This window comes from Dipodomys merriami, unplaced genomic scaffold (genome assembly GCF_024711535.1).
Source record: "Dipodomys merriami isolate MVZ:Mamm:240054 unplaced genomic scaffold, mDipMer1.0.p SCAF_36, whole genome shotgun sequence".
Taxonomy (NCBI): Eukaryota; Metazoa; Chordata; class Mammalia; order Rodentia; family Heteromyidae; genus Dipodomys; species Dipodomys merriami.
Genome location: NW_027205159.1, coordinates 8,257,129 through 8,401,307, shown reverse-complemented (window position 1 = coordinate 8,401,307; position 144,179 = coordinate 8,257,129).

Below are 144,179 nucleotides of genomic sequence, written 5' to 3'. Positions count from 1 at the left end.
TCCAATCTGCTGCAGGCCCCAGTAGTGACAATGGTTCACCAGAGTGGTAGCACCACAGAGATTAGAAAGACTTTTAACTCTTCTCCCCAAACCATCCTTCATCCTTTAGCCCAGGCAAAACCATACAAAAAATACTTAGTAGAAAATATATAATAATTTTTATCCAACAAACAGAAATATCATTTCGCTGTATGCCAATGAATGTCTTGTGTCTGTAACCCTTCCTGGCCAAGAGGCTGAGATCTGGAGGATTATAGTTTAAATCCAGTCTAGGCAAAAAAGATAGTGAGCCTCCATCTCCAAAATAACTAGCAATGAGCCAGGTTTGAGGTGTGGCTCAAATGATTAGAACCCAGTTAAACAAATAAACCTAGCAATTGTGAAGCCTTGAGTTCAATCACCAATACTTAAAAAAAACTCATTGAAAGCATGAGCTCATGAATTATTACAAAGCATCACCATATTTATAGACCTGTTATATATATAGTATATATATATATATACATATATATATATACATATATATATGTATATATATATATATATATATAGTATAGAAACTTAGCTACAAGAAGCTAGCTTCCATATCTGTACTGTTCTCCTCACTTCCAGTGGCAAATCTCACTTTAGAAAACCTCTGACAAGTAATTTTCTCCCCAGTCATAGAGTAACCCAAACCCTTACTCTCCTGTTTATTCAGAATTCACTCTATTCAAGAAAAGCTGATGGCTCTTATGTATGTGACTTCAAACACTGGATCTTGTAGTGGTGATGTTAAGATGCTTTCATGCCCTTTGTTTCAAATCTACCATTTTCAAAGTCTTACTATGTAATCATCAGATGCATAAGAATATTTTACCTACAATAGTATTCCTTGCAATGATATCTCTAACGGTAAAAATCAAGGGAAAAAATAATGCCCTGGAACAGAGAATCAGTACTCACAGGTGCTTACAATTATTATTGGAATGCTTATGTGAAGGAAATTGTTGCCATCTATTTTCACAGGCTCCACAAACTTGGATGGAAAACATCAAAAAATAATTCCAGCAAGTTTCAAAAAGCAAAACTTGAACATGCTTTGCGTTCAGCAGTCAATGGAGTGCAGGAATAAGGTGAAATGTGGGTACACCTGCAGTAGCTCTCTTCATCTGACAGGCACCCAGCTTTTCTAGGTGCTTACTAGAACACTGCATTCCCTGCTTCTGCAGTGTTTTTTTCTGAACTGTACACAGACAAATCTCTCATTATTCCCCAAACAACATGGTAGAAAACCTTTTGGCAAAACATTTCCATTCTATTAGGAATTATAAATCATCCAGAGATGATTTAATACATACAAAAGGATGTTTCTTGGTTATGTACAAATGCTACACCAGTTTCCCTAAGGGACTTGAGCATCCTTGAATCTTTGGACCCATAGCAGAGGGAGTTAAAATCAATCCTTCACTAAGGGACAGCTGTATTGGCTTCTTTGTCATTTTGTCCCAATTCTTTTTTCCTCTAATTTTATACCAACACATATAGCTACTTACTTTCAGGGAGATCATTACAGCAAATCCCAGTAAGAGAGGAGTAGAAACATATGAACCAAACTTTCTCATTGAGTTAGAACCAATCCTTCAAGAGCCACTGAAAATCTTCTCCACAAAGAACTTCCTAAGGCCCTAGCCACCACTTTCACCTCCCTGCATCCACAAGTCTTGAAATTTATCTCTATTTTCCCATTGGTCCTTCACCATTTGACCTGCACTATAGAAGCACAACACAGGATGAACTGGCACGCAGACCACATGGCACACTCCTGTGTCTCCATTAGGTTGTAAAGCCTGATATCACCAGGAACACTGCCTGGCAACCACCACCATTTCCATCCTGACAACCGCAGTGCTCTGGTAGATAGTCACCGAATTACAGGTAGCAAGGGATGGGAGACATAGTTTATGCACATAACATAGATGGCTATACGCAGTTATATAGTTTTATATTGAAATCATAAACTATAAACCAGCCAGTTCCCATTAAAAAGAAAAAAAAGTCCAGTGCATTATGGCTATGCTGAGGTGTCTCTATTTAATGGTTTGTTTAGACTGTTACTCTTATTAAGGGGCCTTAATTCATTAAAAGGGTACTTGTTTTTCTCCTTTACAAATAGCCTTGAGACAAAAATTGTAAACCAAAGTAATTTATCACCTTGCCAGGCTCAGCAAACATTACATATGGTATAGGGAAGAAATGCTAATTAGACCTAATTGAGGGAAATGAACACAAAATCCAAATTATCAAGTATTTTCAAAGAAAGCAGGTCTTATGGTTTTAAATACAGACGGAATCTTCCAAACTAACTCCAGATAGCATGCTGTCAAGTGGCAGTCCTACTGGGCCTGTTTAGCAAATAACTGCGATTACAGTCTACTGAGCAGATTATTTGTGCTTAAATTAAAGCTGTTAACATACATGCTGCTTCCCAGCTCCTGTCCCTGAGTTACAACTAGGGAGATTCATCTCTCTTACTGTCTGTGCTCCCTCAATGGGTACGGTCCTTAATGCACCCACTCATGCTCCCTACCCATATTTAAGCCCCATTACAACCCTTCTCCCCAGACCAAACTTAGGAGCTGCCAGGCTGTCTAGTCCTGCCCTGGTGTGACTTCTTTTCATTGTAATAGCCATGCATGATGTCACTAGTACTCACTTAATGCCAGGAATGCTTTAGATGTGTTTACTAGGGTAACCTGTGTATCAACCTGGAAACTAAGCAGAATCATCTGTTTGGCACAGGAGGCTCTTTGAAGAACTACAATCCCACTCTGTATCCTCACTTCAACCTATGAGTTCCTTCATCCCTGGAAGATACCAGCTTTTCCTACATACACCTTTTTTACCTCTCCAGCCTTTCCAGAACTTTCTCAGGGAAAGTTAGTCATTCTTCTCCACAAATATCTGAAAAGGCCTTCTCTTCGGGGTCTCCTGCAGGACCCTATCTGAACAGGACTAAGGTAGAGGAAGATTTTCACTCACAATCAGTACAGCTGGGCATTGCAGCTGACAGTTGTGCATGTCCAATGCCTACATGGGTTTCTTACGCTGGAGACCAATGAAAATAAAGTGTATCCTGAATGAGTTAGAAATCAATATATAACTGGTTGCTGATGGCTCACATCTGTAATCCTAGCTATTGAGTAGGCTGAGATCTGAGGATCACAGTTCAAAGCCAGCTTGGGCAGGAAAGTCCGCGAGACTCTTACCTCCGATTAACCACCAGAAAACCAGAAGTGGCACTGTGTCTCAAGTGGTAGAGCGCTTGCCTTGAGCTGAAAAGCTCAAGGACTGAGCCTAGGCCCAGAGTTCAAGATCCACAACCTACCAAAAAAAGAAAAAAGAAAAAGAAAGAAATCAATATATATCGTTGCCAATTCACATAAATATTGCATCCTGTCACACCCAGTTGGGTAAACTTATAGATAATTATATAACAGATATAATTATTTCAATATATTCTTAATTATTCCTAATATATCATATGTTACATAATAATATAATTTATAATGCATTAATTATATCTATATAATATAGTATATAGTATATAATATATTATATAATATATAATATTAGTATGTTATATAATATTACATAGCAGTACAGATTATATAATGATGCTTGTTCGGTTGATGCCTAAGTGTTTCTTAGGAAGTGACTAAAGAAATAGCTCAATAATGACTGTGCAGCTGGCTCTGTTGTTGAGCTGGGATTTCGATGGGTAGTAACACCTGGATTTGGCTTTACTTCTGTCCCTGGGTGGGTCTGACCAATGCTCTCTCAGGCACAGTCAGTAGAATGAATGCGCCTGGTCCTGTAGAACAAGCAGCTTCCTGCCTGGGCAGTCCTCAATCAACCACCTGCAGCCCATTTGTTGGCCCTCAGGCATCTAGCTCATAAAAACACTAAACCTCCTCCCATGCTGCTGGAACTCAGAGTTACAACTGTTTCATTCCCTATTTTGTGATGACAATAACTGAAATGAAGTCAGGATCTTTCTATTCCCAGACTATAGTCTTCTCAAGGACAAGGTTAGACTCTGAATCTCAATGTCAGAGATGTAGTAAATACGGAACAGTGTCATCAGATCAGCTAGTGACTGAATGCAAGAATAATCCCAAGGAGGGTGGAGATGTTCATGTCCTGTTCCAAACTCTCTGCAAGTCTTGAAAAGGTAGTTGGAAGCTGCTTGAAGAATTTGTCACACCATGTGCTAGTGTCTCTGTTCAAAGATGTACTCCTCCAATTCCTTTAGCAAATAAAGGTAAATACTAAAACTCTTTTAAAATATGTGTTCTTGCCAATTTTCAGTGTTTCCTGCCTGTTGTCTTATCTGCTCAGGAGGCTGAGCCTTGAGGACCAAGACCAAAAGCCCACCTGCACAGAAATGTGTGCACATGCACACACTTACTCCGTGTACATATGCATGCTCTGTTCCATTGTCTATCCATGATATTTCAGTTAGGTAACCAAGTTCTAATTGTCCAATATAAAACCATAATCTGCAAAAGAAACATATTTCATGCATCCTATGGTATACGTCCTTTTATTCACACCCAATGCTTTTGGATAGCTCAGGCTCTGCCATACTTTCTGTTCTCAAATTGTCATATTGGCATTGCAAAGAGAAGAAATGCACATTCATCCCATTGAGAGGGGTGTAACACTTGAAATTTTATTCCTTAGTTTGAATATTTCCCTTATAGTTCACCTTCTTAATGTATTTGAAAAATCTGACTCCAATGCATTCTGAAACAAAGGAAAAAGAAGAAAAGAAAGCAAAAGAAAAGAAAAGAAAAGAAAACTGGAGTCTAACCAAATTAAATGTTGATAAATTTGACCAAAAGTTCTAGATTCACTGTGGCAGGCAATGGGTATTTTTGTAAGTGAGGGAATGGATGACCCAGCCTTGTCTTGATCTTCTGTGATAAAGCTTTCTCAGCTCATGCTGTCCACAGGTTTGTGTGCCAAGCAGATATCTAAGAAAAGAGTGCACAGTGGTAGAAATTTTTTTTTCAGAAAGAGGGAGCTGGGTTCCAATGGTCCAGCCTAATTCTAGCTACTCAAATGGCTGAAGCCTGGAGAATCGGCCCAAAACCAGTATAGGCAGAAGAGGTGGCAAAACTCCATTTCCAAAATAACCAGCAAAAATCTAGGTTGGAATTATACTTAATGACAAAAAGCTAAACCATTTCCTCTAAACTCAGGAACAAGACAAGGATGTCGACTCTCTCCACTTCTCTTCAATTTAGTATTAGAATGCCTAGCTACAGCAATAAGACAGATGCAGACATAAAGGGGATCCAAAGAGAGAAAGATGAAATAAAACTGTACCTCTTTACAGATGACATGACCTTGTATCAAAAGAACCCCAAGGACTCCACTCCCAAGTTACTGTAGCTGATCCAAAACTTTGGCAAAGTAGCAGGGTATAAAATTAACCCTAAAAAATCAATGGCTTCATAGACACATGAAGAAATGCTCAACCTCTCTAGCCATAAAAGAAATGCAAATCAAAACAACACTGAGATATCACCTCACCCCAGTTAGAATGGCTATAATTAAGAACTCTAATAAAAACAGATGCTGGAGGGGATGTGGCCAGAAGGGAACCCTATTGCATTGTTGGTGGGAGTGTAAACTTGCTCAACCACTTTGGAAAGTAGTATGGAGTTTCCTCAAAAGACTCCACATAGAGCTCCCCTAAGATCCAGCAATTCCACTTTTGGGCATTTATCTGAATGATCACAAATAAGACCACACTAAAGTTAGCAGTACAACTATGTTTATTGCAGCATTATTTACCATAGCTAAGATATAGAACCAACCCAGATGCCCCTCAGTAGATGAATGGATCAAGAAAATGTGGTATATATACACAATGGAATTCTATGCCTCCTTCAGAAAGAATGACATTGCCCCATTTGTTAGTAAATGGAAAGACTTGGAAAAAATTATATTAAGTGAAGTAAGCCAGGTCCAAAGAAACATAGGTCCCATAGTTTCCCTTATTTGCAATAACTAGTATATGTCTGAGACAAGCAGAAAAGGTCAGATAAGTTGACGTTAGGCAAAATGAACCCCAAGATAAGGACTGAAATGGTTTTTCTTTCTTACTTTTGTTTCTAACATATTTATAAGATGATTTCTATGTTGCTTTGTATGTCCCTCCCGCATGGTATCACCCCCATTTTGATGTTGTATGATTTGTGGAGGGGAAGGGAAAAAACAAATTGTTTAAATAGGCATACAGGTGGATCCGTTGAAACAATAGATGTACAAGACGTTATGTCAAAAAACGAACTTTACAACTTTGGCAGGGGGAGGGGAGGGAGCGGAGGGAGAGGGCAGGAACGGTAAGGGGAAACAAAGGAGGAGGCAACAATGGTTGATAAGAAACGTACTCATTACCTTGCTCATGTAATTGTAACCAATCTGTATGGTATTTTCACAAAAAATTATTAAAAATAAAAAATCAATAGCTTTTCTGTATGCCAACAATGAGAAGAGCACAGCTGAAATCAGAAAAGCAACTCCTTTTGTAATAGCCCCACAAAAAAATAAAATAAAATATGTAGGAATTAATTAAAGAAGTGAAGGATCTTATGATAAAAACTTTTAAAATCTGAAAAAAGAAATTAAAGTAGAACTTAGGAAGTGGAAAAACCTCTTATGCTCCTGGATTGGGAGGATTAACATCATGAAAGTGGCAATACTTCCAAAGGCTATCTACAAATTCAATGCAATACCCATCAATATCCCCACATCATCATTCTTGAATGAAATAGAAGAAACAACCCAAAAATTCATATGGAACAATAAAAGACACTGAATAGAAAAAAATCCTTAGCAGAAAGAACAGTGCTGGAGGAATATCAATACCAAACTTCAAACTGTACTACGAAGACATAGTAATCAAGAGATTGGTACTGGCACAAGAACAGACCTGAGGACCAATGGAATAAAACTGAAGACCCAGAAATGAACCTGCAGACCTATAGCCAGCTTCTCTTCAATAAGGGAGCTAAAATATAGAATGGAAAAAAGACAGCCTCTTCAGGAAATGGTGCTGGCAAAATTGGTTAAACACCTGTAGAAAACTAAAGCAAGATACTTACATATCACCCTGCATCAGAATTAACTCCAAATGGATCAAAGACAAAGCAGACACTCTGAAGACAGTACAGGAAGGAATAGAAGAAACTCTAGAAATCCTTGGCACAAACCAAAATTTTCTTAGTAAAGACCCAGAAACACAACAAATCAAAGAAAGTTTGGATAAATGGGATTGCATGAAACTGTAGAGCTTCTGCATGGCAAAGGACATAGCTAGTAAGACCAATAAAAATCCCACAGACTAGGAAAAGATCTTCACTAGCTATACAACAGACAAGGACCTCAAAATATGCTTAGAACTCAAAAACTTAAATCCTCCAAAAACAAATCCTCAAAAAAACAACTGCCTGATTAATAAGTGGGCTAAAAACTTAGAGAAACTTCTCTGAAGAGGAAATAAGAATGGCTAATAGACACATGAAGATATATTCAAGTTCTCTAGCCATAAAAGAAATGCAAATCAAAACAACATTGAGATTCTACCTCACCCCAGTTAGAATGGCTATAATCAAGAAATCTAATAACAACAGATGCTGAAGGGGATGTGGCCAGAAGGGAACCCTACTGCATTGTTGGTAGGAGTGTAAACTTGTTCAACCACTTTGGTAGGAATATGGAGGTTCCTCAAAAGACTCCACATAGAGCTCCCCTATGACCCAGAAATCCCTCTTCTGGGCATTTACCCAAATAATCACAAACAAGACCATACTAAAGCTACCAGCACAACTATATTTATTCCAGCATTATTCACTATAGTAAGATATGGGACCAATCCAGATACCCTTCAGTAGATGAGTGGCTCAAGAAAATGTGATGTGATGTGTGTGTGTGTGTGTGTGTGTGTGTGTGTGTGTGTGTGTGTGTGTGTGTGTGTGTGTGTGTAATGGAATTCTATGCTTTCATCAGAAAGAATGTCACCATCCATTTGTTAGGAAATTGAAAGACTTGGAAAAATTATATTGAGTGAAGTAAGCCAGACCCAAAGAAATATAGGTCCCAAGATTTGCCTCATTTGCAATAATTAGTATACATCTGGGATAATTTTAACAGGTGAGAAGAAAAGCTCAAAAGCTATGTACTTATGACTATATAAGATTATGCTAAGTGAAATCAACCTCAAGATATGAACACAAAGGTCTTTCTTTGTTGTTGTTGTTTTTAATGTACTATGTGATTTTTTTGTTTTTTTTGTATGTTCTTCCTCCTATGTTATATCCCCTGTTGTCACTGTACTTAATTGGACACAGGATGACCCATTGCAACAGTGATACCCACAAGACGGTATAACGGAAACGAATTTTACAACTTCAGGTCGGGGAGGAGTTTGGGAGTTAGGGGAGGGAAGGGAAAGGGTCACAATAGTTGACCAAGAAATGTACTCATTGCCTTACTCATGTAACTGTAACCCCTCTGTACAGCATCTTAACAATAAAATAAAACATTTTTAGAAAAACCTGGGCTAGAGGTATTGCTCAAGTGGTAGAGTGCCATCTGTGTGTAAGAAAGCCAAACAAGATCTCTAAAAAGTATAATGACTATACTGGAGAGTTGGCTTGAGCGTTTATAAAGGAAAAGCCCATAGGTCCAAAAAAATCCTTAAGTAAGTCTATCCTCCTAAAATTTAAAACAAAAGCAGTAAATGTGTAAAATCTCTTTGGCTTATTTTGTGACTTGAATACGCAATCCTGGGCCTACCCAATTAATTTCCATCTGAACCTCTAAAGATTTCTGTCCTCCACACTTTCAAAGCAACTCTCATGAAGTTTTCAGATATAGTGAATTCAGGTAATACACAATCTAGGGGGCCTTTTATTCCCATTTCTTTCTCCATTCAGAATGAGCCAAGTAAAGGAGCAGAGGTGAAGCGACATACATCAGGCAACTGAGGCATGAAAAACAGTAGCCAGCAGCCAGGAATTCAGAGATTAAACACTATGTTGATGAGTAGCTGTATTAGAAATACAGAAGTACCATTTTCTTTACTACCTCCTAAGCTGTACTATTTGTTAAAAGAAAATTTAAAAAACAGCTCTCTCCATCTTGTCTACTTGCCCCAAATAATCAGCGTACTCTGAAAACTGATCAAGGTTATCTTAAGAAAAGACATTCATCCTGAAAAAAATAAGGAAAATGAGTTCTCTTGGCAAAAAAAGAGATGTGTTTATAAGTTATACTTATCTCAAGTATGAACATCTGTCTTGAATGGAATTTGGGACAAAGTCCCTCCTTCTTTGAAGAGATGCCCAGAGAACAATGACCAAAGTTTAACAAGCAGGTCAGTCTTAAAAAATCTTCTGAGCCCAATGAAAAAGAGTAAGAACAAGAGTGATTAAATGTACCCAGTGGGAGAAAAGAAAAACTAAAACACTTTAAGGTGAATTCGAGCCAACCCGAACCTCTTTTTCACTAGAAATATTCATGATGTTAACTCACTCAGGAAACCTGTTCTCAGACATGCCTGCACACGTCTGCACTGTTTGCTTCCTATTTTTCCCCTCATTTTTCTTTCCTAATAAATTTTCTTTGTCTACACATCAATGTATCTTTACGTTCTTTTTTATGACAATATCAAGAAGTCCATACTCAAAGGCCACTCCTTTGAAAACCACCTTAGAGTATCACAATGTAATAAGAGAGAAGGAGGGAAAGAAGAGGTGAAGGAGGGTGATGGGCCAGCTGGCTTCCCTGCCAGACATGCAGCTTACCAGTGCTGTAAGGCTCCCAAAATGCAAATGTTCTGGGCTAAAGATCAGCGCTGGGTGACATCTTTAGAGCCTCTGGTTTCAGCATGTTTCTCAAAGCAGGCTATGAACTTCCACAGAAAAGGTCACAACTTCCTAGTCAAACAGTTCTGGAGTAGGGAGAGGTGGATAGAGAGGGTCCGAAGAGGGAGAGAGAGGACAGGGAGAGATAAAGAGGGTAAGGAGAGAGGGGGACGGGTAGGAGACAGGGGTAGGAGAGAGAGATCAAGAAGTACCACCTGTGAATATCTGTCTTGTCAATTTAAGAACAGAAGCACTTATGCTTTCCTCCTGATTGCTTGTGAGGATAAAACAGAGAACAGACAAGATCATTCCAGCTTAGGGCCCAGCACTTTCCAAGAGCTGAGCAAAGCCTGGTAGATTTCTTCACCAGATCCATCCACTGTGCACCAAAAGCAGCACAAAAAGCAAATAGGGAAAGACAAGGCACCCGCCCCTCCCCCCCCCCACACTTCCGAACGTGAAATACCTGGAGCAGGCATTTATAAAGTAGAAGTCAGGCAAGTATCTGAGGTACAGAAGAAATGTCTCAGTGGAGTGAACCAGAGAAAACTTAGAATCTTTTCCTAGCCTTCTGAGGATACATATATAAGCTAGAGTTAATCAAAAGCAACGGCTCCAGATTAGAATTATTAGTTAAGATGTAATCTCCCTGTCTTCTAAAGAGAGACATCAAGATTCCTGTAGCTGTCCTGGTAATTCTGCCTCCTTTTCTTTTGGAGTGAGGCATATTTGAATACAAGGATGGATGAGTGGATGATTGGACTGACAGACTCACCAGACCAGGAGGTAAATACCATTTATCTGTTATTGTTAAGCTACTGACCCAAGAAGGTCAATTTGGAGAGTGAAAGAGCTCCCAGAAAGGTTTAGAATTTTGAATAGCATTTCTGCAGAACGTATGATGTCTACAAACTTCATATCCCTTACTAGCTCCTTTCAAAGAAGCCTGAGCACAAGATGCACAGATCTAGACTCCTCAAGAACGGTAAGAACTTTAAGAACTTGACCTCCACCTGTGAAACTGTCGTAGGAACCCCTTCTACCTTTCTACTAGAACACTTTGAAAAATAAGTAGCAATTTCTTGTGATAAGAATGATCCCACTCACACTTGGCCCTAATTTCAGTAGGAACAATCAGTCCTAGCAATCATACCATAGTCTAATAAACTTTCCTGAAGTGGCAATAACACTGCAAATAATCTGCAGGATGCTGCCATTATTATTAAATCTAACTTGATATGAAATAATAATAGTAATAATATTAATAATAATAATAATACATAGGTCGGCCTAGACTAAAATGAAAGTGACGTAGTAGAAAGACTTGTCTAGTGTTGGTTGAACACTGCCTAAATGTTCACTTGCACTCTGACTGACACAGGAAATTGTACTTTCATGTTATATATGAATTAAAAGCTTTGGAGCTGGCTGCTGGTGGCTCATGCCTGTAATCCTAGCTACTCAGGAGGCTGAGATCTAAGGATCATGGTTCAAAGCCAGCCTAGGCAGGAAAGTCTGTGAGACTCTTATCTCCAATAAACCACTAGAAAACCAAAAGTGGTGCTGTGGCTCAAGTGGTAGAGCACTTACCTTGAGCTTAAAGAGCTCAGGGAAAGCACCCAGGCCCAGAGTTCAAGCCCCATGACTGACATAAATGAATGAATGAATGAATAAATAAATAAATAAATAAATAAATAAATAAATAAATAAATAAATAAATAAATAAATAAATAAATAAAAGCTTTGGTCTGGTGTGTGCACACACTCACACACAGGTACTGGGACTTGAACTCAGGTACTGGCTGCTGTCCCATAATATTTTTGCTCAAGGTTGACACCACTACAGCTCCATTTCTGGCTTTTTGGTGATTCATTGGAGATAAGAGTCTTATGGACTTTCCTGCCTGGGTGGACTTTGAACTGTGACCATCAGAGTGTCTAAGATTATAGGAGCGATCCACTGATACCTAGTGCTTTTTTCCCCCTTTTTGTTCTTTTTAAAACAAGGGCTCATTATGTCACATAAGTTATGCTGGAATTCACTATGTAGATCAGACTGGCCTTGAACAACTATCCTCTTGCCCCAACCTCCTGGATGCTAGAATTATAGCCAAAACCATCACTCTTAGCACTTGGATCAAAATGCAATGTACTCACAAACTGACATGTTGAATTGAAACCCCTTTATATGATAAATTGAGGATGATAAAAAATAAAATCATAGGGGCTGAGAAGGTAGCTCAGTGGTAGAGTGCTTACCTTGCATGCATGAGGCCCTTTATATGATAATTGAGGATGATAAAAAATAAAATCATAGGGGCTGAGAAGGTAGCTCAGTGGTAGAGTGCTTACCTTGCATGCATGAGGCCCTGGGTTCAATTCCTCAGCACCACATAAGCAGAAAAAAAAAGCCGGAAGTGGTGCTATGGCTCAAGTGGTAGCGTGCTAGCCTTGAGCTGAAGAGCTGAGGGACAGTGACCAGGCCCAGAGTTCAGGCCCCACAACCGGTCCCCTAAAAAAAATTTTAAAAAATTAAAAATAAATAAAAATCATAAATACTCTTGGGTAAAGAATCAACTTTAGATCTTTCTATACAAAGGATAATAAAAAGAAGCAAATAGAGATACAGGCTTTCCTATAAATGGGTGCAAAAACTGCATACTTTAATTCAGAAGAAGAGGGGTGACATCAATCAAGATGCATTGTAGTTATAAGCTGAGCTTTGAATGGTAACTCCTTTGTTCAACAACATAAAGATAATAAAAATGCAACTTTTTTTAAAAAAAGAGTAGAAGAGCAATGAAAAGATTCATTGAAAATTCCCTGTGATTTTCCAGTTTCAACAATTAGATATGACAAGACTGCTGATGTTTTCTTGTGGATGTAGAAATGGTCTAATGTCTAAGGTACATCAACATTTTATAACATGCATAATATTCAATGTAAATTTGTGAAAATGGAAGGTAGCTTGAGGGGAGGGTAAAATTGGGACAGATGAGAAAGAGAATGAAAGAAGAGGTGACATTTATCAAGATGCACTGTATTCATAGTGACATGTTGAATTGAACCCCTTTGTACTACTACTAAAAGATAAAAAATGAATAAATAAATAATAATAAATAATAAATAATAATAAATGTACTCATTACCTTGCTCATGTAACTATAACCCCTCTATACATATATTAAAAAATTCTTATTTTTAAAAAATTCATGGCAAGTGCTGGGAAGGTGGCTCAGTGGTAGAGCGCTTGCCTTGCATACATGAGGCTCTGGGTTCGATTCCTCAGCACCACATAAGCAAAAAGAAAAAGCCAGAAGTGGTGCTGTGGCTTAAGTGGTAGAGCATTAGGCTTGAGCTGAAGAGCTGAGGGACAGCGCCCAGGCCCAGAGTTCAAGCCCCACGACCGGACCAAAAAAAAAAAATTCATGGCATGCTTTACCCTTAGAGTTTGAGGCTAGCCTAGACTACCATAGGGACAGATCATGTCTCTCTAAAAGAAGAAGGAAGGACAAAGTAAAGGATAAAAGAAAAAAAAGTAGAAGGGGAGAAAGAGGAAAAATAGAAAATAAATTATGTTGTGAGCCAAAATAAAACTCTAAAAGATAAACAAGCACCATGATAATCCTTTAATTGTATTCTAGGAGAAAAATCAACATGAACTTGACTAAAATTTGAGTTTATTAAAATGGTTACAACCAAAGTAAAATTAGGCTGTTGGTCTCTTCTGAAATAAGAAACGTGAAACACTGAAGATTGAAATCTCTAATGGAACATTTGCTCCCTCCAAAACAGTGTCAGATCACTGAGCAAGCCTGTACTTTCAGACCTAAACATTTCTCTTGCTGAGTCTTGATTCAGAAATAGCATCAGGAAAAAGGCCTTGTAAGCCAGGTGAGGAAGACCAGCTTCTGGCTGTAATAGCAAGAAATAGGCCCTTTTAAAGCTTCTAGCGCTAAACACTCCAGTGACCATGTCTCATGCCAAGAACATGATTTAATTCCCAAAATCTGTTACTCTTTTCAGAAACAGGTTTTTTTTTAATAGCCAAATAATTATATAAATTTGTGGAATGCGATATTTTCATATATGTAAACATTATGGGATGATTAAATCAAAGTAAATGATACATCCATCACTTCAATTATCATCTCTTTGTGATGATATATGCAAAATCTTGTCTGCTAAGCCAGGTACCAGTGGCTCATGTCTGTAATCTTACTTAGGAGACTGAGAATAGAAAAATCATAGTTCAAAGTCAGCTCAGGAGGCTAAAATTGAGAGAATTGTAGTTCCAGATCAGCAAGGCAGAGAGTTTCTGAGACTCCATGCTAACATAAAGAATCTGGACCCAACTTATGTGTGCCTGTTATCCAGAAATGACAAAAAATCTAAAAATCTGAAGTCTGTAGTTCAGGTACATACCCTATCTCAAAGCAGAGTTGGAGGTATTATGGCTCAGAGGTAGTATGCCTGCTTAGAAAGCATGAGGCAGTGAGATCAAACCTCAGTGCCTCCAAAAATCCTACTTTCTAGCTACTTGGAAATATGTGATATGTTAAAATTATATAATTATATATAATATATAATTATAATATTTACCTCTACTACACAATGGTGCATCAGAACTTACTCTTATCTAACTTCAACTTTGCATCTATTAAACTTTTCCCTATCCCCACTCCCTTTCATACCTCAAGTAATCATTACCCAACTCTCCTTGAAATTCAGCTTTGTTTAGTTTTTATATGCCTAGTAAGAATCAGGTCTTCCTATGGTATTTTGTTTTTTGGAGGAAACTCAGTAGTGTTCTTCACAATGGCTGTACTAAGCTACAATCCCACCAAAAATGAGCCAGGATTCCCTTTTCTGCATATCCTTGACAGTTCTTGTTAATCCTTTGTCTTTTTGGAAATAGTTCTAACCAGAGTGAACTGATCTATCACTGTAATTTTGATTTATATTTCTTGATGACCCAAGATTTAAGAATTATTTTCCACTTTGGGATAGATGATGTTGATACTTGAATGGCAATGACACAGCAACAGTATATAGAAGTAATAAAGGTTGCAGGAGTTTGCTCCTCTGTGAATCTCCTCCATGGCGCAGATCAATACATGTGGGCTGAATCCAGTGCCAGTGGCTTATATCTGTAATCCTAGCCACTTGGAACCTGAGATCTGAGTATCACAGTTGAAAACCAGCCTGGGAAGGAAAGTCTGCGAGATACTTATCTCCAATAAACCATAAAAACCATAGTGAAACTTTGGCTCAAGTAGTAAAGTGCTTGCCTTGAGCAGAAAAGCTCAAGGGACCATGTAGAGGCCTGAGTTCAAGCCCAAGAACTGATACATACAGAAAGAAAGGGAGAAAGAAGGAAGAAAGGAAAGAAGGAAGGAAGGAGAAAGGGAAAAAGAAACAAAAGAGAAAAAAAGAAAAATGAAGAGGAAAGAAATAAAAAGTGAAACCTGGATTGGAGGGAAAACATCTTGTCAATATCAATTATCGCTTTACAGACCCAGAACTTTAGCCTTTGTCAGTGTTTTTCTACAGCCTGAATTCTTTTCAGTAAAACATGCTGAAGCAGAGGAACTACCTTGCTTCATGTCAAATCTGGAACTGCACCAATTCTGCAGATTGTTAGGCATCCTCTAAATTGTTGGGATAACAGTATGCTCCACCTCTAGCAGAACAAATAATATAGAACTGAGATGAAGTATGTGCTCTCTTCTTCTTAGATTGTACCACTTTATGACCACGTTTAAATAAAACTAGATCTTATAATAAAAAAACTATTGCCATTTTTGAAAGTATAGATATTTAAAATTTACTTCAAGAACCTACTGATAGCTGAATTATTTCAAGAAAAATTCAGTGCAGAGGTGAAGAACAGAAAGTGAAGATAGGGCTTTCCTATAAATGGGTGCAAAAACTGCATACTTTAATTCAGAAGAAGAGGGGTGACATCAATCAAGATGCATTGTAGTTATAAGCTGAGCTTTTGAATGGTAACTCTTTTGTTCAACAACATAAAGATAATAAAAATGCAACTTTTTTTAAAAAAAGAGTAGAAGAGCAATGAAAAGATTCATTGAAAATTCCCTGTGATTTTCCAGTTTCAACAATTAGATATGACAAGACTGCTGATGTTTTCTTGTGGATGTAGAAATGGTCTAATGTCTAAGGTACATCAACATTTTATAACATGCATAATATTCAATGTAAATTTGTGAAAATGGAAGGTAGCTTGAGGGGAGGGTAAAATTGGGACAGATGAGAAAGAGAATGAAAGAAGAGGTGACATTTATCAAGATGCACTGTATTCATAGTGACATGTTGAATTGAACCCCTTTGTACTACTACTAAAAGATAAAAAATGAATAAATAAATAATAATAAATAATAAATAATAATAAATGTACTCATTACCTTGCTCATGTAACTATAACCCCTCTATACATATATTAAAAAATTCTTATTTTTAAAAAATTCATGGCAAGTGCTGGGAAGGTGGCTCAGTGGTAGAGCGCTTGCCTTGCATACATGAGGCTCTGGGTTCGATTCCTCAGCACCACATAAGCAAAAAGAAAAAGCCAGAAGTGGTGCTGTGGCTTAAGTGGTAGAGCATTAGGCTTGAGCTGAAGAGCTGAGGGACAGCGCCCAGGCCCAGAGTTCAAGCCCCACGACCGGACCAAAAAAAAAAAAAAATTCATGGCATGCTTTACCCTTAGAGTTTGAGGCTAGCCTAGACTACCATAGGGACAGATCATGTCTCTCTAAAAGAAGAAGGAAGGACAAAGTAAAGGATAAAAGAAAAAAAAGTAGAAGGGGAGAAAGAGGAAAAATAGAAAATAAATTATGTTGTGAGCCAAAATAAAACTCTAAAAAGATAAACAAGCACCATGATAATCCTTTAATTGTATTCTAGGAGAAAAATCAACATGAACTTGACTAAAATTTGAGTTTATTAAAATGGTTACAACCAAAGTAAAATTAGGCTGTTGGTCTCTTCTGAAATAAGAAACGTGAAACACTGAAGATTGAAATCTCTAATGGAACATTTGCTCCCTCCAAAACAGTGTCAGATCACTGAGCAAGCCTGTACTTTCAGACCTAAACATTTCTCTTGCTGAGTCTTGATTCAGAAATAGCATCAGGAAAAAGGCCTTGTAAGCCAGGTGAGGAAGACCAGCTTCTGGCTGTAATAGCAAGAAATAGGCCCTTTTAAAGCTTCTAGCGCTAAACACTCCAGTGACCATGTCTCATGCCAAGAACATGATTTAATTCCCAAAATCTGTTACTCTTTTCAGAAACAGGTTTTTTTTTTCTTCTTCTTTTTCTAAAGCTGTAAGCTTTTAAACCTTGGCTAATAAAATTAAGACACCACTTTCATGTCATTCCAAAAAGTTTTGTGTTTCTTTCTCTGTGGTATTTCCTTGTCTACCAACCACACCCTCTCTCCAGGGTAGCTTGGATATGTATTTACTCAAGAAACTCCTAAGGGAGACCTCCAAGTAAAATTGTCCACCTCAGCCTGTCTCCCTGTCTACAACTTTCTTTCTTAGATGTAATTCTTCACCTCACCATGGTAGCAATCCTTTCTGCTTATGGTACTTCACTAATGTCTTATATTCTAATGTACTGCTTTGTGTGAAACAGGTTTATTTAAGGAATAAAATTCACCTTAAAATTCATCCTTTGCAAGTGAGCTGTGTGGGATTTTATATTACACTGCTATTGTTAACATTGCAATTCACCATATACTTACCAGATTTTAAGAAAAACAAACAAACAACAACAACAACAAATTTCAAATGTGTCATTTGACTATCCCTATGGATGAGAAATCTGGTTGCGTTCAGCTCAGTCTAATGTTTAAGGTCTCTAGGTTGTAATCCAAGTGTCTGCATCGTTGTATTCACTACTGGAGACCTTGAGCAGGAATCCACTTAAAATATCACGAAAATATTAGCCAAGTCCAAATTATCGTGCTATAAAACTGAGGCTGACTGGCTAGCCAAGAGTTGGAGTTGGTCTTCATTCTGTCATCCCTTCTTCGCCTCTGTCTTCATCTCTTCTGTCCTTGAATGCTATCCACATGGGCCTTCACCCCATGGTCACATTGACCAATTTCCAACCTTTCTTTCTGCCTCATCTCTCAGGATCAAGCCAGAGGAGTTCTCTGATTTTAAAGGCTGTTATCACAACAATGCTCCCGTCTGGATAACACCAGGCAATTTTCCACATATTTATTACTGATGCAGGTCTTTTTTGTTATACCATAATTCTCTGTATAGTCACAGTGTCCACAGATTTGAGCATAGTCATCTTTGGGATACCTTTCATCCACTATGTTTTTTTATTTCATCAGACTCTCTGAGGAGCTGGTTAATGGGAGCAGCTTGAAGCTTTCACACTGCCTACAAGGTAGACTTTCCTGTGTTGGAGTTTTCATGAGATTTGTTTTGACATTTTGAGTTAAGGTATTTTTTGAATTCCCGAAGGCAAAGGGATAGAACTCTAACCTTTTAGTTAGGCTCATCCATGCCAAGCACTTTCGAATCAATTTCTTATTTCATCCTTGCACCCTTAAAAGTAGACATGATTGTCCTGTCATGTACACACAAGGTGGATGAGGCTCAGTAGGGTTAGGTAACTGGAGCTGTGTCTACTGTTGAGAAAGGCACCAGAATTTGAACTTCGATCATCTCAAAAACCCAAACTGTCTAGAAAAGTAAAAGGTGGGCAAAATTTCAGTATTTCCTAAGCATTTTAATTACCCTACACAAGATTACATTTCTTTCACTTCAGCAATATCTGTTGAACTCTTGCCATGTGCCAACTAATCTTTGAGGCACTGAGGATTCAGAAACAACTACAAATACACACACACACACACACACACACACACACACACACACACACACACAATCATGCCTGCCTCTCGTGAAGCTTCCATTATGATATTAAATGCAAAACAGTAGTTACATAGTTACTAGTATTTAGTTATATGGTAAATATCACCAAAAAAATGCAAGCTGGGTTTCAATAGCTCATGCTTATAAATCTAGCTACTTGGAAGGCTAAGAACAGGGGGATCATGATTTGCAGCCAGCTCATACAGAAAAGATCTTAAGAACTCTTCTCAGCCCTGTTGCTGAGCACAAAGGAGCATATCTATTATGGGAGGCTGAAATTGGGTATATCAAGGTTTTAGGCCAGCCTGAGTGGTAAGTCCACATGACTCTTTCCACAAAGGAAATTTGGTCTGGAAGTCTTATACCTATGACCTGTGAAGCCTAAAAGTAACATGACCACAGCTCATTTTGCACTGTGGAATATGTATTTGAAAACAATAAGTGAAAAATTGGGCTGGGGGTATGGTTCAGCAGTATTGCACCAGCCCAGCAACTAGGCTCTACATGGAAACTCTAATACAGGAAGAAAGAAAGGAAGGAAAGAAGGAAGGAAGGAAGGAAGGAAGGAAGGAAGGAAGGAAGGAAGGAAGGAAGGAAGGAAGGAAGGAAGGAAGGAAGGAAGGAAAGAAGAAGGGAGGGAGAAAATATGGCAGGGCAGCTGCAGAACTGGGTTGGGTCTGGATGAAGGAAAGGGATTTAGAGTGTTTATGATGGTCAACACAGGCCCTCTCTGATGGTGAGGACTGTGCAGAGAATTCAAGGTGGTGAGACACAGACACAGTAAAATCCACAGAAACAGCAGGTGTTGCATTGTTATATAAGGCTAGAAATACATGATATCTGTAATTCAATTCTTATTCTTCCCCTAGGTTTTAAGATATTTGCAATCGAAAGTCAAAGCCAAGGTCACACAGTTTGGCCTCCTGATCATGACAAATGCTTATTGTGGCCAGCTCAATATTTCATACGCTTCTCAACAACTACTCTGAAAAAAAAAAAACATTTACTGTCCCAGTTTCTATAGCTGAGAATTCAAGGGTGCCCTACACCCTGTAGTCACAGCACTCCTACTTCTTTGGGGAGGGACAGTAAGCCAAATGATGTTGTGAAGGATGCTCTGGGTTTCCCCTACACTTTCTGCTCATGTAGACAGTCTCTTAAAAATTGAGGCATAAAATCACAGGCACATTTCTAACCACTCATAAACTAAAATCATCATGCAAGGAATTTGCATTTTAAAAATCTGCTTTGGTGTAAAGGTGTGGGCAGAACAGACTAATGTATGACAAAGAATCCCTGAAAATTTTTATAAAAATGAGTCTGGTGAATACAGACAACCAGCACAAGGTGCAACAGGCATCCAGAACCAACCCTCCATTCTTCCAGGCAGCTTCCAACACAAAGCCCTGCCTGATATATGACTGTAACTTTCCTAGAACTGTTTCAGGAAAACCCCTTGACTTGTTTTTCAAAGTTAAGCAGACCCAGCCATATAGAACATGCCAATAAGCAGCTCATGAATCCAAATTGCTGAAAGAAAGCAGAATAAGAAAAAAACTAGAATAAAATGTGAGAGAAAAAAGTACAGAAGATCCAAAGAATCAATTTCCATTACAGTTTTCCCCTTGTAACTTAACTTTGCCCAAAGCCAAGAAAGAAGGGCCTATTTCTTATCTCAGATCTGTAGAGATTATAATGTTTATTTCTTTGACTGGCAATCTTTCTATCTTTTTTTATACTACTTTTTATCAAAGATTCTAGGAGGGCAGCTCCCTAGACTTGTTTTTGCCTTTATTCTGTTCTCTTTTAACAATGGCTCAGAAATCCAACCACTCTCTCCCCACATCCACTGGTTTTCATTTTTTTTTTAAAGAAGAAAAAGAAAGAAGAAACATTTCTTGGATAAAACTTGAAAGAGCACAAGCTACCCAGCTTAAGTTAATTTCATCATTTTATCTTGCAAGTAGTGCAAGCAGCCATAGAAATCTCAAAGTTCTGTTTAGACCCTGTTCTTTGATTTAGGAATAAGCTCCCTAAAAGGGATTATAGTTTTGTTAAAAAAAAACTTTCACACAGGCAACTTGATGTCTTTAAAAGGATGGAACTTCAAGTTCTAGCTTGAAGAATATTTCATAGGTTGAGCAGATCAGATTTGGGGCTCCTTTAAGCTGAGATTGCTTGGAATTTGGAGTCAGGTGGACAGGGCCTCAGGCAAGTTGAGCAACTACAGAGTGGAAGGTCAACAGAATGAAGTAAAAATTCTTCAGCAGATCTGTAAGTAAACAGATGTTGTAAGCATGTTATTGAGCAGAATCTAGCCCTCTTCTTTCCTCTCTTCTTTTCTTCCCTAGTCAATGCATTTGGATGCTGAAATTAATATCCATGTTGTTACTTTCCTCCCATCACTTGAAAAATAAGGCCAACAGGTGGAAGGCAGAAGAAGGGTAGTCAGATGCAGTCATATTACTGTATGTGCATATGTGAAAATTAAACCAGGTACATTGAGAGGATGGGTGGGTTGGGATAGATGATAAAAAATAAGTTAAACATTATAAAGTAATTATGTGTATTTAATTATAGATGTTCCTTGACTTACAATGAGGTCATAGCAGATTCACTCATCATACTTTGAAATATCAAGTGGAAAATGGTTCAAATGTTATGAAATTACCCATTATATTTACCAACAAGACTTTAAAAAGTATAAATAAATAGAAAAAATGTATATACAAGATGCAGGGCACCGGAATCAAATACAGTGACAGTAGGGGTTATGGAAGAACATATAAAATAAACAAAAAAAATCTCGCATAGTACATTAAAAACAATAGCGACAAAGAAAAAACTTCTGTCTCCCTGTCTTGGAGTTCATTTTGCTTAGCACCATCTTATATCGTCATATTTTTTTTCTAATTTGGGCAGGGGAAGAGAAATAACAAAATGCTGAAACAGTATATAGATTGACCCATTGTAACAATGAGAAGTACAGACATTATGGGGAGGTTAGGAATAGTAGGGGAAAACAAAGGAGGGATTAACAATGCCTGATAGGAAATGTACACATTACCTTACTTATGCAATTGTAACCCCTCTGTACAGTATCTTTACAATAAAAATATCAAAAATAAAAATAAATAGAACATTATAGTATTAAATTATTAGTGTCATATGTGACTTCTGGGAATTGCACTAAAGCAAGGAAATACTTTATAAGCAATTTCTGTTGATCATAATAATCCTCTTTGTTTCCTCATTTGTTTCCTTTCTTTCTTTAGGACATGGTCTTGCTATGTAGTCTTACTCCTCCTCTTGATTCCATCTCCTGAGTTCTGGGTAGGATTAAAGGTATACACCACAAGGATAAACCTTGTAATAACTTATCACACAAGAATAGAAATGAGTAATCCACAAAATTAGGAAAATTATAAGACCTGAAAAGTCATTAACACACAAAAAGTCATCTTAGATTTCATATAAAAGCAGTTTCATGGATAGAACTAGAAGAAATCATGTTGAGTGAGGTAAGCAAGAGCAAAGAGACAAATGGCACATGGTCTCCCTGATAAGTGGATGTTAAATCTAAAACAAGATGATAAGACAAAGTAAACAAGACTTGAGAAACATCTGACTGAATCATTACTAAATGACCCCATGCTGCTGATCACATATATGGTATATATGTGCACATCAGAGGGAAACTAGGAGGACACAGAACTAGAGGGAAACGGGGAAACTTCCAATAGTGGGACCCATCAGCTGCACTGGACATTGATAAAAATGAACCAAGCAACTCAATGGCAGCCATGGGAGGGAGGGAATGAGTGGGAAAGAGGGAACAGCTGACACTACGCAAAAGGAAAAGAATGTACATATCACTCAATGTGGAAGAAATAACTGTATAGTCAAATCCCACAGAACTCATAAACTTTATAGACCACAATATACAATTTGCCCCATGAAGGTTAGAAGGTGTTTGTGACTTTAACTAAGCATCACTATCCCACAACTGTGAAATTGCGTAATCACATAATCACAATAAAAAATTGCAAAAAAATAAGCAATTTTGGAGGCTGAAATTGTAGTTCAGAGTGCTGCTTCATGTGGGTTTTATATTCTGCACTGCAAAACAAAGAAACAAACCACCAAAGAAGTACAATTTCATAGGATAGAACTCTACAGAGAAGATGACTAACTGTATAACTAAAAATTTACCTGAAATTTTTCAAATGCTCACTAGGAAGAACACAGGATGGATGCCATGAACAGATGCCGATTCCCTGGAGAAGCCAGAGGACAGCTGGTGACACTGGACAAATAGGAAGTTTTGTGGGGTACAATGTGAGTGGCTACACTGCATGTGCTACAGTGCCCCTGGACACTGAACTGTGGCAGTTCCACTGACAACCAAATCCTATGTACCTTCGGCCTGAACAGACCCCTTTGATGCAGTGGTTCAAGGGCCAAACCAGCCTGTTCAAGGTCAAATCCCTCCTACAACACTATTATCTCTGGGTGGCCTTGGGCAAGTTGCCCAGACTCTCTAGGCTTTAGCCTTCTCTTTAACACAGACATGTTTAAAGTGCTGTCTTCTAAAGTCTCTTCCAGAATTGAAAAAGATCAACATATATATATATATATATATATATATATATATGTAAAATGGAAGTGTTCAGTAAATAAGAGCTTCTGTCATTATGATCTACAGCAATTGCTTATGCTGCAAAAAAGTTGTCTCCTTCCTTATGAGAACCATGGAACTTGGGAAAGAACAGATGCACAGATAGATATCAGATTGTTGGAAAGAATGAAATAGAACAGTAGAACATTAGCACTTCATTAGAATGTTCCTGTCACAAAGCTGGGAGGGGCAGAGTCCATGGTGAGTCCAAGAGATGCAGATGCTCACACAGGTGACCTGGTGGCCTAGCCACTGACATCTCTGAACTCATTGTATTGACAAGCCACCCCAAGTCCTCACTGCATGACCTGGAATTGGATGCATCATGGAGAGATAGACAGGGAGATCTATCAGCTGCCCAAGGATTGCCTGAGCCAAGACAAAGATGCAGGCAGATTGTAGTATGGCCTGACACTGTTGCCCAAGTTGAGCCATTCAGGTTATTGTTGCTATAAGTGGCTCCTGGATCAGGATCATAAAACTAAGTCTCAAGAAGTAGGCAGGAGTCAATGATTCACCTGCCCCAAGCTAACCATCTGTACCCATGATCCTCTGCCTTGGGATGCCTCTGCCTTTTGCCTGCCCTTGCTCCGAAGCCAAACGTCAAAGATAAATCCATCACCCCATATGGTTTAAGAAGGCAACATTAAATTATCCATCTCAGTAGTCTGGAACCATAGATCTATCATTCATGGTGTTAGAAACTCTGTCACAAAAGAGGCTAAAATGTGGAGACAAACATCACTACACAGCTGATACCAGGACCAGTAGGAAATACTACTACTGTACAGTGTTTCTGACAGGACCAGTTGTGGGTAGCAATCACTCTGGCAACCCAACCAGAAAGTCAACTGGGAACATTATGGACCAGAACACATGCCATCTATAAGTTGGCTCCCACAAATCCTCACCATACAAGGGAGGTATCAGCACTGTTCAGCTGAGCTTCTACTAGGAGACATCAGCACTGTCACAGCACAAGAACATGGGTCTCCTCACACAACACAGAAGACTTGGTGCTCATAGGAAATGTTCTTTATCTTTCCTTAAGATTCTTACCAAAGCAAGAAAATAACAGCCACTTTTTGCTAAGGAATGTGATATTCTAAGATATCAAAAACTTGAGGTGAGTAGTGATTTAACTTCAGCAACATGGCAACTTTACCCTCAACTTTCCTAAGACATGGTTTAGAAATGAGCTTATCATAAATAAGCAGAGGAAAGTGTTTGAAGAAGTTCTTTATCCTGCTTTCCAAGCTAGGGTACTGTTTCCCCAACCATCACTTACAGAATTCTCCTCTTCCTTGAAAAAGATTTTCACCTCGTTCTACTAATCAAGCTATAAAACAAGCTCAGAAAATATTGAGTGTTGTGTATCTGCTAGGCCAGATATAAATAATAAAACAAGGGCATATTGATTATTCCCAACACCTGACATAAATGCAATTAGCTATGCCTATCTCTGACTCTTCTCATATTTCAGCTTGATATATTTTACTGTCATTCCTGCAAGAGAGATGCTATTAAGTTGGGCTCCTCTTGGCAATAAGAAATACTGGAGATGACAAACTTTCCCATTTCAGGACTTCCATGTCATGTGTCTTGTTGCTACTGTTTGGTTGCTTTATAATCAATGTTTGATCTAGGAAGGAAATTCTCTCCTACTCTACTGTACAGTGTGGAGTGAGGATGGACTTTTTCAAACAGGCAGTGAATGTTTTCTTCTCCTAGACCCAGAAGTACCTGTGTATAAATGTCAAATGCAACGAGTAAGATAGTTGCTATTAGCTGAGCACCAGTGGCCAGTTATTAATGCTTGTAATCAGTCCTAGCTGCTCAAGAGGCTGATATCTGAAATCATGGTTTGAAGTTAGCCCAGACAGAAAAGGCTATGAGACTCATGTTTCTAATTAATCAGCAAAATGTAGAAGTGAAACTGAAACTTAAGTGGTAAGAATGCCAGCCAGCCTTGAGTGAAAAAAACATAAGGGGCAGTATACCCTGGCCAAGACTTCAAGCTCCGGTTCAAGATGGTTAGGATGGCAGCATTTGCATTTCTGTGTCAACATTCATTTTAAAATCGGCACCTTTCATGCAACTGAATATGTGTGTGTATGTGTGTGTGTGTGTGTGTGTGTGTGTGTGTGTGTGTGTGTAGAGCAAGTGAGTGAGCGAGTGAGCGAGAGAGAGAGAGAGAGAGAGAGAGAGAGAGAGAGAGAGAGAGAGAGAGAAATCTGTTGGCTGCAGAGAAATGTAAGCAGAAATACTCCATTGCATTTCACAAATTAATTACAACAGGGTCACTCATCTTACTCTGGATATCAATTCCATGAAAAGATAATATTTGCCTCAATAATAATAACAATTAAGACACTGGAATAAAAAATAAGATTATGAAATATACAGACCACTTTCCAAGGTACTTTTGTACCACTAAAAAAGAATTGAAGTCAGTTAACTTCTCCTAGGGAGAAAAAATTCACAGTTTCAAGGAAGACGCATACTTAGAAGTATTTTTGTGCTATATATAAATCTCACCTAGTGAAAAAGGAGAGCTTTTCCATAACTTGTGTTTGGAGTTTTCTAAGGTTTCACAGGCAAAGACGGAAGCCTGCTGCTGACGCTGAAGCGCCTCTTCCAGCTGCCATCAGGTCAAGAGTGGCCTGGCCTCATCTGCACATGCCACCTTTGATTGCTGCTTCATCCCTCTGGACATCAGGACAGCCTCGCCCATGGAACTTCCTCCAGTCTTTCCTGCCTCATATCTACTTCTTTAAATTTCTCTTTTCTGTTTCCTCCATCTTCTGTACTCATCCCCAAATATTTAATTAGGCTTAAGTTTTTAAATGTAAGTAAGTGAAAACAGCATGGGAAAGGGGAGAGGGGGTTACAAATGAATAAAGCAATGCATTGTTTGATATGTAATCTGGGTTTGTGGTGATACAAGCTATAGTTAGACAAGTGACCTCTCAAGTTCACCAAAAATTTTTCCCAAGATTTTCTACAATTCCACATCATTCTCCCCAGATTTAATGGCTCCTGATTTTGCATAAGAGTATTTTTTAAATTATCTTACTTTGTCCTTAGACTCATAAATATAAATACAAATAAATATGTTGTGCCTATGAAATGGTTTCATAGGTTTTTACTGATTGTAATCCATAGCCTTGTGTTTGTGACCATCTCTAGTGAAAAATAGTTACCATTTTCCAATACTTTTTGATGAATATAGAATTCAAGGTATATCTCAATGCTCTAGGAAAACCTTCCTTAACCACAGTGATAGAAGAAAAGGAGAAAGAGGATAACCCTATTGGATAATCATACTAGGTATTTGGTTATATCTGGTGGAAAGAGGTGGGAGCTAAACTTTATAAGAGAGATTGATTAAAAAGTGAAGTCAGGTAAATAGACCAAAAAATAGTTAATGTTATGTCAGGGTATGGAGAGGGAAAATAAATAAACCCAAGAAACATCAGTGATCAAGAAAGAGCAGAAGAGAAAAACCATAAAGGAAAAATAAATAAATAAAAAGTCATGCTGAATCCAGGTAATGAAGAAAAATTAGGGATAGATGAGAGTCTATTTTTAAGGAGTTCTTGTGGATAGAAGGAGGTTCCAAGTGGAGAGGCACTATGGGGACAGACTGATGCTATGCTCGGAAAGAGAATACCAAGAGGAAGTTCTTGGAATTCAGCTATGATGATTTGGGAGAAAAGGAAAGTTAGAAGAAACAAAATTCAAATTCAAATTGGGAAGAAAATTGAACCATGCTGAAAACGTAGAAGTTAAAAGGCAAATGGAAGAAGGGAGAGTAGGAGAAAAACAAAGGAAGTGGTAACAAGACTTGACAAGAAGTGTACTCATGGGATGTGGACAGAAGGGAACCTTACTGCATTGTTGGTGGGAGTGTAAACTTGTTCAACCACTTTGGAAAGCAGTATGGAGGTTCCTCAAAAGACTCCACATAGAGCTCCCCTATGAACCAGCAATCCCACTTTTGGGCATTTACCCAAATGAAAACAAACAAGGCCATACTAAAGCTCCCAGCACAACTATGTTTATTGCAGCATTATTTACCAGAGCTACGATATGGAACCAACCCAGATGCCCTCAGTAGATGAATGGATCAAGAAAATGTGGTATATATACACAATGGAATTCTATGCCTCCATCAGAAAGAATGATATTGCCCCATTTGTTACAAAATGGAAAGACTTGGAAAAAATTATATTAAATGAGGTAAGCAAGGCCCAAATAAACATAGGTCCCTTGGTTTCCCTTATTTGCAATAACTAGTATATGTCTGAGACAAGCAGAAAAGGTCAGATAAGTTGATGTTAGGTGAAATGAATCCCAAGATAAGGATTCAAATGTTTTTTCTTTCATGCAATTGTTTCTAACATATTTATAAGATGATTTCTATGTTGCTTTGTATGTCCCTCCCCTATGGTATAACCCCTGTTCTCACTGTATTTGATGTTGGTAAAATTTGTAGAGGGGAAGGGCAAAAACAAATCATTTAAATGGGGATACAGGTGGACCTATTGCAACAATGAGAAGTACAAGTCGTTATCTGGGAAAACGAACTTTACAACTTTGGCGGGAGGGAGATGGAAAGGGATGGGAAAGGGAAACAAAGGAGGAGGCAACAATGCTTGCCCCTGTAATTGTAATCCCTCTGTAAGGTATTTTCACAAAAAAAAAAAAAAAAAGAAATGTACTCATTACCTTACTGATATAACTGTAACCCCTCTGTACAGCACCTTTACAAAAAAGTAATTTTAAAAAATTGCAAATGGACTGTATCTGATTCAAAGAATAATCATACATTTAAACAAATACAATATTCAAAACAATCAAGCCAAAACAGGCACAAAGACAGACGACATATACAACAAAAGATGAATTTTCAATGACTCTTCTATATATGTTTACATATAGTCTTCCCTTCGGGGTGAAAGAGGTCCCTTAATTCTGGGTAATTTCCTTAGAAGGTATTATGGGGGGGCAGGCCCTTGTAAGTTCAGACTACCTGTGCTGCTGATACCTGTATTGATTGACACAGCAGGGAGTCCCAAGGCTGCTTTGCTGCCAGGCTTTTTGGAGCAGCTGATGGTATCTATTTAGGAGCTCTACCAGACTTTTTTGAACTTGGCAGCACATCCTACATGTGTGCTGGGTTTTCAAGGTGACACAGCTCTTTAGGTGCTGAGAACTACAGCTAATTCCAGGTACCTTTACTATCTGGCTCAGGGGGACCTTCCAATTCTCCATGTCCTGGTACTTCTGCTCATTGGGCTTCTGTAGCCTCTGGCTTTTAAATTCTAGAGTAGCTTACAGCTTAAGTGTTAGTTCTATCCCTGTCACACATTGTCCACTCTCTGCACATACCACATAATAACTACTTTATATCCAAGTTCTATGGCCAAATGTTTTATGTGTGGTTAAGCTGTGACCGTGCTTTGTCCCTGAGCTGCCTGAGAAACTTCTATAGATGCCAACTCTTTACAACTGTCTAGAATGGGGAGCAGGGACAAGGCAAAGAATGTTTTGGCTCCTCCAGCTCAACTCTCACAGTGGTTAGTCACTGCCTCTCCAGCCACTGTGCTGGGTTGTGTGGGATTTTTTTTTTCTCAGCTGAACTTGGTAGGACCATTTGATGTTACCTGTTATTGTACTCTTTGCATTCCCCTTCCCCATCCAGGAGAGCCAGATATTGGCCCCAAACTACTGCTTGTGTAATTTTTCTGGCTCCTTGTTTCTCCCTTGTACTTTCTCCTCTCATTCACTCTTTCGCTCCTCAGAATCGTCTCTCTTTTGTATCACCTGATTCTTCCCATTGTTTTCATTGAGTAAAAATGAAAATGAAACGCTTCCAATCCGCCATCTTGCATCTTCTCTCTTATTCCTGTCATTTTAAAATAAACCTTATTTCAAATAACCACACCAGAAAGTCTAAAATAGATCTTGTTCCTAAAGGAGACATGTATGTTTTGTATATATTTGCCATTCTTCAATCACAAGAGATACTCTTGGCCATGATTATCAGTTCTCTAAAATGGTAACCAACAAAGTATTACCTCTCTCTCATATACATGATAGACTTTTTCAGGTAAATCCTGTCAGGTAACCCTTCTCAAAGTTGGAATTTGTGGAAGTTTGCCAAGTCTAATCTCCTTTCCTCTCTATGGTGGGGGGAAGGGTGCATAACTAATGAAACATACATATGTTAATATTGGGGGATTTAAATGAACTATGATGAAATACTTTTAAGAAGATAACAGTATTTACTAAAGAATATAAACATTAATTGACTAGTTTAAGCCATATAAAGCAAGGTTGATGCAATGGTGCAATTTTAAGTAATTTTTGTATTTGAAATAAAACTGATAAATTTTAACAAGAACACAACGTATCTGATGCCCTAATTTGTAATTTCACTCATCAATAGATCCTTTTTTAAATACTTTTTTAAATTGTAAAAATACAGTATAGAGGGATAATAGTTACATGAGCAAGGTAATGAGTACATTTCCTATCAAGCATTGTTGCATCCTCCTTTGTTTTCCCCCACCCTTCCTTCCCTCCCACCTCCACAACTAAACTCCCCCCTCCCTTACCCCCTCCCCACTTAAATTGTAAAGTTCATTTTTCAACATAGTGTCTTGTACATCTCATTGTTACAATGTGTCAACCTGTATCTCTATTTAAGCATTTTATTTTTTCCCTTCCCCTCCCCAAGCTAGAGAAGCGTATATACAAAATACAGGGCACTGACATCAAATACGGTGTAAACAGGGGTTATACCATGAGGGACGAACATGCAAAGAAACAAAAAAAATCACATTGTACATTATAAATATGTTAGGAACAATAGCAAGAAAAAAAACACTTGTAAAAAACTTTCCCAACAGTCATGATGGAAACAATATATACACCCCGTTATTACATTTTTCTGGGTATCCATGTGGTTTACTCTTGTCTTGTGCTAATATAGGAATTAACATCTTCATCTCTTAGTAATTTTATCAAAATTATAATTAGCCTTATCATTACCAACAACAATAACAAAATCCATGGGAAATGGAATAAAGAAGGACAAGGCTGGTCAAACTCTCTGCCAAACAGAGCCCCTTCTGCTTTGCCTTGGACCCCTTCTTCTCTCAGGGCAGCCTATCCCATGGATATGGTAGCTGTGCATGTTTGTCTGAACATGGATAGCTGAGGGACCTGTTGCAGGTATGGTAGTGAATATGTCTGAGTAGTTTTCAAGGATAATATCTCTGAAAATGGAATTGCCAACAAAAGACAAGACTTTAAATACTCATTCTTTCACAAAATATAAACAATCACTTAAAGAATCCAATCAGCAAAATACGTATAATATGATCTGCTTTTCAGTGCTCAGGTAACACTGAATAATGGCTACTCTTTGCTTTTGTCAATTAGCTCTCTGCCCTTTCCCATCCACCAAAGGAACAAAACCAAAGCTCATATACTCCTTGCATTGTTTTTCTCCATTGGAATGAAGTTGTTATCTATTTGTATTTCTCCATTAAAAGTAAACTTTCAATAAAAGTGTAAACAGCTTTTTGTAAGTTTTTCTGTTATAGAATTTCTCTTCCGAAATGTTCAACATCCCTAGCCATAAAAGAAATGCAAATCAAAACAACATTGAGATATCACCTCACTCCAGTTAGAACAGCAAAAATCAAGAACTCTAACAACAACAGATGCTGGAGGGGATGTGGACAGAAAGGAACCTTACTTCATTGTTGGTGGGAATGTAAACTTGTTCAACCACTTTGGAAAGCAGTATGGAGGTTCCTCAAAAGACTTCACATAGATCTCCCCTATGATCCAGCAATCCCACTTTTGGGCATTTACCCAAATGTTTACAAACAAGACCACACTAAAGCTACCAGCACAACTATGTTTATTGCAGCATTATTTACCATAGCTAAGACATGGAACCAACCCAGATGCCCCTCAGTAGATGAATGGATCAAGAAAATGTGGTATATATACACAATGGAATTCTATGCCTCCATCAGAAAGAATGACATTTCCCCATTTGTTAGGAAATGGAAAGGTTTGGAAAAAATTATATTAAGTGAAGTAAGCCAGGCCCAAAGAAGCATAGGTCCCATGGTTTCCCTTATTTGCAATATCTAGTATAGGTATGAGTCAAGTGGAAAAGGTCAGATAATGTGATGTTAGGAAAATGAACCCTTAAATATGTATTTTAATGTTTTCGTTTCTTTCATGCATGTGTTTCTAACGCATTTATAAGATTATTTCTTTGTTGCTTTGTATGTCCCTCCCCCACAGTGTAACCCCCGCTTTCACTATATTTGATGTCAGTATAACATGTGGAGGAGATGGGGACAAACAAGTCGTTTAAGGATTCAGGTGGACCTGTTGCAACAATGAGAAGTACAAAATGTCATGTCAAAACCAGCTTTACAATGTCGGTGTGTGTGGGGGAGGGGGGTATAATTAGGTGGGGGGAGGGGGGTAAAATTGGGTGGGGGGAGGGGGGAGGCGGGGAAGGGAAGTGAAGGGTAAACAAAGGAGGAGCTGCAATGCTTGGTAAGAAATGTATGCATTATCCTGCCCATGTAATTGTAGCCCCTCTGTACAGTATGTTCTCAAATAAAATAAAATACAATTTAAAAAAAAAAGAAATAACTGAGATCATTAATGTATAAAAAGAAAAAAAAAGAATTTCTCTTCCGATGAACTGCATTTTTTGTCATTTTATGTATTACTGTTGTGTCATTCTATGTTTAAACTGGTACTATTTGTATATTAGGGATATTAATTCATTACTTCTTATGGCCATTGTATATGTGTTCAAACAAAATGAAATTTCATTTGAATTAGTTTTATTTTTGCCAGTACTGGGGTTAGAACTCCTGGACTTGAGTTTGCTTGGCTTTCTTGCTTTGCTCTACCGCTTTATCAGCTAAAACCATTCCTCCTGCCATCTGCTAGCTGATGAACTGGAGATAGAATTTCGTAGACTTTCCTTTCTGGTATAGTTTCAAACCATGATTTCCAAATTTCAGTCTCCTAATAGCTAGGATTGTAGGCTTGAGCTGCCATTGTCTGGTTGCATTAGTTTTCTTAATCTTCTTTAAACAGTTTTTAAGTGTGTGTGTGTGTGTGTGTGTGTGTGTGTCCTGGGGCTTGCATTCAGAGCCTGTCCCTGAGCTATTTTACTCAAGAGTAGCACTCTACCATTTGAGCCACAACTGCACTTTTGGCTTTTTGATGGCCAATTGGACATGAGTCTCATGGAATTTCCTGCTAGGCTAAATTTGAACCTCAATCCTTAAATCTCAGCTTCCTGAGTAGCTTGGATTACAGATATGAGTTTATAGTACCTGGATCCTTAATCTTCATATCATGCTTAATAATGTTGATTCTATGGGAATATTATTTTAAAAATTGTGAGATTTGATTTGATATTTTGCCATTATCTTAAAATGCGGGAGAATATGTACATACTGTGAAATAAGTATGTACTGTAGTTTTACTTTTCAGATGAATTTGAGTATCAGCTTTTAGTATCCTTACAAAGATTTTGTTGAAATTCCAGTTGGTATTGCATTGCATTTGATGACCATGAAGCCTGATACCCCAATCTCACCCTTTTCAAACCCTGTCCATAGCCTTGTCCTCAATAAATGACATCACCTTTTGTTTGCTGAAAATGAATATCATTGAGGTTTTCCATCTCTTCTTTATTTTTTCTTCCTTTTGGAAGAGACCATATCCAAATAATCAGCTCCATTCTATTCTAGTGGTAATTTCTTCCAAATATGCCTAAAACCTGGTCACCTGTCAGCAATGTTGATACCAACCTGCACCCTGATCCCAACCTGCATTAGATTTGCTGACCCGGCCATTAACTTCTATTGCTGGTTATCCTGGCAAGAAAGTTCTAGGGCAGTCCTCTCAAAATGCAAGTTGGATCATGGCACTTCACAGTGACCTTCTCATTTTTCATACATCCAAAGCCAAGAGCTTAGAGCAGCCCACAGATTTGTATTATCTCCCTTGCCTGGCCTACATCATTAACTTGAGGTGCAATTTCTCTGAAGAGGACTTTTGGCAAACAGAATCCTGCCCTACCATGTTTATATGTTTTTACTGTAAAAGTAATGTACAGAGGGGTTACAGTTACAAGAGTTAGATAATGAGTACATTTCTATCAACCATTGTTACCTCCTCCTTTGTTTTTTCCCCTACCATCCCATCCCTCCCCACCTCCCCAACTCTTCCCACCACCCCCAAGTTATAAGTTCATTTTCAACATAGTGTCTTGAACACCTCATTGTTACACTGGGTAAACCTGTGTATTTATTTCAGCATTTTGTTATTTCCCTTCCACTCCCCAAATTAGAAAAATAAATATACAAGATGCAGGGCAATGACATTAAATAAATTGAAAACAGGAGTTATACCGTGGGGGAAGAACTTACAAGAGAGACCAAAAAAATCACATAGTACATTTTAAACACATTAAAAAAAATACCAAGAAATAAAAAACCATTTATGTCCCTATCTTGAGGTTCATCTCACGTAACATCAACTTATATGGTCATATGTACATAGCTTTTGGCCTTTTCTGCTTGTCCAAGACTTATACTACTTATTACAAATAAGGGAAACCATGGAACACCTCTGTTTCTTTGGGCCTGGCTTACTTCACTCAATATAATTTTTCCCAAGTCTTTGCATTTCCTAACAAATGGGGCAATGTCATTCTTTCTGATGGAGGCATAGAATTCCATTGTATATATATACAACATTTTCTTGATCTAATCATCTACTGAGGGGCATCTGGGTTGGTCCCACATCTTATCTATGCTGCAATAAACATAGTTGTGCTGGTAGCTTTAGTGTGGTCTTGTTTGTGATCTTTTGGGTAAATACCCAAAAGTGGGATTGCTGGGTCATAGGGGAGCTCTATGTGGAGTCTTTAAGGAACCTCCATTCTGCTTCCCAAACTGATTGAACAAGTTTACACTCCCACCAACAATGTAGTAGGGTTCCCCTTTGGCCTCATCCCCTCCAGCATCTGTTGTTATTATATTACTTGATTATACCCATTCTAACTGGGGTGAGGTGGTATCTCAATGTTGTTTTGATTTGCACTTCTTTTATGGCCAGAGAAGGTGAGCATTTCTTCATGTGTCTATTGGCCATTCTTATTTCCTCTTCAGAGAAGCTTCTCATTAAGTCTTTAGCCCATTCATTAATAGGGGAGTTGTTCCTTTGAGAATTTGTTATTGGGAGATTTAGGTTTTTTCTGAGTTGTAAGTATTGTTTGTTATATGTCTAATGAAGATCTTCTTCCAATCCATAGGCTTTCTATTGATCTTGCTACCTATGTCCTTTGCCATTCAGAAGCTCTGCAGTTTCATGCAATCCCATTTGTCCAAACTTTCTTTGATTTGTTGTGTTTCTGGGTTTTTATTAAGAAAACTTCAGCCCTTGCCAAGGAGCCCTAGAGTTTCTCCTATTCTTTCCTGTAATGTTTTCAGGGTGTCTGCTTTGACTTTGAGGTCTTTGATCCATTTGGAGTCGATTCTGGTGCAGAGTAATATACAAGGATCTAACTTTAGTTTTCTACTAGTGTTTAACCAATTGTTCCAACACCATTTACTGAAGAGGCTGTCTTTCTTTCATTCTATTTTTTTTAGCTCCCTTATCAAAGATTAGGTGGCTATAGGTCTGTGGGTTCATTTCTGGGTCTTCAGTTCTATTCCATTGGTCCTCATGTCTGTTCTTATGCCAGTACCAAGCTGTTTTGATTACTATGGCTTTGCAGTACAGTTTGAAATTTTTTATTGATCTTCTTCCAGCAGTGTTCTTTCTGCTAAAGATTTTTTTTGCTATTCGGGGTCTTTTATTGTTCCATATGAATATTTGGGTTGCTTCTTCCATTTCATTGAAGAATGAGCTTCAAATATTGATAGATACTGCATTCATTTGTAGATAGCCTTTGGAAGTATTGCCATTTTCACTATGTTAATCCCCATCCAGTATCATAGGAGGGTTTTCCACTTCTTAAGTTCTGCTTTAATTTCCTTTTTTAGGTTTGTAAAGTTTTCATCATAGAGGCCCTTCACTTCTTTATTTAAGTTAACTCCTAGTTATTTTATTCTTAGTGGGGCTATTATAAAAGGAGTTGCTTTCCTAATTTCAGCCATTCTCTTCTCATTGTTGGCATACAGAAAAGCCATTAATTTTTGAGGGTTAATTTTATACCCTGCTACTTTGCCAAAGTTTCAGATCAGCTCGAATAGCTTGGGAGTGGAGTCCATGGAATTCTTTAAATACAGGATCATGTCATCTGCAAAGAAAGAGAGTTTTACTTCATCTTTCCCTATTTGGATCCCCTTTATGTTTGCATCTTTTCTAATTGCTGTAGCTAGGCATTCTAATGCTACATTGAAGAGAAGTGGAGAGAGTGGACATCCTTGTCTCTTTCCTGAGTTTAGAGTAAATTGTTTTAGCTTTTCACTATTAAGTATAATGCTGGCTATAAATTTGTCATACACAGCCTTTATTATATGAGGAATGTTTCATAAATTCCTACTTTTTCCAGAGCCTTCATCATAAAGGGGTCAAATGCTTTTTTTGCATCTATTGAGATAACCATGTGGTTCTTATCCTTGCTCCTGTTGATGTGATGAATTATATTATTTGATTTGCGTATATTGAACCACCTTTGCATCCCTAAAATGAATCCTGTTTGATTGTGGTGTATGATTTTTTTTGATGACTTGTTGAAGTCGATTGACCAAAATTTTGTTGAGAAGTTTTGCATTGATGTTCATCAAAAAAATAGGTCTATAGTTCTCTTTTTTGATAAGTCCCTGCTTGGTTTTGGGATGAGGCTTATGATGGCTTCATAGAAGGAGTCTGGTAGTCAGCTTTCAGTTTCAATTTCATTGACGAGTTGTAGAAGTATTGTTGTAAGTATTTCATTGAAAGCCTTGTAGAATTCAGTTGTAAATCCATCTGGTCCTGCGCTTTTCTTGGGTGGGAGGTCTCTTATTCATGTTTCTGTTTCAATGCTTGATATGAGTCTGTTAAGTTGGTGTAAATCATCTTAGTTTAGTTTGGACATGTCAATATTTGCTAGAAATTTGTCCATTTCTTCCAAATTCAGATATCTTCCATTTCTGAGTTTATTTGGGTGTGCTCTCTTTTTTTTCTGATGAGATTTGCTATGGGTCTGTCAATTTTGTGAATTTTTTCAAAGAACCAACTCTTTGTTTTGTTCATTCCTTCTATGCTTTTTTGGATTCTAATTCATATAATTCTGATTGAATTTTAATTATTTCTTTCTGCCTACTGAATTGGGGTTTGACTTGTTGCTCTTTTTCAAGAAGCTTCACTTGTCTCATTAAATTGTTGGTGTCAGATCTTTCCAATTTCTTGATATAGAAACTCAGAACTCTAAAGTTGCCTATGAGTACTGCCTTTGCTATGTCCCAGAGGAGCTGGTAATTTGTGTGTTCATTTTTGTTGAATATCATGAACATTTGAATTTCCTGTCTAATCTCTTCTATGACCCATTGGTGGTTCAACAGTGTGTTTTACAGCCACCACATGTTACAGGAACTTCTTTGGTGGCTTTTGGTGTTGAGTTCTAATTTCTTCCCTTGTGGTCTGAGAATTCTCTCAGGGCATAATTTCAATGTTTCTTAAATTGGACAAATTTGCTTTGTAACATAGAATGTGGTCTATCTTGGCAAATGTTCTATGTGCTGCTGAGAAGAACATGTATTCTGATGATGTTGAGTGACATGTTTGATAGATGTCTGTTAAGTCTAGTTTATCTATGCAGTTTTTTAGATCTGTGGTTTCTCTATTGCGTTTTTGCTGGTTTGATCTATCCAGAAGGATAGTGGTGTATTAAAGTCCCTAACAATTAATGTTTTTGGATCTATGTGAGATTTTAGGAAAAGTAGTATTTCTTCGATAAATTTGGGTGCTTTGTTGTTTGGTGAATAGATATGTAGAATTGTAATATCCTCCTGAAGGAGAGATCCCTTAATTAGTATGTAATGACCCTCTTTATCTCTTCTAGCTACTTTTAATTTGAAGTCTATTTTATCTGATGTTAGGATTGCAACTCCTGCCTGTTTATGGGGGCGATTTGCTTGGAAGATTTTATTCCAGGCTTTTACTTTCAGAATGTTTGTTTGTGTGGGCAAGATATGTCTCTTGAAGACAGCAGATAGAAGGACCTTGCTGTTTGATCCAACTGGACAGTCTATGTTGCTTAATTGGAGAGTTAAGTCCATTAATATTGAGAGTAAGGACTGAGAGGTGTTTGGTAGTTCTTGTCATGTTATCTACCTACTTGAGGGCTGTGCCAACTGGGTTCTTCCTATGATTCTTGTATTCTCTGCTTGGGTGCTGTTTCTTGGCCTTTATTGTGCTCCTGTTGGTTTTCTATGTGTAGGACATCTTTAAGTATCTTTTGTAGGACTGATTTGGTGGAGATATATTGTTTTAGTTTTTCTTTGCTTGATATTGCTTTACTTTATTTTTTATTTGTCTTTCCATTATGAAGAAGAGTTTAGTTGGGTACAGTATTCTTGGTTGATAGTTGTTTGTCTTTAGGGCATGTATACATCATTCCAGGCTCTTCTTGCTTTAGTGTTATTGGTTTCCCTTTATAGGTGATTGATCTTTTTTTATTTTTATTTATTTTTTATTGTGAAAATACTGTACAGAGGGTCTACAATTACATGGGCAAGATAATGAGTACATTTCTTTTTTTTTATTTTATTTGTGAACATACTGTACAGAGGGGTTACAATTACATGGGCAGGATAATGCGTACATTTCTTATCAAGCATTGTAGCCACCTCCTTTGTTTCTGCTTCCCATCCCCATCCTCCCCCCCCCCCCCGCCCTCCCACCCAATCCTCCCCGCCCCCCCCCACCAATGTTGTAAAGTTCGTTTTAGACATAACAACTTGTACTTCTCATTGTTTGTGCTTGACGGCTTTAAGGATCTTTTCCTTGGTCTGAATTGATCCTGTGTGTATTATAATGTGACAATGGGATGTCCTGTTCTGGTCGGGTCTATTCTGAGTTCTAAACACTCCTTGTATCTGAATAATCCTATCTTTTGGCTTGTCAGGGAGTTCTCAGCTAGGATCCTGTTAAATAAATTTCCTAGACCATTAACTTCTGTCTCTAGGTGCTCCTCTACACCAATTATCCTCAGATTAGGCCTTCTAATGGTGTCTTCTAAGTGTTGAATAGATCTATCATGTTTCTTGAATTTGTCTTGAATAGTTGTCTGTTCTTTCTCTATAATATCTAGGCTGTCTTCAATCCCAGAGATTCAATCTTCTGCATGGTCTACTGTCATGACTTTCTTCTTTGTTTTGTATTTCCTTTCCTTCTAATTGTACAGATTTGATGGCTTCAGATTCTTTGTTGGAGCTTCATTTTAGGTTTTGTATGGACTTCTCTACTTCCTTAAATTGGTTTTCAGTGTTCATTCTCAAATCCCTTTGTTGATTGGTTATGGTTTTATTGGACTCCCTTTCCTTCTGATTGGTTCCATTCAGCATTCCCTTTGTGGTCTCCCTGGATTCCTTCAGCTGTCTGTTTGTGGATTCCATGAATGCCTCCATTAATCTTTGTCTATTTTCATCTGGCTCACACAATTCCTGTATTAATCTTTGATTAGCTTCCTCAAGCTCATGAAATTCCTGTATTATTCTGGTTAGCTTCATCACACTCACACAATTCCTGTATTAATCTTTGGCTAGCTTCATCATACTCATGATTGTTCCTATCCTGCTCTGGCATTTCCCTATCACACTCAAAGAGAGTCCTTTGCAGGCTTTCAATCTTTTATTCAGCATATTTGTAGAGCATTTTGGGAACTCTCCTCTGGATTATTCATTAACTGTTATGTAACTTGATTATCATGAATGGGAGTTGAGACACCCAGACTTGCCATTTTTCTTGTGTTTCTTTGGCTTGTTTTGCCCATTTGGTATGAAAGCAAAACCAATTTTGTGCTAGAACATTATTTTAAGGCAAGCATCAACCAGAACCCTGTAGTTGCACAGATTGTTCAATGCAGTCAAAATGAATACAGATACAACCTAATTCAACAGATACAATCTAGTTCAATAATAAAAAACTATAGATAATAAGCTTTAAAACATCAAAGAATGAGTCAGCAGACCAGAAATTAATAGGTTCAGGGAGAATTGTGAGGACAAAATAAGACTAGAGGAATGTGAGGAGGAAAAAGGAGAGAGGAAATTTAATCAAGACTTAAATTCAGAGAGAGGAAACAGGAGGAAAGGAGGAGAGAGATAAATAAAAAAGGAAAAATTTAAAAATTAAAATTAAAAAATAAAACACTTAAAAATTATCAAAGTATAAAGAAGGAATACTGAGAGGAGAAGGATAGAAGGAAAGAAGAGAGAAAGAAAAAAAGGAAAAACAAAAAAATAAAAAAATTTTAATGAGACATTTAAAAATTTTATAACTATAAAGAAATGATACTACTATTAAAAGAGTTAAGGCTGAGAGTTTATGAATTGAGTAATCAATTTCTAAATTAGGTATGCACATAATGAAGGATAAAGTCTAATCATTGAAGACAGATATATATCCGCAGATGAGCAGAACAACAATTAAGTCACGCAAAAATAACCCCAAAAAGACCAAAAGGTAAAAGATTTTAAAGAAACACACACGTAAAAAAATGATGATTTTTTTAATTTTTAAAAATTAGGTAGAAAAAAAAGAGTTCTTCAATTTTTGGGGGGCGGGGAAGATCTTGTATCTCCCCTGTGTTCATAACTAGTCTCTTGGTGGAGTCTCTGGTTTTCTTGTGGTGTTTGGTTTGCCTGTGGCTTGATTGGTTTCTTAAATCAGTTTGTTTGAGCAAGCAGAATAGAGCTCTGACTTACCAGGAACTTTATGGCCCTCCTCCTAGGCTAGTTCAGTGGGAGGGAGATCTACTTTGAGTATCACAAAAGAGGGAGATGGCTGTTTCCTCTATCTTGGAGATGCTGTGATGAGGCTAGGATGTGTGTAAGGTTGAGGCCTGTCAGCAATCAGTAGCCAGCTGATTTTAGGGGCCAGCTCCTAAAATACTCACAGAGCCCAACCTGGAGCCATTCTCAGGTTTTATGTTTACTGAGTTTCAATTGTTTCTCTTTTACCCCTCCTGCTGCTGGGTCTGCTGCCTAGGCTGTAGTGAGGAGGGGCAGCCTCTGGCTCTTTTTGCCCAGTGAAGAAAGTCACTCCTCAGTGGGCAAAGCTTCCCCTGCCTGGAAAGGGCAACTTTCCCCTGTGTGTAGCTGACCCAGGCAGGTCAGGTTCTTGTGACCTGTTGAATGGCTCCTATTGTCTTCTTCCAAGTCCTGAGTTGCTGTGCTAGATGCTCTGGCCCAGTCTTTGTCAGTATCAAAGATGGAATTTTTCTCTGGTGGTAGAGGAGGTGCTACTTTCCCACCACTGCTCTGTAAGGAGTGAGGATGTCTTGGGGTACTCACGCATATCCCTTGGTTTCCAGGCCATCCATGGTCTGTGACTGTCTGTGGTTGTCATGATGAAGTTTCCTGCTTCTTGTCAGTTCTTGCTGACAGTGAATAGAATGCTCTCACACTGCCTCTGGTGCCTTTGTCCCAGGCTCTTCTTTGTTCATATGGCAGCCACTGCAGCAGCCTCAGCTGTGGACACAAGCAAGTGCTCAGATCTGTCTCCATAACCAAGCTGCTTGGATTTTTCCTCTCTGGCCAAACTCTCTATACCATGATGGCACACTTGGTGTGACTCTCTAGCCTAGGACTTTTCACTGGCACACTAAAACTGCTTTCTATGTTAGAGCTTGATTAGCCCCCCAGCTTCCCCTCTGCCATCTTCCTCCCCACCCCCCAACTATTGTTAACATTTCTTCCATAATGCTCTGTGACTTACTGATCATTTATACTTCTTTGTTTAAAGCTTGACACATGACTTTGAAAGAATTATTTCTCCTTCATTGTAGAAGCCTAGCAGATAGTATGCTCCTAATAAATATTTGCTGAATGTTTATTTGTTTATCCAACAATATTTGTTGAATAAGCAAATATTGAATATTGTATTCAGAAACATACCTCTAAATTTAGGCCCCTTCTTTTGATCTTTCAAGTTTTAAAGAATTTTATGTAGGTTTCATGCTATTGTGTGAGGAATGTGTTTTCTACCATATTTCATATTGGTTTCTCCTAGGGTATAGAACATCTAGATTTTGTATATTGTATATTTTGTATATTAATTTTTAAACTAGCCATCATGATTACTATTTTCATTATGTCTGGTAACAATTTCTAAATAAATCATAGATTTCTGCAAATCATGTCAATTTTCCTTTCCAACATTATTTTTCTTACTTTTTTCTATTTTATTGTGACTTCCACTTAAAATTCTGACAATACACTGGACATGGATGGCTCATACTTATAATCCTAGCAATTCAGGAGGCCAAGATCTGAGAATCTCAGTTTGGAGCCAGCCTGAACAGACAAATCCAAGAGACTCTGATTTCTAATAACCAACAAAAATCTGGATGTGGTATAGTGACTGCCATTAATAAAATTGTCAACTGAAAGCAAGGCCATGAAGTCAAGGCCCAGTTCCTGGATAAGAGATTGATTAATTAGTTAATTAAATGATGAGAGTAGCAGCTGTCCTTCATCTAGGTCATAGTGTGAATGGTTCTCAAACTCTACCATTAAATAGGATATTTTTAAAATAATTTTCTAATAGACAAATCTACAACATGAAGGAAATTTCCTCTTGTCAAATTTTATAAACACTTCATTTAAAAAATGGTAGCATTTCTTTAATTTCTATTCAGAAATCAATGAGATTATTTTTATGTTTTAATAAGTAATGGAATGATTTACATAAATTGTCTAATGATAGACTATGTACACATTGCTTGAATAAATAGTAGTTGATCATAAAGTATATTTTAGTAAATAGCTTTACACAATAGTTAATGCTTGTACACGATTTTACAAATACATATTACAAAGTTTGATCATGAAGTATAATCATAATATGGAAACAAGAATATATTGTATATTTGGATTACAATATATACTGTATAATTATAAATATTATATAATTTCATTTTTCATATTACAAATTATATTTCTATAATATAATAGATATAATGTTGCATATATAAACTATTTAATATATTATAAATATCATAGTATAATGAAATAACTAATTAAAAGCCTGTATCTTTTTATTCTAAATTTTATTGTAAAGATGACATAAAGAGGGTTACAGTTACATAAGTCAGGCAATAAGTACATTTCTTTATGAACAGTGATACCCCCTTCCCTCATTTTCTCTCACTTTTCCCCTCCAAACTCTCCTCCCCACTAAGTTGTATAGTTCATATCTAACATGGTGTTTATGTGTCACTGCTAAATTTGTTCACCCTTTGTCCCATTGTTTCTGTGCTTCTCCTTCCCCTCTCCAAATCAGATAAATTTATATATGAGACAAAGTGTACAGAAATAAAAATCTTAAGACCCAGCTAAGACCATTACAACATTTGATTATATACTTCTGTTCTCATCCTCTGACCCCCTCTGGCCTCCTAAATTTTGTAACTATCACTCTTTCTTGTTTAATAGTTTATTTATTTATATATATATATATATATATATATACACACACACACACACACACACACACACACACACACCACACACAAGCACACACACACACACACACACACACACACACACACAAGCACCAACACAAACAACTCAGCCCCAAAGAAGGTTTTACATTTTCAGATCTGTTTACACAGGACTCAATTTGACTTTGATGAATATCTACGAAGTAGACAATCTGTGTAAGACCAGGAGCCCACACTACACAGCAGGAAAGTACTTCTTCCTTCTTTCTTTATTTCTTTTGAACCTTTTTCTCAAAAGCCTATGATCTTCCATGAAGGAAGCAGCAATCATTCACAGATGGGTAGTTCGAAATGAAACCTTAGCCATTTTCCCTCTCTTTCTCTTGACCTCTCAGTTGGTTCCAACCTTGCTCAAATAAAGTGGTAAGCCTTACCTCCCTAGCATTTCCTTTATCGAGATACCTGGGCAAAGGGTTTGGAAGTAGCCTGGGATGCTATGGATCCTAGATGAACTCTGCATATGACGGCTCTCAGAGAATTCTGTTCTGTGCAGACATCTCTGGCAGACACAGGTGAGACTGAAATGGAATATAAAATTAAATATGGTTGCAAAAGTCATTTATGAATCCAGAGAATGACTCATTCATCAGTGGTATGAAAACCAAGTCTTTGTAGAGTTCTATCTAATAAGACCACTGGATTCATAGTATAGAATTTGACTTAAGAAGAAATTTTTAGGTAACAATGTGGTTTAATATTTGTCTGTTTTCATAGGGCAGAAGAAATGAACCCTTAGATGTGTATTTTAATGTTTTTTTTCTTTCATGCATGTGTTTCTAACGCATTTATAAGATTATCTCTTTGTTGCTTTGTATATCCTTCCCCCACAGTATAACCCCTGCTTTCACTATATTTGATGTCAGTATAACTTGTGGAGGAGATGGGAAAAAACCAGTTGTTTAAGGATACAGGTGGACCTGTTGCAACAATGAGAAGTACAAGTTGTCATGTCCAAAACTAGCTTTACAACATCGGTGCGGGGGGGGGGGGGGAAGGGGGGGAAGGAGAAGGATTGGGATTGGGTGGGAGGGGGGAGGCTGGGAAGGGATGTGAAGGGTAAACAAAGGAGGAGGCTGCAATGCTTGGTAAGAAATGTACGCATTATCCTGCCCATGTAATTGTAACTCCTCTGTACAGTATGTTCACAAATAAAATTAAATTAAATTAAAAAAAAAAAGAAATGTACTCCAAGTCTTTGACTGGCAAGGATCAAATTAACTGGAGGCAGGTAATTCAAATTGATACAAATACCTCATAGATTCAGGGTCTTAATCTGAGCAGAGTAACAAAGTAAACCCACAAGTGGCAGTGTGATAAGAAAGCCCATTAATTTCTTCTAGTTGGGTCCCAGGAACTTCCCTCCTTGCTGATTTTAGACCAAGTCTTGGCTTTGCCTGCATTCTGTAGGCTATTTGAACCCCAACCAATGTATCTGGTTTTAATTGTTAAGAAACTATTTCTGAAATGAAAAACCTATGCTTGGCATTCTGCCAGTCTTCTAACAGAGTTCATCAGTTTTTGAGCCTTGTCCTTTGAGCAGTCCTGACTATAAGATATGGTACCATCATATTGAACTGATATTTGAGCAGCTTCTAGCCTATGGTCCTAACTCTGTTATCTGAAGCTGTCAAGCAAACTGAAACATTTCATACAACAAAAATCCTCAGTTTTAATTTATTTATGTACTAGTGCTGGAGATTGAACCCAGAGCATTTTTCATTGAACTATACTCCTATCTCCCAGATTTCTACATTTTTTAAGATTCTGTTTTGACTCTCATTGCTTCAGCTGTTCTTTTCCTTCTGACCATAAGCAAATATTCTTTTTTAAAATTTTTATTTTATTTGTGTCAATCATGGGAGTTGAAGTCTGGGCCTGGACACCGTTCCTCAGCTCTTCAGAACAAGGCTAGCACCCTAATACTTGAGCCACAGGGCCACTTCTGGCTTTTTTCTGCTTATGTGGTGCTGAGGAATCAAACCCAGAGCCTCATAAATGTGAGGCAAGCACTCTACCACTGAGCCAACTTCCCATCCTGGCAAATATTCTTTACAGGCCCCTTAACTTTGCTAGCATGAAATATTAGATAAACAACCTAAATCTGCAACACCTTGCCTGCAATAGCCATCAGACTGAATAAAGGAAGGTAAGCATTTCCACAGGTATACAATATTCCTTTGTAAGTAAAGCTCAAAGTCAGCAGCAAGTAGTGAACAGGCTTATGGGAATTGTTTTGAATGTCAGTATGTCAGATCATTTGCAAGCAGGCCTTGTCCTTGCCAATCTGAGATGCTCATTACTGCAGCTATTTATTTGCAGGTTGTGTTGAAGAATTTTCTCAGGTGAATCCCAAGCTACCTATATACTTAAGCTCCACTAGTTTTCACTAGTCTATGTGAAAGTTGAGATGTCAAACACATTAAGCTCAGAACTCTGATACCTGCATGTGTGACTACATAAACACACCCAAATGCCTGCCTTCCTTCAGCATGAAGGCCTGAGCTTCAGGAGGAATGCATGGTCTCACCTCTGAAGTTAGCCTAAGTTACATAGTTCCTGCCCACTCCACACTATTTCATATCCTACTAGCATCCACAAGGTTCCTATGTTCCTGCTTTGCACTGAAAGGCCAATAAGAAAATGTAATTCTAAAGTTCAAGTCAATAATCATAGCAAATACCAGTAAAACAGGGGCACAGAGGAGGTGATTCAGAGTCCTCTTCCTTACACCACACTCCCATACCCTTTCCTAGGGGCCAAGAAGACCAAAACTGCAGCTAGACTAGAGAACGGAGGTAAGGGATTTGTTGTAAACTATCTGCCTCACAAAGTCATGTTTCCTTTCCAACAGGCTCTTCTTCATTAGTGTTTGTCCTTGGTGATGGTAAGGCATGTCAGCTTTGTCTCACTGTACACAAGAGAATATAAACACTATGTGTTCATAAAGGGTAAGGGGAGAAAACAGAAACCACTCAGGATTTCTTTTTAATCCTGTTTCCACTCAAGCAACTTTCCAGAGCTGTGGCCTTGGACAGAATTCAGAATGTTACTAGCCTTTAGATTTCCAGTCATACCACACAGTTCCTCAGACTTCCAGCCCAAGTGTGTGCTTAGCCTATGACAGAGTGTGCAACTGCTCCTATAGGATCTAGGCCATCAAAAGCCAGGATAGTGAAACAGGATAGGTCTAGAAGATACCTGAGCCCCAGATTCTCCATGCATTCTCCTGTTGTATATCCCTCTTCCCTTCTTCCTGCTTGCCTAAGCACTACAATGGCAAAGGGTTACTGAGGTAGAGGAAACAACTTCTATCGTTGCTCAGGGCTAAATTCCTATAACAAGACCCTGTGACATATATGCATGCCGACCAATGGTTTTCTTCTCAGAATGAATGCTGAGTGATACAATCTTCATTAAGCAAATTTTAAGTGGAATATTGTCTACACATTTTTTCAGGCCTTGTATTTGCTTGGCATAGTTGCTCAGTAGTTCTCTACTACTCAAGCCACAACTTTGGCCTAGCATTTTGATGGTTAGTTTAAGATGAAATCTCTTGAACTTTTCATCCCAAACTGGCTTTGAACAGAAATTCTTTAGATCTCCACCTCCTGAGTAGCTAGAATTTCAAGTATGAACAACTGGTGCCCCACTCATTTTTGTTTTTAATTCATAATTGACATGTAATAATAATACATTTATGACTAGCTATATGATGGTACATTATATTATACAATGTTCAAACCAGGGTAAGTATATCTGTCTACTCAAACACATCTACACATAGTCTTCATAATGACAAAAAGGATTGACATGGAAGTCAAAAAATGTAACATTCATTTGGGAAACAATTATAATTCCAGTCGTCTCAATTAGTTCAGCTTTAATAATATCAAGAAATCCAAGAGCATAAGAAGGTTTTGACAGTGGATTTCTGTATAATATTTGGGGACAGTGAATTGGCTGGGAGAAACCCTCACCTGAAAAAATGGTCCTGATTGGTTAATCAGCTGATATCAGCTGTTTGTCCATATCTACTGGAATACTCTGTGCTTCAGCTTTAAGCAGAATGAGCAACACCCTCTCACAGTCTCCTGACTCTACTTTAGAAAGTTTTATTCATGGTTTTACATTCTCCCATATGATACTTGTTCACAAAGACCTCCAAAGAGCCCATTTAGACCCAAATATTTGAAGTATGAAGAATCCAAATTTCAAGTATTGAAGAGACATGTAGAGCCAAAGTAGAGACTGAAACATAAGAATTCTGACTTGCAGTACTGCAGGCAAATATCACATAAGGAAAATCAAGAGTTCAATAGGATGTAGTCTAACACTCATCAAAATCTCTGTGCTTCTCTGTCTTCATCTAGTACTTTTGAGACTGTCAGTGTTTCATAAGCATTGATCTGTACATTAAGGGAGATTGGTAACAGGATAGTCCTCAAAGTTTGGACTAAGAACATTCAGAATCACTCCCAAAATACAATATTCATTTATTTGTTCAGGTAAAGGCTGTCAGTGGAGGGGCTGGGAAGGTGGCTCAGTGGTAGAGCACTTGCCTTGTATGCATGAGGCCCTGGGTTTGAATCCTAAGCACCACATGAGCAAAAAGAAAAAAGCTGGAAGTAGCACTGTAGCTCAAGTGGTAGAGCACTAGCCTTGAGCTGAAGAGCTGAGGGACAGAGCCCAGGCCCAGAGTTCAGGCTCCACGACCGGACCCCCCCCCAAAAAAAAAGACTGTCAGTGGACATCTGTCACATGCAGACACTGATGTCAGTACAAGGAACACAGATATAGACATAATAGGTGCGTTCTGTTCTCATGGATTCTTAAGAAAAATGAGAATAATCGAGGAAAATAGTTCAAACAGAAGTATGTGTCTCTTTATAAAAGAAACACCAACACAGTGAGGTTGTGCAGAACACCCAAAGCAAGGACTTTGGAGAAAAGACTGAGGGAGGCTTGCTACAGTAACAGATACCAGGATTCCTTCAAATGGCATGAGGAAGCAGGTCCTGTGGACTTCTGACAAAATGATTCCATTGTGCAAAATCCAAAGAGTTATATGCATGAACAAAACTGATCAGGAATTTGAATGACGGGCAATTAGCTCTTTGTAGTAAAAACTTTGGATTTGACTTGGAACACAAACCCCAAGATAAGGACACAAGTGGTTTTTTTCTTTCTTGCTATTGTTTCTAATGTATTTATAAGGTGATTTTTTTTGTTGCTTTGTATGTCCTTCCCCCACAATATAACTCCTGTTTTCACTGTAATTGATGTTGGTATAATTTGGGGAGGGGAAGGGAAAAAACAAATTGTTTAAATAGGGACACAACCCATTGCAACAGTGAGATGTACAAGATGCTAGGCCAAAAAACAAACTTTACAACTTTGTGGGGGAGAGAGTGGGGTCCTGGAAATGGGTGGGCAGGGATGGTAGGGGAAAAACAAAGGAGGAGGCAACAATGCTTGATAAGAAATGTACTCATTACTTTGCTCATGTAATTGTAACTTCTCTGTATGGCATTTTCACAATAAAAAACTTATTTAAAAAAAGAAAACCATGGAAGAGTTTTGAGCCAGGAAACAAAATACTTTCATTGCAGCTGTATAAAAAAAAATCTCACTTTAGTTACTATATTAAAGGTGTTCCAAACTGGGCGCTGGTGACTCACACCCGTAATTGCTAAGATCTGAGTATTGCGGTTAAAAAACCAGCCTGAGAAGAAAAGCCCCCATGAGACTCATCTCCAATTAACCACTCAAAAACTGGAAGTAGCACTGTGGCTCATAGAGATAGAATGCTAGCCTTGAGCATAAAAAGGCTCAGGGTCAGATCCAAGGCCACAAGTTCAAGCCCTACAACTGACAAAAAGAAAAGAAAAAAAGTGTTCCATAGAAGCAGGAATACTTAATCATGAAGCTTTAAACTAAACATTTAGCTTTGAATAAAGCAGGATGTAGTTGGATCCAGAATGGATCTGGAAGATATAAGCCGTGACATTTAAAGTTGGATTCATGGGAACCATGAGGAAAAGAACCACCAAGGTGAGTTCCTGGTTTTGGGTCTGAGTAGCTGGTTTTCTGGTCCTAGCATTTGTTAAAGAGCAGGTTTGAGAATCAGGAAATCAAGAGTTGTGGGGTTAATTTGTGGGATGCAGCACTCAGGGTGTCATATTTGCTAGATAAGCACACTACCCCTTAGTCACAACTCCAGTTCTTTAGGTATTAGTTATTCTTTAGAGAGGGTCTCAGTTTTTCCTCAGATAAGCCTTGGACTGTGATCCCTTTATCTCTCTATCCTTCTATCTACACCTGATTATAGATGTGTACCACAACAACCCGCCATGACTATTTTGACATTATGATGCCTCTTAACTTCTAAGCAAAGAGAAGTGAGTGGTCAGATGTGTTCAGGAAGTTATCTTCACCAGTTCTTGGATGTAAATCATTCAGTTTTGATGCCTGCCTTCATTTCATGGATGCGTTGGTATGAGCTCATTGAGCAATAATTGCCCTGAAGATGTGTATCAAATAAAGGGGGAAAAATTTATCAGACCACAAATGTTTTGTTCTATTTCCCCCTCATTTTCTTGATAAGGAATACATATAAGCAACTTAATGAATAAATCTTATCTCTCTTTTTTATGTGTCCAAATCTTTAAAGATAATCTCATTTCACACTGATGTCCAATCTCATTTCTCCCAAAAGTTCTTGCCAACAAACGTCAATGCATGGGTTTCTTTGCTCACTCGTATCTTTCCTATAGAGTCAGCACTGTAAAATCTAGGACATGAGTATTTTTGGATTTCATCCTATGTCTTTCTCTTGCCTCTTCCACAAGATTATAACTTGGGACAACATGTTTATCTCACATGACTAAGATCAAGGAAAGATTTGCCAATTGTATTTGTCTCTTCCCTTGGACACATAGGCAATTTACATTTTCCAGTCTACCTTAAGGTCTCCTTTGTTCCAGCTAATAAATGCTCTTTCTACTATTTACTTCTTCCTCCCACTCCCTATTTCTTCCCTTCCCCCTTTTCTTTATTTCCTATCTCAATCTCTAACCTTTCCTCCTTCACTCCTTCCTTTGCTTCTCCCTCATCCTCTCTCTGTGTGTCTTATTGGCCAAGTGGTGATACACTGGATAATGACCAGGATTTCTACACTCAGTGTCCCTGAATGACTGTCTGGAGCCCTAGTCAGCAGCTGGACTCTCTACAGTCAAAAATAAAGTCTACCATGTTAATCCACTAAGATTTGGGGTTTTTTCCATTGTAGCAACTAGCACTTACTCAAGGTTCTGAAGCCAGAAAAAAAAAAAACCATAATGCTTTGTTCACAAGTCTTTTAGACAATAAATTCTATTTCTACCAAGCCTGGTAAGTAGCTTGCTCAGGTTAATCCAGATAATGAGTTGGTAATGAGTGGTTTTTGCTTTGTATTTTGTTTTTTGTTCTTAATTGTGAAAATACCGTACAGAGTGGTTACAATTACATAAGCAAGGTAATGAGTACATTTCTTACCAAGCATTGTTGCCTCATCCTTTGTTTCCCCTTCCCATCCCTTCCCATGTCACCCCCCCACCCCGCCCCTCGCGCCAAAGTTGTAAAGTTTGTTTTTCTTTTTTTTATTGTGAAAATACTTTACACAGGGGTTACAATTACCTGGGCAAGATAATGAGTACATTTCTTACCAAACATTGTAGCCTCCTCCTTTGTTTCCCCTTCTCATCCCTTCCTATCCTCCCCCCCCAACCCCCCACACCGAATCCTCCTCCTCCCCTCTCCCCCTTCACCAAAGTTGTAAAGATTGCTTTTCAACATAATGCCTTGTACAACTCATTGTTGCAATGGGTCCACCTGTATCCTTATTTAAACAATTTGTTTTTTTCCCTTCCCCTCCCCAAATTATACCAACATCAAATACAGTGAAAACAAGGGTTATACGGTGGGGGAGGGATATACAAAGCAACATAGAAATCATCTTATAAATATGTTAGAAAAAATAGCAAGAAAGAAAAACCATTTGAGTCCTCATCTTGGGGTTCATTTCACCTAACATCAACTTATCAGAATGTTTCTGCTTGTCTCACACATATACTAGTTATTGCAAATAAGGGAAACCATGGGACCTATGTTTCTTTGGGCCTGGCTTGCTTCACGTAATATAATTTTTTCCTAAGTCTTTCCATTTCCTAACAAATGGGGCAATGTCATTCTTTCTGCTGGAGGCATAGAATTCCATTGTGTATCTAATCTTTGATAAAGGAGCTAAAAAATAGAACGAAAGAAAGACAGCCTCTTCAGTAAATAGTGCAGGTAAAATTGGTTAATCACTTGTACAAAACTAAAGCTAGATCCTTATATATCACCCTGCACCACAATCAACTCCAAATGGATCAAAGACTCGAAGTCAAAGCAGACACCCTGAGAACATTACAGGACGGAATAGGAGAAACCCTAGGTCTCCTTAGCACAGGCTGAAATTTTCTTAACAGAGACCCAAAAACACAACAAATCAAAGAAAGAGGACAAATGGGATTGCATGAAATTGCAGTTTCTGCATAGCAAAGGACATAGCAAGCAAGATTGATAGAAAGCCCAAGATTAGGAGAAGATCTTCACTAACCATCCAATGGACAAGGGTCTCATATGTGAATTATACCTGGAACTCTAAAAATTAAATACCCCAACAACAAATCCTCAAAGAAACAACTCCCCAATAAATAAGTGGGCTAAAGACTTAAAGAGAAACTTCTCTGAAGAGGAAAGAAGGATAGCTAATAGACATGAAGAAATGCTCAACCTCTCCAGCTAGAATGGCTATAATAAAGAAACCTAATAACAACAGATGCTGGAAGGGATGTGGACAGAAGGGAATCCTACTGCATTTTTGGTAGGAGTGTAAACTTGTTCAACCACTTTGGAAAGCATTATGAAGGTTCCTTAAAAGACTCCACATAGAGCTCCCCTATGACCCAGCAATCGCACATTTGGGCATTTACCCAAATGATCACAAACAAGACCATAGTAAAGCTACCAGCACAACTATGTTTATAGCAGCATTATTTACTAAGCTAAGATATAGAACCAACCCGGATGCCCCTGAGTAGATGAATGGATTTTAAAAACTATGGTATGTATAGACAATGGAATTCTATGCCTCCATCAGAAAGAATGACATTGCCCCATTTGTTAGGAAATGAGTGGTTTTAAACCATCACCGAGTAGTGAATCTCCCATGTCACTGACAGGTAATGTTGTGGTGATCAAAGCATTATTGCAATGTTAGGCAGTAACAGAAACAAACTTGTGATATAAATTTCAGCAAACTCAGGAGGGGGCTGAAAGGTGGCTTAGGTGAGCTGTGCTTGGAAGAATGGGAAGAAAATAACAGAGATAAATAGAAGGGAATGTCAATGCCTCTTCTTTGGAAATCTGTAGCACATATGATTAACTGTTGTCAGCTGTAAACAGATCATCATGCTCTGATTAATTGCCAGGCAGACCCCACTCATCAATAGCTGTAAAGCAAGGCTTCCAACATTTCATTCCAAATGCCTTACAGGAAATGAACTCCTTCCCCCCCATAATTGAAGTCTGGGAAGAAAAATCTACAAAATAAGCTAATAGACAAGCAGTAAACCTTCTGAAAATGGAAGGTGAATCAAACCAAACAGTACTTCTCAGGAACAATCTATTAAAATGAATGTACATGTACATATATTGTGACTATTATATGTCAATTGTGTTGCCAAGATTTCACGTTTATCTATTTTGAACTTGAAAAGCAAACAGCATGAAAGCATCTGAAACCAGTAAAATTTAATCTAGAAAATATCTGTCTCTTTCATAAATGCTATATTTATATGTGAGAATGCATGTGTTATAGACACAAATGCTATTATGCAATGTTTCATACAGTTTATTTATCCCATGCAAGGAGACTGGACAAAGTGGGAGCTGCATCGTTACAGAATTGGCCTTGTATCACTCAAAGAAAATACTATCAGTTGACTGACCACAGCCACAGTCTAGACAATTCAATTTAAAAATCTAGGTCTCTGTCCACTGGGGACCTGAATCAGAGATTGGGAGGAATTCATCATTTCTTTTGGACTTGCAAAATTAACTCACATGTATAATCATGAAGATAGTAGCATACTTAATAGTTCATCTCTTTCTTACCCATTACATAATTTTGCCCAGTAATGGATATCAACTCTTCACAACTATTAAATCTCAGAAACATAGGCTCCAAGATATCAACTATCTTCTCAAGTCACCATCCAGGCAGTTCCTGAACCAACACCTGGCACTGTAATCCAGTGTTTTTGCCATGAAGCACCTTCTCCATAGCATGGAGTCCAAGTTAGAGTAATGACCTAAGATTCTCATGGGAAAATAATCTTCCTAAAAACCCCTAATTAATCTGCAACTAAAAATCTGCCTTTGAATCAAGGAGGCTTAAGTTCAGCCTTCCTCTTCTTATAGCACACCTGCAATACTCCCCTGAAATATATGTACCCCCAAAATTCATGCTAAAATCTTCACCTCTAGTGTGATGGTAAGAGGAAAGGGTCCTGAAGGAGTTCATAAAGTCATGAGAGTAGCGCCCTCAGCAATGGGATTACTGGGATTACTTTAAAAGAAAATCCAGAGGGCCCTATAATTAACTTTGTGGGAACAAAGTGATGATTCAAGAGAAGATGAGTATGGACTAAACCCAGATGCCCCTCAATGGAAGAATGGATCAAGAAATGTGGCATATATATACACAATGGAACTTTACTCATCCATTAGAAAGAATGACATGGTATCATTTGTAAAGAAATGGAAAGACATGGGGAAAATTATGTTAACTGAAATGCCAGGCTTAGAGAGACAAAGGTTGCATGTTTTCCCTTATACGGAAGCTTGAATTAGCTTATAAACATATAAGCAAAGATATTGGTTGCTATGCAAGTTTATACAAATGTACTAACATTCAAATAACGTAATTCCTTAGAAAGGCAAAGTTCAACAAAACAAACACCAGGAAACGGGTACTTGAAAGGGGTGAGGAGGGGTAAAGGGAAGAAGGGTAGACAAATTGGGAGAAGTGAGGATGAATATAGTCAAACATTCAATGTATATACTACAAAATTAAGAAAAGTGAGGAAAGGGGTTTGTCGGGAAGGGTGGGTGCAAATGTTGAAAGAGGTGACATTGATCAAGGTGCATTATATTCATACACCACCTTTTTAAAATGGCATCTCCTTTGTATAACTACTTGAAGATAATTGAGAGAGAGTTAGAGAGAGACAGAGGACAAATGTCTGCTAAAGAACCAGGTACTCTTCAGAACTCAACCATGAGGGCACGCTGACTTTGCATTTTTTTAAACCTCCAGAATGTGAGAAAATAAATGTTCATTGTTTGTAAGGCACAAGCTACCCAGCTGTAGAGTTAGAACCAGGTGTGCATTCCAGAAGCACCCCATGCTGGAAACTGGACAGCTCTGTTCTCAGATGCTTAGCCTTCCATCATCATCTTGTAGCACCTCAGATTCACTGTATAGAACCTGAACTTATGATTAATTCACTGGAACTCCTCCTAAGTTTGCTGTTGCCTCCTTTGAGATCAGGTTCTACCCAGCGAAGCAAACTAGATACTGAGTTTGGTATTCAGAGTTCAGACTTTATTGGATAATTCAATCATGAATATTACATTTTCAGTTGGTTCTGCCTTGGGTGAAATTTCTGCCAAAATACTTGCAATATCAACTTAGGCAACATTTCTTTTTAAGATTTCTTTTTAAGATTCTGGGAGTTCTGGTGAGATTGGGATAGGAATGGGGTAATATGGTAAAAGTCAGGAAATCAAATCCTAGTAACTGTATAAATATGAGAATATTGTGCCCTGGTTTTAGGAGGATGGAATAACTGAATGCTGTCTCAGGAAAGTAAATGATCATTTAAGGTAATAGCAGCCAGGGTGGGCTAATACCAGATTATTTTTCCCTTGTAGAATCTAACAAAATTTACATTTAAAAAGAAAGAATTTGTGTGGATTTTAGAAGACATGACCAAATGAAAAAAAAAACTTTTTAATACTATGTAATAATCAACAGATGTCTGCATATTTCCAAATGTTATTATTTATGCAATTATACTTACTTTGTTTGAGTGAATGGAAACATAGTATTAAATTAAATTACTGAATCATTGGGAGAACTTTCCCACAATGTTTTAGTTGGGAAAAGCACAAAGATCAGCAGGATGATGGTGGTCTACATTGTTCAACAAGGTTTCCCATTTGCCACTGGCATCCACAAATAGAGAATCAGTGTTATTGTTTGGGCACAGAGTGCATGTCCCTGAGCACAGGGTCAGCAAGATCACCACACAGTTGAGGTTCTACAATCATCCTCTCTGAAAGAAGGAGGTTGTGTTTATATCAGGATATGCCAGACTCATATAAAAACTACTTGAGTTTTATTTTTTAACCACTTAAATAGAATAGGCAACAAAAGAAAAGAATACACAAATGGGATTTATAAAATTGAAAACATTTATGTATCAAAGGGCACTTATTACAGGAGCAAAAGGATAACTCACAGAAAGGGAAAGAACTCATTTGATAAGTGTACACCCAACAAGGAATAAGGTCCACACTATATAAAGAACTCCCGGAACTCAACAATAACAACAAAAAATTTCCAATCAAAATTTGACTCAGGCAAAGAACTTGAATACACACTTGTCAAAATAAAAAAGGTATTGATATATACAAGAATCACATGGAAAGATGCTCCATAACAGTAGTCTTTAGGGAACTAGAAGTGAAAGCCACAGAAGATACTGTTTTGCACACAGTAGAACAGTTAGGATCAACCCCATAAAACAAGTCAGGGACCTATATGGTTCATCCTTGAACCCTTGCTACTCAGAAGGCTGAGATCTGAGGACTGAGGCTCAAAGCCAACTTGGGCAGAAAAATGTGTGATTCTATTTCCAAATAACCAGCTGGAATAGAGGAATAGCTCAAGTAGTAAAATGTTGGTCTTGAGCTAAATAGCCTATTAAGAGCTTGAAGTACTGAGTTCAAGCCCTGGTATTAGCACATAAACAAACCAACAAACACTAAACACCAAATATTGGTGAAGATGTAGAGAAATTGTACTCCACATGCATGTGGGTAGGATTCTAAAATGGTACAGCCTTTGTGAGAAACAGGTAATTAGTTGTCTAAAAAGTTTGCTCCATGAGGGACACTGGTGACTCATGCCTGTAATCCTAGCTACTCAGAAGGCTGAGATCTTGAGGATCATGGTTCTAAGCTAGCCCAGGTAGGAAAATCCATGAGACTCTTATTTCTAATTAGCCACCAAAAAACCAGAAGTGGCAGTGGGGCTCAAAGTGGTAGAGCACTAGCTTTGAGTGAAAGAAAAAATGCTCAGGAATAGAGCCCAGACCCTGAGTTCAAACCTTATAACCAACAAAAACAAGTTAGCCACAGAATTACCATAGGTCTCAAAAACTCCATTTCTGAATACATACACATATGAAGGAATTGAAACCAGGAACACAATTTCTAGGTGTGCATGCACTGTTCAAGGCAGCATCACTCTCAATAATTAAGAGGAAGAGTTAAATCACATGTATATCAACAGGTGAATAGAGAAACAGAACAGGGGTTTAGATAGTCAATGGATTATTATTCAACCTTTTAAAACATGAAGTATTGACACATAGACGGTGTGGCTGAATCTTAAAGGTACTTTGTGAAATAAACCAGTCATGAGTTATTTGGGCTAGTCAAATTCATAGAGACAGCAAATAAAGCAAAGACTTCCAGGGACCAAGGAGAGGGTGTGGAATAGGGTGCTATTAACAGGCTCATATCTTTTTTTAGTTAAATTTATTGTAAGGGTGTTACAGAGAAGGGTTGTAATTACATAAATCAGGTAATGAGTACATTTCTTTTTGAACAGTATTATCCTCTACCTCATTTTCTCCCACTTTCCTCCTCCTGGCACTCCTCCCTACCAAGTTACAAAGTTCATTTCCAACATAGTGTCTAGTGAGTATCACTGCTGAATTGGTTCACCTCCAGCCCCATCCCACTGTGATTCCCCTTTCCCTCCTTAAGTCACATAAACTTATGTATAAGACAAAGAGCATAGAAATCAAATAAAGTGACAGAGAATAAACAGAATGGGATTTTTAAAAAGAGCCACAAATAACTGCAAACTGTACATAAGAAAACCTCTTGCTTCTAATTCTTGGAGTTTATTTTGCTTAGTATCATTATCTGGTCATATGCACATAGCTATTGAGCCATTGAGATCCTCTTCTAAGAATATTCTCCTTTGTCCTCACTGTGTGAATGTTTAGAGTGCTGTTTAATTAATCATGTCCAAGTGTAATTATTTTTGTTTTAATATCCATTGGATTTACTTGTACATTTACAAAGACACATTCTAGTTATTCTGAATGAGGGAAACCAGGCAGCCTATGTTTCTTTGAGTCTGGCTTAATTCACTTAATATAACTTTTGCCCAGGTTTTTCCATTTTCTTATGAATGGAGAAATGTCACTCTTTCTGATGGAAACACAGAATTCCATTGTGTTTAGAATAATAAAGAAGTTCTGAAAGATAGTGGCAATGGTAACTCATATTATGAGTGTCCATATAAGTTGTACATTCAAACATGATTTGGGAATGATTTAAAAGATGACAATCACATAATATATATTTTACTACACTTTTAAAGAAAAAATTACCTAAACCCTGCACCAGTGGCTCATGCCTGTAATCCTACCTAATGAAGAAGCTGAGATCTGGAGAATGGAGGATCACACCATCCTGGGCAAAAGTTTTGTAAGACACCATCTCCAAAAGTAACAGGGAAAAACCAAGCTAGGGGGCATGAATCAAATGGTAGAGCCCCAGCAGAGCAAGCAAGTAATCAAAAATAAGGTCTTGAGTTCAAACCCAATACCACTCCTCCACACTGCCAAAAAAAGTCACTTAAAGAGAAGTAGAGTAATGCTAAGGGAGGAGAATAAACTCAGTTATTTACCCTTCAGCTATGAAAGCTACCGGTCTAGATTACAGAATAGAGGTTTCATACCCCAAACTGTACAGAAATAAACATGAAAAGAAAATAACTTCAGGATTGATATTTAAGGGAGAGGGTGAGAAGGAAGGGATTACACATTTTAATTATCAAATAACCCTTAATAAAATCATCCTGTGTTTATTTCATGACTTATTAATAAAGAAACAAGTACCATTGTAAAGAAGTATTAGACTAATAAATTCTCTGCCTGTCATCAGATAAAATTCCTAAAGATTGCAGCTGCTCTTATTTTATACATTTCATGGAGCAAGTTTTTACTTAGGTGCTTAAATCTTAAAAAGCATGTGACATGGATATTAATTTTCAATTAACTTACAAAACAAGCAAAAATATCCCAGAAGATTGAAATAAGAATGTGAAAATAGCTTACAGACAAACGCAGACCTAGAAATGATCAAACTTAGCTGGGCATTGGTGGGTCATGCCAGTAATCCCAGCTACTCAGGACGCTGAGATCTGAAGACCCTGGTTCAAAGCCATCCCTGGAAGGAAAATCCATGAGACTCTTATCTCCAGTTAACCACCAGAAAGCCAGAAGTGCTGCTGTGCCTCAAAGTGATAGAGCTTCTAGTCTTGAGTGAAAAAGCTCAGAGACAACACCTAAGCCCTGAGTTCAAGCCCCCTTACCTACAAAAATAAAAAAAGAAATGATCAGGTTTAATTGGTCAAAAGTCCAAAGTCTGATCTACCTCATAATACAGCAAATCAAAACTTGGATAAAGAAAAATCTGATGAAAGATGGCAGAGGAGAAGCTTGGGGCTAAACAAGCTCTCAGACTTAGTGTTAGAGTGAAAAGTCCAAAGCAAGATTCACACCAAGTGTGCTATAATAGTGCAGTTTGGCCAGAGAGGAAAAATTCAGGCACCTTGGTTAAGGAATAGACTTGAGCACTCACTAGTGTCCACGGAGGTGGTGGCAGTGGAGGCTGCTAACACGGCCACCATATCAACAGAAAGAGCCTGGGACAACACACTCAGTCCTAACTCTCAATATTAATGGATTTAACTCTCCAAATAAGTGACACAGACTGTCTAGTTGGATCAAGAAGCAAGATCCTTCTATCTGCTGCCTTGAAGAGACACACTTTGCCCACACAAACATATTCTGAGTGAAAGGCTGGGATATCTACCAAGCAAATAGCCCCCATAAACAGGTGGGAGTTGCAATCCTCATATCAGATAAAATAGACTTCAAATTAAAAGTAGCAAGAAGAGATAAAGAAGGTCATTACATGCTAATTAAGAGATCTCTCCTTCAAGAGGATATTACAATTCTAAATACCTATTCACCAAATAAGGGAACACCCAAATTTATCCAAGAAACATTACATTCCCTAAAATCTCACATAGATCCAAAGACATTAATTTTTGGGGACTGTAACACACTATTATCTCTGCTGTATATATCAACCTAGCAAAAACACAACAGAGAAACCTCAGATCTAAATAATTGCATAGATCAACTAGACTTAACAGACATTACCAAATATTTCACCCAGCAGCATCAGAATACATGTTCTTCTCAGCAGCACCCAGAACATTCTCCAAAATAGACCACATTTTGGTCACAAAGCAAATTTGTTCAAATTCAGGAACATTGAAATGATGCCCTGCATTCTCTCAGAACACAAGGGAATAAAATTAGAATCAACACCAAAAGCCACCAAAGAAAATCCTGTAACACCTGGAGGCTGAACAACACAGTGTTGGACCACTATTGGGTCATGGAAGAAATTAGAAAGGAAATTCAAATGTTCATGATATTTAACAAAAATGAACACACAAATTATCAGCTCCTCTGGGACACAGAAAAGACAGTACTCATAGGGAAGTTTGCAGCTCTTTAGTACCTACATCAACAAATAGGACAGATCTGAAACCAACAATTTAATAAGGCACCTGAAGCTCCTTGAAAAACAGCAACAAGCTGAACCCTAATCCAGTAGACAGAAAGAAATAATTAAAAGTAAATGAGAATTAAATGAATTGAAGTCCAAAAAAAGCATAAAAAGAATCAACAAAACAAAGAGTTGGTTCTTCAAAAAAAATTAACAAAATTGACAGACCCTTAGCAAGTCTTATCAGAAAAAAAGAGAACACACCCAAATAAACAAACTCAGAGATGGGAATGGAAACATCACCGCAGAAACAGCCAAGATTCAGAACATTATAAGGGAATACTTCTCAAACTTTTATGCCAATAAGTTTGAGAATCTGGAAGAAATGGACAAATTTCTAGCAAATATTTACATGCCCAAACTAAACCAAGATGTTTTAAGCCAATTTAACAGACCATATCAAGCATCCTAATAGAAACAGCAATAAGAGACTTCCCACCAGGGAAAAGCCCAAGACCAGGTAGATGTACAGCTGAATTCTACAAGGTCTTCAAAGCAGAAGTCACACCACTACTCTTCCAATTCTTCAATGAAATTTAAAGTGAAAGTTCATTACCAAACTCTTTCTATGAAACAATCATAACCCTCATCCCAAAACCAGGAAGGGATTCATCAAAGAAAGAGAATTAAAGACCCATTTCTTTGATGAACATCCCTGCAAAACATCTCTACAAAACTTCAAGACTTCAAGAGCTCATCAAAAAATTGTACACCATGATCAAACAGGATTCATTTCAGGGGTGCAAAGCTGGTTCAATTAATATTATTCATCACCTCAAAAAGAGCAAGGATAAGAACCACATGATTATCTCAATAGATGCAAAAAATGTGACAAAATCAACACACCCTCATGATCAAAACTCTGGAAAAACTAGGAATCCATGGAACATTCCTCAATATAATAAAGGTTGTGTATGGCAAACCTACAGACAGCAGTATATACTTAATTGTGAAAAGCTAAAGACATTTCTAAATTTGGGAATGAGACAAGGATGTCCACTCTCTCCACTTCTCCTCAATTTAGTAATAGAATGCCTAGCTAGTACAATAAGACAGATGCAAACATAAAGGGGATCCAAATACAGAAAGATGAAGCAAAATTCTACCTCTTTACAGATGACATGATCTTGTATTTAAAGAACCCCATGGACTACACTCCCAAGTTACTCGAGCTGATCTGTAACTCTGGCAAAGTAGCAGAGTACAAAATTAAACCTCAAAAATCAGTGGCTAACCTGTAAAAGAAAATCAAACCAGAACTTAGGAAGTGGAAAAACCTCCCATACTCCTGCATTGGAAAGATCAGCATCATGAAAATGGTAATATTCCCCAAGGCTAACTACAAATGCAATGCAATACCTATCAATATTCCAACCTCATTCTTCAATGAAATAGAAGAAGCAACACAAAAATTCATATGGATCGATAAAAGACTCCGATAGTAAAAATGATTATTAAGAGAAAGAATACTGCTGGAGGAATATCAATGCCAAATTTCAAACTCTACTACAAAGCCATAGTAATAAAAACAGCTTGGTACTGGTACAAGAACAGACCTCAGGACCAATGGAATAGAGTTGAAAATCCAGAAATGAACCCACAGACCAACAGCCCTTATCTCCCAATAAGGGAGCTAAAAAATAGAATGGAAGAAAGACAGCCCTGTCAGTAAATGGTGCTGGCAAAATTGGTTAACCACCTGTAGAAAACTAAAGCTAGATCCTTATATATCACTCCGCAACAGAATCAACTCCAAATGGATCAAAGACCTCAGAGTCAAAGCAGGCTGAAAACATCCAGGAAGGAATAGGAGAAACCCTAGGTCTCCTTGGCACTGGCAGACATTTTCTTAATAGGGACCCAGAAACACAACAAATCAAGGAAAACATCACAGGAAGGAATAGGAGAAACCCTAGGTCTCCTTGGCACAGGCAGAAATTTTCTTAATAGGGACCCAGAAACACAACAAATCAAGGAAAGATTGGACAAATGGGATTGCATGAAATTGCAGAGCTTCTGCATGGCAAAGGACATAGCTAGCAAGATCAACAGATTGGGAGAAGATCTTCACTAGCCATACAACGGATAAGGGTCTCATATCTAAATTATACCTGGAACTCAAAAAATTAAATCCCCTAACAACAAATCCTCAAAGAAACAACTGCACAATAAATAAGAGGGCTAAAGACGGAGAAACTTCTCTGAAGAGGAAATAAGAATGGCCAATAGACATATGAAGAAATGCTCAACCTCTCTAGCCATACAAGAAATGCAAACCCCTGCTTTCACTGTATTTGATGTAGGTATAATTTGTGGAGGGGAAGGGGAAAAACAAGTCGTTTAAATAAGCATACAGGTGGACCTGTTGCAACAATGAGAAGTACAAGTTGTCATGTCAAAAACGAACTTTACAACTTGCGGGGGAGGATTGGGTGGGAGGAGAGGGAGGAGGGGAAGGGATGGGAAGGGTAAACAAAGGAGGAGGCTACAATGCTTGATAAGAAATGTACTCACTACCTTGCCCATGTAATTGTAACCCCTCTGTACAGTATTTTCACAATAAAAGAAAAAAGAAAAACAAACTTTACAACTTTGGCACAAAGGGCGGGGTGGGAGGGCAACATGGGAAGGGATGGGAAGGGGAAACAAAGAAGGAGGCAACAATGCTTGCCCATGTAATTGTAATCCCTCTGTACAGTATTTTCACAATAAAAAAATAAAAACAACATTGAGATACCAACTCACCTCAGTTAGAATGGCTATAATCAAGAACTCTAATAACAACAGATGCTGGAGGGGATGTGGACAGAAAGGAACCCTATTGCATTGTTGGTGGAAGTGTTAACTTGTTCAACCACTTTGGAGAGTAGTATGGAGGTTCCTCAAAAGATTCCACATAGAGCTCCCCTATAACCCAGCAATCCCAATTTTGGGCATTTACCCAAATGATTACAAACAAGACCATAGTAAAGCTACCAGCACAACTACATTTATTGCAGCATTATTTACCATAGCTAAAATATAGAAACAACCCAGAAGCCCCTCATTAGATGAATGGATCAAGAAAATGTGACACACACACACACACACACACACACACACACACACACACACACACACACACACACACACATTGGAATTCTATGCCTCTATCAGAAAGAATGGCATTGTCCCATTTGTTAGGAAGTGGAAAAAATTATATTAAGTGAAGTAAGCCAGGCCCAAAGAAACATAGGTCCCATGGTTTCCCTTATTTGCAAAAACCAGTATATGTCTGGGACTAGCAGAAAAGTTTAAAAGCTAAGTACATATGACCATATAAATGATGTTACGGGAAATGAACCCCAAGATAGGATATGTTTCTAACATATTTATATTGTACCATGTGATTTTTTGTGTGTTTCTTTGTATGTTCCTCCCCCATGCTATAACCCCTGTTTTCACTGTATTTGATGTTGATCCCCTGCATCCTGTACATACACTTCTCTAATTTGGCAAGCGGACGGAAAAAAACAAAATGCTTGAATAGGGATACAGGTTGACCCATTGTAATAATGAGATATAAAAGACACTATGTTGAAAAACCACAATTTACGTGGGGGTAAGTGACAGAAATGTAGTTGTGGAATTGGAGGCAAGGGATGGTAGGGAAAAACAAAGGAGGAGGTAACAATGCTTGATAGGAAATGTACTCATTACTTGCTCATGTAGCTGTAACCCTTCTGCACAGTATTGTTACAATGAAAAACGAATTTAAAAAATCAATAGCTTTTCTGTGTGCCAATAACAAGAAAAGCAGGGCTGAAACCAGGAAAGCAAGTTGTTAATAGCCCCATAAAAAATTAAAATACTTAGGAATTAAATAAAGAAGTGAAGGACTTTTACGATGAAAACTTTAAAATCCTTAAAAAGGAAATTAAAGCAGAACTAAAGAAATGGAAAATCCTCCCATGCTCCTGGATTGGGAGGATTAACATCGTGAAAATGGCTATCTACAAATTCAGTTTGATACCTATCAATATCCCAACTTCATTCTTCAATGAAATAGAAGCAACCCAAAAATTCATATGAATAAAAGACCTGAATAGCAAGAAAGATTCTTAGCAAAAATACCATGCTGGAGGAATATCAATTCCAAACTTAAAACTACTACAAAGCCATAGTAATCAAAACAGGTTGATACTGGTACAAGAACAGACCTGAGGACCAATTAATAAAACTGAAAACCCAGAAATGTACTGACAGACCTATAGCCATCTAATCTTCGATAAAGGAACTAAACAAATAGAATGGAAGAAAGACAACCTCTTTAATAAATAGTGCTGGCAAAATTGGTTAAATACCTGTAGAAAACTAAAGCTAGATCCTTATATATCATCCTGAAGCAGAATCAACTACAAATGGATCAAAGACCTCAGAGTCAAAGCAGACATCCTGAAAACATTACAGGAAGGAATTGGAGAAACTCTAGGGCTCCTTAGCACAGGCCAAAATTTTCTTAATAGAGACCCAGAAACACAACAAATCAAAGAAAGTTTGGACAAATGGGATTGCATGAAACTGCAGAGCTTCTGCATGGCAAAGGACATAGCTAGCAAGATCAACAGAAAGCCCACTCATTGGGCCAGGAAAGCTAGTATTCACATTCCAGGGAGAAACTAAAATTTTCAATAGTAAAGAAAAAATGAATGAATTCATAAACAATGAGCCAGCATTACAAAGAATATTAAGAGCAGGAATATAATCCAAAGAATTATTCAAGAACTGGGATCCAGACCAGATAAACATCGTTAGGAAACCAACTTAGTAAACACAGGAGGGAAGGAAAGGAGAAAAACTTAGGAAAGTATAAAGTGACAGGAAATACAGTATACCTCTCTATAATACTCATAAATATTAATGGACTCAATTCACCAATCAAAAGAAAAAGAACTGCCGTTGGATCAGAAAGCAAAATCCATCAAATTGCTGTCTTCAAGAGACCTACCTCATAGCCAAAGATAAAAGCAAATCTGAGTGAAGGATGGAGAAAGATCTACCATGCAAAAGCCCCCCAAAAGAAGACAAGAGTTGCCATTATGATATCTCATAGATAAACTTTACCCTAAAATCACCATGAAAAGACAAAGAAGATCACTATATAATAACACAAGGAACAATCTAAGAAGAGGACATCACCCTTGTCAATTTATACGCCCCATACATCGGTGCACCCAAATAGGTTAAGCAAATACTTACAGATTTACAGGAAATGATGGATCCAAATACAATAATACTAGGAGACTTTAACACTCCACTCTCACCAAAGGACAGGTCCATCAACCAATGAATTGGCAAAGAAGTCTCTGAATTAAATAATGTCATATCTCAAACAGACATAACTGACATATACCAAGTTTTCCACCCAACAACAACCCATTCTTCTCAGCAGTTCATAGAAACTTTTCTAAAATAGATCATACCTTAGTTGATAAAAAGAATTTAAACAAATACAAGAAGATTGACATAATCCCCTGTAGTTTATCTGACCATTATGGAATTAAACTAGTTCTCAATAACAAGGCATACATTAGAAAAGCCTCAAATACATGTAAATTAAACAGTACACTGCTGAGCAACACATGGGTCACAGAAGAAATTAAAGAAGAAATTTAAAAGTTCCTACAATTCAATGAAAATGAAGAATGAAACCTATAGGACACAGCAAAAGCATTCCTGAGAGACAGTTTATTGTTCTCAGTGTGCACATCAAGAAAACAAAAACAGATCAAACAAACAATCTCATGATGCAATTAAAACTGTTAGAGACACAAGAAAAAGTTGAACCTAAAGTCACTAGACAGAGCAATATAACCAAAATAAGAGCTGAAATTAACAAAATAGAGACTGAGAAATCTATAAAGTTAAAAAACAAAAAGCTGTTTTTTTTGAAAAAAAATCAATAAAATTGATGGACGACCGGCAAGATTAACTAAAAAAAGAAGAGAGGAGACCCAAATCAATAAGATAAAAGATGCCACAGGAAAAATTACAACAAACATCCAAGACATCCATACAATTATAAAGAAATATTTTCAACTCTTTACTCACAAAGGAAGGAAAACCTAGCAGAAATGGATGAATTCCTAGAGAAATACAAATTGCCTAAACTGAACCAAGAATAAAAAAATCAATTAAATATACCAATAACCTACAATGAGATAGAGGAAGCAATCAGAAACCTTCCAACAAGGAAAAGCCCAGGACCAGATGGATTTACTACAGAATTCTATAAGACCTTTAAAGAGGAAATAATACCCATACTCCTCAAGCTCTTCAGAGAAATAGAAACAGAGGTAGTAATCCCAAACTCATTCTATGAAGCCAATATCATACTCATCCCGAAACCAGGCAAAGACCCAACAAAAAAAGAGAGCTACAGACCAATCTATTTGATGAACACAGATGCAAAGCTCCTCAATAAAAGTGTAGCGAAGGATGGGAAGAGGAAACAAAGAGGAGGCAACAATGCTTGATAAGAAATGTACTCGTCATCTTGCCCATGTAATTGTAACTCCTCTGCACAGTATTCTCACAATAAAAAAAAGAAAAAAATTCTAGTGAACAGAATCCAGAAACATATAAAAAAATCATATATTATGACCAAGTAGGCTTCATCCCAGAGATTCAGGGATGGTTTAACATATGTAAGTCAGTAAATGTATCCATCACATCAAAAAATCCAAGGTCAAGAACCACATGATTATCTCCATTGAAATAGAAAAGGCTTTTGATAATACATTCATTCATGGAATAGAAGGAACATTCCTTAAAACAATAAAAGCCTTTTATGACAGACCAACAGCCAGTATCATACTTAATGGGGAAAAACTACAACCAATTCCCCTAAAAACAGGAACAAGGCAAGGATACCCACTCTCCCAACTCCTCTTCATTGTAGTTCTGGAATCCTTAGCCACAGCAATAAGGCAAAAAAAGACATTAAAGGGATTCACATACAGGAGGAAGAAGTTAAATTATCTCTTTTTGCAGATGACGTGATTGTATATCTTAATGATCCCAAAGGCTCCAACTTCAAACTCTTAGAGCTTATAAACCACTTCGGCAAAGTAGCAGGATACAAAATTAACCCACAAAAATCAGTCGCCTTTCTGTACACCAACAATGTACAAGCAGAAAGGGAAATCAAGGAAACAATCCATTCATAATAACCTCAAAAAAATAAAGTATCTAGGAATTAACCTTACCAAAGACGTAAAGGATCTATTTCATGAAAACTATAAAAGCCTAAAAAAAAGGAATCATAGAGGATACCAGGAAAAGGAAAACTCTCCCATTTCCTGGAGAGGCAGAATTAACATAGTGAAAATGGCTATACTGCCAAAATTGATATATACATTCAATGCAATTCCCATTAAAATCCCAATGACGTACTTTACTGAAATAGAGAAAATAGTCCAAAAGTTCATATGAAACAACAAAAGACCTAGAATAGCCAAAGCAATTCTAGGCAAAAGAAACAGTGCAGAAGGGATCACAATACCAAAAGTCAAGCTCTACTATAGAGCCATAATAACAAAGACAGCTTGGTACTGGTACAAAAAGAGACCTGAAGACCAATGGAACAGACTAGAGGACCCAGAAATAAAGCTGCATATGTACAGTCAGTTGATATTTGACAAAAGAGCCAAAGACGTACAGTGGAATAATCAAAACGGCTTCAATTATTGGTGCTGGGAAAACTGGTGGCCACATGCAGAAAAATCAAAGTGAACCCTAGGTTATCACCATGCACTAACATCAACTCAAAATAGATTAAAGACTTTAACATCAAACCGGAATCTCTGAAACTTCTGCAGGACGGAGTAGGAGAGACACTTGAACTTATAGGCACAGGCAGGAACTTCCTGAACAAAGTCCCAGGGTCACAACAAATTGGAGAAAGACTAGACAAATGGGACTACCTTAAAATAAAAAGTCTCTGCACAGACAAAGAAATAGCAACCAAACTAGAAAGAAAGCCAAATATTTGGGAAAAAAAATGTTTACCAGCAACATATCAGACAAGAGTCTAATATCCATTATATACAGGGAAAGTAACCCCTCACAAATCTAAAAAACCAATCATGAAATGGGCAAGAGAGAATTCTCCTAAGAAGAGATAGAAATGGCAAAGGAACACATGAGGAAATGTTCACCATCCCTGGCTGTAAAGGAAATTCAAATAAACCAACACTGAGATACCACCTTACCCCAGTCAGAATGGTCCACATCCTAAAGTCAGCCAACGACATGCTGGAGGGGATGTGAAGAAGGAGGAACCCCACTGCATTGCTGGTGGGAATGTATATTAATACAACCACTTTGAAAAACTGTCTGGAGATACCTCAGAAGCTAAATATAGACCTCCTCTATGACCCAGCCATTCCATCCTAGGCATCTAACCTGAGCAACAGGAACCAATATACAAAGACACATGCACTTCCATGTTTATTGCAGCACAATAGCCAAGATCTGGAAACAACCCAGATGCCCCACTACTGATCAGTGGATCCAAAAACGGTGCTTCCTATATACAATGGAATATTATGCAGCCATTAGAAAGGACAACATAATGGCATTTTCAAGGAAATGGATGAAACTAGGGCAGGTTATTTTGAACGAAGTAAGTCAAGAACAAATGGCACATGGTCTCCCTGATATGTGGGTGCTAAAGCCAAAATACAAGAAGATATGCAAACAGGACTCAAGAAACAAAGGACAGCCACCCATATTGTCCTATCATTGCTAAATAACCCCATGTTCTGGACCATATATATGGTAGATATGTGCACGCAACAGAGGGAAGCCTGGAGGAGGAACAGAATAAGTGGGAACAGCCCACACTAAGCAAAAGGAAAGAAATGTAAACATCACCTGATGTGGAAAAATAACTTGTATTGTCATAGAATTCACAAACTGTATAGACCATGATAATGACAATTTGCCTTGTGAAAGTTAAAATGTGTTTATGACTCTTAGTATCACAATTACACAATACTGTGAAATATGTGAAATTTATGTAATCACCTAATCTCAAAGAAAAAAAAGTGAGAGAAGGGATGGGTTAGGAGAGATGGGTGACAATGTTATCAGACAATTTGTACTCATATACTGTTTTTGTAGAACGGGACCTTCTTTGTACAACTACTTAAAGATAATTTAAAATATAAAAATATATATTAAAAAAAGAACAGACTCTGGAAGGGATATGGCCAGAAGGGAACCCTACTGCATTGTTGGTGGGAGTGTAAACTTGTTTAACCACTTTGGAAAGTAATATGGAGGTTCCTCAAAAGACTCCACATAGAGCTCCCCGATGACCCAACAATCCCACTTTTGGGCATTTACCCAAATGATCACAAACAAGACCATACTAAAGTTATCAGCACAACTATGTTTATTGCAGCATTATTTACCATAGTTAAGATATGGAACCAACCCAGATGCCCCTCAGTAGATGAATGGATCGAGAAAATGTGGTATATATACAAAATGGAATTCTATGCCTCCATCAAAAAGAATGACATTGCCCCTTTTTTGGGAAATGGAAAGACTATTAAGTGGAGAAAGTCAGGCCCAAAGAAACAAAGTTACCATGGTTTCCTTATTTGCAATAACTACTATATGTCTAGGACATGCAGAAAAGGTCAAAAGCTATGTACACATGATCATATAATACGCTGCTTACCCTAAGATAGGGAACAAGAGCCTTTATCTTTCTTGCTGTTGTTTTTAATGTACTTTTAATATAATATGTGATGTTTTTGTTTCTCTTATATGTTCTTCCCCCATGGTATGACCCCTGTTTTTACTGTATTGGATTCCTTTGCCCTGCATCTTTTGTAGACATTTTTCTAATTTGGGGAGGGGAAGGGAAATAATAAATGCTGAAATAAGGATACAGGATGACCCATTGTAAAAAAAATGTACAAGACACTATGTTGAAAATGAACTTTACAACTTTGTGGGGGAGGGAAGAATTGGGGTGGTGGTGAGGGAAGGGATGGTAGGGGAAAAACAAAGGAGGGGGAACAGTGCTCCAAAGGAAATGTTCTCATTACTCATGTAACTGTAACCCCTCTCTGCAGTATTTTTACAATAAAATATATATTAAAAATGCATACATACATACATACAAAAAATCATTTTGGTTCTGTCTCTTCTTTCTTAAAGAAAATTTATTGTCAAGGTGATGTACAGAGGTGTTACAGTTACATAAAGTGGTGATTATATTTCTTGTCTACCTTGTTATCCCTTCACTCATTTTTCTCCCTCTTCACCCCCCCCCTCCGCTGTCCCCCTTACCAAGTTGTACAGATCATTTACAACATATTTTCTTGCGAGTCTCACTGTTGCCTAGGTTCCTGTTTTGTCCTTTCTCTCACCTTTTTGTTGTTCCCCTTCCCCTCCACAGTTCAAATAAACATATATACAATATCTAGGGTACCAAAATCAAATACAGTGACAACAGAGGACAAACCACAAGGGGAAAAACACAAAAGGAAAAAAAAAGAAATCACATACTAAATTGAGAACAACAACAATAAAAAACCTGTTGTGTCCAGTTCTTGGAGTCCATTTCACCTTGCATCATCTTATATGGTCATATGTACATAGCTATTATGCTATTTTGCTCATCTGCCAAGATTATCCTAGTTGGATACTATTTATCACAAATAAGGGAGACTATGGGACCTATGCTTCTTTGGCTCTGGCTTATTTCACTTAGTATGATTTTTTCCAAGTCCTTTCATTTCCTTACAAATGAGGTGGTATCATTTTTTTCTGATGGAAACATAGAATTCATCTTTACATATACATATATATATCACATTTTCTTGATCCATTCATCTACTGGGAGGCATCTGGGTTGGTTCCATATCTTAGCTGTGGTAAGGAATGCTGTGTCTCTTCTTTTTCTGATTTATCTCATTCTCTTCCTGGTTGCACATGTTGCACATAGGAACTTATATGTGATGTGTATAAATATTTGACAACCTAAGGCAAAAATGGAAATGTTCCCCTGTGCTGATGATGGAGACCACCAGCGTTGCCTGGCAAGCACAGTGTGAGTGAGCTGAGGTTAGTGTTTACCCTTCTCTGGATTAGATCTACTTTATTCTTGAACATGTTTCCACTGGACTCTTGAATGATCCACCTTTAGTCTCAAATTGCAAAGAGCTGCATATTTCACTCCCAGAAAACAGCCAAAAGACAAAAGTGGCACACTACCCCTTCTTGTTTTGCTTTTATCTAGGAAACTTTTCACCCCCTGCCTTGCCTTTGAAATGAGCAAGTCTGAAAGCCTGGAAATTCAAAGCCACTGCTACAATGGGAAGGACTAGCCCTGTTTGCCATAATTGCAGGTCCCCCAACTGTGCCAGCAGTTCCTCAGGGTGAACCTGACTCTCAAATCATAGACAGCTGCTTGTCCTAGCACGTTTCTTTTTGCCCTAAAATAGTGCTATTTCCTTTACCTCTTTTATGTAGCAGTCCCCATGTGCTGATTTATTATCACTGGAGAGTGGGAAGAAACTTAGCTACTGAGTTTTTTTTGAATTTGTGAGTTCTATATTATACTGATTTCTGCAAACATCTTTTATAATTGGGTGCATCAGGCACCTTGCTCTGTGTGTGTGTGTGTGTGTGTGTGTGTGTGTGTGTGTGTGTATGTGTGTGTGGTGTGTGTACTGACTTGACTGCTCAGAAACAGCTTGAATTACAGCCCAACCGCTGCCCAGAGAACCAGCCCCTAAGAGCTGTAAATGCACCCAGGCTTTCTAATTCCCTGGAATCCTATTGCATCCAACTGTTTGTGAGTTTACCTTCATGATACTATTGGGAAACCATCTTTATAACAATCTGGGCTTTTGAAGATTATTTCTACAATGAAAACCTGCTGTTTCTCCTTCAAAAAACAGACATTTCCCCCCCCCTTTACACAGGATGCTAGAATTTATATCTTCTTTTCTTTGGGATGATAGTAGAACCTTAACATTTAACAGAGTTCTGTTTTGTATTTTTAACAAATATCTATTATTGAATTGTCTGGCCTTATAGACTGATCTTTTGTCAATCTGAATGACACCATGATATGATTTATATAAAAAAAAACCATTCAACCAAGGTCCAGCAGTGAATGCCTATAACCCCAGCTTTGTAGCCTAAGGATGACACAGGAAAATTAGAAAGGTTGTAATCATACTGGCCTATACAGTTAGATTCTCTAAAGATTTGTACAAGGGAACATTTAGATCAATGGAAGAGCTCTTACCTAGCAAGTGCAAGGCCCTGAGTTCAATCTTCAGCAACAAAACAAAATAAAACAAAAACGATTTGTACAAATTGGGGTTGGAGGGAATGGGGTAGGGAAAGTAGGAGAAAATGAGGGAAGGGGTAACAAGTCTGACAGGAAATGTACTCATTACTTCTGTAACTGTAACCCCTCTGTACATCACATTGACAATTTTAAAAATCTAGACTGTAAGGTTTGGAGGTCATTCAGGCAGAGAATTTATTGTAAGAACAGAACCTGCTGAAGGGTGTGCAGTGTAGATAGATTATATAGGGAGAGGGTGAAAAGCAGGTGCGGCCACAGCAAATGCAAAAGTGACCTCAGAGCCTCAGGCCCTTCCCACTGCCACTGGGTGCACCAATTACCTGGGTTACAGGTGCTGGGCCACATGTGCACACAAGCAGAACAAAGGGAAGAGGCCATTTCCCCCCCCCCCCCCCAGTGGACCTAATATAGAACACCAATTAGAATTTTCAAATAGATAGCAAGTAATCATCTTGGCCCTTCCCTGCCCCACAAGTGCACCAACTATGGAGGGGCTTTATGCATTCTGAAGACCTCTTGTCTCTGAGCTCCCCACAGGGGCAGGAGAGAATATTGGCATAATAGTAATAAAATGACAGCCAATATGTGTGTTCTACCTGTCACATCTAATTCCTAATTAAGCTCCTTTTCTATAATCCTGCCCAGAAGATAATGCAAAACCTGTTCACTGTCATCCTATCTTGTCATGGGTAGCTTGATTTATGAGGTTGCTTCTGCAAACTGAGGCTCAGCATGGATGCAAGGCAGTAGGCAGAGTACAGTCCAGAGCAGGAAGAGCCCCAGATGGTGGTGTCCACACAGGCCCCATGGAATATGCACTTCATAAGGCTCTGGGGGCAGTGTCTGGTCTATGCTGAGTCTACCCTTGGATCCTGTAACTATAAATGTTGGTGGGTGATGCTTCCTGGGACCCTAACTAACCTGCCGTTTCTCATTCTCCTGTGATGGCTGGTGTTATGCAAGCTAGACACAGATACATGAGGATGAGATGAGCTGGGGACAGGAGTAATGACAAGCCAGTCATAAGAAATGTTAGATATAGAGAGGGGAAAAACAAAGGGGGGATTTAAGAAAGAATGTGAAGAGACAGGGAAGAGGAAAGAGAGAGAGCAGAAAGGATGGAAGAGGAATAGGAAAGAGAGCAGAAGGGATGGAAGTATGAAGAAAAGAATGCAGGGAAAGAAGGAAGAGATGAAGACAGGGAGAAAGGGGAAAGGTGAGAGAGAATGAGGCTTCTGTAAGCAGAGAACTGTAAGTATAGATGTTTGCAAACACAAATTAGTTAAAACAAAATTTATGTATATAAAAGTGCAGCCTCGAAAGGTATATTTAATTCAAATTCTAAAATGCTTAAATTAGGGCTAACACTGAGTTTGGGGCCTTTGATTTTAAGAAGCAAGACCACTGTGTATGTCTGAGTGTGTGTGTGTGTGTGTGTGTGTGTGTGTGTGTGTGTGTGTGTGTGTGTGTGTGTGTGTGTGTGTGTGTGTGTTGCACTGGAGACCTGTCTAGAACCCACAGAAAGGCCTCATGTATGATACGGTCAAAAATCTCTTCTCCCACTACATGGAAAGCCTACGTTTCTGAGTTGCCAAAGGATTTCAGAGGGGTTTTCCCGCTTTGTATGAATCCTGATCCATCCAAATGTGATACATAGTGACAGTGCTAGGTAATGCCGATCAGGGATGGAGGGTCAGCATAGTGCCTGGAGTGCACTTTTTGCTATTGGGGTAGGAGTGGGGGTGTTGATAAGAAGTAGTTTTAAAGGCAGCCCACCTAAGGGAGTGAGTACTGTTTTGGCCATGGGAAATCAGGCCACCGCATGCCATGCTGGCCCAGGTACCAGTCAATAAGAATCCTGGACTCAGCTTGGGGCTAGAGGGCCTCTGTAGCCAAACTTCCCTCCAGGGCTCTGTGGCTGACAGCCAGGAACGTGCCTGGCACTGTACATCCTTTCTGATTCTCTCAGACTCAAAGTCACCTCTGATGGGAAACCTTATGGTCCTGCTTTTGCCCTTGGGGCCTCACTAATCCCCCTTTCTATAAATGCCTTGAATTGTGTTCTTCATTTCACAAGAGGTTTGTAGACTCAAGAAGTTAAATTCCAAACTTGTAGTGACAAAGGGTTTCTGACTGGTCAGCAACTGTGTGTGAACAGGCAAAGTGGAAGGCTGAGCAGTTTCATTGGAAACATTGTTTCCCTAAAAGCCTTCCTTGTTAGTATATTCAATATACATCTTACAATCAAATCCATTTTGTATATAAAATGAGGGGACCATGAAAGGAATTAATTCACCACTACTCGAATAACTGTTTAAGTAATTTCATTTGGAAAAAAAACCTTAGAATAAATGCCACCCACTTTCTCGCCCCCTCACATGGCTGTATGTCTTCAAGAAGGGGCCAACATAGAGAAGGGAGAGATGGAATTACTAAGTCATGGATGTGACACCTGAACCCTCCATTCGAGAGTGTTGTCAAAATACTGCCTGCCCTTGGACAATGGTGTTGTTAACTTTTGGAATATCTGGAAACCTGATAAGCACAACTTTTCCCATTAATATTTAAAGATCTGGAAGGATTAAATGTCCAAGACAGAACCGAGGACATAAGGATACAGGGAAAGAACTGTTCTTCCCAAAGCCCTGATGCCATGACAACTTGGAAAATATAAATGGATAGAAATTAGCTGTACTCCAACAGGTGATTTGTCTTTTTGTTCTGAATCAGAACAGCCTTGGATTACAATATGTTTACTTGAGGTTTGTGGACTTTTCTTAGATTAGACCTAATGCAAATGAACATTTGAATTAAGTAGTCACCAAATTTAAACAGATAATACTAAAGTAATATGCTACAAATCTACTACAGAAGTTGTTATGCTTTGGGCAAATATTACTTTTATTTTTTTATTTTTAAACTTTTCTTTTTTAATTTTTTTTATTGTGAAAATACCATACAGAGGGGTTACAATTACATGGGCAAGATAATGAGTACATTTCTTATCAAGCATTGCAGCATCCTCCTTTGTTTCCCTTTCCCATCCCTTCCCATCCTCCCCCTAAATATTACTTTCACAAGTAAAGCATAACCCAGGTGCCAGTGGCTTAATCTATTATCCTAGCTGTTCAGGAGGCTGAGATATGAGGAACACAATTCAAAGATAGCCTGTTCAGGAAAAGCTACCACCAAAAAGTTGGAAGTAGAAGAGTGGCTGAAGTGATAGAAAATGTTCAGGGATAACACACAGGCCTGAAGTTTAAACCCCCCAATACCACCAGCACAAAAAAGAAACAAAAAGTAAAAGGTGATCCAATACAGGAGTGCTAACTAAATTAAAACTAAATCCTCATGTTTATACATTTCCTCACTGAAGTTACTAATAGTTTTGAGTGCTCAAAATTAAGCTTCTTTGAACTTTGGAAAGAAATTGCTGGATCAATCAAATAATAAATAGCAATACTGAAATGACAGGGATATTTACTGTGCTTTCTTTTTCTCTGAACAAACTCTAAGACCCACATTCACTATGTCAGTTAATGTTGGACCACTTGTTTGATGGTGGCAGCTCAGTTTTCCCCATAAAGAATGTTCACCAAGGGCCTCCTTTGTGCCTGATGAATCAAAGGTTATTTTTTTTTGGTGGGGGGGGTCGGTTGTGGGGCCTGAACTCTGGGCCTGGGCGCTGTCCCTCAGCTCTTCAGCTCAAGGCTAGCACTCTACCACTTGAGCCACAGCGCCACTTCCGGCTTTTTTTCTTTTTGCTTATGTGGTGCTGGGGAATCAAACCCAGGGCCTCGCACATGCAAGACAAGCGCTCTACCACTGAGCCACCTTCCCAGTCCCCAGACACAAGTTATTAAAGATAAATAAAATCTAGAATGTGTGCCAAAAAAGCAACAAGCCTAGTGCTGTGTACTCTGAAATAAGTATCCCTTTTTCCAAATAATCAGGACCAAAAGGGTATCATATTTCATATTTTTAAGTAATCTATTTTTTCTTTATATTATCTGTAAGTAGTTGTACAAAGGAGTTGCCACTTAGCAAATTAGTTTATGAATACAATGCATCTATTTTTGTTTAAATCATGGAATATTGTACAGTAAGTTATCTTGGGGTGCCATCTAAGTCTTAACCTAAAGATACCTAATTCATGTGACTTTAATGGTGACTTTGTTTTTTATTGATTCCTGTATTTTTTACTGAACTAAATCTATTCTGTCATTCCAATGGTTATCCCAATCACCACATCAGGTTGGCAAAAGAGAATTTATTCATTAATTGGCCAAGTGTGGTGGCAAGAAATGCCTGGCTCAAATCTATTTTCTCCAGGATGGAGTTTGGGAACATTATGGGATAAGTAAACAGAGTGCTTCAAGAAGTGGGGAAAGGTGACTGAGATGGGGCGATTTTCCTCAGTGGATAGCTGCACATACACAATCAGTCTTAATTGATCTTTACAGCATTCATGCTCAGAACATGGCAGCCTTAACTAGAAAATAGAGTTTGGGTCCTTGACCTTGAAGGTCAAGGTCATCCACCAGACACCTGCCCAGGCTCAAATGAAGAATCAGTGTCTGCTCAAAGAGGTGACATTTACCAAGACACATTATGTTCATAAATTGCTTTGTTCAATGGCAACTCATTTATGCGACTACTTAAAGACTTTTTTAAATCAGGAATTGCCACAAAAGCAGCCTTCATGTCTCTGGCAAGTGATCTCAGTGACAGTTTTAATCATGGCCCACAAAGCCATGGCACAGGTAGTGAGGAATAATGCATTGCTCAGCTGGCTTACCTCCAAAGTTAATTCAGAGCGCTTGTAACTGAGAATGAAAGCACTCTAAGTGAGTGATGTTTCATGTCAAATAAAAACAAAGGACTAAAAGTGAATGCAGCTACAGGGTTTATTTAGGTTTTACCTTCATTTCATTTTGATTATGGCCCATTGCATAAAATCAAGTGGAAATTTTCTAGCTGTGGAACTCAGGAAGTTTCAGAATTTGAATGTTTCATGATCTGAATGCTTAGATTAGAGGCAGTGAACAGGTGTGCTGGGAACTCACATGGTGCACAGTCAATTGGCAGCCACATCTGCATGTATCTCTTGAGTCCCCTGCTTTGTTTATCCAATAGGTAGCAAGGAGACCACTAGATTGTATTGTAATATGTAAGTATTTCCCCCAACTTGTGAATTAGACTTGTAATTCCTTGTCTATGAGTCAGACTGATGAGGGACTTCTCACAGCTATGTAAGTAGGAACCAAATCTGTCAGAGAGAGCCCAAGGCTGAAAGTCGATGGAGCATACCTTCTACACTAGCGATGCTAGTATTGCTTATGAGACCTTCAGAGAAACTTAACCTGTAAGACATATACAGAGAGATAGAAAAGGATTTTTTTAAGGAATTGGCTCACATAATCACAAAACTAGGAACTATAGCATCTGCAGGGTGTTCTCTTAGGTTGGGGACCCAAGAGAACTGATGAACTAGGTCAATACAAAGACAAATAGCATCTGCTGGCAGAAAGAAGGAGCCTCATGCATAGTTCTAGTTGAGACTTTCAATGATTTCAATGAGGTCCATCCATGTTGTGGAGGGCAACCTGCACACACACACACACACACGCACACACACACACACACACACACACACACACACACACACACACACACACAGACAATCCCTCACAGAACCATACAGAATGTTAGACCATAACCACTTATCTGCCACCATGACCTAGCCAAGTTGACATGTAACATTAGTTATCAGCAGTTGCACTTAAAGACTTTTACCTTTCAGACTGGCTTCTATTTGTCACCTGGTTTACCTGAAATGCCAGTGGCATTCCAGAACCTCATAACCTCATTCTATCTGTCAACAATTGTTGTGGATATGACAGAGAAAATCTAAGTTGAATCCTTCACTTCATGGAACTTACCACATGTCTAGAGAGACATGAGCCCAAAATGAATGGAAAGCTTTAAGGGCAATGGTTGGTATGGAATGGAAGCAAAAAACATGACAGAAAGTAGACAAGAAGTTAAGGGAAGGTTCCTGAGGTCAAGTGACTAAAGGATAGAAAGATAGATTTGTAAACTGGTCTAGCCTCACAGACTCACCTCCTCACTGTGGCTTTAAAATGTCACATACATTATCTAAAAAGAAATGTACTTTTTACCTGGTTTATGTAACTGTAACCTCCCTGTTTATCACCTTTATAACAATTTTGTTATTGTTGGTGGTGGTGGTCTTAGGTCTTGAACTCTGGGCCTGGTGCTGTCCCTGAGCTCTTCAGCTTAAGGTGAGCACTCTACCACTTGAGCCACAAGGCCACTTTCAGTTTTCAGGTGGTTAATTGGAGATAAGAGTCTCATACTTTCCTGTCCCTGCTGGCTTAGACCCTCTATCCTCAGATCTCAGCCTCCTAAGTAGCTAGGGTTACAGGACTGAGCCACCGGAGACCGGCTAACAATTTTTAAAAATTAAAAAATAGAAAGTAAAGAAATAAAATATTATATCAATGTTGCATGCACTCATGTCTAAAAAATTAATTAGAGGACCCTACTTAAAGTTGTGGTTGTAAAGAAGATATCAGTCTTTTGTATGCTCAGGATGAGATTAAAGCCTTCAGTATGTTTTAGAGCTGTGTTACACAAAACACTTGAGTAATAATGGGATCAATCAAGGAAGGAGTTCAGTGCGTCATGATGAGCATCTTATAAAACAATGAAAATAGGGAATGGAAAAAACTGGAACATTTCACAGGTAGAACTACACTCACAGGTCACCACAGGTGGGTGTGCATGTGGATGTGTGTATGCATCAACCAGGCTTCAGAATACAGTGAATTTCTTACTGGTTCATGGTGAAACAAGTTCAAGTTACACTTTCAATCTGGCAGGGTGGGGTGTTGAAGTCCTCACCTCTGAACCTGGAACAGCATTAAAGGTGTGCAGAGATGAGGAACAGGAAGTTGTCTAGAACATCCTTTGGCATACTTGAGTGTGTTGGTGGTGAGTGATCTTTCCCAGAAACACAAAGACCCTTTGTTCAAGTTCAGAATAGTGCTGAGACCACAGACAGAACTGTACTGCTCAACAAGGGAACAGCAGTTAGAAGGGGTCTCAAATGAGTAAGCAATGGAATTTTTCTCCAGCTTTTAGGGGATGTTTGTGTAACTCTGGGTAGATCAAAGTAGATTGGAAGACAGACCAAGATAGGTAGAAAGACAGAGTGGTAGGAGGTTGTAGAAAAGCAGCCAATCAGGAAACTGGGGCCTATAAAGCTCATAGAGGGCAAGATAAGCAAGGTCATTTGTCATAGTCCCAACAGGAGAAAAAAAAAGAGCAAGAGAAAAACAGTATGGAGACTGTAGTTTTCAGAATTAATTTTAAGGCTTCGTACATATTAGAAAAAATGAAAAGTGGCCACACAGTAAGAGATCTAAAGTGAGAACTGTGTATTTGACAACTCAGAGCCAAAGTACCTAGGATATAGAGAATGACCAGTGAAGAACACGGGACACTAACATTTGAGCAAAGTGTATGGTAATTGTTTCATGTCATGCCTTCTTCCCAGGACAGTTGTTATGGTACTTGTCCCATGAGGCTCTCTGAGAAACTTCCAGGTAACTTAAAAGCTCAAAGCTGTTTTTTTAATGTTTTTTTTTATTGTGAAAATACTGTACAGAGAGGTTACAGTTACATGAGCAAGGTAATGAGTACATTTCTTATCAAGCATTGTTGCCTCCTTTGTTTTTCCCCTACCATCCCTTCCCTCCCATCTCCACAACTACACTCCCCTTCACTCACCCCCGCTTAAATTGTAAAGTTCAATTTTCAACATAGTGTCTTATACATTTCTTGGTTACAATGGGTCAACCTGTATCCCTATTTAAACATTTTGGTTTTTCCCTTCCCCTCTCCAAATTATACCGGTTTCAAATACAATGTTTTAACTGTAATGTTTGAAGGCCACTTGACTTTTCCATTCTCTTTCATTTACAAATACACAATGGAACTTTCTAAAGGCTTCATAACTTGTGATTTAGCAGAAAGTCAATTATGGAAATAGAGGTAAGTCTTCTATGGACATTATAGAGATTGTCCAATGTAAAACTCTTCTCATTAAGTTTTTGTCTCATGAGGCTGAGACCTGGAGGATTGAGATTCAATGCCAGCCTTAGCAGAAACATCTATAAAGACTCTATCATCAAAATAACCAGCAAAGAGCAATACTAAAGGCCTGATTCATGTGGTAGAGTATTAGATGTAAGAGACAAATCTGAGCAAGAAGTCAAGATCCTGAATTCAAGCCCCACTACTGACACAAAAAATTAATTAAAATATTTTTCAATTGCAAACATTCTTAAGTTACAATTTCTGATATAGTAAATATAGAATATTGAAGACACAGAAGCTCTATCACTTTGAATAGAAGACACCTGAGAAGAACAATTTAAAGTTTGCTCGCTTAGATTTTCCACTAACCACTGTCTCACCACTCAGCCACAGCTGCCATTGGCCTAATCTAACTAATTCGAGTGCAGGTACCCTTCCCTGTAGGGTCTATCTAAACCTGTCAGGCAAAAATAATTACTCCTTTTCAGTTTTCAACAAACTATCTCTTGGAGTACAGGATATGTGCTATTTCAAAAATATATGTCATTAATTCTTAGTTTTTCCTTCTTCCCTCCCTCCCTCCCTCCCTCCCTCCCTCCCTCTCTTCCTTCCTTCCTTCCTTCCTTCCTTCCTTCCTTCCTTCCTTCCATCCTTCCTTCCTTCCTTCCTTCCTTCCTTCCTTTCTTCCTTCCTTCCTTCCTTCCTTTCTTCCTTCCTTCATCATGCTAGTATTGGGGTTTGAATTCAGGGCCTCATGTTCAAAAGGCTGGCATGCTACCATTTGAGCCACACCCCCATTTCCAGATTATTTTCTGGTTAAGATGAGTCTCATGGAGTTTTCTACCCAAGCTGATTTTAAATCATGATCCTCATATATCAGCCTCCTGAGTAGCTAAGATTAACTGCATGAGCCACAAGTTCCTGGATGAACTTTATTTTTAATGGGTATGCAATATTCTTTTACAGATTTGTGGGGACAAGTGTACAGCTTCACTATCTGTATTCATTATGCAATGATCAAACCAAGGTAATTCACACTTAGATTTTCTCACTATTATTTCTTTTGGTGAATCATTTGAAAAACTTGTAGTTAATACTACATGATGCGTCATGAGGCACTACAGTTACTCTACTATTCAATAAAACACCAGAACTTTCTCCTTCTCTTTACCTATAACTTTGAACTCCAGGACAAACTCTCTCCATTCTCCTCATCCCTTGTTCTCTCCAGCCCCAAGCAAACTGTATTCTACTCTTGCCTTTTATGAGATCTATATTACTTGAATTATCACTCTCCTCCACTTAGGATTTCATCAAAAGGACTAACACATAACAACTATTGGCACTGACATGAAGTAAAAGAAACCCTTACACACTGCTGGTTGCAATGTCAATTTGCACAATCATTATGGAAAAACATATGAAATTTACTTCTTCAAAATTTAAAATAGAATTACCCTATGACTGGGCCATCCAACTACAGGGTATTTAAGTCCTGGAAATGAAATCTATATGTCAGAGACAGCTGTGTTCCCACATTCATAGCAGAATTCTTCACAATAGCCACATTATGAAGTCAACCTAAATGTCAGTCAAATTAACAAACAAATAAGGAGGCTGTGGCATTTCATACAACAGAATAGTAATCAGTCATGGAAAGGGTAAAAATCTTGTCACTTGTGGCAACATGGTTAAGCCTGGAGGCAAGCATGTTAAGTAAAATGACCCAAATACAGAATGAGAAATATCCTGCTATTTTTATTTGCCTTCTGTACTTTAAAACCTATTTTGAGCAACAAATTATATGCTAGTCCCTAGAAATCAACATAGACTGCATGTACTCAAAGTTTGAAGCTCTGGAAGGCCCTCAGGAAGTGATTAGGGAGCAGGTCAGGCAGTGATGTAGGGAAGTGCCAAGAAGACTTCTTGTCCACAAATACAGCACCCAGCCTTCCATTTCAGGCAGGGGAGGTAGGTACATGGCATGAGGTCCCCTCCAACGTAGTCAGGCAAAGGTCCTCATCAGAAATTACACCTTAGTGAATTCTTTCATAAATATCCCAAGTCTTAAAGTTTCTAGAGAAGTCAAAATAATCTTAATTAAAATAAGATCATCCCTTGTTATCTAGGAATTTCAAGACCCCCAGGGATTCCCAAATCCATGGTTGCTCAAGTCACATAAAATAATCTTGTCCTTGCATAAAACCTATGCACATTCTCCCATACACATCAAGTCATCTCTAAAGGGGCTGTGGTGTCCAGTGAAGGAAACTGTGTAAATAGATGTTGTAGTGTATTGTTAAGGGAAAACATCAAGAAAATCGATCTGTGCATATTCAGCAGGAATGCCATATTTTTGTGCATGCCATTTTATCTAAATATTTTCAATTTGCAGTTGGTTAAATCCTCAACTGTGGAATTTGTGGGTATGTAAGGATAACTATAATCAATTGTTTAAATGTGGCTTGACGTTTATAGTTTTATGACATTTCATGAAAATAAAAAATGCAAATTGGACAGATAAATGTCCATCAATGTCTGAGCCTCACTGTGGATTTCTATAAGCATGGTCCATATTCCAGATCAAACAGGAAGTCCCTGATACTCAGGACACAGATCCAGGATCAACTAGAGGTTGGGAAGTGGGAAGGCCCTACTTGCAGTAAAAATTCCAATGCATCTTTTTGTATAGTGTTTTCTGTTCAAATTGAAAAATGACAATGAGTTCTTTTTTGTTTTAAAATGGCAGTAAATTGGGCTACAGTAGATCTCAGGGATAGTGTGCCTAGCAGATTGATGTGCTTAGTTTATGTCCCAACACCAAAAGAATACAAATTCTAAGGTAACAAAAAGTGTGCAGGTCAAGGTTAGGTCTGTAGGTTAGGTCTGTTACTGTCTTACTCTTCCTTTGGAAAGTTCAGACAGAGGAGGACAAATGACAGTTCAAGTCCAAGCAAGCTGCCTGTTAATGAATGTCCTTCAAGACCAAAAGTAGTTTCTATATTTCTAAATGAATTCACCTAAGAAGAAAGTTCATAGGTGATACTGCATTGGAACAGAGCAAAGTCCATTCACTGACAATGACATCTGTGGGACCTCCTAGTACAGCAGAAACAAGAGTTTCAACACAGATCTTAGTCACTAAGCATTAGTTAATTATTAATAGCTTTGACAGAAAAGGGAGTCCCACTGTGCTAGATGACTCAAGAGTTCATGAATTTTTCCAAGTCTTTCCATTTTCTTTTTTTAAAAATTTTATTTTATTTGTGAACATACTGTACAGAGGGGTTACAATTAGATGGGCAGGATAATGCATACATTTCTTACCAAGCATTGCAGACTCCTCCTTTGATTTATCCTTCACATCCCTTCCCAGCCTCCCCCCTCCCCCCAATCCCAATCCTTCTCCTTCCCCCCCTTCCTCCCCCCCCCCCCGCACCGACGTTGTAAAGCTCGTTTTGGACATGACAACTTGTACTTCTCATTGTTGCAACAGGTCCGCCTGTATCCTTAAACAACTGGTTTTTCCCCATCTCCTCCACAAGTTATACTGACATCAAATATAGTGAAAGCAGGGGTTATACTGTGGGGGAGGGACATAAAAAGCAAAAAAGAGATAATCTTATAAATGCGTTAGAAACAATAGCACGAAAGAAAAAAACATTAAAATACATATCTAAGGGTTCATTTTCCTGACATCACATTATCTGACCTTTCCGCTTGACTCATACATATACTAGATATTATAAATAAGGGAAACCATGGGACCTATGTTTTTTGGGCCTGGCTTACTTCACTTCATATAATTTTTTCCAAGTTTTTCCATTTCCTAACAAATGGGGCAGTGTCATTCTTTCTGATGGAGGCATAGAATTCCATTGTGTATATATACCACATTTTCTTGATCCATTCATCTACTGAGGGGCATCTGGGTTGGTTCCAGATCTTAGCTATGGTAAATAATGCTGCAATAAACATAGTTGTGCTGGTAGCTTTAGTGTGGTCTTGTTTGTAAACATTTGGGTAAATGCCCAAAAGTGGGATTGCTGGGTCATAGGGGAGTTCTATGTGAAGGCTTTTGAGGAACCTCCATAGTGCTTTCCAAAGTGGTTGAACAAGTTTACATTCCCACCAACAATGAAGTAAGGTTCCTTTCTGTCCACATCCCCTCCAGCACCTGTTGCTGTTAGAGTTCTTGATTTTTGCCGTTCCAACTGGAGTGAGGTGATATCTCAATGTTGTTTTGATTTGCATTTCTTTTATGGCTAGGGATGTTGAACATTTCTTCATGTGTCTATTGGCCATCCTTCTTTCTTCTTCAGAGAAGTTTCTCTTTAAGTCTTTCCCCACTTATTTATTGGGCAGTTGTTTCTTAGAGGATTTGTTGTTGGGGGGTTTAATTTTTTGAGTTCCAAGTATATTTTAGATATGAGACCCTTGTCCGTTGTATGGCTAGTAAAGATCTTCTCCCAATCCGTGGGCTTTCTATTGATCTTGCTAGCTATGTCATTTGCCCTGCAGAAGCTCAGCCACTTTATGCAATCCCATTTGTCCAACCTTTCTTTGATTTGTTGTGTTTCCGGGTCTCTATTCAGAAAATTTTGGCCTGAGCCAAGGAGACCTAGGGTTTCTCCTATTCCATCCTGTAATGATTTCAGAGTGTCTGCATTGACTTCAGGGTCTTTGATCCATTTGGAGTTGATTCTGGTGCAGAGTGATATATAACGATCTAGCTTTAGTTTCTACATGTAGTTATCCAATTTTGCCAGCACCATTTACTGAAGAGGCTGTCTTTCTTCCATTCTATTTTTTTAGCTCCCTTATCGAAGATTAGATGGCTATAGGTCTGTAGGTTCATTTCTGGGTTTTCAATTCTATTCCATTGGTCCTGAGGTCTGTACTTATGCCAGTACCAAGCTGTTTTGATTACTATGGCTTTATAGTAGAGTTTGAAATTTGGTATTGATATTCCTCCTGCAGTGTTCTTTCCGTTGAGGATCGTTTTTGCTATTCGGGGTCTTTTATTGTTCCATATGAATTTTTGAATTGCCTCTTCTATTTCCTTGAAGAATGAGGTTGGAATTTTGATAGGTATTGCATTGAATTTGTAGATAGCCTTGGGAAGTATTGCCATTTTCACGATGTTAATCTTTCCAATCCAGGAGCATGGGAGGCTTTGCCATTTTTTTAGTTCTGTGTTGATTACCTTTTTCAAGATTTTAAAGTTTTCATCATAGAGGTCCTTCACTTCTTTAGTTAAGTTAATTCCTAGGTATTTTATTTTTTGTGGGGCTATTACAAATGGAGTTGCTTTCCTAATTTCAGCCCCACTTTTCTCATTGTTGGCATACAGAAAAGCCATTGATTTTGGGGGGTTAATTTTATAACCTGCTACTTTGCCAAAGTTTTGAATCAGCTTGAGTAATTTGGGAGTGGAGTCTATGGGATTCTTTAAATACAAGATCATGTCATCTGCAAAGAGGGAGAGTTTTATTTCTTCTTTCCCTATTTGGATCCCCTTTATGTCTGTATCTTGTCTTATTGCTGTAGCTAGGCATTCTAATACTAGATTGAAGAGAAGTGGAGAGAGTGGGCATCCTTGTCTTGTTCCTGAGTTAAGAGGAAATGGCTTTAGTTTTTCACCATTGAGTATAATGCTGGCTGTAGGTTTGTCATATACAGCCTTTATTGTATTGAGGAATGTTCCATGGATTCCTAATTTTTCCAAAACCTTCATCATGAAGGGGTGTTGGATCTTGTTGAATGCTTTTTCTGCATCTATTGAGATAACCATGTGGTTCTTATTCTTGCTCATATTGATGTGATGAATAATATTAATTGATTTGTGTATATTGAACCAGCTTTGCATCCCTGAAATGAATCCTGTTTGATTGTGGTGTACCAAAGAAAGTCCGGCATCACAAGGAGGCTGAACAACACACTGCTGAATCATGAGTGGGTCATGGAAGAGATTAGAAAGGAAATTCAAATGTTCATGCTATTCAACAAAAATGAAATGAACACACAAATTACCAGCTCCTCTGGGACACAGCAAAGGCAGTACTCAGAGGCAAGTTTATAGCTCTGAGCTCCTACATCAACAAATTGGAGTGATCTGAAACTAACAATTTAATGACACATCTAAACCTCCTTGAAAAATAGCAGCAAAATAAACCCCAATCCAGTAGACAGAAAGAAATAATCAAAATTAAATCAGAATTAAATGAATCAGAATCCAAAAAAAACTATAGAAAGAATCAACAAAACAAAGAGTTGGTTCTTCGAAAAACTTAACAAAATTGACAGACCCTTAGCAAATCTTATCAGAAAAAGAAGAGAACACACCCAAATTAATAAACTCAGAGATGAGAATGGAAACATCACCGCGGAAACAACCAAGATTCAGAACATTATAAGGGAATACTTCTCAAAACTTTATGCTAATAAGTTTGAGAACTTAACAGAAATGGACCTTTTCCTAGCAAATATTGACATGCCAAAACTAAACCAAGATGAGTTAAACTATCTTAACAGGCCCATATCAAGCACTGAAATAGAAACAGCAATAAGAGACCTCCCAGCTAAGAAAAATCCAGGACCAAATGGTTTTACAGCAGAATTTTACAAGGCCTTCAAAGCAGAGCTCACACCAATACTCCTCCAACTCTTCAATGAAATTGAAAGAAAAGCTCACTACTGAACACATTCTATGAAGTCATCATAACCCTCATCCCAAAACCAGGCAGGGACTCATCAAAGAAAGAGAACTATAGACCCATTTCTTTGATGAATATTGATGCAAAACTTCTCAACAAAATTTTGGCCAATCGATTTCAACAATTCATCCAAAAAGTCTTTCCATTTTCTAACAAATGGGGCAATGTCATTCTTTCTGATGGAGGCATAGAATTCCATTGTGTATATATACCACATTTTCTTGAACCATTCATTTACTGAGGAGCATCTGGGTTGGTTCCAGATCTTAGCTATGGTAAATAATGCTGCAATAAACATAGTTGTGCTGGTAGTTTTAGTGTGGTCTTGTTTGTGATCATTTGGGTAAATGCCCAAATGTGGGATTGCTGGGTCATAGGGGAGCTCTATGTGGAGTCTTTTGAGGAACCTCCATACTGCTTTCCAAAGTGGTTGAACAAGTTTACACTCTCACCAACAATGCAGTAAGGTTCCCTTCTGTCCACATCCCCTCCAGTATCTGTTGTTATTAGAGTACTTGATTATAGCCATTCTAACTGGGGTGAGGTGGTATCTCAATGTTCTTTTGATTTGCATAAGTGAAGTAAGCCAGGCCCAAAGAAATATAGGTCCCATGGTTTCCCTTATTTGCAATAACTAGTATACATCTAAGTGAAGCAGAAAAGGTCAGATAAGTTGATGTTGGGAGAATGAACCCCCCCAAAAAATGTTTTTTTTTGTTTTGTTTTCCTTTCATACAATTGTTTCTAACATATTTATAAGATGAGCTCTTTGTTGCTTTGTATGTCCCTCCCCCACGGTATAACCCATGCTTTCACTGTATTTGATATTGGTAAAATTTGTGGAGGGGAAGGGAAAAAACAAATAGTGTAACTAGGGATAATATAGGTGGACCCATTGCAACAATGAGATGTACAAGTTGTGTTGATAAACAAACTTTCCAACTTTGGTGGGGAGTGGGGGGAGGATTGGGTGGGAGGAGGGGAAAGTATGGGAAGGAATGGGAAGGGGAACCAAAGAAGAGGGAGGCAACAATGCTTGATAAGAAATGTACTAGTTATCTTGCCGATGTAATTGTAACTCCTCTGTATGGTATTATCACAATAAAAAAATAAATAAGATAAAAAAAAAGACTCACACCATCCCCTTCTTGCTTCTGAATATTAGGAACTAGAGGAGATTCTCTGAAAATCTCATTTTTTTTCTTTGAGTGTTTACTGGGACTTGAACATAGGCCCTCATGCTCTGGCTTGGCTCTTTTTCCACTCAAAGCTGGCACGCTACTACTTGAACCACAGCTCCACTTTTGGTTTTTTGGTGGTTAATTGTAGACAAGAGTCTGATAGACTTTCCTGCTCATGCTGGCTTTGAACCTCTATCTCCAGAGTTTAGCCTCCTGGGTAGCTAAGATCACAGGTGTGAGCCACCAGGGCCCATATTTTTTAATGTATATTTTTTATTGTAAAGAGACTGTACAGAGAGGTTACACTTGCATGAGCATTGTTATGCTCTCCTTTATTTTCCCCTACCATCCCTTTCCTCCCCACTTCCCCAACTCCTCCCTCCCTACTCCCACCCCCCTCACAAAGTTGTAAAATTTGTTTTCAACATACTGTCTTGCACATCTCATTGTTACAATGGGTCATCCTGTATCCTTATTTCAGCATTTTGTTATTTCCCTTCCCCTCCCCAAATTAGTAAAATGTATATACAAGTAGCAGGACACCAGAATCAAATATAGTGATATCAGAGGTTGTACTGTGGGGAAAGAACATACAAAGAAACAAAAACAAATCACACAGTACATTTAAAAGAACAGCAACAAATATAAAACCACTTGTGTCCTTATCTTGGGGTTCATTTTGCTTAGCATCAGGTTATATGGTCATATATACATAGCTTTTGACCTCTTCTGCTTGTTCTAGACATACACTAGTTATTGCAGATAAGGAAAACCATGGGACCTATGTTTCTTTGAGTCTGGCTCATCACTGAATATAATTTTTCCAAGTCTTTCCATTCCTAACAAATGGGGTGGTGTCATTCTTTCTGATGGAGGCATAGAATTCCATCATATATATATATATATATATATATATATATATATATATATATATATATATATATCACATTTTCTTTATCCATTCATCTACTGAGGAGCATGTAGGTTGGTTCCATATCTTAGCTATGCTAAATAATGCTGTGATAAACATAGTTGTGCTGGTAGCTTTAGTAAGACCGGGGCCCATTTTTAAAACACTCACTCTCCAAGACAACCAAGAAAAATACTCTTCAAGTGACAAGTGACAATTATCACTTTCCTTCTCTTTTCCATGACATTTGTATTGTCAGAGTAGGAAAAAAAACTGATCTTCATAGCTGGTAATATCCACATAAAAATGGAAGAAGGGAAAAACAGATGCTCTGAGTTCAGCAGCCTCTTTCTCAGCTTAGAGTTTAATGTTTAATACCTTGTGAGGGATATGGAAGCTTAGAGAAGATTCAGAGATTTGCAAAACCATCTACCCCTAAATTAATAAAGATTAGGAGTATTGATGCAAAAGTCTCTTCAGATGCACTGTTTATCAAGGGAATGAGAAATCTTATGTAAGTGAAATATATGACTCATCTGTAAAAACAGAGAACTACACCAAAATATTTTTTTCAAAAAATTGGAAAAGCAAAGAAATTCAGCTCCATGAGGCAGAATTTCTTGAGAGTGACAAATGTTGAAGTAGGTCCTGGAGTTTCCTCCTGGGTTCATTCAAAGTGGGAAGAGTTTGCATCTGAAGGCTGGCCCAATGGTAGAAAAAGAAAATGTGTCCTCTTCCTACACAAACTCAACAGTGACTCTGTGGAGAGAAGAAGTTGGGTCTTTCCTTGTAGTTGGTTTCTGCAGAGAAAAGCATATAGATTGTTTGTAGGAAAAAGATTCAGATTGCCCTTCTGTTTTCTTATACTGTCCCTGCTGGATGTATTTAACTCTGGGTGATTGTGTCTCTGGGTTGACTCAGACACAGAGAAGCTGCGCTGAAAAGAAGTGATCTTCTCAGAAATATGAAGAGGGTGCTTCTTCTCAAGTCTACATGTGCTCACTGCCCAAATCACTGGCCTGCAGTGCCTGCTTTGAGGTCATTGCTAAGTGCTGCAGAAAGGGTAGAAAAACTAAACTCTCAAATCCAAGATAGGGAAGAGAAAAGTGAGGGCAATGAATGAGACAACCTTGACCGTAAATTGAGGATTGGTGAACCCTGGACATGGGTTCATCAGGCGTGTCTAAGATAATTTTTTAACATACTACCACACATAGGGAAGTTAATATTTATATTTTTAAAAAGGTTACTTGACACATAGTTCCAGTCCAAGATCAAAGGACTGGTAATGGTACTCTTGCTGGCACTGTCCCAAGGAAATGCACACTATTACCTAGTGAGAGAGAGAACATGAGGTAAAAACTAAGGTAACCCATTAACTTATGAGCCCATTAATGGAATTGAGCAAAACATTCATGGGGGAATAACCTTAATGACCTCTTAAAGGCCCTAAATGGTAGCTCCACTTCAGATGTCAAAATAGAGATTAAATTTCAACATGTTTCAGTATGAAAAAATTATAGTCCAACCATAGGAAAGTTCACTATATTATTCTCTTTATTCTGTTATAAATCTGCAATTTTCCACAATAAATTAAATTATTACAGCCTTGGTTTTTATCAATTTAGTAAATTCTCTGGTCTCCTCTCTAAAATCATTTACTCAGATTACTTCCTCCCATCCCCCAGTGCTTAAACCTTACAAAACTTGAGCAGAAGTGATCACATGTGCTTCAGTTTCACTTACTCTTAAAAATAGCAAAATGTTCACTTTTTTCTTGGGAGTGATTAGTTGCCCCAGATGGCTTGGCTCAGACTGTCTGAATCCTCCTTCTTAGAATCAGGAAATCACGGCTGCCAACAAAATGTTAACCAGACACCCAGATCTACAAGATATACAAAAAGCCCCACAGCCAATGCAAGATCGTGCAACACCCAGTTCTTCAGTCAGGTAAAGTATACCAAAGGCAGAATTCAGGCAATGTCCAACTTCTATCCAACAAGGAAAAGTGAACTTGTTGTTCTTGTCTTTATGACAGAAACGCTGGCCTACTGATGGCTCAGTCTAACTGATGGCCGAGTAATTACTCACCTGTTTGTTTTGCTGGTTCCCCTGTTTTGTTTCTACAGTCTGAAACACTCATCTGTTCTCATATCAGCAAAATACAATATTAATGTTTGGAAAAAATAAACAAACTTCATGCTCTGCAATGTAAACTGTTTGTTGATTTTTTATTAGACAAATACAGAGGTTATACATCTACCATTTCTAAGTGACTCTTGGTCAGTTGGTGCTGGGCTTCCTAGCTCTCTGTTACTCTGGGAGTTACCACCAGCTCTGTCCGTATCACAGAAAGAAGGGTCAACACCCAGCTGTGCTCTCAGATTGTGAGATGTTGTTCAGAAGCTCAGGCCAGTAAAGGATCACGACAATCTTGTATATTAGTAACAAATTACCACAAATCTGATGACATATCACATCTCATTCCTATGTTAACTCATAACTGTGTTAACAGTCGGGGTGCAGCACAATGGTTCCTGTGCTGAGTCTTACAAGGTTACAGCTAAAGAGTCTTCTGGGTTTGGGATCTCTTCTAAAACTCAGGAATTGCAAGCATATATTGGTCAAATTGTTTCCTTTTACTTACAAAATTCAGAGCCACTTTTTCATAGCAAACAAGAGAAAGATTGCTACCTGTAGACTGTCTTAGAAGTTCTGATTAGGGAAAGTCTAGCTAGAATACCCTTTGATGAACTTAAAATCAACTGATTTGAGTCATTGCATTGGGGAAAAAATTCCTCTCACTTTTGCTCTATGCTTTAAGGAAGGAGTTTAAAATGTTACCAACCTGTAAAATATTCTACTCTGACATATTAACTATTTGAGTTCCAGACACCTAAAACTCAGCATGTGCAAGATTACTCTAATTTTCCTTCCCTCTCTTAAAAATGAATTCTCTTATAAAAGATATCTTCCCTATCCCAGGATAAAAATACTGTTATTATCATCAGTGAGGGGAAGCCAAGGCACAGGGAAATCTTCACAAATGAACCTTTTTAGATGACCCTTAACTACCTGGTCTCTTCTGCACCCAAGTGACTAATCTCACTTAAATCCTTTTGCCTTACTATATTTCCTTATTTCACTGGTCTTCATAACTCACTATAAAACCGTTCATCTGTAACTATATTTTGATTCTTTGTTTCTTTACAAATATTCTCATGGAATATAAAGCTGAGTGAAATTGATTGTCTTTATGTTCTTTTCATTCTCAGGTTCAACTAAAAACCCCTAAGATGGCAGAAGTAAAATGTTGTCTCTCATACAGTGATCTATGAAAGGGAGACTGCATGAAATCCACAGATACCTCTACTCCCAAGGCAGGGGCTGGCACAGGGATGATCACCAGGTGTGGGAGATCTGGAAGTCATTTCAATTTCTGCTCCTCAGAGAGCTGAACACTTCCCAGAGGCTCTGTCTTTGACCATGTGGAAGTCAGAGTAGCCCTAGTAATAGACTGGTGACATTCTATGTGGAGTGAGGGCAGAACCATAGTTCTATCATAGTGGTCTATTAGCATCATCTGGGAAGAATATAAAATTCTAGACCTGAAGCCCATACTATTCTAGTAAGCTTGTGGGAGGTATACTGGACATCCCAGGACTTTTTGACACTCCTCAGGTGGATTAGTGTGCCACTAATCACTAGACAATACATGTTGAAACAGGTTACTCCACTTCATTCACAACCAATAGAATAATCACAGGAAAGAGACTTTGCAGTTTAGTAAATGCATTTCAGGTTGCATCTTTTATAATCTATTATCTATTACTACTTTTACTGTTACTGCTGCTGCTACTATTACTACTACTACTAGCTTACATTATTTACACAGAAGAGGATTTTATTGTTATATTTCTGAACATGTATCATGCATGTTCCAATCAATCCCACTCTCTATCCCTTACAAGTTGCATCTTTATTAAACTTCATACTAGGAGACAGTGAGAAAGGGAATTGGTGGTATGGGTAATGCTTTGTAACACCTTAAAAACAAAAAGATAGGAAAATATAAATCTGTGAGTCAGTCTAGGTCACAGAGACGCTAAGTAAAATGAGAAGCCAGGTACCCATCTTTCAGCCTACTGGCTATGTGACTAGACAAATGTTGAGTCTCTGATACTTAGGTTTCTCATCTGTGAAATAAGCATTTTTCTAGTGCCTGGCTCATAGAGAAATTTTCCAGAGTGGCTTTGGAGAAAATGGTCTGAGCCTCAGGCTGATAGGTTCATGAGCCATCCCCAGATGGTCAGTTAGAGCAGGGTATTTGTTAACAATAAAATACACACCTTCAGGAACTACAGAGCTATCAACTACCTTCCTTGTAAGTAATTAGAGTGGATTTAATATGACAACAGATTGAAAGCTAAGTTGTTTTGTACTCTTTATTGGGATGGGTTCTGGGCAAAGGTAGAAACTGAGTTTGTTTTGGCATCCAGCTGGCTCTTTCCATGCCTTTCAGTCCCCTTGATGTGCCTGTTTACTTTGGTAAATGATTTTATGCCTATACCACCTTGAGACTTCTTCCCCCTACACTTCTTGAGAACTGATTGGCTGGATTCTATTGCCCCAATCCTCACCTTTCCTTCCTCTGAACTCTCTCCATGAGCCATCATTGAATTAAATATCATTATAAAATATCTTTAAATAGTTGTAAAGAGGGATTTCAATTCAACATGTCAGCTTATGAATAAAATGCATCTTGATCAAGGTCATTCCTTTTATAATTCTTCCCCATATCTTCCAGACCAACCTATCCCCTCAATTTTCTAACTCCATTCTCACATGTATACATGGAATATTATGACTGTGCTCATCTACCCTTCCTCTACATTTGCTATAGTTCTCACTTGGATTGTCTCTATCTTCAAACTCTGCATTATAAGCAACATGTAGGACATTGTCTATCACTTCCTGAACATCTCCTCCTCCATACATCAAGCCATGTATCCCCTTCTCAGTCCCTTTGCTGACCCTCTCCCCATGGCCAAATCAAGTTCATGAATCAACCTGCTATTCTCTCACCACTTACCCTCCCTTTCCTCATCCAACAGGCCAGCTACTGGCCAATCCCAGGAGCATTCTTCTACCAAGCATCTTCTCATCTCCTCCTACCCCATAGCCAGTGTCAACTCAGACAGTCAACCAGTCCTCCAACTGTTCTCTCTAGTCTTAACAGTTCCTCTCAACTTGCCCCCCACAAAAGCTTCACTTTCTACAATATTAACATAATTACATTATTTTCTCGTTTAAAAGGCTACGTCAACAAATGGTTGTAGAATTCCTGCAAATACTCTTCTCTCTTAACGCTTCCCATGGTCCAGGCCTCACAGTGGAGCTAATCAGCACTTTCTATGCTCCCATAGCTCCTGTCATCTTACCTCCACTTCACGTGCAAGTTCCATCTCCTCTACTAGGCTTGTAAGCTACTTAGGATCAAGAACTGCAGAGTTGCATGTCATAGGATTTAATATTCGCTGCCACTACAAAAGGCAGGCCTCTTCTCTTTAGGTCTGTATTTGGAGCCCTTAGCCTTGGAATTCATGGTATCCATTGCTTGCTCAGCTGCAAGCTGAATTATCTCTCCTCTCTTCCTCTTCAATTAAATAACATTACCTACATATGGACCCTACTCATTACTTTCTACTTCATTTTTATTTTATTTTAATGTTGATAGTACTAAGACTTGAACTCATGATTTCATAGTTGCTAGCTATACAAGTTACTCCTTTTGGGCTTAGTAGGTTTTTCAGACAAGGTCTCAAGCTTTTTGTACAGGCCAGCTTCAGAATGTGATTCTCCTTGCATTTTCCTCCTGAGAAGCTTAGACTACAGGCATGTAATACTACACCCAGCTAATGTTTTTACTTTATAATAGTGAAAAAGCATACCCATAATTGCAGCATAGCATTTAATAAATTGCATAAAATAGTAAATACTTTGTTTTAAAGCAAGCTTTCTATTAGATGATTTTGCCCAACTGTAGGCTAATCTAAGTATTCTGAACAAAGGTAAGGTAGGCTATGGCTAAACCAAATAGCTTTTTGATTTGTTGTGTTTTCAACTCATGATAGGTATTTGTTGTAACAACCATTGATGAAATTACTCAAGATCAGTAATGCTGTGATCATTTAGGCTGCAAGTAAATGGGTTTTCCAAGAACCTCTCTCTCTAGGAGAACAAAGTTAGACATAATCTACAATTGTTCTATGGCTTCTGGCTCTCAGTGCAGCATGGTGGTTCTTTCCAATTTCCATTCTGAGATGTAAAAACCAGAGTGGTAGGTAGACTACCTGGCTGTTGGCAAGGATGTCAGGGGCCTTTTTGATCCAGGGCAAGCAGCACTATCAATCAAGAGGCTTCAGCTTGTTCTGTGAATTTAAAAGAATTATTGAGCAAAGTAAATTTTTGGAGTAGGGGGTTGGGGTGGGAGTGTGCATATGTAGGAAGTAAGTCCCACTTTATGTAGCTCCATCACACCTGGCCACGGCTCCATACACAGTGAGATTTTGCAGAGGCAGGTGACCGCGTTTTGCCATCTGGCTGGATGTCTTCATCAGAAGAGCTTTTGGATCTTGTAGAGAATTTTCTGAAAATAAGTGCCCTATATTTCTCTGCATGGGAACTGTGCCCACAACTGTTGTGCATCTAAGTGGTACTAGACACAAGAAGCAGTTATGCCAGCCCATGGCATCTTGTCTGCAGCTCCCATAGCTAAGTAGCCCTCACTTTCTGCATTTTTCCAGCTTCTTCCTGTGTAATTCTGAGGAGTGCAGCGGGGAGCCCTGAGCAGGCCATTCTGTAACCCAAATCCTAAGCTCTAACTTTGCTTCCGTGTCAGCTCTATAACGTGGAATCACTTAGAAAAAGTTTCAGTGCCTCGGGCACTGGCATCAACTTGCTGTTGATGCCCAGGATTTACAGAGGCCAGACTGAGATCAGACTTTTGTTAACTTCTTTTTCTTTTCAATCCCCAACTAGTTCACAGTATCAAAAACTTGCTTTGGGTGGGAAAGAAATATGTCTACGGGCATGAGAAGAAAGACAAAGATGCAAATGATACATGACTTTTAACCATACACTCTGGTCCACAAGTGGCCTCTGAATCCACTGATTTCAAGAAAGAATTAAATTGAAATTTCAGTTTCCACTGGCATTGTCACACTCTGGATCTACTCATCCAGAAAGCTCTTAGAACGACTTATCTTCACATTCATTTCTGTTGTCTTCCATTTGAAGCTACCTCCCCTATCCCAGGCTCGAGTTTCCTGAAGAGGTTGATGTGCCCATATCTGTGGTGACAAATTAGTTAGGAAGTTATTTGTAAGGATCTTGTGTTCACAATACAAGAAGTAACTTTTTAAGGGGAAAATAAATTACAAATTCACTGTTGTCATCTCTCTCAAGTGCACAGTGTCAGAAATGTGTGATTTATTGCCTTGTTTTCTCTCAGCCTGTTATATTTCCTTGAGACTTTCCATAAGGCCTGCTTGGGGCTTCATTAGCCCAGGACAAACTTTCAAAGCGAATCACATATAAAGCAATCCCCAGGAAATCCTGGCTTTCTCAACGGGAGTCTAGGGGGGCTGGGAGCTGGAGAAAGAAGGTAAGGAATCAAAGCTGCCATAAATTCATTCCAGCCACCATGATCAGTCCAACTTCCTTGATCATTTTACTATGTTTGTCTCCTTTTGCATTGTCTTAAAACTCAAAAATCTCAAGATTTGCTGTGTAAGTCTATGATAGAAGAGGTAATTCTAGATACACTAGTACTAGAAACCTTCAGCCAAGCAATTTAATTTAATAAAAATACATTGGATCTCAGTACCATAGCTCATGATTGTAATCTTACCTATGCAGGAGTCTATGGTCTGAAGATAGAAGTTCAAAGGCAATCTGGGCAGAAAAGTCCATGAGATTCTTATCTCTACTTAACTACCAACAAGCTGGAAGTGGTGCTGTGGCTTAAGTGGCAGAGCACCAGCTTTGAGTGAAAAAACCTATGGGACAGTATCTAAGAACTAAGTTTTATGCCAGTAATGGCACTAAAAATAAAATTTGTGAGCGCTTTCTGATTTCATGATGTTTTTAAGGCTCATCCTAATACGAGAAATAACTGCCTCTGGTACTAGCAATATGATTGGTACTTATCAGTGGCTTATAAATTGTCAGGTATTATAATCTCCAATTAGTTACAATCTCCGTAGTCCTTGATATCTCAGCCTCCTGAGTAGCTAGGTAAATGGGCTTTCAGAGAACCTCTCTCTCCCTTACCAAACATAGATGCAATCTACAATCACTCTGTGGCTCCTGGCTCTCAGCACAGGATGGTGGCATGAGCCACCAGCACTCAGCAATTAATATTCTAAAAATAACAACAACAAAAAACACCTTGCTCGTTCAATAAAGATTTATTGAGCATCTTTCTGAGTACCATCTAGTGTGAATCACAGGGTCTGTGTGGATGAGATATAGTCCCGAATCATTCATAGGTTTGTGGGAGAGGCAATCATAAGTGAGTATACACCAGCTAGGGTGTCTTGAACAGTACTGTGCAGGAAGTTTTGCAGAAGTGATCCAATAAGCAATGATTCGCTTGGAACTAGAGAGATTTTATGAAGTGTACATTCAAATTGGATCAAAGGGGAGAGTATATATTAATCAGGGTTCTCTAAAAAACAAATCAATAGAAAGGACTATGTGTGTCCCTCTTTGTGTGTGTGTGTTGTGTGTGTGTGTGTGTGTGTGTGTGTGTGTGTGTGTGTGTGTTTAAAATAGAAATTTATTTTAAAGGGGTGGTTCACTCTATTGTTGAGGTTAGCTAGTCTGAAGTCTACCAGGCTAGTAACCCAAGGAAGAACTGCAGACTGTCCAAATTCAGTCAGCACAATGCCTTCTTAGGGAAACTTTGTTTTGTTTTTTTAATAGCTTCAGCTTATTTTGCCAGACCCATATACATGAGTCATCTAAATCCACTGATGCAAATTCCATCCAGAAACAAAATCCCATTTTTAAAAAATCTTTTCCTGTATTCTGTAAGAGAACCTCCAAAAGCCTCACTTAGCAAGGCTGTTGTCTTTAATTGCTTCGTGTTGCTTGAATAAAATATCTGAGGCTAAGAACTTTATAAAGAAAAGAGGTTCATTAACTTGCAGTTTAGGAGGCTAGAAGTCCAAGGTCAGATATCCCTATTGACCCCCAGCTTCAGTGTAGTTCTCCTTGGCTACATGAATGGCATCATGTGAGAGGGAAAGACTATAAGACAGTAAGTCACAGAGCTTCAGGTGTCTGCCTTGTTCTTTTACAACCACCCATACCTAAAGGAATCTACACATGCTCCATAAGATCTACAGACATCCATTTAAAGGGCAGTGCCCCAGTGATCTAATTACCTAACTCTAAACCACATCTATTAAATATTTCACCACCTGCTAATACTGACAGCTAGATATAAATCCTTGGGGTACAAACTACACCAAAGCCCCAGTAGCAGACAACAGCTGATCCTAGATCCTCTGCAGGCTTCTTCCCTAACAATACATTTCCCAGATCTCCATTTTAGGGACAAACACCAGTGCGAGCCTACTGCTTGAAATTCCCCTGAAGGAGTCCTGTTCCTTTGTGCCATATGCTGGCTATATCCCACTTGCAGCCCCATACCAATCTGAATGGCATCTGCTGGGTTGTGAGTTGGGAACCCTTTTTCTCCAAACCAAATCAGGACCTTTGATTATAGACTTTAAGTGCCATAGTGAGGCATATCAACTTTACCTCTGGCCAAACAGAACCTTAAGAGTTTAAAACAGGTTGGATATTAGCTCAGGTCACTCTGATTTTCTAAAAGCTCACTGTGGTCTCAGAACCAAGATGACTTAGGAGAAAGTGGCCAGAGACTCAAACCAGGTAGAAGCTAGGTAGAGAACAGACTCATTGGTTGAGAGTAAAAGATAATCAACCAGAAAGAAAGAAAAAAGAACATAAAAGCCAAAGTTAAGGTCATACATTTACATTATGAGAATGCAGAAGAAAGAAAGTGAGTACCCATGAAACTCCACTAAGGGCCTGGAGTTCGTGCACATTGCCTGTTTTATGAGAACACCCTTCCATGTGATGCAGGTCTCCATTTTTATGTGTACAGAAACTAAGTCTAGAGTGGAGGCAGATACAATGGCAGATAAAAGTTGGTACCATTTTTAGGAACTCTGAGATAAAATTCATACATTTAAAGCTGGATATGACAATGAATATTTATGTAAAGTAAGAAAAAGAATGTCTTTTAAAAAGCAAACATAAAATATTCTGAAATGCAGTAAGTAGCTTGCTTTTCTGAAGTAGTTGCTTGCTGAATGGGGCAATACTTCCCCCTAATATGTTTGTCTGTATCATCTTTGACTTCCTCTTCCTATGATCGCCAAAAGAATAAACATATAATTTAGGATATGTCATGTGCATTTTTTAAGGTTGCTAAGAAATGTAGGGAAAAGATAATCAAGTTTTTTTTTGAAGATAAGCTATAAATTTTCAAGGCTTTCCTGGTTTTCAGTCTCCATATCTAATGTTTGATTCTCTATGTATCTTGGTGGTTCCTCTGGCTCCAGTTTTATATATTCCTAAACCTGATGCCAGTGGCCTCTAGCCTCTGTACCTGGTGAGAGGAATGTATACAGGTAGCACTCCTCAGTCAATCCTATAGGAGACACTTGGTCAGAGATGAACAATACATGAAGCTGACTGAAAAGGTGCATGAATATATTTGTCTAAAACTAAGCATATCCTCTATTCAACAGTTGCTTATTTGTATCCCCAGGAGGCCTGCTGCCACTCCCATGGTATTTCACAGGAGATAGTGTATGACAGGAGTTAAGAAGAAAGAGTGAATGACCTTATCAATGGAGAAGCAAATTTGAAGTATGTCTGATTCAGTGAACAACAACAGAAAAGGGGCCCAATCAAAGTCAAAGTCAACTAAAGAATCAAAGTTAAAGAGAGATCCATTGACACAAGGAACTATTCTCCTTCTAAGGGTACCCATACTCTTTCGAAGTCTCCAAGGTACTTTTATAAAATTCACCATTTTAGCAATTTTTGAAAGTATATTTTGAAAGCATTAGCTTGTTTATATTAAGTATCTATGGCCAGTATCCATCTCCAGAATTTTTTTATATTCTCAAATTGAAAATCCACCCATCTGGAAAATGGTGGTTCATGTTTGTAATCCTAGCTACTAAGAAGACCAAGATTCAGAGGAATGGGGTTTGTAGAAAACTCTTCAGTAGTCCATCTTCATTAACCATCAAAATGCTAGAGTAGAGGCATAGTAAAAGGTAGAGAACCAGTTATGAGTAAACAAACTAATCATTCAGTATCCATTTGTATCCATTTAATATGTTTTCTACTTCCTGTCTCTATAAATTTGAAGATTTTTTTTAATTGTATTTTATTTTATTTGAGAACATACTGTACAGAGGGGCTACAATTACATGGGCAGGATAATGCATACATTTCTTACCAAGCATTACATGCCTCTTACAAATGAAATCCTACAATATTTGCTTTTTTGTGTGTCTGGTTTGTCTTCTTTACATGATATTTAAAATTCATCCATGTTTTAGCATTGGGCCAGAAGTCTTTTTAAGACTTCCCTACATATCTTATCCACCACCCATCAATATTTGTTTATCCATCCTTCCATCAATAGATTTTGAGTTGCTTCCACTTCTGGCTACAGTGAATAATACTACTATGGACCTGGGAATATTGATAATTCTTCTACTTTCTGCTTTCAGTTCCTTCAAATAAATACCAAATAAGTGTATTTGTCAAATCGTATGGTGACATTTTCCTTATTTGTTCAGAGTCTTATTCATAAAATCTGTATCATTTTATATTTTCACCAGCAAGAGTTTCAGGTTCTCCAAATCCTTTACCAATATTTATTTTTTCCTTCTTTCTGTTCTGTTCTGATGATAGCTATATTTTTAGTTTTTTATTGTTATTATAAAGGTAATATACCTGATAATGGCTATTTTAATGAGTATGGATGCTATTTACTATAGTCCATATTTGTGTTTCCCTTAGGATTAATAATATGGAATATTTTTCTTGTCTCATGGACCTCAAAGATACTTTTACCAGAATTACCCAGTTAATTACATTGAAATTCTCATGACAACTTATTTTTTCCTTATTTGTTAGGTTTTTATTTTTCTCAATAAAAGAAGAATAACTTTTTATGCATCAAATAATACAGTAATATGATTCTCTTGGTGAGAGCTTTCAGTCATCAGGAATAGAGTCTGAAAATTTACAGAGGTACAAAGAGTATCTGGACTTTAGGCAGCACAATTCAGGATTAGCAATAACTCTACGTATTGCCACACTAGGAGGTGTTTCAGTGGTGGAAATACCTACACGCTCTGAATTGTAATTATGGTTGTTTCAAAATTTCTAGAGAACCCTTGGTTTATTCTAGAGTCTTTATCTCCAGTCAGGAAGTATATAGTTCCTATCATGTAAGAAAAGTGTGTCAAGTTTTAAAGCATGCTACCACTTTTTTTTTTTTTACTAACTGTGCCAATGTTTGACATTCTTTGTTATTAGGAAGTGTTAGACCACAGGGATTTCTATCAGGCTTCTTGGCAAATACGGAGTAGAGCCATGGACAGTGCTGCTGTTCACACTGACATCTTCTGATAGAAAACACATACTTCTGGTGATGTTTTAGTAACAGTCATCTGTAGACCTCTTCTGCTTCCAGCAGCCACACAGAATGAGTCAGACACCAGATGGGAAGCTGTGCAAATTGATTCAGTCTGACCTCCTGTCTAACCATCCATTTGACAGACATCAAGGTCTAGACTAGTTTTGACTAATAATGTCACACATGAAGGGTATGATAGGCAACTGGTGATGCTATGACAATGAGTATAACTTTCTAAAATAGTTAATTAATCTATAAAGCAGGCTACATATCTAGAAACTAGAAATTCCTGCTCAGTCAATTTCAAATGCATAATGGAAATGGTGCAAGTTAGCCTGGACTGTCTGAAACGAGGTAATTAAATACTTTTGTGGAATATGACACAGAGATGATCAGCTGCTCATATGGTGGCCAGTGTCAATTTCAGAAGGCATTGCTATTATTTGGGACAAGAAGAATGGTTTGCTTCTTTCCAGAGAAAAGGCACACATTTCCTACAAAAGATGGAAATTGAATATTGAATTTGAGTACAAGAAAAGAAGGCCTGCCAGAATCCTCTACCAAGATTTACTAGTAGAAATATAAAGTACTCATTACATGGGTGGGACTTTATTAATTACTGGCTGTTGAAAACGAATTACTGCAATGCTTAAACCTACCACCACTTTTCCATGATTTATATCTTGCAACAAAAGTATGATGATACTCAGAACCATTCATTGCTAGAGCTAAAAAAATATTATCTTTTAAATTACCTTAGTCAAGTGTTAAAAATGAAAGGCCTATAAAAAGTTAATTTTAAATGATTTTTTGGACAATCCTCAAAACGAAGTTTTGCTTAGTGTAACATGTAATGCCTTCATTTGGTGTGTGGTTTTAAAAGTCTATGTTTAACATTGGGAACAGTTACCAATTTTCCAAAGTCAGCAGTTGAACAAGTGTCAAATCATATCACTTCCCAAGAAAATGAGCATGTTACAATCTGATATTATTATCAACTCAAATAAAAAGTACTACTGGTGCTTATGACAGTTTTCAAGATTTATGTATAGATTTATAGCAAGAAATGAATCCTTTTCAGCTGAATGCTTCATTTGAAGTGATTTCTCACAGCTTTATAGAATAGTCATAATAAATACTCCCTGAGAAACAGCAAACACCTCACTGGTCTTCAATTTCACAACACCGACAACCACGCTACTACTTTGTGGTAGATGAAAGATTAGCACAACAAAATGATAAATATAGCCTAGTGCCTTCATCTCCCTACAAAGTAAATCAGAAATCTACAGATCTAGTTAGTATAAGCCAACCAAAGGGAAATTCTACAATCCCCTCTCTGATTATTCTAAAGAGAGCTAAGATCTCACAGATTAATGTTACAAACATAGAGAAAAGTTAATGCTAGAGGAGGAAGGGCTCATATCGGAAGACCAAGGCTGTGAGCCTAGGTTTCAGTCACCTTCTTCCCAGGACACCTGCTCTTAATTAGAACTGCTTTGGTGGAGAGGGGTAGAAATATACTCCTTATGTTGATCTTACTCAGCAAGATCCCAGTTGAAATGGGATTGATGAAAACAGAAATCATAACAATTCTGTAATTCTCTACCAAAGTAGGTAGACCTTCTCTTTTGAATGAGCAGGTAACCCTGGGCCCCAGCAGACAGACGAGGACAAACCATCTTCCCATTGGTATTTTTGACCAATCATTGAGCAGCTGATGTTGTAAGAAGAACCACAGATTCTGAATGATCTGAGGTAGGATAGATTCAAGAGCCTCTACTTATCTTCCTATTCTTACTAGTGGAAATAAATGATTGCCATCAGATCAATCCTTGTCCTCTTTCTTTGTTTTTGGTGCCAGTCCTGGGGCTTGAATGTAGAACCTGGACACTGTTCTTGAGCTTTTGTGCTCAAGGCTAATGCTCTACCACTTGAGCCACAAGTCCACTTCTGGCTTTTTGGTGGTTAATTGAGGATAAGAATTTCACAGACGTTCCCAACCCAGCTGGCTTCAAATGATAGTCCTCAGATCTCAGCCTCCTGAATAGCTAGGATTATAGGCATGAGCCACTGGAGCCCCACAATTCTTGCCAATTTGGGGGAGAGGATTTAAAGTAATGAGAAGTGCCTGTCTGCTCACCTGCACTCCAGAATGATTCGTTTTGCTTTCCCACATACTTTCTGATTCCCTGCCTAGAACTCCAGTTACTACTGTATTCCAGATTGTTCCTTTTTCTTCCTCTGCCCTAGACCCTATTGTATGCTTTTCTTCCCATAACTTTTGTTACAAAACAATGTTCTTAGCTCTGGTCCAGGGGACCTGTTTCCAGTTGCTCCCCTACCTTGTCACTGACTGTGGCAAAAACTTGTCCCTGAAGCTGTTGCCATTTGGCTAGCTGCTGCAATGGCTCAATAAATTCTTTTATTCAGCAGTCCTTCCATCTCAAGGGTTTTCGTACAGCAAATAATGAACTCTTGCCATTTGGTAAAAGCATAACTTGTTATTTCATGTGTCCTATCATTCCCTAGGCTGGGCATTGTACAACCATGACTTCATTTAATTTTCACAGACCTTGAGTCCCCCTCAAAGCTACTATTCTTCTCATTTTACAGAAGAAATTATAGCTGAGCAAGCACAGCCAACTCAAACCCAACCTGCCTTCAAACCCCAGCCCTTTTCATAAGCTTCCATAATGCCTCCAAAGTGCTTAGAGAAAGGAAGGTAACAGAACTGTATCAAACTGCTCAAGTGAAGAAATACAGGCAAATCAGACACAGTCTCCTTAAGTCACTCTACCTGTCAAATTAGTATTAAAACTCTTATCCAGAAAAAATAAATTATGATTGGTTTCTACTCTGCCTAGGTCTGGATTTCTATGTTAGAATGTCTGAGACTTTCATTTACACACACACACACACACACACACACACACACACACACACACACACACACACACACACACACACGTGCACACATGCATGCCTTCTGGTGATTTTAATATGGGTTCCCATTTCCACTTACTCTGTGATATCAACTCTGCTCTCTGGACCTGGATTCCATTTGCATGGCCAAAGCTCCTCATACCCTGTATAGGCTATAACTGAATGTGGTTCCAGCAAGCACCTGGGCCTAATGACAAGCACCATATCTGATCTCCATACCACATAGTTCTATTCCCTGCATTCCTTCTAGGTATGGTCTGGAAAGTGACTACAAGATCAGTTAGTTACCAGTCATACATAGGGCTGAAACATTTAGGATCTGGTTTTTAGGGTAGATTAGGCTAATCTGTATTTGAGAAACAATTCTATCTGTTAGATAGTAAGGCTTTGATTTAGATTCATCAAATTTAAAATAGCTTTTCTCAAAAAATTCTCAGATCCAACCACTGTCCAGTTGTGTGCAAACATGCCCTATACAACATTTTCTTTCTCTAGATACTGACACCAGCTCAGTAGCTCAGTGTCCTGTGTGCTGGAGACTGCACACTCCAGGGGCAAGCATAGAAAAATGGAGGTGGCTTCATGCATAAACAGCATAAACAGACACAAACATCTACTTCCCCAGGAGTCACAAAGAAGAAAACAAGACAGACCAATGTCATACATAACACTATGCCATGTGCTAGAGATGTTAATATGAAATCCTACTTGCTCCAAGACCAGTTCCATACATTTATGATAATCTGCACATCCCTAAACTACAAAATATAAAAATGTCATAACTTCTTAACAGGTTAGTCAATGAATAGATTTTTTAAAAAGTCTCACGGAACCATTTATCTTGGCTTTTATTACTCAATAAAAAAGAAGTTAAACTAACAAATGCTTTAAAATACATGAAGATACATGGAACAAAATAGATTCTAAAATGCTTTCAACATTTTGTCCTGGTAGCCTGTCTATTGAAGATCTGACCCCATCTGGTTTTCTAGCATCCACAGATGTTCAATTTGAAGAATGTTGCCATTAGCATAATCTCAAATATGAGTTTTAAAAGGCAATAATGCCACTACTAAATATGCTTGAAACAGGAAATTGTATTTTAAATCTAAAGTATGACTGTCTATATAAAACCATCTATGGTTGTAGATATTTAGTAGCTGTATAATAGAACACACTTTCTAATAGTATATTTTTGGACTTAGGTACAGACAGATCAAATATCCACATTTGGAAGCAAAACAAAAACATTCTAAATAAAATCGATATATCAGAATCCAGATTTGCTTCAAAGCATAAGGGAGAAGAGGCAAAGATAGAGAAGGTGGAAGAAAAAAGAGTACTTGCTACCAAAATGATTCGTGGCAGGTAATGCAATTGATACATCCTCTGACTCAGTGAAATATGATTGATAGGCATCCTTTATTTTAACAGCTAATCATAAACTTTTAGGACAAATCATTAGAAAAATTGCATATTTCTTTTACTTGTTGAAAATCTTACAGTATGATTGAGAACCAAAATCCTTCGCATTTCAGGTCCCTCAATATGATTGCACCTGATGTTCTCAGCATCTTCACTGTGTCACTGCTTGTCATTTCTGTTCCAGGATCTAAACCAGAGCACCTGATATGCTACGTGAATTTCACCGACTTTCCAGGATTCTGATGACTTCAACAGTTTATAGCAGATTTAGTGAGACATTTCATAAACTACTCTTTTATTTAGACACGTTCGATATTTTTCTCTTTATTAAACTTACAATACAGTGATGACAGAGGTAAGAATGCAATTATATTATAACAAAAAATACACTATCAACCTCATGTATAATCAGTGACACTAATCTCAAGTACTTGCCAAAGTAAAGGCTGACCATTCTTGCATTGTGAACCTTGTCCTCCATTGTACTCTACTTTGGGGAAGAAAGTAACTAAGGATACCTCCACCTCAGAAGTGTCATTCTCATCCATTAATTGGAATTCTTTTGTGAAAGAGATTTGTCTCTTTCCTGTGTATTCATTCATGTATTTATTAATATCATGGTTATTCTGAACTTTGCATTATCATTATCATTATTATTATTATTATTATCATTATATTATTATTATTATTATCATTATTATTATCATTATTATTCAGCTCTAAGTTTTATTACTCAATTTGCTCCAGTTTTGTCCATTAAGAAGTCTTGGTCTTTTACAGTCAGCTTCTATATCCTTCTGTTATACTTCCATCATATTTTTTGAAGCCCAGCATTACTTTATTACAGTTCAGATCACTCTTGATTCATTTTGCATATTCCAGGATATAATCCTAGGGCTATTCATTCCTCCCAGAAGGCAAGTTTCATTTTTCTGGACAATATTGGGTTAGATAGTATTAACAATCAATCTATGTGCTGATTGTTGCTTCATTTTTGAGTAAAAATCAACAATATTTTCTCTTTGTTCAATACTAAGTTTGAACCCAGGGCTGACACATGCTCTGCCTACCTCTCCCAGCATCTTTTGAATCACAGGTAGCAGGAAATTCTGTGGAATGAAAGCAAGTGAGATCATTCTTTTTACCACAGTTACCTTCTTAGGTTCTGAAGACTTGTGCATGAAAACTTGTCATTTGTTGCACAGTGATAAAGTATGATGACATGCTAGGACTGTCAGTTTAAATCTGAGAGTGGCTTTACATCATTGTGAAGGTTGGAACTTTGCATCTTCACAGGAAGATGAGAGGTAGGAGTAATTTTGTCCTAATTTAGAAAGCTGGATATTTTCATCTTCCCAGAACAGGTGAACTTTAAGCAAATTCTCATAAACAATAAGTTTTTAATAAACATCTGTTGAATATATGATGAATTAAAAATAAGAAAATACTCTATGCTGCTATAATAATGAAGAAAAGCCTAATTGATTAATATGAAAACATACCCAAAATGTCACATTAGGTAGGACAAATAAAAATTGAGAAATCAAAGATATATACATGCAATTAGACATATGCATGCATGCTCAGCATAATGATATTTTTGCCAAGGACACACTGTACAGATAATGGTCATCCCATAAAATTATAATGGAGCTAAGAATTTCCTATAGCCTGCTACTGGTAATGTGCCTTTTCTGTGGTTAGATACATTTAAATATAGTACTTAGCATTGTGATACAGTTGCTTATAGTACCATAGGAGCAACAGGCTATGCCAATTGATGCCATCTAGGATTCCAGTTCATTTTGTCTACTGAGTAAAGAGCTGAAGGATAGGAGAGTGTTTAAAGCAAACAGAGCAGGGTTATTTGAAATAAAAGGAAGCAGTGAGAGAAACAAGAGACTCCTGGTGCAGAAAAGTGTGTCAGAGCAGAGTGTCAGCAATGTCTCTCCTAGGACCTGCTGTATATAGGATCCCATGCCTCCTCCCCCTTAGAGCATGCTTCTGGCCTGATTGGTTGAGAGCTGGATTCATGCTTCAGAGAGTCTTGTGAATCATTTCCTTATCTCTGCATGTGGAATAACCTCCCGCCACCACCATGTTTGAGCTGGTCCTGGTTGATATTTTCTACCTATCCAGGAAGGCTTAACTTTCTCACAGTACGTTCTAAGTATGTAGTAGATTATAACATCTACATGTGTACAAGTACAGTTCATGATATTCATACAGGACGCAATTACCTAATATTCCATTTCTCATAGTATACCCCTGTTATTAAGTGACACACAACTCTATACTATTTCATATAGTTTTATCTAGATATAAAAATAATGTCTGTTGGTATACACATACACACAACGAATTGTTCATCTTTATCTAAAGAGGGGAGGATAATAGATACCTTTATATTCTACATTATCCTATGATGTCTAATTTATTGACAAAGCATCATTCAGAATGGAAAAGAATGTCAGAAGACAAGTAGGCATTGCACCATGAAAGCAGGAAAGGGTATGGTACCTAGGACTGGTTTTCTGCCTGTCACTTGTAAGGGACACCATACATCTTAGCATACCTCAGATTCAGTTTAGGACATGGAGACTTCAAAAGGATATTCCATAGCATTTATGGGCCAAGTGAAAAATATTAGTGTTAATTTTTCTTGCAGAGAATAGGATTATAAGAAGGGGTAATATCATCATTAAAAATAACAAAAAACAAAGGAGGAGGTAACAATGCTCAATAGGAAATGTACTCATTATCTTCCTCATGAAACTGCAATCCTTCTGTACAGTATTTTTACAATAAAAAGCATATATTAAAAATAAATAACTCATTTTCATTCTTCAGAAAGATGCTTTATCTTTCTGAAGGAGGTCACTAGAGTCATGCTCACTTTAAAATTTTTGTTTACTTCAGTTCACTGATATAGTTTTATCTTTCATCATTTAATTTTTGCATACTCTCATTTTTAGGGTTTTAGGCCCCATTGTAACACTCTGTTGCATATGGAGACCCTCTTCCTCAGAGCTGCAATCCCTCACAGACTTGTTCCTTCAGTATATTGAGCTTATTTGCTTTCCTCGGAACATTTGAAAATCATTATCTTTTTACAGTTTGTAATGTATTCTGCCTCTCTCCTCTTTGCTTCGGTAGTTTCTAAGGTAACGTAATCACTTTCCTATTTTCTACTATTTACATTCCTTTAGCTAGTTTTCCCTCACCAAGCTAAGTAAATCAAAAGTAGGATTTGTCATTGATTGCTCTAATTCCCAAAGACCAGCCCCTTCACTGCTGAGCTATGAGTAACGACACTCACACAAGTCAAACAGTCTGAAGGCTAGCATCTCAGACTCAAATTGGCCTTGAGGAAAAGAAGGGGAACTGTTAGGTAGATAAGGAGAGAAAAAGGTAGACATAACACTTGGTAGATACGGTACCAGCACGATTGGGCATAAACAATCAGATTTAATTCCACCCTTGTGTCCAGTGGCAGAGACCAATGAGGGGACCAAATTGATGTGACCATTCCCAGCATTGGAAGAGAATTAATAAAGCTTGAAGGCCATTTTCCTGGGGGATTTCATTGGACTTCTGGCTCCAGGGATCCCTCTCCATGTAAAATCTGTACTCCACTTTCCCTGTCAATTAACGTAATGTTGTGCTACACTTCACTTCTCCTCTATCTCTTAATTCTGTATGGGAGAAACACACCAAATCCCTAGAGAGCATCACACTAAGGCCTCCTTGCTCTGACTTTCACTTTTAAGTCTTTTCATGATACCAGAAGAGGACAGAGATGGCCAAGAGTGAGAGAGGTTAAATGATCTTCTTTGAACTGGCCCTAGTTTTTGACATAGATTCTCTTACAGAAGGTGAATGCATGCACAGGAGGCATTATATCTTATTTTCAAAAATTAATTGAAATCTCAGAAGATTGTTTCTTGCTTTTACTCTGATGCCAATCCTTGCAGGAGACAACACAATACAACACAATATGGGGCTCGGTACTTTTTTCTAGTCATTTTTATTGTTACTATTAAGGAGTTGTACAAAGGAGTTAGAATTTCATAGGTTAAGTAATGAGTACAATGTTTCTTGGACAATGTCAACCCTCCCTTCGCTTTCTCCCATTTCCCCCCTCCCATCCCATAACTTACATGGTTCATTATTTTACTTGGTGTATATTGAGTATCATGACTGCTTTTTTTCATCCTTCCTCCATTCCTGTGCTCTCCTTAAAAAGACAGAAAACGACAATAAAAACAAACAACAAAACTCATGTTTCCATTTCTTGTTTTGGTAGGTAATATTTTAGATATTCAGAGAAGTTATGCCTTTGGGTTCTTCCCCTGAGTATATCCTTCTTTAGTTTCTTTGTTTGTGGGTGAATACATAGAGCATAGAGTCCTGTACAAGTTATCATGCCAGATGTGTTTTAGATCTAGTCCACATATGAGAGAAATCATGTGCTCTTTGTCTCTCTGAGCTTGGCCTACTTCACTTATGATTTGTTCTAGGTCCATCCATTTCCCTGCATATGACACAATATTGTTCTTTCTAATAGAAGAGTAAAAGTCCATTGTGTATATTAATGTACCCTGAATTCAAATGAGACTCCAAGACACTCAGTTAAAGGAGCTAGGAACTTTATTTCAGCTGTGCAGCAACCACTTCCTATCAGAACGGCCCCGAGCTCAGGGTAGGATGGGTTTTTATAGGGGTAATTTACATAAGTGGGCTATGCAAGGCTGGTTTGGCACATTTTCATTGATTATAGTTATATGACCTTTAAATTCATTTGTTCTTTATGGTAACTAATAAGCATAATAATCTGTGGCTGGCTGTTCCTGGTGGAACCACTTGGTAGTGGTCTTTAATTGGAAGGTAAGGCTTTGTTTCTAAGGCAAGCAATTAAGGTTATAGAAGGAAAAGAACGTTGAGTCTCAAGAGCATAAACAAAACATAATCTGGACTTGGTCTGCATGACTGATACTATCGATGCTATTCACACTATTGACACTTGATAACAAAAAGTCAAAACATATCCTTGGATTACAGCAGTCAAATTACAACCTTGGGTGGGGGTAGTCTATTTTACAGAAATGATTTTTATTATAAGCTCCTAATAAAGCAACTCAGTGCAGCTGGTGATAAGCCTCAAGGTTGTGAGTGACGTCAGCAAAGTTTATGGTAAACCACAAAGTTGCCAGCTTGGTAAACTTGAGTGAGGGAGAGATAGTCTTTTGCTTTTTAGCAAGGATGGAGAAGGCTTAGGCTGACTGTTGGTCATTTGACCCTAAGTTTCTCTCTACAGAGGGGTTCTGCCTTTACTATTTAGCCCCATTTTTAATAATAATTTTGTTCCATTCCTGATTTCATATCATATATATGTAGCACATTTTTTGATCCACTCATCTAGGCTATTTCCATAATGTGGCTATTGTAATAGTACAACAATGAACATGGAAGTGCAAGTGTCTTTACCATATCATGATTTGTAATGTTCTGGGTAGATGCGCAAGAATGGTATGGCTGGATCATAGGGAAGTGCTATGTTTACTTTTTGAGGAATTTCCAAACTGTGCTAGTATACATTTCCACCAACAATGCAATCAGATTCCTTTCTCGCCACATCCCGGCCAGCATTTGTTATTGTTCGAATTCTCACGGTTGGCCCATCTAACTGGGGTAAGATTAAATCTCTTTATTTGCATTTCCTTTATGGGGGCTCAGTATCTTAACAGGAGTCCACAGAGTCTCAATTCTAGTTGTCTTTTGCTCCCAGCTCTTACTGTAGTCTGTAAAACACAAGCTGGGGACAATTTGCAGTGGAATATTTCTTGCTATTGTCATCTACCTGTCTTTTATTCTGCCATAGTCAGCCTCCTCATATACCACCACCACCCTTTCCCTGAAATATTAATATTTTCACAGGGAAATAGCAGCAGAAACCAATTTCCCCACATGTACTTGGATTGTAATAATGCCTTCAGAAAACTCAGCTCTGCCCCATGTGGTTTAGAAAATGAACAGAAGTCTATGAAACATGGCTAAAACTCTGAGGCAGAAATCCTATCAGCATGAGGGCCGCACCATCTCCCAATCTGAGACCTCGCCAGGTAATAAGAAATCATAAAAAAAAAAAAAAAAGAAAGCATCGGAAGAGTGAAGCCTCAGCCTGAGCATCAGTATGGCTGCTGAAGACAAACAGCATCCAGAGATGAGGGCAAGGCCTTGAGCATAGAAAGCCCTTGCAGATGCTAATAATGACTGTGCAACAAAGAAAAATAGGAGTCCCGCTGTTTTCTGTCATGTAACATGTACTGTTAGTCACAAATGGTTGATCCACAGAGCGCTTTAGATGATACAAGGGCCCTGACACCACATGACTGGACTCTAGATAGGAAGATCTTACAGATAAATAACCTACTTCACTACCCAGCTTTGTTTGGTCCAACTCTCCTAGCAACAGGACATTGATAAGGAGGTAACTTACACTATCGCCTGTTTACTTACAAAAAACAATTGCTTTCCTTCTACTATCAGATGCATTACTTAAAACTATGTGCATATGATCATATAAAATGGTGCTTGTCAAAATGAACTCCAAGAAATGGAAACAAGAGGTTTTTTAATTTTACTTTTCATGGTTCCTCTTTTTTTTCCTTTTGTTTTTCCCCCTTTTTTTTATTTCTGTACCTTAGTTTATCTGACTTGGGGAGAGGAAGGAAAAGCACAGAAATGGCAGGCCAAAGGGTAAACTAATTCAGTAGTGATACTCACTAGACACTATGTTGGAAATGTACTCTCCAACTTGGGGGAGGGAAGGGAGGGAAAAACTTGGAGAAAATGAAGGAAGGAGTGACACTGTTCAAAAAGTAATGTATTCAATACCTACTGTATGTAACTGTATGCTTGTAACATATGTAACCCTTTATACATCACCTTTGCAATAAAAATTAAAACAAATAAAATAAAACTCAACGATAGATGGACCTCATAGCTCTGGAAGATGATACTAGAGCAGAGAATCTTAGGGCTTTAGATAGATGTCATATCAAGCTATGTGTATTCAGTATCACCAAGTTACTCCTAGATGCCTACCTCTTTGCTCAATGCCCTGGCCAAACTCTTTGTTCAGAACATTTTTGCCCACTACAACCTGAAATTCTTTTCACCCTTGAAGGCCTATCCTAAGGGTTACCCTTCTCAGAAAACACGCCCAGCAACCCAGACCTAGACAAAAGCATTTTACACATCTTTGTATATAACATTTCTTAGTACATCTATCTTTGTGTTTATTTTTCTGATAACATCATCAAACACTGAATCTAGTTACTTGTTTACCTATCTTTCTCATCTCCCATTCCTCTAAAAAAATAAATCTCCCAAAAGTTCTTACTTATTTTAGGATAAGGATTTTATCTTACAGAGTGTCTCAATCATGCTTGGAGGCAGAAAGATTAGGGATAAAGAAGAGGGAGGATTTAAGTTACAATGAAATTAGGGTGGATGAAAGTAATTATATCTGGATACACACAGAAGAACAGATTCTTTATACAGTTATCTATGGCATGCTTTTTTGTGGTTAGATGCTATTATATGATTAGGGCTGTTATTTCCAGCCATTCACAATACTGTTTAAATAGGGACTTATAAAAAAACTGGGAATTTTTTTTTTTGGTTTTGTTTTATTTTTTTAATTCTCTCTTAATCACTGCAAGCTGAAAGAGGAAAGGTAATTTGCTGGCTTGCAGTGCAAAGGCGTTTCTGTTTCTATGGAATCTGGTTTGACATATTTCCTGAGAAGTACTCTCTAGCATACTCTCTCACTTCAATTCACTAAAACACAGAAGAAACCCTGCACAAAAATCAGCCCTCCTCCCCAAGAGGAGGACTGAAAGTTCACTAGGACTGAAAGTTTCACTAGGATTCAAAGTTCTCATGGGATACCTAGAAAAGATAAGATTCAGGAAAGACCCTGAAAGTAGAGCCCCAACCAGTGGACCATCCAGACTTTGACACCAGAGCCCTTTAGTCAGTCTCAGTGAACCCTGTTCTTATTCAAATGGAGTCAAATAGGAAGCCAAGGAAATACAGAATCCTGTGATAATCAGGAAAAGCTTTCTGAAACTGGCCTAAGAAAAGAATGTAGATGCTACTTAAGGAGTCAAGTGTACAAGAATGGCCCCTTGGTTGCTAAAGCCAAAGAATAAAGCTCCCCAACTCATTTTCCTCTCCTATGTCCCAGAATTCTTGGCTCTGGACTCCGTTTTGTTTTGTGTTTTTTTGTTTGGTTTTGGGGTTTTGGGGTGTTTTTTTTCCCTGGTTTTCTCTTCTCCAGCAAGCTCCTTTCACATGGCCCCTAGGGACTGAGGATGAGGGGCTCCCTGGTCTTTAGACTCTCCAGAGTCTGTTCCAAGTGGCTTCTGTATCTTCCCTAGAAGGCTCTGGGTGGTCCGAGATGGATCAAAGCCCCAAAGTGACCAGAGAAAACAGGATGGTACAGCCACCCACAGGGCCTTATACAGGCCTAGAAAACACTTCAAAATCCTTCTTCAACCTTGCAGAGCGTCACAGAGAATATGTGGGGACTCAGATTTTGAAGTGTATGTGAAGTTAGCTACACTGCTGTAACAAATTACAGAGATGGTTGCTTCATCAGATCTGGACATGCTTGGATCCTTTGGAGGCTGTGAGGGAAAGTCTCTTCCTTGTCATTTTATGCTGTCCTCCCCCTATGTCTGTCTTTGTCCAAATTTTCCTTTTTGCCAAGCATATTGTTATATTGGATTTTGGACTGCCCCCAAGGAATTCACTTCAATTAGTTACCCATTCAAAGACATGGTGTGCAACTAAAGCTGTCTCTTGAGTCCTAGAGATTAGGACTTCAGTTGTGTGGATTTAAGGAATTGGGTGGAACTGGCAGGGGGAACATTCCTGATCATAATTGTATAACTCCTTAAAAGAAGTTCAATAGCTCTCTAGCACCACAGAATTCTGATAGTTGATGTCCTACCATGTGGAGTGGCACTGCCTAGGGTTCCTAGGGCTATTCCACAGAATATTCATCAGAAACTTAGAGCAGGTTATATAGTAGTGACATGTTCCCTAGCTGTGGCTCTAAGAAGAACGCTTATACGAATATACCAAGACCTTATAACTATAAAAGAATGTAAAAGGGGGCTGGGAAGGTGGCTCAATGGTAGAGCGCTTGCCTTGCATGCCTGAGGCCCTGGGTTCAATTCCTCAGCACCACATAAGCAAAAAGAACAAAGCCGGAAGTGGCGCTGTGACTCAAGTGGTAGAGCGCTAGCCTTGAGCTGAAGAGCTGAGGGACAGCGCCCAGGCCCAGAGTTCAGGACCCACGACCGGACCCAAAAAAAAAAAAAAAAAAAGAATGTAAAAATACAAAGACAGCTGCAACAAAATTTTATTCACTTCTTTCATGCATGAAAAGTTAAAACCAGTCTCAATTTTGGAAAGATGTTAAATAAACACACACATGTTGCTGATGCAAATAAAAAAAAGAAAACTACACTTTGGAAACCATGTTGTCATTTTGATCAAAGTCTTTTTCTTCTCTTTCTTTCTTTCTTTCTTTCTTTCTTTCTTTCTTTCTTTCTTTCTTTCTTCCTTCCTTCCTTCTTTTCTTTCTTTTTTTCTTTCTTTCTTTCCTTACTCCTTTCCTTCTTTCTTTCTTGTCCTGGGGCTTGAACTCAGGACTTGGGTGCTATCCCTGAGCTTATTTGCTCAAGGCTAGTTTATTGAAGATAAGAGATAAATCACTGGAGATAAGAGTCTTTCAAACATCCCAGGCTTCCAACCACAGTCCTCAGATCTCAGCCTCTGGAGTAAACTATGAGCCATCAGCGCATGGTCCAAGGTCATTCTTTAAACTTGTGAAATTTGACCCAAGACCCTGACTTTAGATAATCTTCTTCAGAAACAAGCAAGGCCTATATTGAAATATTTTATGAAAATATTCTTCCCAGTGTTATTGTAATAAAATAATAATAAAATACCTTGGAAAATAGCTTCAATGCCTAGTATAAAAGCATTTTTATATAATAGAATATTAATGGAAACTAAAGGTAAGTTTTCAAATAATTAATTTTCAGGATAAAATACATGAGATAATACAACATAAAATGTCAAGTGAAATAAACCATGAATATGTAAAACATGATGTAATCAATTTTACTGAAAATATTACAGTTGAAGAAATCATGGAATTATTTGCAACATTATTTGTTAGTAAGAGCAATGGAATTAGAGATTCTTTTTATTTCTTGATTTTTTTTATTTTGCATGCCTCCTAAACTTCTAATAAGGAGTACACTTATACATTGTCCAACAAAAATGAATAATGAAATTAAACCTTGGTGCTTCCTTTGTCAATTTCCCCTTCTCATCCTTCTTCTCCTGCTTCACATTCACCAGGACTGAAAACTGAACAGCAGCTAAGTACTCACAAAGTCAGTTTTACCATCTTATTCATTAGCTTTCCATCTGTTTCTCATTACTCCAGTATCCACTATAGCTTTATCCATATTCTGAAGCTTATGAAACTTACATAAGAATCTCAGCATGGATAACCTGCTATCACTAAGGAAGGAAGTGTTTGCTTTTTTGCTTCCGTTTGTGCAGTGAGTGGCCTGGGTTGAAAGTGGTTTCATGAATGTAAAGCTGACCAATAATGGTGTTATACTGAGGTCTATAAGCACTAGAAATGGAAATATCTTGGCAGAATCACTCTCACTAAAACATCTGGAGTTAGAGTTCATTTATCTCTGCCAATTAAAAAATTAAAGAATAAGAAAGTATTTAAAGCTTGCAAGAGAAAGAAACAGCCAAAGGAATAGTGAAACAGACTCCTTGTACAAAGAGAGGCTGGATCTCCACAGGTTCTCTCCTTGGAAGGATAGATAGAATCCCTTGCTTCCTCCCCCTTAGGGTATACTCCTGGTCCAGTTGGTCAAGGGATGGATAACTGGCAGTATTGAAGAGTAATTCTTGTCAACTGTGTGACCCCAGGAATCTCCTTTAACCTAGCATGTGGCTTCATCCAAGGGCATACCCTCTCCTTAGAATAGCCTACCCTAAGAACCACTCAGTGTAGAAATGGAGAGCATGACCAACTCAATTCTAGTACAGAAAAATATGAAGAATCATCCCAGTCTAAAGCTCCTCCAGGATCCATTCTGCAGATCTGTCCTTCTTTCCTCTGCCTACTTGTCCTTCCATCATTGCCTTACAAATGTTCCTGGGTTCATTTTTATTAAATATCTACATACAAATAAGCTTCTGTTTCCATGTCTGTTCCTGGGGAGCCTGACCTAAGACTGGTGTCAGAAGTACTCCTAGACACCATGACTTCCGTGAGTTATCTTGCAGAAATGCACATGAGACAAAATCCCTACTTCCTACAAGCCTTATAATGCCAGTATGGGATTGAGCCGTGTAGTAACTACCACAATGTGACAGGTGAGCATCAGACAAGACAATCTTTCACTCTCCATATCTCAGAGAGCTACAGCAGCAAGGTGTCATCTTGAAGGAGAACCTTCTGTTTGAGGCTGATGTGTTGGGCAACCAGATTACATTAGCTTCATGAAAGCAACCTACAATCAAAGCTAGGCCTTGAGACTGGGCTATGACCTGGGTCTTCCAGTCTGACCTGACTAGAATGTCATGTCATATAGACAAGAAAGAAGAATACACAACAGGAATGATGTTCTCTCAACACAATCAGCAAGTATCAAAGATGATGACTAGAGGAATGAGCTGCTCACACAAAGTCTCACAGTCACTTTTCCATTTTTCAGACCTAAGTGTTTATCCTAGATCCACAAGTTGAAAGAGGTACCTAGAAGGAAGAACTCCATGCGATTATGACAAGTATATTCACTAATGTGATCACCAGTCCTTTTCTAAAAGGATATTAGGCTTTTTTGCTTGAGTAATCATTGAGTGGGCAAATTAAGAGGCCTATTACCAAGGTTAATAAAATACTGAGACCAGTAATATCTCTTCAGAGTAGGGACATGAAGACCAAGTAATACATAGAGTCCTAGCTTAGAACTGGCTTCCAGTGGACTCACTTTGTCCTTGACTCCATGAAGCTGTCATTTCTTCTGTTCCTGAAACATGAACCAGAAAGAGTATACTCTTGGCATAGGTGTAGAGGGTATCATAGTGGAGAGGCCACATGGAAGTCTGCCTTCTGGCTGTCAGCATAGTAAATCCAGACATAATAAAGGATGGCCCTGGAAGAACACCACTCAGCTAATTAACCAATTACAATCTCTGGCATGGTTGCTACTGTAAATAACAGAGTCCTGCCTATGTGTTATGTAACCATTGGACTGATAAATTCATCATTTGCCATTGCTATCAGCAAAGATAAGGACACAGTTTGAAATTATGTGACACACACAAGAGTATACATTTATAGTCCAGATACAGGGCTCCTATCCTCTATCATATTGTGTTCTGAGGAGCCTGAAGCATCTGCTTTTCTACCCACCTTATTCAAGACATCATTCTAGTCATTCCAGATGAGTGACAATACCAAATACATAAAAGTATATTGTGGCATTGGTAGGACACATCACACCATTCCAACAAATGGAAAATCAGTCTGATGAAGACTTAGGAGCTTACCATGTTAATGATGTATTTGGTCTGGATCTACTAGACACCTTAGGATGAATGGAGAGTCATTACATCTCAAGTTAATAGCAGAGGAAAGGAAGCATGATGCTTACAGAATGGCATAGACTTTGGAAATTTCCATGCTTAGGTTTTAGGATTTAGTCAAAAACCTCCAGAGAAATAGAAGCAATAGGAAATGTTTATGTATCTATCCATGGATATAAGTGTGTGTGTGTGGGAGAGAGAGAGAAAGAGAGAGAGAGAGAGAGAGAGAGAGAGAGAGAGAGAGAGAGAGAGAGAGAGAGAGAGAGAGAGAGAGAGAGAGAGAGAGAAATCATAGAGATATTTAGAAAAACTGGCTCTCATGATCATGGAAATTCAGGATAAACAGGAAGAGTACAGATGGAGGGAAAAAAATACCACAGTTCAATTCTGAAGACTTTCTACTTATAAAACTTCTTTTTGCTTGAAGGAGGCCAATTTTTGCTCTGTGTAAGCTTTCCACTGATTGAGTGAGCCCACCCTCATTTTAGAAGACACTGGGCCTCCCACAACTCCACCAATTTAAATGTTACTCTCACCCTATGTACCCTCACATACATATTCACATCAACTCAGACCAACTATCTGGGCACCATGGCATAACCACGTTGATACATAAAATTATCCATCCACCAGGTGACACAAAACATTACTAACTTTCATTGAGGCTGCAAGTCCAAACTACAACAAAGAAATCCTGTTACATGATCTTTTAGACAGGATGGTGGTCCTTGAAGGTATCAGTGTTCAAAAACAAGTGACTAATCACAAGGGATCTGAAGAGAGAACTTTCCATCCTAGTCTATGTTACATAAGACACCACAAGTTATACATTGCAGCACCTTGTGAAACAGAAGTGATACATGCAGGACCAGTCATGCACAGAGACAGAACACACCAACAACTTAACGTGAAAAAGAAGCCCTGAAGTCAATGTGATCCATCATGTTGCTCTGGAGTATCTCCATTAGACAGCCAGATGGAGAGAGCCCTGACCACCAGCTCCTAGAATAGGAGAGGCATGATTTGGCTTCATGGGTAGATTAGTTCCATGTATGAAAGCAAGTAAGAAACTGGCTGTCACTATTCTATAGTTCCACTGAGGATCGTTCTGAAAAAGAGTAGTGAGGGAAAGTCTGTCCAGTGAAAGAGGCTTAGGCAATCTCTGCATAGAAAGTGAAGTGGCCTGAGGTAATCATAAATAAACAGTGGAGGTATCTAAGCCAGACCCAAAGAAGTATAGGTCCCATAGTTTTCTTTATTTGCAATAATTAGTATGCATCTAGGATAATTTTGTCAAATGAACAGAAAAGCTCAAAAACTATGTACATATGACCATATAAGATAATACTAAGTGAAATGAACCCCAAGATATGAACACAAGAGGTCTTTCTTTGTTGTTGTTTTTAATATACTATGTATTTTTTTGTTTCTTTTGTATGTCCTTCCCCTTATGGTCTATCCCCTGTTGTCACTGTACTTGATTTTGGTACTCTAAATCTTGTATATACATTTGTCTAATTTGGGGAGGGAAAGGGAAATAACAAAATGCTGAAACGAAGACACAGGATGACCCATTGTAACAGTGATACCCACAAGATACTATATTAGAAATGAACTTCATAATTTTGTCGGGGGGTAAGGGAGGTGGGGAAGGGAAGGGACAGTGGGAGAACAACAAAGGAGGTGATAACAATGTTATACAAGAAATGTACTTGTGACCTTACTCATGTAGTTGTAACCCCTCTGTACAGCATCTTTACAATAAAGTAAAATTAAAAATAGAAAAACAGTTGTGTCAAGTGACTTGGCTGGTTGAAGCCCAAAGGGAAATAAAATTAGAAGATGGAGACAAGAAGGTCCAAATAGAACACATCTAAATACTTAATACAGTCCACCTGTATTCTAGCTGTATTCACACCTATAATCTAAGCCGGGCGCTGGTGGCTCATGCCTGTAATCCTAGCTACTCAGGAGGCTGAGATCTGAGGATCACGGTTCAAAGCCAGCCCTGGCAGGAGAGACCCTGAGTCTCCTATCTCCAATAAACCACCAGAAAACCGGAAGTGGCGCTGTAGCTCAAGTGGTAGAGCGCTCGCCTTGAGCTGAAGAGCTGAGGGACAGCCCCCAGGCCCAGAGTTCAAGCCCCACGACCGACAAAAAAAAAAAAAAAAATCTAGCTACTTAGAAGACTGAGATCTGAGGATTGCAGTTAGAAGCCAGCCTGGACAGAAAAGTCACCATGAAACTCTTTAACCACTCAAAAACTGGAAGTGGCTCTGGACCTCATAGTGGTAGAACACTAGCCTTGAACACAAAGAGGCTCAGGAAAGCGCCAAGGCCCCAAGTTCAAGCCCCACACTGACAATAAATAAATAAATAAATAAATAAATAAATAAATAAATAAATAAAATGCTTAATACAGATATTAAGCATTTGCATCTCATAGTAATGTGAGATTCAACCAAAACAACCACCAAGCAGATTCATAGCCAGCATCAGCCACCCAAGACCTGGTACAATGAGATTGTAAACTGAGCCTTGGCAACAGGAACATATAAGCTTTTCAAAACATATTTGCTTTTCAAAATAACCTCACTGTCATAATCAACAACATCCAATATATCTCCAACAGAGACCGCAATTGAGGCCCTTGAGTACTTCAAAAAATAAATTAAGGGCTGGGAAGGTGGCTCAGTGGTAGAGTGCTTCCTAGCATGTATGAAGCCCTAGGTTCAATTCCTCAGCACCACATAAACAGAAAAAGCCAGAAGTGGTGCTGTGGCTCACGTGGCAGGTAGAGCACTAGCCTTGAGCTGAAGAGCTCAGCGACAGCACACAGGCCCAGAGTTCAAGCTCCAAGATCAACCAAAAATAAAATTAAAAGAGCATTTGCCTTTTAAAAAATATTATAACGGTGATGTACAAAAGGGTTGACATTTCATAAATCAGGTAATAAATATATTTCCTTTTGGACAATGTCACCCCTTCCCTCACTCTCTCCCATTGTTCCCTCCCATCCCCACCCACAAGTTATGCAGTTCATTTTCAACACAGTGTCTACTGAGTACCATCACTGTATTTGGTCACCTTTTGTCCCTTTATTTCTGGGACATTGGCCCTTCTTAAGAACATTGCACAAACAAGAGTACACCTGCCTGCTTTGATGTGGAATAAAACATTTAAAGTTTAAAATGCTTAAAGTGTAAAATGCTCAAAGTGTTTCTGTACTTTCTTCTATACTAACCTATGTTGGGAGTTGCTGAAGCTGCAGACAGGGTCCTGTGGCTGCTGAGCATGGCACGGGCCAACTCTCAGTATTGCTCACCTTCTCTCTTCCTCATTAAGTATACCCGTGCTGGCTGGTGTGCCAGCACCAACAACATAGACATGTTGTTCTAACCATAGTTATGAAATGTGCTTGTACTCAAAAAAACCACGGTGTACAATTTATCCTTAGTAGTTACTGACCTTTTGCACTTCCTGAGGAAGTTAAGCCAATATTCGCTTGAGTGATTATAATAATGTGTGACAAATAAAGATTATGGCCATTTAGGTTATTAGCCTACTTGGTCCTTCCAACCCCATCTTCTGTCTGTCCTTTTCTCCCTTCACCCTGCCATCAATCTCTTTCAGGTTCTGAAGTGGTATCGGTACAGTAGCCTGGACTTGCCAACTGTGCATCTTGATATTACAGCCTCAGGAAACATCTGTACTGGATGTGGATTCCCTCCTATACCTCCACAAACACCACAAATCTCTTTATAAATTAGCCCAGGCACTGCTTCCTCCAGAGAAACTTCTCGGCCTCCTAAGATTTTGCAGGATTCTTGTTGTCCCATTGACTCTGTTCCTGAGGATGCATTCCTGCACATGTGCATGGACTTGTCTTCCCCAAGACCTGGCAGTACCTGCTTCTCTGCAGTCTGGTGCTCATCAGGGTCTGAGGGACTTGATCCATATCTGTAGGATTGATGCATATGACACCATTGCCCCTGATTTCTGGTTGCCATGTTCCTTCTTCTTGTATAAGGAAATGAATTTGTAGATGCTGGAGACATGTTCTGGTTGTATGAAATGAAGAAGATAGCCTTGAACTTTAGAAATGGAACCAGAACATTCAAATTCTTGAATCTCGACCAACAATAGTCAAGAAATGTCACTAACATAAGGTTTATAATGGCAGCCTGAATACATTATTAAGTGGGTGAAGTGAGCAGCAGCAAACATGCACACACACACACACACACACACACACACACACACACACACACACACACACACACACACACACACGGACGCAGGACTAGCTCGAGAGAAATAGAAACATAATGATTTTTCATATCTTTTTCTTTGTGGTAATAAAAGCCAAATTATCTCCACTTAAATTTTTGTGTTTCCTTTTCTTTTGCTCTCTCTCTCTCTTCCTTTTTCTTTCCATGTCTGGACTTGGGAAGGTATACAATACCTATAGTTATTCTCATATTCTAATCCTACTTACTCAAGTTTATATAATGATGCTTAATTGATTAAAGAAGAAAATTACAGTTCTTTGGGATGACAGCTGATCATTGCCCTGAGAATGAACGGTGCAATTTATTTGCAAATGGCTATGACTCGAGTAGCAAATTGCATTAATTAATCTCTCTTCCACACACATCATTTCACTCTTCCTAGAGGCATCAAACAAATTTTGGCACAAGTTTTACAAAACCAGTTACCTGATGATAAATTGCTACGCTAGATGAAAATGCTAGCAGCAATCCTGACAATGTTGCAAAGGAAGTGGGTACTGAGGCATTTTGCCCACTGGGTTCCCCAGAAACCTCAATCACTCATGACTCTGTCTGCAGTTGATAGATCTGCCCGTTTCTCCTCTTCCTCCTTCAGGGAAGCGGTATCCAAAAAGGGCTTCATTGGCACAATGCTCTGGGCAATGTCTGACTTATTACAGAATCTAAGGTTGCAGTTAGTACCACAAATAGAAATATGATCCAGTATGGAATTCTTCAGTGGGTCAGTATTCAGAGAATTTCCCAGAGTTCAAGAAGCCAAACATGTTTTCATCCTAGAATCTCTAGCAAGAATGATTGTACAGAGAAGCAGCCTGGGTGGTGTCTGATGCTCCTGTCCCATAAGCTTTCTTTGCTCACCGACTCCTGAGTCTGTCCCCTAAACAGCCAGCCCCTGTTCCTGTGACTGTCCTCAGGCCACCTTGACCCCCTATGCCTGTGGAAACAAGCCAGTCAGAGGTATTGGGAACTTACAAGGTAGTATAGCACTTTGTCTGAAGCTAGTGATCCAGAGGCACAGGTTCCCAGCTTCTTCATTGAGTCATTCTGTGGACCTTTCTCTTCCAGTTTTGGTGATCAACCACCCACATTGTAGAAACATCTTCCTATGGGGCAACTCCAATCCTCCCCTACTGGGTTCCACTACCCAAGCATTCTTGCCTATGAGAGATCACCTCTGGAGCTGCCTTGAGGAAAGTCCTGGCTGCTCGGGAGGGCAGCGCTTTGATCCTGCCCAGGCCATTCCTCCAAGTCAGCGGCAACCATCAGCACCATCAGCTCTGGGAACAGAGAAGTCAGTGAGGAAGGGATTTCAACATACTTCTTCCCACTTCTGCCACCTCCCTTCCCTGGTCCAGCTGTTCTCCCTCTGATAGAGTGGCTGCAGCAGCTCTGCTGATCTACCATCTATCTTTCCACTTATTCTCGGTGAAATTTATTAAAATATGAGCTCCTAGACCCAGGGAGAGAGAGACGTTTTTCTTTCCTTCAAGGTTCTTCCATGGTTCTTTCTGATCCATTCTCAGATTACTCCTTTCTCTTACCAACAATGCCAAGCAAGCAACCACAGGGCCTTAGAACTTTGCCTTGTCTCAGGTTAGAAGACAATTCACCTCCTTTAGGGCTAATCTCCAAATCTGCGCCTCAGTAAACCCTTTTCTTGCATTCTTCCCTTCCATAGCGCTTCATATTCTGCCCATCTTCACCCACACAGTGTTCCCTTGGCTCTTTTCTGTCCCAGAGCAAGAGAACAGCTTGCTCCCACTCTTTCACACCTGAGGTTGATGCACACTCATTGTAGCACAGCTCTTCTTGCCTCTTTGCTTTCCACATTATTACAATCTCTTTTTACTTTTTTCTTTCTTTCTTTCTTTCTTTTTTCTTTTGTCTGTGATGGGGCCTGGGCATTGTCTTTGAGCTCTTTGGCTCAGGGCGAGTGCTCTAATACTTCAAGCCACAGTGCCACTTCTAGTTTTCCGGTGGTTAATTGGAGATAAGAGTCTCACAATTTTCCTGCCTGGTCTGGCTTTGAATCATAATCCTCAGATCTCAGCCTCCTGAGTAGTTAGGATGACAAGTATAAGCCACCAATGCCCGGATGATGGCTATCTCTTGAGATTAAAACAAGGTATTAGTGTAAGCTGAGTCCCTACTCTGCCATTTGCCAGTAACCTATCACCTGGCTTGTGTGGCACCTGAGCTGGTGGGAAGAGCCTCTTTCCAAGCCTTACTTTTTAGATGGATAATCTGGTAGGCGTAACCACTTACAGCCAACTCCACTCTGTGCTTTAGCTTTGATGTGACCTGAAAAATGCAGAATGACCACGGATGCCTGAGCTCAGGACTGTGACTCCTGCTGTACCTTATCTTCCAGGCAGCCCAGAGACCCACAGGCTTTTCCCTCCAGATGCCTGTTTCCCAACAGAAATGAAATGAAGTCTTTCTTCCCTTTGTCTCTGGACTGTAGTTATGATGAGTTGAGGATGAGGGGTTGGTTCTCTTAGCTTCTTGGTGTCCAGGCAAAAATGACAGGAACTTGAGATCCACACATGAAAAGCATTTTAAGATATCTCACAAGTATCTCAGAAGGTAGAAGTTTAGCAGGTATTTACTCAGTACAACAGGATAAAGTAAGGACAGAAGGCAGGGAAAAGATAGGATAGTTCCTGCCCTTCACCTAAGAAATTGGAGTAAATGACTCAAAATGGCAGCTCTTATCTGAGGACTCGGTACTTTCTGAGCTGGGAGAATAAAGGGGGCCATGTCCTCTTTTAACCACTAATGGTTAGATAGTGGTTTTGAGTGGCAAAGCTAGTTATTGTTTATTCTAAAACATGGTAATGTGATCTAGGTCTACCCATAACACAAGGACAAGTTTCAGAACTGCATGCCTTCCAATTCTCTGTCTTTGCTCATTTCTGAAGTTTGTATCTCTTAAAGTCTGAAAAAAGAAGGTAGATGGGCACATTGTCTTTGTGTCTATTACATGACAATACCTTTATCTTATTTCAATTTATTGTTATTTTGCTTACTTACTCAGGCATCAAACTTACTGAGCTTGTTTGCTAAGCTGGCATTCTACCATGTGAGCCACTCCTCCAGCCTGGCCTTTTGTTAGTTAATTGGAGATGAAGTCTCTCAGACTTTTCTGCCCAAACTATTCTTGAAATGTAATCCTCAGGGCTGGGAAGGTGGCTCAGTGGTAGAGCACTTGCCTTGCATGCCTGAGGCCCTGGGTTCGATTCCTCAGGGCCACAGAAGCAAAAAGAAAAAAGCCGGAAGTGGTGCTGTGGCTTAAGTGGAAGAGCGCTAGCCTTGAGCTGAAGAGCTAAGGGACAGTGCCCAGGCCCAGAGTTCAGGCCCTATGACTGGACACCCCCCCCCCAAAAAAAGAAAGAAAATGTGATCCTCTAAGGCCTTAGCTTCCTGAGTAGTTAGGATTATAGGCATGAGCCATGGGCCCCAGTATAACTTAACATCTAAGATGACAGGAGGGGAGTTTGCCACTCTGATTTTCAGGTTACTTCCTGGTTGGGATGTCCAACTCTGGCTCTTTTAATATTTAGTCATTTCCCTGGGAAACAGCCCAGATCAAAGGAGGGCATCTGACAGAAGCCCCTCTAGCACAGGGTGGGGTATGCTCACTTCAGCAAACCACAGCAGGAACAGTTCTAACACCAATGTTGCATAGTTGACCATGCAGCAACATCTGTAAGGCAGCTGAGCCTTGCACTTCCTAAAATGAGAGCCCTGGAGAAGCAGAGCCAATACCACCAGGCAGTAACAACTGCCACTTAGTGGGACCTGCCAACCACAGCTGCTATACCTACTAAACTAGAAACTCTCAGGGTGGCCCAGCTACATGTATCTTAGTGAGATCACACCCCACTTCAACAACCACTGGCCTTGAAGACAGTCTTCACGGAGGCTTCTTTCTCTAGAGATACTCTGTATTGAATTATCTCAGAATTCCTTGGACAAGTGTCTCTATTTTGGCACTCTTGACACTTTGGACTAGGAAACTGCTTGTTGTGGCTACCATCCTGTGCTTTTTAGAGTGTTGCTCAGAGTCTCTGGATTCTTACTCACCAGATGCCAGTAATATTGTATCACCTACCAGTTTTGAACATCAGAACTATCTTCAGGAATTGCCATATGTCCCTTGAAGGAAAATTCACCCTTAGCTGATAAACACTCCTTTAGACAACTACCGGAAGTGTATGAAACCAGAGTTTTTGGCTCCCAATGCCCAAACTCCAAGAGTTCTACATGTCAGGTCTGCCTGCTTACTCATATATGTGGAAAGGCGGAGAAAGGAGATTTATTCCTTGACAGCCATGAAGAGTCAATATACCTTCAGATGACTTCAGGGGTATAGATATTGGCTGTAGCTTTAAATAGAAAGGGAACTGGGTGTATAGCGTGAGAAGGTATAAATAATTAAAATAGTTCCAAGTCATGGGAAGGTTTAGAGATGGTCATTTGTGGCTTTAGATGGTCTGAGATTACATTGTTTTTGGATTGCCCAGCTGGGGTCTTGTTAGAATAAGGGTCATTGACAGCCAGGTGCTGATGCCTTACACCTACAATCCTAACTACACAGGGGCTGATATCTGAAGATTACAGTTCAAAGACACCTCAGATGGAAAAGTCTGTAAGGCTCTTATCTCCAGTTCTTCATCAAAAAGCTAGAAATGGGGATGTGACTCAAGACTCAACTGGTAGAGCACCAACCTTGAGCAAAAAAGCCAAGTGGAGGTGTACAGCCTTGAGTTCAAGTCCCACTACCAATACACAAGTGTCATTGACACCTCTTGGGTAGCCTGGCCTTCCCTGGTCATCACAGAACTGTCACTTCAATAGCAACAGAAGCACTATGATTCCAGGGCATGCTATCAAATGCTCACATCCAAAGCACAGTTATCTAAATCCTCAAAGAATGTACATCTATTTAGTCAAATGACACGCTTTCATGAGGACATGCTAGGGACAGACCACATAATAACCCACAGTGTGACATTGTCTCACTAGAGTACTATTTGTCATAAAAATGTAATCTGTGAGGTGGGCATGGTTCTGAATCCCAGCATTCAGGAAGTAGAGGCAGAAGGTTGATGAGTTCAAGTCCAGACTAGGTCTTATGAAAACTTGTCTCAACTATAGATAAATAGATGGTTGAAGATAGACAGATACAGATAGATAGACATATATACTATTTTCTCCCTCTTGTGGAAAGCCCATGGGAATTAGGCTGATAGTTGACTTTCTGATTCTACTATTTGTCTTCTTGGACGGTGCTAATTACACCTAAGAAAATGGTTTCACAGTGTCTGGAGCCACATCTTTTTTTTTTCTTCAATTCAGAATGACAATCAGACAGTGATTAGCAGTCCTCAGCACACTCTGATCCACTCTGCTACCCAAGATTATATCTGTACAAACCAAGTGTACAGCCTTTAGTGTACAAACCAAACACAATCTGTCTTCATGCCAATCAGCAGGAACCCCATAGTAGCCTCAGTATCCTATCCTTCCCCACAAGAGCCTGTGCTAGATTTGTCTGATTGCATTAAGCCATCTGTCTCAGTTATGGGAGGCCTAGGGTAAGCCCTTCTACTCACCTGTCCATCAGGCCATTGCTTCTGCTCAGTCCACATTTCTTGCCTTTAGATCAGGATTCTCCTTAAAGGGCGTTCACATTCCCTGAAGTCTTCTGTATCCTGAGCTGTGATAAAAGCCAACCAAAGCCTGGGCCAATGGATATTCCACTCAGAAGAGCACCATAGGTGCTGAACATCACAGTAGGTTCTTTAGAATCACTATTTCCAGGATGTCATCCTAAGAGGGATGTTATCAGTAGAAATGCTAGGGAAAAATGTCAAATATTTTCACATACAAAGTCTGACTGTCATGAATCATGGTGAGTAAAATGTTACATAAATTAAAGCTGACATCACATACAAAGGAAGAAATGCTGTTGAACAAATCTTTATTTCCTTTCAGGAATTTGCTGCACATACAAAGCATTGTCTCAACTCTAAGCACCATGTTTTGTAGTGACAAGTTCATGTGAATTTCTACCTCTGACTGTCAGTGCCTGGAGGGCAGCAGACATGAGCTCAGGTCTCTGTAATTGCATAATCTCAGAAGCTGGACCATGGCTGAGGAAGATACCAAGCTGAGAACAGGCAACAGGGACTCTCACACCCACTTTGGTCCAAAATGTTATCAGAGCACTGCAATTCAAACAGAAAAACACACCCAGGAGCAGTGGCTCATGCCTGTCCTAGCTACTCAGGTGACAGAGATCAGTATATTGGCACTTGAGCCCAGCCTAAACAAAAAAGCTCATGAGACTCTGCCTTAACTAATAAAAACCTGAGCACCATGGTACATACCTGTCATCTCTAGTACGTGGGAAACATGAATGAAGAGTCATGGTCCCGGCCTATCCAGGCAAAACTCAAAACCCTATTTGACAAAAATAACTATGTTAAAAAGGGATGCAGGTATGGCTTAAGTTGTAGGACATCTGTGAAACAAGGCCCTGGTTACAGCTTTACTCTTAAAACCTTCCCTTCAGGACTGTGTTTGTAAAAGCAATGACTATAATATTTTGTGGCAATGCTTGATAGGAATTGTACTCATTACCTTGGCTCATGTAACTGCAACCTCTCTGTATAGTATGTTTAAAATAAGAAAATGTATTAAAAAAAAGATTTTGTGACTGGGAATTGATGGTTCACACCTGTAATTTTAGCTACTCAAAAAGCTGAGATCTGAGGATCATGGTACAAAACCAGCCTAAGCAGTAAAGTTAGTGAGACTTTTATCTCCAATTACTTTATTAAAAAAAGGTAAGAGTAGAGCCTTGACTCAAATGTCAGAGCACTAGCCTTGAGCACAAAAGATCAGACACAGCATCCAGGCCCTGAGTTCCAGCCCCAGGACTAGTACACACACACACACACACACACACACACACACACACACACACAGATTCTGTAGGTCAACTTTATGTCCCTCTTCCTGACACACACAACCACTGATTACCTAACCTTTCACACTTTTACAAGTTCCATCAAATCCTCCATCAACTCCTCACCTCCCTGCAGCCCAGGTAAGGATGAGGAATGGCATTTTTAGCCTTTCTTGCTTGTCTATGTCAAGACAGCTACCTGATGCTTGAAAAGCATGTAAAAGAATGCATCTGCATTCTCTCTGTGGAGTGATTGCATGAAGTTCCACCAGGACACATTCACAGGGAGTAGGAGCACCAGATGGTGACACACCACTCCCCTCACAGTTTCAGTGACATTATTTTTTTCCTCTGCAGTATCTGGAAAAGCAGTGATCTGAAAATACATTTTGGTGTGTGATCACTGAGCTCCATATCAGTTAAACTGACTGTGTCCCTGTTAAAACCTTGAATCAGCTCCCTCTCAGTAATACTGAGAGAAAAATGGGCAGTCCTTGGGTTTGAATTCAAGGCCTCTAGGCTTACTAGGCAGCTGGTGCTCTACAGATGAACCTCAGTGCCAGCCTCTTTCTACACTGGCGGTTTTCCACATAGGGTCTCTCTCTCCCTATCTGGGTACACACATGAATACAATCTGCTCATTTTTTGTTTTTGTTTTGTTTTGTTTTGTTTTTGTCTTTTTTGGTCTGGTCGTGGGGCCTGAACTCTGGGCCTGGGCGCTGTCCCTCAGCTCTTCAGCTCAAGGCGAGCACTCTACCACTTGAGCCACAGCGCCACTTCCGTCTGCTCATTTTTTAACCTTTCTGTCATAACTATAATAAGAGTTGCTACCATGCCTGGCTTCTTCCATTGAGGTGGAGTCCTGCAGACTTTTCTAGCTGGGGTTGGTTTCAAACCATGATCCTTCCTACCTCAGCCTCCCAGGTAGTTATGGTTAAAGCATGAACCACCAGTACCTGGCTCTAGAAATACATATTTTAAGAAATTTAAAAATAGATGTAATATCAATTCATTACATCAGTTGGACATGATAAATAACACTATTGGTTGTAGCTATGTAATCAGTGACATTGCATTTATATGGCAACATATGGTGTCTAATCTATGAATAGTTCAGGTTTTCTGGCTAGGGGGAGCTAGGGCTTAAACCAAGGCCTTGCATGTGATACCATGTTGTCTACCACAGAGTTCCACACCTACTTCAAGGCTTATGAATTTAGTGTTAGAAAAGAAGACTTAGGCTTGGGCTCAGGTTTGACTCTTGGTTCTGAATCACACATCTTTGAAGAAGGTTCCTCAACTGAGTTTTTACTGCCTCGGAAGCTACAACAGTAGCAGAAGGCCTGCATCCATCTTCATCTATATCTGTTGACTTGATGTCTGAAATGTCCACTGTGAACAGTGGGTAGGAATGGGCCCAATCTTGATGACTGACACTTGGTCAACTTTTTAAAGAAAAAAAAAACTTCAGTTTATCAACTTCTAAAATGCAAGGTTGTGATTTGTGTTTATTCTTCAAGTAGAAATCAGGATTGTTTTAAAGACCGAGGGTTCAGGATTATTGAACAGAATGGTCATCCAGGATATAACGATAAGGTTAAGTGCACTCTAGTTGTTAAACACCTTTTCATTTTTCTCAAGCTAGTTAGATTGCAGGATGTCCTTAAGCAATAACTGTATTTATGCTACTAGTGGTTGTATCATGTGAAATATTGTTCTTAGGCCACATTATCCTGAATGCTGTACAAACATGTTTGAAAAACATGCCATACAAAGCACCTCAATAAGAGCTGTGCCTACAGTCCAAATGAAGCATTTGCATGTGTGCTGGTTATAGTTTCTTTTAATAACCTCTATAGCACATAAATTTAAGCTATTTAAAGTTAAAAAGTTAAAAGTGGGTATTTCAGATGCAGTATGAGTCTTTATAATTTTGGTTTTGATGTTTGTATGAAATTCTAAAGCTTTGACTAAATTCTTTCATTGTATTGTGATATCCTTTCAGGTTTATTATGGTAAGTAAAACTTGCAAATCTTCCTTCTATAAACAAAAAAAGAGAAAGAAGGAAAGGAATAAAGGGAATGAAGGAAAGAGAAGGAGGGAGGGAAGAGAAAAATGAAGAGGAGAAGAGTCTAGGGTAAGATTCACAATCTTATCTATTTTACCAACACCAATTGTGAAAAGGTTGCAATGAAGAGAACTATAGAACTGAGAAAAAATAGAACTGCCATCTTAGCTAACACTATTATTTTAATATGGTTTAGAAAGATAATTGTGCTAGTCATCTTTCCAACAATATAACGAGTATCTCTGATGGTTCTCATGTAAAGGGAATTGGTTTGTTTTGGCTCACAGTGCTGGAGGTTCTAGTGCAAGGTCAAATGGTTGACCTTTGAGCCTGTGACAGGCAGCACATTGTTTATAGCAAGGGTCCCAGGAGGAGCAAAAATACTCATTTATGCCAAGAAATCAAAGGAGAAAGAAGGAATGGGTTCCATAATTCTCTCCATTTGTACAACCCCTTTCTCTATTATGTTCCACTTCTAGCCAATAGTTCCTCAAGCAGAGGACAAAGCCTTTGGGAGACATTTAAGATTCAAACAAGAGTATGTATGCATGTATGTCCGTGTGTATGCATGATATATCTGCATGTATGTATGTATACACATATAGTATGCCAGTAAATTCAGATTAGCGGAATCATTAATTATATAATTAGGTTCTGATCTTGTTAGCTTACTGAGAAGTAGGGACTTAATTACATAGGATTCTGGAAAGTTCCCATCCCATATTTAAAAGATATTAAAATAAATCTGTTCATAAAAAATCAAACTTGTTTATACCGATTTATGGAAAAATGATACAATTAATATTTTTCACTTTAAAATGAAATCTGCAATCAACAGAGAAGAGCCCAAATATTTATATGTAAGGATACTACTTGTCAAATTATAAAAATTTAAAGTCTAGAAAACATCATAAATTTCTAAGAAACAAAACGCATATAATGGAATATTTTAAATGCTTTAGATAACATTTTATAAATACCTTATAAACATGATAAATATTCAAAAATATAAGTGTTAAATAGTAGATAACTAGGGATTTTAAAATTATTTTATAAAAATGCAGAGAAAATGTATGATGAATAGAAATTATTTTCAGTGATTAGCAACTGAGAATGAGAACTTATTTCTTATTAGCACTTTCTATATTTTAAACTTTTTCCAGGAAGAAAATAATCAGCTTCTTAAAATATGATATATTACAATTACAATTCTAAAATAAACAGTCCAATTCTGAAATATAGTTTTTATTTTTAAAAAAAGTAATGAGCAAATGAAATTTTCCTGACATTTTTAAAAATACAGTGTACTTATCAATTCCTCAGATGTTTTGTAAATATTATTCTACATAAAAACTATAAGCAGCTCCTACAGTGACTTTTTCCAGGCCTAAGACATAGGATATGCTGGCCAAGCCTGGAGGATTTCAGCATCTAGGGTAAGGATACATGCTCAGAGAATGTTCCAATTCAGAAAAGGCACAGGAGGAATTGTGGTGACCAAATTGGATATAGGGGTGCAATGAAATAATTATAAAAATGGACTGTGATCCATAAAATTAACTATATATTCTTGAGTCCATAGATGATAGCATTAATTGATGCTGATGAAGATAGATTAATAGAGACAGAGAGAGAGAGGGAGAGAGAGAGAGAGAAAGGTAGAGGTAAATCTTCTCTTTTCTGTATAATTCCAGATGTTAAATGGAATTTTAATAATTGCATTGTAGTTACTCTAAACATTCACATTTGACCAGGTTCATACAACTTGGATGAAAATTTTGTAAGTATAAAATTATTCCAAGATGAGTTTAAAATTTAAGTTCACCTAAATAATGCAATATAATTATTTCATATTATGAAGATAAAGGTTTTGGTTTTACAAAATTAAAAATAGAAATTTTAATACACACCAAAAAATTGAATTATAGGAAACCAAAAGAGGCCTTGCTAAGGGGTAGGGGGCAGGGGTATGAGTGCTTGTGGGAGGGGGTTGGACTAACAAGGGAATGAATGAGGATGAATATAGTAAAATGTAGTTTTACGTGTGTGGAGATGTTATAATGAACACCATCCCCTCATACAGCTAATAATACTAATAAAAAAGAATACTTTAAACCGTTTCTGCTTGTCCTAGACCTATACTAGTTATTGCAAATAAGGGAAACCATGGGACCTATGTTTCTTTGGGCCTGGCTTACTTCACTGAATATAATTTTTTCCAAGTCTTTCCATTTCCTAACAAATGGGGTGATGTCATTCTTTCTGATGGAGGAATAGAATTCTCATATATATGACATTTTCTTGATCCATTCATCTACTGAGGGACATCTGAGTTGGTTCCTTATCTTAGCTATGGTAAATAATGTTATGATAAACATAGTTGTGCTAGTAGCTTTAGTATATCCTTGTTTGTGATCATGACCATATAAGATGATGTTAATCTAAATGAACCCCAAGACAGGGACACATATAGTTTTTTCTTTCTATCTATCATTTCTAACATACTTATAATGTACTATGTGATTGTTTTGTTTCTTTGGTATGTTCCTCCCCCATGGTATAACCCCTGTTTTCATTGTATTTGATTCCGGTGCCCTGCATCTTGTGTATACACTTTTCTTACTTGGGGAGGGGAAGGGAAAAAAAATTCTTAAATAGGGATACAGGTTGACCCATTGTAACAATGAGATGTACAAGACACTATGTTGAAAATGAACTTTACTACTTTGGTGAGGGGAGGAAGGAGTTGGGGGAGTGGGGAGAGAACAGATGGTAGGGGAAAAACAAAGGAAGAAGTAACAATGCTCGATAGGAAATGTACTCATTACCTTACTTATGTAACTGTAACCTCTCTGTACACTATTTTTACAATTAAAAAACATATTTTTAAAAAATACTAAAAGAGAGAAAGGAAAAGTAATGACCACTCAAAGAACTATCATATAACGATCATTTCTGTTGCCTATGCCTTTTACTGGTTATTTTCAAAGGAATACATTTCAAGACAAGTTTGTGTCTATGTAGATCTAAAGAAACGCCTTTGCTTATTTGAATCTCTGACCCTGAGCTCTGGCATAGGGCACTCAACCCTATACTTCTGGCATTCTGACTTAGAGAATTAAACCCATATGTTGAAACATGAGAGGACAGTGGGCTAGCAGTAGGCATGCTAAAGGAGGCTTCTTCTTTACCACTCATGGCAGATTTCCTGCTTGTAACAATGATCAGCCCATTCCATCTGGACGGCATTAGCAGGAATTTCTGCTGGTAGCATCAGAATCCCCCAGGGCATGGAAGAGGCTGATGACAGCTCTTAGATGGTCGCCAGATTTTCAGAAGCAGAGAACACATGAAAATTAAGTTTAAATTATGAAAAATGTTTTTTCTTAGAATGGAATCTGGATCAAATTAGAAAGCATCAGAAGTAATTTTAAGGTATCTACCTAGCAAGGTGTTCTGGCATAATTTATAAACAAGTATTTAAGATGCATTGCCCAGTATTCATGTCTGCCAGAACCACATTTCCTGCTAGTAGATCATCATCCCTACCTAACTCTACCCCAACCCCCTGGAATAGTGACTTAAGCTAGACAATGGGGGAAAGCAAGCTTATAGTTCTCTTCTGTGGGAGCCTGCACAGCTATCCCATTCTTTCCAGCTGGAACTAGGTTGTTGCTATAGCAACAGCCAAATGATGGACAGATTTTTGAATGTGCTGTGGTCGACTGTGATAAGAGCTTCCAGGATATCCACTGAGTGTTTTTAAGCCTGCTAAAATGTGCATGCTACGTAATGATACTAAAGGCTTTGTTTCAAGATCAATTTTAGATGCCTTTCTTCTAAAAATTGAAATGATAGAGTCTGAACTATTTTTAGCTCTAAATAAGCATTGGTGCTATTGTCAGTTTTGTTCACCAGTATGTCAAGTCAAAACTTCCTTTCTTTGTACGTCACGTCACATTATTACTTAAGGAATGTCACACTGAATTAATAAAAATGCAGTGTCCCCTGGACACCAGTGACTTCTTTCTGAAATAAATTTGATGCCAAGTATTGTGTATGTTCTAGAAAAATGTCCTCATAGTAGAAACACAATAGGATGCCATTGACCTTCCCTTACTGTATACAATAAGAAACTGTTATATCTACAAACATGCCCACTGTGATTGAAATAAGAACTTTATAAATGCCCAAACTTTAGTAGCAACTCTGGGCAATAAAGACTCAATCTCCTGCCTAGTTTTATGTAAAACTGACCATATCTCATGACTTCATACTTATGATTTCAACACATCTAAATGCTTTCTATACACAACATTGGGGGGTGGGGGGTAGAGAATCCACATATTAAATGTCCACATATTAAAGGCATGTTTAACAGCCTATGGTGCTATTGCGAGATGGTGAAACCTTTAGCAGGTGGAGCCTAGTGGGAGGAAGTCAGCCATTTGGGGCATGTGACTGAAAGGGTTATTGGCACCCACTGTCTGCTCTTTCGCCACTGTAGCTTCCTGGTATCCATGAAATGAGCAGTTTCTTCTGCTATTCACTCCCACTACAAAGTTTGACCTCACCACAGACCCACTGGAACAAAGCAACTATGAACTGAATTTCCTGAAATCATGGGTCAAAATCAACTTTGCTCCTTTTAGGTTGGTTTATCTCAGGTATTTGTTACAGTACTATAAAGTTGACTAACTCAGAGATGTTTCAAACTCCTAAAATTTGGAGTGGATATATATATATATGGATATATATATATATATGTACTCATTGTAAAAGTGATGCACAAAGAGGTTCAGTTACACAAGTCAGGTAGTGAGTACATTTATTTTGAACAGTGTCACCTCTTCCCTCATGCTTTCCTAGTTTTTCCCTCCCATCCTCACCCACAAGTTGTATAGAGCATTTTCAACATAGTCTAGTAAGTACCACTGCTGCATTTGTTGAGTAAAGCCTCTTAAGATCACTGCTTAGCAAAGATCATATTTATGCCACAGCTAAGATTAGAAGGAATGCTTTTAAACAACAAAAACGTTTGATGTATTTGTGTTATCATAATTTAACTTTCTTTGACAGAATGCACATTATTATTAAAAAGTATATACTAATAGTCATTGATCTTGAACCAACTTTCAGACTCACTTTCTCAAGTAAACATTTTAGTAAAGTATGTTGTACAAAACGGAGACAAATGCTAATATCATTCATATCCAAGCTTCCTCTCAGAAAAAGTAATCTGTGAAATAAGCACCTAGATTAAGAAACAGAATAATATAAGAGCCAAAGAAGGCCTTTCTCACTTAGCCATCAACCCCCAATGACAACCCTGTCCTGAGTCTGTAGGTTGGTACTACCTGTGTCTGAGCTTTCTTTGAGATAGACAGATAGATAGATCGATCGATGGATTGATCGATCGATAGATAGATAGATATGAATTTTATTGTAAAGGTGATGTACAGAGGGGTTACTGTGACATGATTCATGTAATGAGTACATTTCCTTTTGAATAGAGTCACTCTCTCCCTCATTATCTCCCACTTTTCCCCTCCCGCCTTCCTTCCTCCAATCCAGAGTTGTATAGTTCATTTCCAACACAGTGTCTGGTGGATTTCACTGCTGAACTGATTCATCCTTTGTCCCACTGTTTACCAATCCCAAAGAAACATAAGCTGCATGGCTTCCCTCATTTGTAACAATTAGAAAATGCCTATAAATCTACAAGTAAACCCAGTGGACAGTAAAAGTCAAATAATTGCACATGGACATGATTAATTAAACATCACTCTAACCATTCACACAGTGAGAACAAGGAGGATTTCCTTAGGAAAGGATCAGAAAGGCTCAATGTGCATATGATCATATAAAATAATGATAATTGAAATGAACTCCAAGAAATGAAAAAAGAGGTTTTTTTTTAATTTTACTGTTTGAGGTTCTTTATTTTTCTTTTCTCCCTTTTGTTGCTATTTGTTATTTCTGTATCCTTTGCCTTGCATATAAGTATATTTGATTAAGGGAAAAGAAGGGGGAAACAGAAACAGTGTTTCTGAGCTTTCTACAAATGGAATCCCACAGCCTGTGCTGTGTCTGTATCATCACTTTACATTATCTTCAAGGTTCTTCTTTCCATGTTGAGGCTGGTAAAGATGATGTTTCCTTATTGAATAGTACCTTACCTATGGCTTCATTAAACAATCACCCAGGTCAACTCTAGGAAATAGTTATGGTTTTCAAAATAAATTTACTTTGACAATAGAAGTCAAAAGAAATTATTCAGTATTGGCAGATACAGATATGCTTTCCTTTGAAATTTGGATGTTCATATTCTCATTTCAAGCAAACACCGGACATAATTTCTATTAAGTACGGAAAAGTGTAGAGAAACATGACTATTATTAAAAGTCAGTTTTTTAATGCAGGATGATTCCAGTCCCAAAATTGTCCCAGTTTTTAAATACATCCTAAATTTCACTAAGGTACTAATTGATTTCTCTTCCTCCTTTCCCCCCCTTCTTCCCCCTCCTCCTCCTCCTCCTCCCACCCTCCTCTTGCTCCTCCTCCTTTTCTTCTCCTCCTCCTCCTCCTCCTCCTCCTCCTCCTCCTCCTCCTCCTCCTCCTCCTCCTCCTCCTCCTCCTCCTCCTCCTCCTCCTCCTCCTCCTCCTCCTCCTCCTCCTTCTTCTTCTTCTTCTTCTTCTTCTTCTTCTTCTTTTGTCTAAAAATTCAAACTAACATTTTAAGAGGAAAAAAACTAACATAGTGTTAGCATGGATATTTTCAAATATATGGTCAAGTCAAAGAGACAATTTATTTTTATGCCTCTGGACCAGTAATATATCTTCAACAATGTATTCGTTTTTATTATTTGGGGGGGGATTGCCAAAGAATAATTTGTGAAAGTTCCAGAATCTATTATTTTTGAGAGCCTGTAACATCTTAGCCAAAGTGCAACTCTAAATTTAGATTGCTTTTGTGGAAATTGCTCCAACAAAATTTTATCATATCATCTAAAAGGAGATACTATGACCCACAATTTTTCCAATTGCATAATGTTCTCCATCCACTTCTTTCCTTGAAAAAAAATGTGACCTTTGTTTCTAAAGACAAATACAGACCTAGGATTAAAAGTCTAAATTAGTTCTATTTTTTTACACTAATTACTGAATGCGGTACTATTTTTTTTCCAGAATATAGGAGCTTTAGAAACCTAACCCAAAGAAATTAAGTAAATATTTTATCTTACATTTACCCACAAATGATTTGCAGAGAATAGTTTAAAACTAGGTCCTGGTGCCTGTAATCCTAGCTACTCAGGATACTGAGATCTGAGGACCCTGGTTTGAAGTCAGCTAAGCCAGACTCTTATCTTCAAGTAACCACCAAAAAGCCAGAAGTGGAGCTGTAGCTCAAATGGTAGAATGCAAGTCTTCAACAAAAATGTTTAAGGACAATACCCAGACCTTGAGTTCAAGCCCCAGAACTGGCAAATAAAAGGGGGTGGGGGTAAGCAGTTTATTCCCTGTGAGGTCAAAACCAGCTGTGAGTCCTTGTGATATGTTCCATTTTCCTGGATCTTGGTTTCTTTACTTACAATATGAAAGAATTTGCCTATCTGGTCTGAGTTTATTTTCATAACTGTCATCCTTTGATTCATTTTCAGAAATGAATCAGTTGTAAGAGCCAGGGAAGAGGTCAAATCAAGGTCAGAAACTCTGGTGATTATGGTTAGAGAAAGGCTAAAGGCCTAATCCTTCAGCAACAGGTTAGGAATGAATAATTAGATCTCCAGGGATCTCTGGAGAGGATGGAGGATCCAGATACAGGAATCAATGTACAGAAGTAAATCTAATTCTAACACGGCTTGAATTTCCTTTCCTGCTGAAGAACAGTGTGCTGGGACAATAGCAAAGGACCATATATGCCTGACCTGTGTGGAGGCAGAATTCAGGGCGCAGAGACCCCAAAGCTGTGTGGCTCCTCTATCCAATAGAGCAAGGAACAATCTAGGGAGGATGTAGGGCTTTGATTTTCTTTTTAAATGCATTTAAAATATTTCATATTTGGAAACAAAAAATGAATAGTTATATTTACAGAAAAAATATAAAGATAGTGAAGAGATTTTGTAAATGTGTTGCAATTAAGTTCCCAATGTTGGTGCATTATTACTAATTGTAGTCTCTAGGTATCCATAAGGACTGGTTCCAGGACTCTTTCCTCCCATATAGGAAAAAACTCAATTCTTTGTAGTGCTTGATCTTTGCATAGAAACTACACAATGCTCCCATTGATTTTACATCATTGCCAGATTACTTATACTATCAAATGCAATATAAATGCTCAGCAGTAGTTGTTGCATTGTTTGGGGAAACCCTTCTGCCAAGAGCCATTTAGACATTTCTGGCATCATTCCCCAGCCATACAAGATTATCAATACAGGCAAACCTGACAGGAAGTAAATGAGAAGCATATATGACTGACCTTTCATAAGACAAATTATTTGGAGGGTCTTATATAGCCCATGGACCAGATGTTCAAACCCCCCACCCCTCCCTTAAGAAATCATGACAAAAAACAAAGATTTATAATTTGAAGCACATGAAAAGTTTTTCAATTATTTTAGATTCAAGGTTGTTGGGATCTGCAGATTCAGAACCGTCATATATGAAGGGCTGACTCTGCTTTATTCAGACATCCTTCAGTTCCAACTGCTGTCCTTCTTTTGTCCCAGGGTACAACATTACATTGAGTCATCATATCTCCCGAGGTGCATTTTGACTAGGACAGCTTCTCAGATATCCCATGGTTTTAGTGACCTTGACAGTTGTGAGGAGTATTTGGGGGTTTGTGTAAAGTTTTCTAACAAAGACTGGGAAGAAGAGAAGTTATGGGTTGTGGGAGGAAGATCACAAAGTAAAGTGTCATTTCAGCATAGTATATTGAGGTATACATTAACCCCATTAGGGCTCACACTTTTTTCCTTTTTGTATGGTATAGGCATCTTTAGAAGGAAGTCACTCAGCACACACAAAACATAGCCTACACTTCAGAGCTTCCTAAGGCTGAAGTATCCCCACCCTTTATTTAAAATACTGTACAAATTATATCCCCTTTTTTCCTACTGATTTATTCAATCATTTAGTTAAAAATCAGTATATAACCATGAATGTTTATTTTACACTTTGAGCTATGATCCAATATTACTATATTTTCTTGTCCAAATGGTTACTTACCATTTCACAAGTTCCCTTATTCGACGCCTATATGCCTGCCTAGATATATCACCATCATCTTGGGTTCCAATCTTAGTGCTTTTAAGAATGTCCTCAATTTCTGCAATGTGAAATTTGGAGCTTGAAAAATGTGGCTCCCTAGGAAAATATGGTCCTATACTTAATAATTTATTCCTTACCTTTTTGTTTGGGTTACCTTTTGAAGTTATCCAGATACTATTTACATTTGAATATTTTCAGATTACACTTACATGAATAAAGGAAAAAATATGATTGCTATTTTTTTGTCTTAGTCTCAGGGCTTTGTGCTCACCACTTGTCATATGGCACTATGCCCTTAAAAATATATTTTGTGTGGCTGGGAAGGTGGCTCAGTGGTAGAGTGATTGCCTCTCATGCAGGAGGCCCTAGGTTCGATTCCTTAACACTACATAAGCAGAAGAAGCCAGAAGTAGCACTGTGGTGCTGAAGAGCTGAGGGACAGTGCTCAGGCCCAGAGTTCAGGCCCCACGACCAGCAAAAAAAAAAATGTATTTTGTGTCATTTCTATGAACAATTTCTTTTTAATAAGCTTGATAAATATCATCCTCATATCCTGTTTGGTTGATCTTTCTAGAATTCATTCACTGAATAGCATCCTAGATTGTCTTCGTGAAGTTTGCATTTTTTATCTTTAAAGTTTATTAGCATAATTTATAAAAATTAATTATATAAATTAATTTAATTCAAATATTTAATTAAATAACTAGTTATTTCAACTAAAATTTGTTTATAATTAAGTTAATTGTACATTGGGCTACATTACAGTATATATTATATACATGTAATATGCTTTGATCAAATTCACCCCATTAATATTATCCCTTTCTCCATCTTTTTTCTTTCTTTTTTCCTTTCTTTCCTCCCTTCCTTCTTTCCTCCCTTCCTTCCTTCCTTCCTCCCTCCCTCCCTCCTTCCCTCCCTCCCTCCCTCCCTCCCTCCCTCTCTCTCTCTCTCTTTCTCTCTCTCTCTTTCTTTCTTTCTTTCTTTCTTTCTTTCTTTCTTTCTTTCTTTCTTTCTTTCTTTCTTTCCTTCTTTCTTTCTTTCTTTTGCCAATCCTGAGGCTTGAACTCAAGGCTTGGGCACTGTCCCTGAGCCTCTTTTGTGCTCAAGGCTAGTGCTCTACCATTTAAGCCACAGTGCCACTTCTAGCTTTTCCTGAGTAGTTTATTGGAGATAAAAGTCTCATGGACTTTTCAGCCCAGGTTGGCTTTGAACCATGATCCTCAGATCTTAGCCTCCTGAGCAGCTAGGATTACAGGCGTGAGCCACCCACACCAAGCTTCTCCCTCTTTTTTAATTTAATAAAACTCACCAAAGTGTTCATTATGCTACTTTTATACATATATGTAATTTCATTTCTGGGATCTTCTTCCAATACATGTAGTTGTTCCAATACATCTACCACAAATGTAGTTGTCATATCTCCTAGGCTTTTCTGTTGGTGATAGTGGTTGTGGTCATGGAACTTCAACTCAAGGCCTGGTCACTGTCCCTGAGCTCTTTTGCCATCTAGCATTTTGAGCCACAATTCCACTTATAGTTTTCTGGTGGTTAGTTGGAGGCAAGAGTTTCATGCACTTTCCTGCCTGGGATGGCTTCAAACTGCAATCTTCAGCTCTCAGCCTCCGGAGTAGCTAAGATTAAAGACATAAACCATTGGAGCCTGGCATTATTGTTTTAATTTCCTTGTCTTTTGTTCTTCAAAAAGATTTTAAGCCTTAGCTTCTCATGTTTCACACACACACAGTGCATCCATTCTCCTTTCATAACATTCATTTTTCACTTCTTGTTTTATAGATGCAATATACCTGAATTTTTCTATGAATACTCAGTGGTTTCGAAAGTTGTCTGTGCTATCTGTACTACTTTTTAGAGAAGTTTTGTTGTAATGGGTTTTGTAGTAATTTATTTTAACATTAGTAACTCTTTTTTTCTTTTTTTCTTTTTTTTTTTTTTTTTTTTGTCGATTGTGAGACTTGACCTCTGGGCCTGGGCGCTGTCCCTCAGCTCTTCAGCTCAAGGTGAGCCCTCTACCACTGGAGCTACAGCACCACTTCCGGTTTTTTTTCTAGTGGTTTATTGGAGATGAGA